Here is a 144,179-nt window from a genome sequence, read left to right as displayed (position 1 = left end):
AGTTTCTTGTTTCTGATTTCTACTAAGAAAAACAGGAAAGGCTCATTATCATAAATCTTTTCAGTCTGCTGATGTGTTTGTTGATCATAAGGTAACAGGTGCTACGTTCAATATTTAAGGTCAACTTGTTTCATGCTTGTCATGTATTCAGGGAAAGCTTCACAGACCTGCTTGACTACACTGAATTATTGAATGAGTTCAAATTGCTTAAAAGGGAGTGGTTGATGTCACCTATTGTGGGTTTGTCTTTTGTGTCTAACAGAGTCCAGGGCTCCCCTCCAGGAATAGAGGTGTCCCTGTCATGAGCTTATTTCAGGTGTCAAATATAAAGTATAAAAAAGATAAACTTATAATTTCAGCCTCTATTCCAGTGCAGCTTTATTAACATTGCCTTAAAATAATGTTGCTGACTGGAAGAAATTACTCAGGGAATGGTATTTTTTGTCTCTTTTCCATTTGCATGTATGTAACTCTACCCTTCAAGTGTATGCTGGAGAAAAGTAAATTTCTGGGCATCTTCTGCTTTTTTTTCTGATCTTCATTTGGCTTAGGAGGTGAGCCTGGAGGGCCACTCCTTTATTTTCTTCATATATCTCAGCATTAAAGAGGAAGAGTATTAGTATTTCAAGAAATAGAAACATGGGTATATGGTTCCTGGTACCAAAATACATGTAATTTACCTGAAAGTTTCTCCTGCAACAAATGAGGAAAAGAGAATTCCTCATCATTTTCCCTTTAATACTTATATGCCATTAATTGTGGTTCCAATGTAGAATTTCAGTGTCTCATTTTCTTCATCTTTAAAAAAGTATAATAACACTTAATCTCAGAAAATATTTTTAAATGCTTTATGATTCTTAATGAAATATGTTACCTTGGCATACAAACATTTATAATGTCGGTATCATTCAATTACATTTTATCTTTTTTCCCTCAGTAAAAATCTAACCATTTTAAATGCTCTTAATGGAGGGGAGGCAGGGGAGGGGGAAGAGAAGTAATATATTTTGTGCTTCACTCTGTTAATTTGCTTTTGTGTTACATGCTCGAGAAGGCTATATTTCTTAAAATACATTGCTTCAAATTAAAGTCACAGTTCTCTGTGATTATTAATTGAGCAATGGAAAAAAAGATTATATTACCCTCATTAGAATGCAATTAAAATACATTTCTAATTTCAGTGATTTTGAAATAAGGAAAAAATTTTATGTACAGTACTTCATTTTGTTCATCTGGTATTGTAATTACATGAATATTTTTTCTTTTTTATAGTGGCATCATAGTCAAGAAAGTATAACATTTATACAAAAAGAAAACTTGTGATCTGTGTTACTAACCTAAATAGTTTTTTTAATCTCCTTTGCTTGTACTGGCTATGCTTTCAGAATGAGAATAATTAATAAAGTAGGGCTTTGTTAATTTGGAATATAGACAGTACACGACATTCGAATCAGATCAAGGGTAAATGTCATTAAGAAATTCAAGTGAACTATCTATTGCATATTTCTCTTTGAGGTGAGCCAAAACAAGTCTGCTGTTGTTGATACTACTTGAAAGCTTAGTGATGAAAATGATGTGAATGTTTCTTTATGTCTTAACAAAAAAACCTGATTTCAAATGTTGGGGTTAGACAAGCTACTCAGATTTTTTTTTAATGTTATAGCTTTAATTCATAATTATAAGCATACTACAATCTCTGCATAATGAAACCACATTTTTAGACCAACAGCTGTTATCTACTTTTGCTAGTAGCCTTGGGGTATGAATATTTTAATATTCATTTTCTATGTGCAGATAAACTAAATACTTCCTACTGGAAGTCTATCAAATTAATCACAAAAATCTTAGTTGCTGCTCTTTCTTCCATGTAACTCATTTAGGGAAAAAAAAAAACCTGTTCAGTTTATGCCCCATTTTCCATAAACCTGAAGTTGAGTTTTATTAATTGTATACAGGAGAATATGAAGAAATCCAAATACAAAGGATCACAGGAAAGATTAGTACCATCTTGTTTTTGTGACTGCACTTTCATTCTGTTCCATCTTGTGCAAAGTCAGTTTAAGCCTCAATATTTTGCTTATGGCAATGTTTTAATAGCTGGCTTTGTGTTAAAAGACTGTGATGTTCATATATTGAAATGGTAGTAAGGCCTCATATGCAAATGATATGGCCTAAAGGTGGGTCCCCTCCCCCCATAATCTCACCAGCACCATGGTGATGCAGCATAACATACTACACAGCTCTTGTTTTTGGATGGCAGTGAACAACTGGAAAAACGAAAGTGCTCTAGTCTAGTAAAATTGAAAAGTGGAGCAAAAAAGAAATAGTAGTGAAAGATCTCTTGATTAAAACAGAAACAGGCAAATTTGTAGTTGGCATTGTTAAGTGTCAGTGTTGAGGATGATCAGGAGGAGTTCTTTATATTGATAGAAATTCCGTAGGAAGATTCACAGCCTCCTCTGTGTGTTAACAGAATACTACTACCTAAAATAATTCAATGAGTAGTGTTTTTTGAGTGAAAAGCATGATGTATACCACTAGCAGGTCAGATCAAATATTACATTAGTGTTAATCCATGATGTTCTAAACATATTTGAATTTTTGCAGAATGTTTAAAAACATACACAGTGTTCTCCATAGTATTTTATTTATTTATTTATTATTATCTTTATTTATTGGATAGAGACAGCCAGAAATCAAGAGGGAGGGGGGTGATAGGGAGAGAGAGAGATAGACACCTGCAGCCCTGCTTCACCACTCGTAAAGTTTTCCCCCTGCAGGTGGGGATCAGGGGCTCAAACCTGCGTCCTTGCTCATTGTAATACGTGCACTCAACCAGGTGCGCCACCACCTGGCCCCAGTCTCCATACTATTTTGCTACCTCCAAGTACCAACTTCTGTGTGAACTTATTGAAACAGTACTAATGTAATGATGTCTTACCTGACCCCCCCCCACATTTATAAAAGGACTTATTTAGTAAAGAGAGAAAAAAACTGGCATATGGTGGTGATGGAGATTGAATCTTTGGCCTCAGGCATGTAAATCTGGTGTTCAATCATTGAGCTATCCCTTTGCCCCTCATGATTGTCCATAAAGAATCTTAAATTCTGGGTTTTGGAGGAGCAGATTTTTTTTAAGTAGAATTATTTAATATGTAGTCATTGTGAGAAGAGGTAGACACTTCTATTCACACAATACCCCCACACACACACGTCCTCCTCCACCATCATGTTCAGGATCTGAATACGTCCCCCTACCCCAAAGTCCTTCACTTAGATATAACATACCAAATGGCTAAAATCCTTATACTCACCTCTATGCTTTTCTTCACTTGTCTTCTTCTCTTCCTTTTTTTAACTATATATTTTTGGATTGGGATTTAAGGAGTGTCTGATTGATACTGAAGAAATTCTGTTTATCTTGATCCTCTTTCTTCATTTTGTTTCTTTGACCTCATGTCTTGGACACTTGCCATTCCCTTTACCATTACCCAACTTTTCAAGAGATATTTCCAGAATTTACCCCATTTCTTTTCTTTCAGAGTCCCTTGTTTTATTACTGACTTAAAAGCATCACTGAAACCTTGGAAGCTTCCCCAAACTAGATTTGTGTTCTCTTAAAATCTGCTCAGCTGTGCTGATACATCAGTGGATTCTTCCATGGCCTTACGTATTTACCTATCACAACACATTAAGTGAGGCCAGGTGGTGGCACACCTGGTTGTGTGCACATGTTATAATATGCCAAGACTGGGTTCGAGCCTCAGGTCCCCACCTGAAGGGGGAAACCTTTGTGAGTGGTAAATTAAGTTTGCAGGCATCTCTCTCTCTCTCTCCCCACTCCTCACTTTCTTGTCGTCTCTATACAATAAGTAAATAAAGATAATTTTTAAAAATTCCACTTTGTTTAAAAAAATAAATAACACTTTAAGTGATAGCTGCCATTGTTTACTCGCCAGAGTGGAAGGTATTGAAGCTCACTGAGCTTGAATGACCTATCCAGAGACAAATAGCTAGGATGTGACCTAGATGAAAGTCATACTCTGCACAGTTTAGAAATCAAGTCTCATGAGTCACTATTAAGTTATTTGATACTTGATCTTTTTCTTCATTCTCATCTTTATTGGTGACACTGTCCAGGTCATCAAGGAAGTTTTAGGAAGTTATAGTTCTGGCATTACCAACATTCTTTTATTACTTTATTTAATTTAAAATCTACGTGGCTGAGATGAGAATGGCTGTTCCTGCCCTTTTTTGTGGACCGTTAGCCTGTATGATAGTTTTCCATCCTTTCACTTTAAGTCTGTGTTTATCTTGTTGTGACAGATGGGATTCTTGCAAGCAGCATATGGTTGGGTTATGTTTTCTGATCCATCCCCCCACCCTGTGCCTTTTGATGGGTGAGTTTAAGCCATTGACGTTTATTGATATTACGGATTTAATGTATTATAGTGCCATTGTTCAAAAAAAAATTTTGTTTGCTCTGATATATTGCAAGTATTATAGTGATGTTCTTGTTTATAAGAGGTCTTTTAGAACCTCTTTCAGGGCCGGCTTGGTGATGGTTGCCTCCTTTAACTGTTGTTTGTCTAAGAAGGTTTTGATCCCTCCATCTAGTTTGAATGAAAGTCTAGCAGGATATATTATCCTTGGTTGAAACCCTTTTTCATTCAGGGCTTGATAGATATCTTGCCATTCCCTTCTGGCTTTTAGAGTTTGAGCGGAGAAGTCTGCAGATAATCTTATGGGTTTTCCCTTGTATGTGACTTTTTGTTTCTCTCTTGCAGCCTTTAGGATCCTTTCTTTATCCTTACTTCTTCTCATTGTGACTATGATGTGTCTTGGTGTCTTCAGGTCTGGGTTGATTCTGTTTGGTACTCTCTGGGCCTCTTGAATCTTGATGTCCTTTCTGTTATTCAGGTCTGGGAAGTTTTCTTGTATTATTTCCTCTAGAATGTTTGCTTCCCCTTCCTCTCTTGCTTCCTCTGGCAGGCCAATTATATGAATGTTACTTCTTTTGAGATCATCCCATATGTCTCTGTTGTTGATTTCAGTGTCTCTCAATCTCTTTTTAAGCTCTTTCACCTCTTTCTTCATTTTCTCTAACTCATCCTCTGTCTGACTAATTCTGTTTTCTGCTTCTGTTAGTCTGCTTTCCCTTGCCTCAGCTTCTTTCTTCATTACAGCTATTTCAGCTTTCAGTTCTCTAATTGCCTCAAGATACTCAGTATTTTCCTTTGGGGTCTCAACTGTTGTTTCCCTAATACTGCCATTCCTTTCCTCCAATGTTGTTTTCATTTCTGTGATTAATAAGTTTATTATTGCTTGCATACTTTTCTTATCTATGGTTACTTCTGGCTGATTTGTAGTTTCTTGTGGGCTCTTGTCTTCATTCATTGGAGTAGCAGTTTTATTTGTTTTTGATCTACCCATTTTTTTGATTTATGTGTTTCTTTTTTTTATGCTCTGTTGTTCCTCAGTTGTTGTGTCTTGAGTACAAGTAACACTGTACTAAATACCTTTATGACAATTGCACTCACCAACCTCAGGAATTACAGCAGCAACTGAAGCAAGTATTGAAGCAATTTAATCGTTACCAGTTAGCCAAACAATGTCTCCAGTCCGTGAATAAATAGTAATCAAATCCCAGTGAAAAAGAAAGAGAAAAGAAAGAAAGGATAGCAAGAATAGACAGTTATGCAAATCTACTATCCACTGTATATTCTAGGGTAACAAGAGGGGAAAGGGAACTAGAGCAGAGATACACACATCGAGAGTCCACTCTGAGTCAGATTTCTTCCCCAAAATAATTCAAAAATTCAGACAGGCAAAGAAGAAGGAAGAAGTGTATGACAAGATAAAAAAAAAAAAGAGGCAAGAGAGAGAAAAGGTAAAAGATAAGAAAAAGAGCTGTAATTAAAGAACAGTGAAAGGAAATTCCCAAATGTGTATCAGTGAATTAAAAAAAGCACACTGTTTGGTGTTGTGGGGGCTGGGGGCTGTGACTTTGGAATCTGTAGGATTAAGGAAGAAAGGATGACAAGAATGAGAAAAAGAAAAAAAATAAATAAAGAGAGAGAGATAAAAAAGAAAAAGATAAGAAAAAGAACAGTCATAAAATGGCAGTGAAAGGAAAGGGTTTTTTATGTATTTATTTTTAATTATTTAATTAGCTATGTGGGGTGAGGTGGGGGGGGGTTGGCTACTTAGAAAGAAAAAAGGCCAGAGGTTTCAGAAGGGTATAGACTTAGAATTAATGATACTCCCTGGTGGGACAGGAATTTGGTAAAGAAAAGGAGCTCCTAGCAGGATCCCCTGCTAGGAGCTGGTCCCCAGGGACTGGTTATGGGGGGGGCAGAAAAGGAGGTATGCTTAGAAATTAAAAGGAAGAAAAAAAATTTTTTCCCCTTTTTTCCTACTCTAATTCTTAACCCAAATTAAGTTATAGTCACCTCCTTGGTGTCACCGCTAGGACCCCTTATTGGCTGGCCTACTAAAGGCAGAAAATCCTACCGTTTCTAGGAGATGTGGTCAGAGCTCAGCCACTAGCAGCTTCTCAGTCCACCATCTTCCGGGAACCTCCCATTACCAACATTCTGCCTTCACTGCCCAGACACCATGCTCAAGAATTACACATGGGAGTCAGGCGGTAGCACAGTGGGTTAAGTGCACGTGGCGCGAAGCACAAGGATCGGCTTAAGGATCCTGGTTCGAGCCCCCGGCTCCCCACCTGCAGGGGAGTCGCTTCACAGGTGGTGAAGGTGGTCTGCAGGTGTCTATCTTTCTCTCCCCCTCTCTGTCTTCCCCTCCTCTCTTCATTTCTCTCTGTCCTATCCAACAACAACGACATCAATAACCACAACAATGTTAAACAAGGGTGACAAAAGGGAAAATAAATAAATAAATAAATAAATAAAAAGACTTACACATGATAAGTGTAAGTACTTACACTTTTTCATTTCTGAAATCTCCCTATGTGGTGTACCTGGAGATTACAGCTGTTTTCCTGCCACCATCCCTCTTTACCTCAGTCACTGCTTCTCAGTTTCACTCACCTTCCTAACTCACATAACATTCCAGCTTCATTCATATTTTCACTCCTTGGATATTACCACTTGAGGAACACAGAACACAGTTCCTTAGCTTTAGTTGTTCTAACCACTGAACTTGATTCCTAAAGTCTGTTGAGTTTTAACAAGCTTTCAATATCATTTTCCAACATAACAAAACATCACTGATTCGGAAAGATTATTGCAGTTTTTTTTATTAATAAAAAAATAATAAAATGAACTCCCTGTTCATTGCAGTTTTTAATTAATAGTAAGTGAGAAATGTAAATGTTCTGTCTAATGATTGATAAATGGATAAATAAAATATGATGGGCATACGATGAAATACTACTTGGTTATAAAAAAAGAAATACTATCATTTGCTATGAGTTTTGATGAGTTTATTCTTAACAAAATAAAAATAAGCTAATTGAAGAAAGACAACTACCTCATGACTTTACTAATGTGAAAGAAAAGAGAAGAAGTAAATGAGCAAGTAAAACAAAACAAAACCAAATTCATAGATATAAAGAACAGACTGATGGTTACCAGAGGGCAAAGCGCTGAGGGTAGGTAAAATGTTTATAGGAATCAATTGTATGAGAATGGTTGGGAATCTAATTTTTTATACTCTTCATGATGAAGTATATACAGATGTCAAATTATAGCTTTACATACCTAAAACCTGTAATTTTATAAACCAGTGCTACATCAATAAAAATTATGAGCAAATAACCAAAAACCAACACAATAATTCATGAAATTACTTTATCCATGCTTTTGTTTATATTTGGGGGGAAAATCCTTCCGGGATATCTTCCAATTTAAGTTCTGTTTCTTCTGTGAAGATGTAGAATTGACTGCAGACATGGCTTCCAGCTATACTGCCACTGGCTACTTCTTGCATGTTCTTTTGTTTACCCAGTCTAATCACTTATTCCTTTCACCTGACATCTCGTCCCAAATAGACTTGTAAAAATCTACCTTTTCCTTTCTGACAAGCCACCACAAAGCTTAGTAAAGAGATCACTTTGAGTTTCTCCCTATCCTCTGTTTCTTCATGACGGGCACTTAGTTTGAGATCTGTTTTCTGTGATGACCACTTCCCATATGTGTCTTAGGTTTTATTTAGAGTCATGTTAGTATGAAGCTCACAGCTGTTCTTCATCAGGCTTTAAGTATTTCATATTCCAGTGGTCAGTCCTTGTCTTAAGTGCCCCTTGGACTTTTGGGGAAAGTTTTGAGTTTCCTCTTCTACCTTCACTTTTTTATTTGGTTTTAGCTGGCTTTTGTCTTACAAGCCTAAATAAAGGATCTTAACCTCTGCATCCATCTTTCACCATCTCTGTTTTAAAGTTTGATTTATGTATGTGGCACCTTTGCTGGATCACCTTTCCTGCCCCTTGTTTTTGACTTTGCAGAGTTCAAGCAAGAAGGTGCAGCTCCTTCCTAACTTGGTTTCTTCCTATCTCCACAATGACTATCAAATTTTGCTCCTCCCAGATTTCTATTTGTTTTATAATATTTTCTAGAGGTCAACTGTAAGTGTTCTGCCTGCTTCTAGAATAACTCTGTGTTTATCTAAACTCTGTGACATTCATTTTAACATCAAGTTTTCCTTTCTTGTCCCTAGCTTCATGTGGTAAGTTCTCATAAAGTTTACACTTTTTTATGGTCTGGAACCCAAGTAAATGGGAGTCATGTTTTCTTTACTGTATGTAGCAGCTACCTTTATCCTAGCAGAGCTCACATATGCTGTCATAGTAGTATCAGAAACTGACTTTATTGAGAAGCTATTATCCCATAAGTAGTGTGATGGGTACTTTCTTACATGTTTTAATGTAATATTTCTTTAAAAATTTTTTTACTAGTATTTAATATGGATTTTCAAAATTATAAGATAACATGGGTATAATTCTGCACTGTTTGCACCACCAGAGTTCTGTATCTTCATTTTCTCCATTGGAAGCATTAGTAGTTTTCCCAAGGTTACAGATATGGGTTGACTATTATATATATATTTCTGGTTTTTTCCCTTATGGTTTGGTCTTCTTTTCTAAGTCACACCTACACCTACTACTACTTCTGAATTTTCTTCTTTTTTCCCTCTTCTGTCTCTGAGTCCTGATGAAATTGGAGTTCAGAACCCTTTGGTCATCTTTCTCTATCCATTCTTCCCCTTAGAGATTATGCACCAAAATTCTTTATGGGGTGCAGAAGGTGGAAGGTCTGGCTTCTGTAATTACTTTTCCACTGGACATGCAGTTGCAGATCAATCCATACACCCAGTCTGTTTCTATGTGCCCTAGTGGGGTAGGCCTCTGGAGGGGTTATCTTATGCCCAGAGGTTAGGATAGAATCATGACAGCATTTGCAACTTGGTATCAGATATAAAGCAAAAAAAAAAATATATCAATGAATAGGAACTAAAACATAGGAATGGAGCATATGAGAATAAGGGTCTTAGGGTAAAAAGAAGCTAGGAAGTCTATTTTAGGTATGTTCCTAGCAGTCCATGATTTTTGTAGTTTTTTGCTTGAGTTTGATAGCTAAGATGAAAGAGGACAAAGGTATTGCCTGGGAAGATGGTTTCAAAATTGAGAATAGGGCTACAAAGATGGATTAGGGAAGAGACTTGAAGAAATTCTATAAATAAAATTAACTTTATAGATTTGACTGAGGTCCCATAAATATTCATATTTAGCACAGGAGCCTGTGTAACCTCTGAGTCCCTATTGGTCTGAGCTCGCAGTTCATGATTGCAGCTAGGAACATTCTCGGCTGCACTCATTTCAGGATCAGTGTTTCTCAAGTAGCAGGGCAGTAGGACCAAACTTCCCTTTGGAAAATGGGGTAGTTCCTACCATTGCTACTTATAAGGAGGATAAATTCCTGGAGTGACTTATGATGATGTTCCTTAAGGAAGTGACCAGTGATGGTAGAGAGAGGTATTTATTAAAAGTCTAGGTTCATTATATCTGTGTAGGAATTCAAGGATTCCCTAACTAGGGCTACAGATAATAAGATGGTTTGGGATTGACCCAAAAGGCCTGAAGTTGGGCATTATGATGCCTCCACTGTTCTTCATTTTCCTCAGGAGTGCTTTTGTTATTTGTGATATTTAATAGTTCCACACAAATATTTGGATAAGTTGTTCAATTTCATTAAAATATGCCATAGGGATTATAATAGGGATTACATTGTATCTATAGATTGAATTTGGCAGAATTGCCGTTTTTACAATATTTTTTCTTTCAATCGATGAATATGGAATGTTCTTCCACTTCTTTGTGTCATCCTCTCTTTCAACAGTGTCTTATGTGCTTTTTTTTTTTTTTTTTTTTTTTTTTTGCACAGATCCTTTGACCACTTTGTTAGATTTAATCCTAGGTATTTTATCTTTATGGGTTTGATTATAAATTGGGATTGTTTCCTTCAGTTCTCTTTCCTCTGAGCATCTGTCATGTAGAGAAATGCACTGATTTGTGGGTGATATCTAAAGCTGCTACTTTACTGAATTCATTGATGTTGTTTTTGGGCAGAGTTTCTGGGATCCCCTAGATATCTCAACATATCATCTGCAAATAATGATAATTTAACTTCACTCTTTCCAATAAGGATTCTTTTAAAATTTCTTTCTTGTCTGATTGCAGTGGGAAGGATTGCTAAGACTATGCTGACTAGCAGTGGTGAGAGTTGACATCCTTGCCTAGTTCCTGATTTTAGGAGGAATGATTTCATGTTAGAATATGATGTTAGCCATGGGGTTGTCAGATATAGTCTTTATTATGTTGAAGAATTTTTCTTCCACTCCCAATTTCTTGAGGGCTTTTAATCATAAATGGATGTTGGACCTTGTGGAATGCTTTTTTTATTATTTATTTATTTAAGATAGTATTAATTAACAAAACCATAGGGTAGGAGGGGTACAATTGAAGGGTTGTCATTTGTGAAATGCTTTTTATGCATCAATTAATCACATCATTGTTATCTTTCTTTTTGTTGATTATAATGGATTACATTGATTGACTTTTGAGTGTTGAATCATCTGTTTCCCAGGGATGAATCCCACTTTGTCTTCATGGATTATTCTCTTAATGTATTGTTGGACTTTATTAGCTAAGATTTTGTTGAGGATCTTTGCATCAATGTTCATCAGGGATATAGGACTGTAGTTTTCTTTTTGGTGGAGTCCTTTCCTGCTTTAGAGATCAGGGTCATGTTAGCATCATAGAATGTATTTGGGAATGTTCCCTCTTTCTCTATTTTCTGGAAGAGTTTGAGGAGGATGGATGTTAGATCTTCTTTCAATGTTGTATAAAATTCATTAGTGTAGCCATGTGAACTTGGGGCTTTTGTTCTTGGGGAAGTTTTAATTACTGTTTCAATTTCTTTACTAGTGATTGGCCTGTTAAATTTATCTACTTCCTCTTGTGTCAAGGTTGGCAGTTGGTATGTCTCTAAGATTGTGCCATTTCTTCTAAATTGTCAAATTTATTTCCATATAGATGTCCATAACAGTCTTGCATGATCCTTTGTATGTTTTCCTTATCTGTTGTAATATCTCCTCTATCATTTCTGAGTGATTTTTACAGTACCTTTCTCCCTTTTTCTTCTAGTGAGTAGAGATTATTTATCTATTTTATTTATCCATTCAATGAAACAGATTTTGGTTTCATCAATATTTTTAATAGTCTCTTTGTTTTCTTTTATTTCTCTTTTTCTTTTCTTTCTTTCTTTCTTTTTTTTTTTTTACTAGAGCACTATTCAGCTCTGGCTTATGGTGGTACAGGGAATTGAACCTGGGACTTTGGAACCTCAGGCATGAGAGACTATTTGCATAACCATTATGTTATCTACCCTCTGCCCAGTCTCTTTGTTTTCTACTTCACTGATATCTGCTCTGATTTTAACTATTTACTGTCTCCTGCTGACGGATATCTTTGTTGCTTCATTTCTAGTTGGTTCTGTTGGGTTATTAGATGGTTCACTAGTGATTTCAATTATTTATTAATGTGGGCCTTTATTGCTATGAAATTCCCTCTCAGGACTGCTTTTGCTGCAATCTATAGAATCTGATAGTTGGTTTCTTCATTTTCATTGATCTTGAGGTAATTCTTAATTTCTTCTTTTTCTTTCTTTTCTTTTTTACTTATTTTTATTGTTTATTTTTATCTTTCAACGACCCATGTATTTAGCATGTTGTTTAGTCTCCATGTTAATCCACTGTGCTGCCCAGCTTCCTTTAAGGTACTATTGATATATATGGTTTACATTCATTATTATTTTTTTTGAATTGTTGATTCTTTTCCCATTGTTTGTATATGTCATTTTGTGTGGATGGGTTTCTGTGATGAGTTCCTCACTGATTTCTCTGGAACTTTCTATAAATGTATGTTCCTTACTTTGTATTGTGGTTACTGTAAGTATAATAACCAACATAATGTATCTAAAAAGTCCTTTTTAAGTTGGTTTTGATTAATTAACATATAATAGACCTTTGTCTATTAATTCCATCCCTTTTAATGTTTTTTCATTTTTTTATTGTGTTAGTTCTAGTTTACTTCTGTTCACCTTACTTAGAATGTGTCTTCCCTTGCTTCCTCTTTTCTTGTGGGACTCCTTTTAGTAATTCATGTAAGGTGGGGTTAATGATGGAAAATGCTTTTAAATTTTGGATATTTGAGATGACTTTTATTTTTCCCTCAGATAATTTTTCAGGATACAAGATCCATGGCTGAAATTCATCTTTTATTAATTTGAATATGTCATTCCACTCTCTCATTGCCTCTAAGGTTTATTAAGTTAAGTCTGATAACTCTACCTTTGTATATAACATATCCTTTTTCTAGAAGCCTATGAAATATTTTCATTGTCATTTTGGTTTGATAGTTTTACAATGATGTGACTTGGTGTTAACTATTTTGCATTCATGTACAAGGGTGTATGCTCTGCCTCTGGAAAAGAATATGTGATAACTGTCTACATGAGGAAAATTCTCAGATAAAATTTCCGTGAATATGGTCTCTGTTCCTTTTAGCCTGACCTCTTCTTCAGGAATTCCTATCACTCTTAACATCAACCTTTTGATGAAGTCTTCAATTTCACAGGAAGTATCTTCATTCTTTCTAAACCTTTCCTCTCCCTCATCTTTAACTTAAAATAATGGGCTAATTGTATCTTCTAGACTAAATATTATTTCTTTTTCATGAGTGACTTTACTTCTTCAGCTTTTTACTGGTGCTTGAATTGCGTTCAAAATGTCTTTCACATCCTACAATTCTGTTTGTAATTTTTCATGCTGCCTAATTGCTTGGTGAACTCTCCTTCTTTCATATGTCTAATTTCTTAGAGAATTCTGAAGTTCTTCTTTCATGTTTTTTGTTTATTAGAGAACTTTGTTCAAAGCTCTTCTTTTGTGTTTCTTAGTTCCTTAGTGAAATATTTGTTCAATTCTTGAATATGCTTTTCCATACTATGCTTAATTCTTATAGAATTCTCATAATGAGCTTTCTGTAGTCATTTTCTGATAGTCCCTCTATGTGTGTATTGTCTTGGAATCCTTCTGTTTAATTTCTGTCTGATTTGACATATTTGGTAGTTTGTTTCTTTAGTATTTTTGTTTACTCATTTATTGTCATAGTTATTGCTGGCCAGCAGGTGATGTTACTGTTGTGGTCTTGGAGCTTTGCTTTGCTTATATGTTGCATGGATGAGGGGTGGGTCTGGATTAGGTTTTTTGTTTCCTTGATCTGTTTTGTGCTTCATGTTGTGCACATATAAGGTTTTTCTGTGTGATTTCAATCTGAGACCAAGACTCAGTGGTCTATTGCTGGGTTGCAGCTGTGCTCATAGAAGCAGACCTGACTTTACTATTTAGCTTTTGGCAGCTGTCATAAATCATCTCATGTTTTGGAGACAGACTGGGCTTTTTTTGGTCATAAATGTCCCTGATTTTTGGTGTGTCCTTGTTTGTAACTCAGTAGGTGAATGCCTTTAAGGTCATGAGTTAAAAGGCCATAAGTTCCCTTCTCTCACTGGCAGCACTGTGTGGTCCTTTGACTGCTGCTGCACACAGAGGGATAATGGTACTATGCTCTTCTGGACTCCAAATTCTTTGTGTTAAGTTTCAGTCCTATTCTCCTCTCCCCAACCATGTGTTCAAGCACCCATCTGAGGCAAAATTGGTGAATTTTGTTAAATCCTATAGTTGTAGATTTTTGTTGTCCTGGGGAAGAGTTTGATCTGGTAGGTGCTATTCCATGGCCATGCTGCCCAGAAGTCCTAATCTAATATCACTTTTACCTTATTTGTAAAATCTTATTTATTTTTGATTGAGGTAACATTGGATTACAAGAATTTATAGGTTTTCTTTTGGGTGGAAGGGAGCTTACCAGGTAAGACATGTGCCTTATCATACTTATGATCCAAGTTTGAAAAGCATTGGCTTTCTCTATAAACTGACATGCAAAAATCCACAACAGCAGGAATGTAATACTTAGAGATATTGATCCTTTTGGTAACTACCTGCCACAAACAGGAGGATAGAAGCAACATCTGAGGACTTTATAGGAGAAAGACAGAAAAAGTTGAATCTCTGAAAAAAAATCTAGTTGCCTACCCAAATGTCACCCTTTAATCAGCATAAACTGGCCTTGTAAGAATAGGATGCCTGACACTGATAAATTGAATTAGGTGAAAATTGGTGAATCTCTTACCAATTCTCTTTTGCAGGAATTGCTTTGCTGAGGCAATAAATCCAATGTCACAAGTATCTTGCATGAAAGAACAACAAGAAAAAGGTCATTCCAAAATTCTTATCTCTTGCTTCTTTTTTTGCATTTTATTTTCCAAAAAAAAAAAAATAGCAGAGCTTAAGAGCTGCTTGCCAACTATGTTTTAAGAAGGAACACACAGACAAAAAGAAAGAAAGAAAGAAAGAAACAAACAAAATGCATCATTTTGGAAGCCAGAGGAGTTAGGAGTGTCTAACCCTTCACCTTAGTATTGCAAGTCTAGTATATATATATTTTTAAATTTTTTTATTTCCTATTAGTAGAAGGTTATCAAGTATGTTCTTGATATTGTGCAGTGAGAAGAATAAACATCTCCAAATAAAACAAAGAAATAATGAAACAGTAAAATATCACAGGTAAAGTTTTTTACATGTTTTCAAAATGCTGTATTATTTTTGCTCTTGATTGGCAGTATAGTAAGCAAATGTAATATATTTTCATCTAAGAAAATTCATGCAGTTTCATTAATACATATACATAATAGCTATATTAAGTACTACCAAATGCACTATAATTATACTTATAATTATAATTAAAACATTTGTCATTTTATGTTTGGGTTTTGTGAAAAAAGATTCACCAGAAAATAATATCTTAATATCTGGGTGACCAGAAAGACACCCCATCATGTAGGGTGGTCTCTACTGGTGTCATGCATACTGCCCAGGTTCAAGTCCTTGCATTAAATGGCGATGGCACAGTACGTAGGGTTGTGTGTAGAGGAAGCTATGGTGCTATGGTCTTACTTTTTTCTTTCTCTATAACTGTATGAAAAATCAGTGATCCTGGAACAATTAAATTGTGTGTGTGTGTGTGTGTGTGTGTGTGTGTGTGTGTATGTGTGTGTACCAGTTCTGTAAAAACAAACAACAAAATTAAATTTTTATACCTATAGTTTCTATTTATATATTATCATTTCTTTTACTATGTGAAAGTTAGAGAGAATATTTTGTTATCACTCAAGCTTATAATAAATCAACACTGAAAGGATCTAAATTTTTGTTGGTTCCTTTCCAGAAGTCTTTGAAATGATTTATTTGTGCTGTATCTCAATGACTGTAAAAAAAAATTCTTCTATCCAGTCCCTGGTACCCACCCTGCCATGATTTCTGTTTCCGTTAAGCCACTGTCCTGCTTTTTCTCATCCACTTCTGTGATTACTGTTAGGTTTCTGCTAGATTAGGGCAAGGATTTGAGGATTCGGTGTCAAGGTGTGAATTGGGTGGATAATAAGGGGGTGGAACGGTAGGTTATCTCAGGAGTTGAGTGCTATAATTTCATAGATAGTCATAGTCATGACCAATCAGTAATATTGTAGAAATTAGACAAAATTAATTGGAGTGGGCAGAAATCTGAAGTAAACCTCACAGAGATGTCTTTAATGAGGGAATGAACATGGTCCACATATTCTTGACTTAACCCTAGTTGAAAAGTATGGCATATTTCATCTTGAGTTCAGATTTGCAGTAATAGAAACAAAGGCCATTTAAAGAAGTAAAGTTGGCCCATGTCTTAAGAACCTGGCAGCTTCAATGGTATGCCTTTTATTTGCCCATTTTAGGAGGAAGCCTAATAAACCAATGGAAAGGCCACTTGCATGAGTTCTGCTCAACAACTCAGAAGAGGTTGTCTTGACAGCCCCTTTCACCATTTGACATGTGTGAAGATTGGCTTCCCTGTGGGTTTCAGACTCTAGTGTCTTCCAGTTCAATGGCCATGTATCATAGTACAGAGGTACACCATTCCCACTGTGCCATTATTCAATATTCTGATTCAGAACATGAGAACTAATACAGTAATGGTCCTCTTACACTGCTAAGTATACAGGTTTTTTAAATTTTATATTTATTTTCCCTTAAATTCCCTTAGGTTGTTGTTATTGATGTCATCATTGTTAGATAGGACAGAGAGAAATGAAGAGGGGAAGACAGAGAGGGGGAGAGACAGACACCTGAAGACCTGCTGATCAAAATCTCCCTTTTCTTTTATTTATTTATTTATTTTCTTTTTTATTTAAGAAAGGATTAATTAACAAAACCATAGGGTACGAGGGGTACAACTCCACACAATTCTCCCTTTTTTAAATTGATTTAATCCATATGGGAATTATATGAGTACACATCTGGGACCACAAAATAATAACTATAAATATTTGACTCTAAATAAGTGAAATTGCCTTTAAATCAGAGAGACATTCCTTAAACATGGTAGACAATTTTCTTCTGCTCAAGTAAAACCAGTCAATTTATATTTAGATATCCAAGCTTGAGGATATTTTTTTGATAGTGACCTTTTTCACTTGCTTTATTTATGCCTTGTGTTTCACTCTTACAAACACTTTTGATATGGGGAACTTCTCAAATTTGGTAAAGAGCAGAATGTAGCCCAATTCTCTTGATGATATAGGTGGGCAGCTTTGGATGCTTTTATTACTTTGGAGTTGAAAGAAATCGCTTTACTTCCACCAAAAGGGTCCTCTGCCAAATTTAACTTTTACATTTCTAAATCACTTACACATTTTAAAGGATTAAAACTAAAGATGAGATTAAAAACTTTCCTCTTGGCTTCAAAGGAAGAGCCAAAATCTCCAGAGAGCCTAACTGACAAGCTGCTTTGCTATTTGGAAAGGGGGAGGGAAAAGCTGCCTTGAAGTATTTCTGCTATTTTTAACCTCTTGCTTTCTGGCTACTGCTGTGCTAGAGTAAACACTAGACTGTTGAGATCAATTGTGACATTTATTTTGTGTTTATTCAAAGATAAAGCAACACTCAAGAAATTGATAGTGAGCATTTGTCCATTTCTAACTTGGCTCTGACCCCAGTTTGGAAGAGAGGGTGGTTAATTGGACATGTTGTGGCAGAATTAATTTTGTTGCCATAACAGTAACTTTCCCCTAATAAATTTTTCTCTCTGGAGATTTCAACACTTCAAAAGATGATACAATATACCTTTTGCAAACCAGAGGATGATAAGGTTTCATGTAGGCAACAGAGCAAGCAACATGTAATTATGGAGGCAAAACCAGGGGACTTTCAACATGCTTGCTGGTGGCAGATCTGAATGTGGGGAGAATGTCAAACTGGGTTGAGGTTCAAAGCTAGGAGCTGGTCCAGCTCTGCAGCTGCTATAATTATACAATTCTGTACATTAGATCCATTTATCTTCTGCCAACTCTAGTAATTAATTTTGTCTTCAGTCAGTAGAGGGGGGATTGATCTTCACTTTATGAAAACTTTCTCACACAAGTGTTTTCCAGTGTTGAAATGTTGGATGACTTTCCCTTGTTTTACAGGTATTTGCTGGAATCTGATCATGATTCTCTGAATCCATGACTAATGCAAGTCAGGACCAAGTTTATTGATGATATCCATTTTCCTTCTTAGGGATCAAAGTTTTTCAAAGTATAAACTGATTAGAGTTCTAAATTATCTCTAAGCCTATTTGCATGTAATGCAAGAATCACTACCTATGCGGGTAAGTACCTGCCAGTTGCACGAACAAGGAAGATAATCTTTGGTAGGCTTCTATTTCCTTTATAAATTTATAGTCCATATGACTAACAGAGTGCTTATACTCACATCTACACTAGTGATCTGGTGGAGATAAGTTTGTATTAAAATTGTCTTGTCACTGTCAGGATAACTATAAATTTCAACAAAGCTTAGTTGATAACTTTCCCAAGTTATTTATTTTAGTTTATTATGAAAAAAAGTGTTGAGAAAGACTGAGAAACCAAAGCATAAGTCACTCATATGTGGTTTTGGGGATCAAGTCCAAGGCCTCATGCATGCAAGGCTTTGTTCTATCCACCTGAGCTACATCACACCCTACTTTGGTTTAATGTGAATTTTTTTTTTTGTAATCTCTTTCTAAAGTGAAGGGGAGGGAAGAGATATTGAGGAGGTATCTATGAACTTAACTGTAATCTGTGTGATTTTTACTTCCTGTCACTGCCAATTAAAGATAGTTTATGATTTCCATTGAATTTATTTCTAGTCTTTGAACTGCAACAATAAAAGAACAGTGCCTATAGAAAAAAAATCCACTATCATCTAAGATGCTAGATGAATCAAACAATATGGGCGGTAGGCAAATGTGATTGGGCTTGAAGACAGAATGAAAGGGGAGTTTGAAGTGGCTGGAAATGGCAGCATAGTGATGGGAGTAAAGTGAGCAAAGGCTTACTTTTACAGATTTTGTTTAAAAATGCAGTTAATTTTTATGTATCCTTCTATCCAATTTAGTGCTCAAATTTTAGAGTGAGAAGGAGTTTTAAAAATAACCATTTCAATGCTTGAAGTTCTCCAATTTTAATGTGGATACAAGACTCCTGGGAATTTTGTTAAATGCAGTTACTGATTCAAAAAGTCTGAAATAGGGCTTGGTATTATCGCCCATTTCTAAAATACTTCCTTGATTCATGCACTGACTATTAAAGATCCACTCTTCATCCTGCCTTCATAGTGCAGATAAGCATAGGTTGGTTATAAATATATGTCCCTTTAGTGACAAAAATATAACACACTTATCCTTCAGTTCAGCATTTTCTGTGTAGAACCAAAGTTTTCTCTTCCTCTTTTGTACACAAAATTTGATACTTTTTTCTGTTTGTAGAATAACTCTCAAGCATTTATGTATTCCATTAATATCCCACAACTGTGTTACATCAGATTGCATGTTATAATAGATTACACTAAGGGAGATTTATTTGTTGATTTCTGAAGTGAATCTGCTGGTTAGAAGAAGAATAATTTCAGATTTGATCCATTCAGAAACATACATAATTTTGGAGTTGAAATTTTAAAGTATTTAAGATTAGACATATAAATTAATATGAAACTTACTATTTATTTAGGTTGGGGGAAAAATCCAACTGGAGTAACTGGAACCTTGGAGATTCATGTCTCTGTCTTTTGAGATTGCTTTTGACAATAGATCAAAACATATTTATAAAGAATACATCGTGTTTGAAACCTAGCACTCACCTCTAGTAACTGTAAGAGCCTATGCCTGAGGTGGGGAGACATTATAGTGGTTTACACAGTGACTTGTGGGTCCAATCCTAGGCATCATCAGAAGGCGGCACTGAGCAATATGCTGAGAAAGACAGACAGACAGACAGACAGACACACACACACACACACACACACACACTATGTGTACTCTTAAAGTTCACAATCCATCAATTTACAGTAAGCTTGCCTCTCATATGAGACAGAGTTAGAGAATTAAACTACTGTCTCCATGAAATGGGTGTATTCTATTATTCTGGTGCTCAGATGCAGTTCTAAAGAATACCCTATGACTTTACTAGTTTTTGCCTGCACCTGACAGCTAATATGCAGGTGGACCCAGGTTGTTGTCTGGGGAGATGGTGCTATTTGTAAAAAGGTGCTAGTTGTAAAAAGGACTAGAAAGCTGGATCAGGGAAGAGAGTAGCTCCCAAATATGGGGAAACATATAGATATTGTTAACTGTAACCCCATTGGTTTGATCTGAGGCCCATATTCAGCACAGGAGCCTATGTGACCTCTGCATCCCTGTAGGTCTGAGCTCACATTCTGTGGTCATGGCTAGGAAAATTCCCGACTACACTAATTTCAGGACCCATCTTCCTCAGTTAGTAGGTAGAATATGTTGTCCGGCCTCCCTTTGGAGAAGGGAACATTCCCTACCATTGTTGATTCACATTGAGGGCAAGGTCTTATAGGGGCCCACAAAGAGGTTCATTATGTTGTTCTTAATGGAGATGACCAATGACAGTGGCGAGAGGGATCTGCTAGAGGTCTAGCCTCCCCATATCCCTGCCTCACTAGGGAAAAAGAGAGATAGGCTGGTACCTGTCAACACCCATGTTCAGTGGGGAAGCAATTACAGAAGCCAGACCTTTCATCTTCTGTACCCCACAATGATCCTGGGTCCATATTCCAAGAGGGATGAAGAATAGGGAAGCTATCAAGGGAGGGGATTGGATACAGAGCTCTGGGGGTGGGCATTGTGTGGAAATGTAGTCTTATCGGTATTTCCATTTTATAAATAAAAAATTTTAAAAAAGAACATCCAATATGTATCCAAACCCATGAATTTCATTGGTTTCCCCATAAGACTAGACCTGTTAAAATTCTTCTCTATAACATTCTGCTGTGATTACAGAAAAAGGTATTATGTGAATTCTTACTCAGCTTCATTACCACTTGGAAAGCAGAAATCAACTATAAAAAAAAAGAAACAAAAATTAGAAAGACTTTCTCATTGAACTTCACCATTCCCACTGTAGAGTTCTGTAGTCTCCGAGACCATACAATTATGATCCAGTTTTTAACCCTTTAGTAAAGTTTAGTCAGCAGGTTATTTATAAAAGTCACTAAAGCTGTTGTGTAGCTCAACAAAGGATGGTTATATTGTAGCTGAAAACAATATATATCACTACTCAGTAAAACTATTTTAAGTTTACTATTTTTTTTCAGCGCATTGCTGTATCTAGATGATCACCGATGAACTACAGTTTAGCATAGTTCCAAACCAACAAATATTATGGAGCTAAAATTAGCAGAGAGCATAATAGAAGTTAAGAACACTTTGAGAGACCAAGTTAAGAACATGGTATATTTCTTTGGTACTGACTTTCTATCATAAGAAATTTCTCATCATTAATTCTGTTGCTTTTATTCATACTTTAAAAAAATATTTATTTATTCCCTTTTGTTGCCATTGCTGTAGTTATTGTTGATGTCGTCGTTGTTGGGTAGGACAGAGAGAAATGGAGAGAAGAGGGGAAGACAGAGGGGGGAGAGAAAGATGGACACCTGCAGATCTGCTTCACCACCTGTGAAGTGACGCCTCTTCAAGTGGAGAGCCGGGGCTCAAACCAGGATCCTTCTGCCGGTCCTTGCAGTTTGTGCCATGTGCATTTAACCCGCTGCGCTACCGCCAGACTCTCCTGTTGCCCCCCCCCCCCCTTATTCTTCTGAGAGGTAACTTTGTCACATCAGTGTTTGAACCCATTACAGTGGATGCTCTTTCACATTCATCTAAAATTGATTGATAGACTAGGTTGATTTATTTAAGCTAGGTGAACATCTACAATCATATATAGGAGGGAAATCAGTTCTGACTTTGCAGCCAAATTATAGAGGAAAAAAAAAAGGTCTGGTGAAATCATTTAGCCTCAGAATTTGCTTTATGAGTGATCTTCTCTTGGAAAAGAAGGAGGACCTTCTGCTAAATTGGGGATCTGAGTAACCAAGCATCTAGGAGGAACAAAGGCAAAGAACAGAGGGGCTAATTGTTTAATTAGTAAATGTCTGCTTGGTTAATGACATATTAATGAGTTTTTAAGACCGTCATATCATTTACTATAAAAGACCCATGTGCCCATCCCTGGATGTGCGGTATAATTAAGTAATGGGGCCCAGAGGACTTAATCAGCTGAAACCCTGTCTGCCTCCTCAAGGTCTACAGACAGAAACACCAGCACAGAAGGCACCTGCCAGGTAGAGTCAGGGTGGCACTTCATTCTGAACTAAATTGTCTCTCTGAAACGGCTGCACAGTCAGATGTCTGCCCAGAAGCGGAATTTCTTTCCTTTTGACAACTCTTAGAGCTGCACAGATACCACCATTCTCTCCGTGGCATTCCATTATTGGCAGTGAGAGTGACTTTGCAGAATAGGGCCCTTCTGAGCTGCTGTTGAGCACTTACCTGATTGCAGAATCTCAGAGTTTATTCCAGAGAACTTACCTGATTGCAGAATCTCAGAGTTTATTCCAGAGCCACACTTAAACATTCTAGCAGCCGCTGGATGCATATATTCACATTAAAATTAACTAATATGAAAGAAAAGCAGAAAATGCCTTTTTCTTTCTTTCTTTCTTTCTTTCTTTCTTTCTTTCTTTCTTTCTTTCTTTCTTTCTATTAGACTACTAGAAGCACATATTAAATGCTTACCACACCTGCGGCATGTGGCTACTTCATTGGCAGTGCCAATAGAACTTTCCATCATCACAAAGACTTCCCTGTGTGGTTTTGTTGTTGGATGCAAAGAGGGGACTGTCAGGGAGTAGCAGGGACAATTTACTTCTGCTTTGAAGAGGAAAGGGAGAAAGGATTATTCTCCCAGGATGGATGGCCAGCCTTCCTACTTTCTTGCTTCGCATCATTCTTTCTCAGGATGCATACCTGAATATTTGCAGCCGTTTGTTTAGACTTGAAAGTGAGAATTTTCCATGCCACAGAGTCCACAATTTGGGGGATATAAATTATGCCCCCAACAGTAAATTACAGAGCTCAGCACTACAGTCAACTTGATGGAATGTTCCAGTGTGACTCCTGTTCTGACCTGCTTCCCAGACCTTCCAAGTCGGCTGTGACCAGCATAGCTGGATCGAAGTTAGAAACTGCCTTTGCCCACCTTCTCCATGGGTCAATGTGGTTCTCCCTCAAGTTCCATGTCCACATATCCTTGAAATGATTTTTTTCCTTACAAGATGTCCAAATATTATTTTATGAAATTTATACCACCTTCTTTTTCCAAGTCTGGTTCTCACTAATACCCCTTATTTCAGCACTCTTTCTTCTCACCTTGCCCCCTATAATTCCCTTCTTTTTTTTTTCTACGTATGCAGATATCTGTATATATAATCACTCATTTTTGAGATATCATAGATTTAATATTCTGCAAACAGCTCTTATATACAGAAGTTTTACCAGGGGCTGGGCTGTGCAGTGGCACACCTGATTAAGTGCATTTATTACCCTGCATAAGGACTTGGGTTCAAGCCCTCAGTCCTCACCTCCAGGATGAAAACTTTACAAGTGGTGAATTAGGGCTGCATGTGTTTCTCTATTTTCCCCCCCCTTTCCATCCCCTTTCCCTCTCAATTTCTCAATTTCTTTCTATTCTGTCAAATAAACTTTTTTTTACATTAAAAAGAAAAAGAAACAGAAGTGTTACCACATTCTGAAAAATCAGTGCTTCCCAAACAAGCAGATATGAGACCCAGTTCCTGATCTGTGATGAAGCAAGGGGAGTCCTCTGTTTGGATTCCTGCCACATGCCCACCATTACAAGTCTGGTTAGAACATATAGTTTGCTACCATTATCATATGCTTCAGATAATTTTGGGCTTAGAGCACTGGATAGCTTCCCAACTTCTAACTGGCCCGAGAAACATTTTTTTAAAAATTTTTATTTATAGAAAGGAAACACTGACAAAAACCATAGGATAAGAGGGGTACAACTCTACACAATTCCCACCAACAGAACTCCGTATCCTCTCCCTTCCCCTGATAGCTTTCCTATTCTTTATCCCTCTGGGAGTATGGACCCTGCTGAACATGGGCGTTGACAAGTTGATCCATATTCCCAGCCTGTCTCTCTCTTTCTCTAGTGGGGTGGGGTTCTGGGGAAGCGGGGCTCCAGGACATATTGGTGGGGTCGTCTGCCCAGGGAAGTCTGGTTGGCATCATGTTAGCATCTGGAACCTGGTGGCTGAAAAAAGAGTTAACATATAGAGCCAAACAAATTGTTGACTAACCATGAACGTAAAAGCTGGAATAGTTCAGATGAAGAGTTGGGGTGGTCCTCCATTTTGTAGATATTAGTCCTATTTTAGTTATATTCCAAAGAGCTCATGGCTATACTAGTTTTTTCTTTTCTTTTTTTTTTCTGAGCCTGAAATGTGATATGCAGGTAGATCCGGTTTATTGTCTGGGGAGAAACATTTTGGCCTTGAGTGGGCCAACACTTCTTGTACCATTTGCAGTGAGGTGAAAGCAGTCGATTAGGCCTCACAGATGTAGTTCCATAAATTCAAGTTCATAGTGTGAGCAAGGCTCTTGTGAAACCACACTCATCCTTAGACTTGGGGAAGTCCTGCAGGAAATGTTATCTAAGCAATAGAGAAGTTACCATCAAATTAATGTTTTACTTCTAATTTTATACCTGTGGGGAGGCTACTAGCTCACAAGTGTTCTCTTTCTTCTTATCTTCCTTCTTTTGGGAAGACATCTGTGTCTCCCTAATTGGCCAGTGACTTGTGCTGTACCAAGGAGGGTGTGGTGCTCTTTTCCACCATGATTTGGTACTTGGCTGTGTATTTGATTTTGCTCAATTGTATCTTTAGTGCAGTTGTGATTCAAGCGGAGGCATAAATGATGCCTGCCACATTGGACTCCCCCTTTTGTACTCTTGCCTTCCATCAGGGGAAGAATAAGCTCTGAGTAGCTCTTCCAAGAGGCCACGAGGCACATGGAATGAGTTGGACATAACTGGAGGCAGAGGTCTAAAGCAGCTGAGGTCCACCCTGCATCAGCTGGACTCCAACAACCTGCATATGTGTACCCCATCAATAGCTGCTTACTTTGCATGCTGCTGAGACTTGAGTTATGTTGTTAGAGGAGACACCAGCATAACCCAGAGTGATGTTGGTTGTATGTGGAACAGTTATAGGCAACAAGAGCTTTGCTGCCATAATCATCTAGTCGTTCTGTATGAAAAGTTATGATTAGGAGAAAGTTAGGTCTAGGCAGAGAAAGATTTGCCTCCTGATTGCTATTTTTACATACCAGCTGAAGTAGAGAAATAATCTCGGTGAGTTTGAAACACTGCAACTGGTGAAGACTGTCATTCTGGTAGTACCTATAGACCCTAAAGTGGCTGTGAGAGGCACTAGCATTTTTTTTTTTTTTTTAGGTTTCTTCTGTGCGGGATAAGGCTACACTGCAATGTCACTACTCTTCATGAACTTATTGTTGATCTTGACAGATTGTTTTGCCCAAAAGTTGTGAATAGATGTAGGCATTGATTCAGCCTTCTGGGTGAAAATTTTACAAACTTGTGTTCCATTTACTTTCACGTCTCCCTTGCTGTTGCAATTCACTAATTCTCACATGACAGTGGTTGATACCATGCCAAGAACATGGATATATATCATGAAATAGAAATGAAATTTTCAGTACAACACACTGATTTTTTTTTTTTTTTTGCTATCCTTACTCTTGAAGTTCTTTACGTTCAGATGATTAAAGTCTAGGAAAGGAGATTCAGCAAGTTACTAGACAAGGCAGTATGAATAATATCATATGTATGGTTCAAAATAAATTGATCTGAATACCACCAACAGAATAAATTTGATTCTGATCAAGGTGAACAGAAAAGACATGATTAGGGATGAGAAAAATGAATATTCATTGGGAGATGACAAATGGTGATGAAGACATTCAGAAAGGGTTTCTTTTTTTGGTAAGGTCTTTGGGTTTAATTTTCATTTTTTTAAAATAAAGATATTTGTTAATTTAAAAGAGAGAGAGAGAGGGATGTAGAGGGAGAGGAAGAGAGAGAGAGACCAGAGCCCTGATCAGCTCTAGCTTCTGGTGGCACTGGGGATGGAACCTGGGGTCTCAGACCCTCAGGCATGAAAAGTCTTTTGCAAAACCATTCTGCTATCTCCCCAATCCCTCTTTTTGGGTTTTCTGTGTCTATTTTCATGTTGTTGGAAATAATGACAGCTTACTTTCTTCTCTTCCACTTTGTATTTCTTTCACATCTTATTCTGGCTATGAATTCCATTACTTGGTTAAACAGAAGCAGTGATAGTGGACATCATTGTCTTCCTCCCTATTTTAATGCAAAAAGTTAGTGTTTCACTATTGAGTATGATGTTAGCCACAGATTTATCTTATACGGATATGTTTATGTTGTAAATTATTTTTTTAATCAAGTGAATGTTGAGTCTTTTTCATTAGATGTACTGATCTATAGCTCTATTTTTTGTACTGCCTTTCTAACTTTGGAGGTCAGAGTGCTAACTGACATAAAATGTGTTTGAGAGGCTTTGCATCATTTGATTTTTTTAAAATACGTTTATTTTTAAAAATATTTTATTTATTCATTATTGGACAGAGATAGAAAGAAATTGAGAGGGAAAGGGGAGATAGGGAGAGAGAGAGGGTTCAGGCAGTAGCGCAGCGGGTTAAGTGCACATGGCGCGAAGCACAAGGACCAGATGATGCTGGTTCGAGACCCCGGCTGGCTCCCCTCCTGCGGGGGGGGGGGTCGCTTATACCACCTGCAATGAAGCAGGTCTGCAGGTGTCTATCTTTCTCTCCCCCCTCTGTTTTTCCCTCCTCTCTCAGTTTCTCTGTCCTATCCAACAACAATGACATCAATAATAACAATAACTACAACAACAATGAAAACAAGGGCAACAAAGGGGAAAAAAAGTTAAAAAAAAAAGACATTCAGAAAGGTGGAATGGGTATATTCCACACAGGGACTAGTAAAATGGGTTGCACTAAGGACTTTGATAAAGGGCCACTAGACAACAATCAAAGGGCTCTCAGTATAGAGTCTGTGAGTGTGTAGTGTGTGCAAGGGACGCTGGTAGAAGATACCAGAGAAGGAAGCCAAGGCAGTAGGAGAAGAACCTCAAATGTCAAAGATTTATCTTCTTGACCCACGGGGCAGTAACAATGCAGGAAAGGTGTCAGATAAATCCAGTGTTTCAAGAAGTTGACATAGGAGGGCTACATAATGAACAAAGGAGAAAAATAGAAAAGGAATTCTAAAATTTCCCCTTCTCTTTGACTAAGCTAGAAGACACACATGCTCTTAGATATATATATATAATCCCATGAATTTTTTACTTACATGACAGCCCTAAACCTGAGTCCTTATATGAAGAAAAAATCATATTAGTATACATGTCATTTTATTTTTGAGGAGAGTGAAGGAGGAAATTATTTTACTCCAATTCCTCTTTGCTCCATAGCTACAGGAATGGGAATCACTACTACCATAAATAATGGGAATTTTTTTGTCATCGAAAAACATTATGATATGTAGTTTTTAAATATTAGCTTTTGTTTTTTTAACATTTTATTTACTGCATAGAGAAAAATAAATTGATAGGGAATAAGGAGATAGAAAAAGAGAGAAAGAGACACCTGCAGCACTGTTTCACCACTCACTAAGTTTTCCCCCTGCATGTCGGGGTCTGGGGCTTGAGCCTTTGTCCTTGTGCACTGTAGCCTTGGTCCTTGTGCATTGTAAACTGTGCAATCTACCAAGTGCACCATCTCCTAGCTCCACTGACATTCTATTTGCTCTTTCTATGTGGTACTCTTTAGAAGAGGAAGAAAAAACTTCCTCAAAATGTTAAGCTATCAAAATAAAAATGAAGAGAAGGTATTTTTCTGTTATTTCAATATTGCTCTTCCATTAGACCAGAAACACCAAGTAAGCATGACCATCCAGCACTTCTTTGTGCTGTAGTAATTTGTTGGAAGCCCTGAGGGAGGTGGGTAGGAAGAACACTGAATAGAAGGGCAAACAAGATTAGATCAGCACCTATCTCCCTTTGGGATGGGGGGGGGGGGCTCTCAGAACTGGTTTTGTTTGAATAAGCAAAGCTTTTAAAGCTTTTGCAAAAAGTTTAATTTTCCTCATTGAATCCAAAGCCCTTTTTCCCTATTCATTTCATGTTTTGAAAGGTAAAGCAAACACTAAAGAAAAAAAAGAAAAAAAAAACAGGTAAAGAAGGACTTTAAATACAAATTGAAAAAATAAATGGGGTTTTCAAAAGTTAGAAAAAGTCAACAAAAATACTAAAAGCTCACTTAGCCATATAAGTTGAATATCAGTGTGTCACAATACTGTCAAAGTGTCTCTTTGCTAGAATCTATCATGCGGACATACATATTCACTTCATCAACATTATCAGAACATGGTGAGTCCATTGTACAAATGGAAAGGGTTTAATTCCACAAATTAAAACAACTTTATAGTCTTAGAGCTCTATAATCTAGCAAATGTATCATGAAACCATGATTTCATTCATTTACCTAATGCAGGTCTTTTAAGGCATCATGAAACCTTGAGCATGTGTGATTCCACTTTTCCATGGATGGATTTTTTCATACTTATTATTTTGATTTTAAATATTTTAATGATTTTGGCTAGAGACAGAGAGAAATTGGGAGGAAAGAGGAAGATAGAGGTGGGAGAAAGGACTACCTGCAGCACTGTTTCACTGCTTATGAAATACACCCCTCTCCTGTCCCCAGTAGGTGGGGACCAGTGGCTTGAATTTGAGTCCTTGCACATTATAACATGCTCTCTCTCCTCAGTGCACCACTGCCCAGCCCCTCGTTCTCATTATTTCATAGTGAGGGAAATAGATAGAGATAGGAAGAAAGGACGAGCTGCCACAGTACCAGCACTTTCTTCAGGTTCTTTCACTCCCATGTGGTTCCAAGGCTTATACTTAGATCATGTGCTTGGGAAGCTATGTGCCCTAATGAATGAGCTATTACTCTCCCTCTCACTTCTGTTTTGTTTTGTTTTTTGGTATGATCGAAGGTCCTAGATTTACTGAATTTCCTGTCTTGCCTGTGGTTGCCTTTGCAGGTCCAGACCAAATGATTCTGTGCACCTACACATGGCCCATGGGCCAGATGTCACCCGCAGTTTATCTAGGGAGTCTCAGAATTCCTGGCACATGCTGAGAGGACTTCTGGATATTCCTCTGGATTACTTGCTGACAGACAGTCTCTATAGCTTGGTGCTACCATCCTTCATTTCTCACTTCAATTCCCCCTACCCCCACCAGGCAGAACATGCGCAGTCCCTGAGATCAAGAGCCCTGCCTATGGACAGCTGCTGGAGCTTTCTCTTTCTTCTCCTTCTCCTTCTCCTTCTCCTTCTCCTTCTCCTTCTCCTTCTCCTTCTCCTTCTCCTTCCTTCTTCCTTCTCCTCTTTCTCCTTCTCCTTCTTCTTCTTCTTCCTTCTCCTCCTCCTTCTTCTTCTGCTCCCTCCTCTTCTTCTTTTGTATTTTCTTCTTTATTTTCTTTCTTTTTTATTTCTTTATTGGGGAAATTAATGTTTTATAGTCGACAGTAAATACAATAGTTTGTACATGCATAACATTTCTCAGTTTTCCACATAACCATACAACCCCCACTAAGTCCTCTTCCATCCTTTTCCACGACCCGAACCCCACCCCCCGCCCCCGCCCAGTCTTTTACTTTGGTATTGACACCAATTCCATTCCAATTCCAAGTTCTGCTTAGTGTTTTCTTATCTTATTTTTCAATATGCCTGTGAGTGAGATCATCCCATATTCATCCTTCTGTTTCTGACTTATTTCACTTAACATAACTTCTTCAAGCTCCATCCAAGATGGACTGAAAACAGTGAAATCACCATTTTTTAATGCCTGAGTAGTATTCCATTGTGTATATACCACAACTTGCTCAGCCACTCATCTGTTGTTTGACACCTGGCTTGCTTCCAGGTTTTCGCTATTACAAATTGTACTGCTATGAACATAGGTACACACAAATCTTTTTGAATGGGTATGTTGGGTTCCTTAGAGTATATCCCCAGGAGAGGAATTGCAGGATCATAGGGTAGGTCCATTTCTAGCCTTCTGAGAGTTCTCCAGACTGCCCTCCACAGGGGTTGGACCAGTATACATTCCTCCTGCAGTGCAGAGGGTTCCTTTGTCCCCACAACCTCTCCAGCATTTGTTGCTGCTATCTTTTTGCAGAACTCCACAATGTCCCCCTTGTGTGGTGGGTGCTTTTATGTGGCCCCTAGGGTTTCAAACACAGGTCCTCACCTGTGATAAAGTGTGTACTTTACAACTGAACTATTTCATAGTCCCTGCATGACAGGTATTTTCAAAAGTCACACATACATGAATATGTATTTTAAAGGTTGTGTACTATTTGTACCAACCATGTATTTATTGCCATTACCTTTTTCTCTGTGTCACCTCAATGGTGTCAGTTTCAACCTCCTGTCTGGTACCCCAGACCCTCTATGACTTTCCAAACCTGCCAGACACACACAGGGGAAACTGTGTTTGTATGTGATTGAATGCATAAGTCATACCAAGACTGAGGACAGTGCCTTCCAGGGATGTGATACTTTGTCTGGGAATGTGAACTAAAACCATGGGTAGAATGTGGGCCAAAATGATGGAAAAACAATGACCAGTGAGCTTGTGCCTAAACTGCCTGCTTTTTTTTTTTTTTTAATTTTTTATTTAAGAAAGGATTAATGAAAACATAAGGTAGGAGGGGTACAACTCCACACAATTCCCACCACCCAATCCCCATAACCCACCCCCTCCCATGATAGCTTTCCCATTCTCTATCCCTCTGGGAGCATGCACCCAGGGTCATTGAGGGTTGCAGAAGGTAGAAGGTCTGGCTTCTGTAATTGCTTCCCCGCTGAACATGGGCGTTGACTGGTGGGTCCATACTCCCAGTCTGCCTCTCTCTTTCCCTAGTAAGGTATGTCTCTGGGGAAGCTGAGCTCCAGGACACATTGGTGGGGTCTTCAATCCAGGGAAGCCTGGCCAGCATCCTGATGGCATCTGGAACCTGGTGATTGAAAAGAGAGTTAATATATGAAGCCAAACAATTTGTTGAGCAATCATGGATCCCAAGCTTGGAATAGTGGAGAGGAAGTGTTAGGGAGGTACTCACTGCAAACTCTAGTGTACTTCTGCTTTCAGGTATATATTTTGCAGTAGTTTATGGATACGTGTGCACATAAGCTCTCTCTCACAGAAACTGGTGTATATCTAGGTTTTGGGACTTTGTTAGAAAGCGAACCACCTGGGATGGAATTAGAGAATACTATGAAAGGAAAGGTCTCATCCGAGTAATGAAGCTGAAGGGTTGTCATTCCACACGTGAAGTCTCTGGACACAGTCTGAGGTGAAGCATGTTGAGGTGGCAATCATTGCGTTGGTTAGGTTGTGATCGGCGGATGCAATATTATTTGGTATGGATTGGGAGAGGCATATGGGAAAGTGGGCCCTATCCAAGGGTTCCAGGACTGGGGGAAGTAGGGGCTCTATAGTGGAGATGTGAGGTTCCTGCTGTCTTAGGGTTCAAAACGACAATCGATAGTTAATGTTATCATCACATTATTTGTTAATTGGGTTAACTTTGAAAAGTCCTTTTGATATGGTTTGCTGTACAGTATCCAGTATCTTGTATATAGCTGTGCTATTGGATGCTTCTGATCTACTTGGTCTAGGCTTTTGAGAGAGTCCGCATATCAAATACACAGCCTATATATTAAAAAGATTCAGTTTGTGTTTTGAAAAACTTCGAGACATACAATTGATTTTCCCCCTCTCATATTAATTAACTAGTGATTTATATGACTACATTTTGCTAGGAGTGTACATAAACACCATTCCCACCACCAAAGGACTGTGACCCATCCCTCCAGCCCACTCCCACCCCCCACTGGCCCAGGAAGCTGCATGTCTACCCCTCACCACTGGGTTTTTACTTTGGTGCCCTACTTACAATTTGATCAGGTCCTGCTTTTAGTTTCCCTTTCAGATAAGCTGACTAAGAAGAACTGCCTGCTTTTCTCCCGGTATTTGGCAATACATCTTATTATCCTTTCCTCTAATTTGTCAGCACTTTTCCACATGATACAAAACCAAGAAAAGAAGTCCACATTTTAGGAGCAATTGCAAATTAGAAATCAGTGAAATAATTCCATCAGCTTCAATGACTGATTGTACTGAAAGCCAATTCAGGGACTCCTGGTACCCCATAAAGGGAACACATTTTGCATAACTTGACTTCCAAGCAGTGATTATCCCTTGCAGGCTGTTTGTTTATCCAAGTGCTCCTGCTGATTGGAGGCTGGGAGTGAAGTCTGTGGTGGCTGATAGCCTAGCTACCTTGGCTTTCTGCTGAATTAAACCCTTGCAGTTGGCTTTAAGGGGACAGCTCTCATGCCTGTGGGTTTGCATTGCTTTCAAAAGGTGGGTTTCTTTGCCAAGATTTGGATTCTTGCAGGTCGTCAAGTCATATATGATACTGTTAACATCAGAGTACAACTTTTGAGATTACAGATCCTCAAGAGAGTGTCATGCATTTTGTGGTTGAATTTTCAAATAATTCAGTGAGCACTTAATGAATGCTATTCATCATCACCATCTTCATACAACCGAGACAGTATTCTCTCCAATTTTATTTCTAGACATAATAGTTCTATTTGGCACCTCTATTAGAGAGAAGGAAAGAGTAGGGGAAAAAATGTCAGGGTAGACTATGGTGGAGAAATATTCATAGATTTAAAATTTACATTAGCTTACTAAAGGCTTGAAGCATCATTCTACGTCTCTGAAAAGTATTATTTGTCCACCAAAGTCCTCTTTTCTTGTGACAACCTTGATCATTCCTGGGAACTTAATTGCCACAGAACACACACTGTAAAATATTAACTCTACAATTGTTTATGTGAGCCATGCATGGGTCCCACTTGTGGCATACTCATCTCTTTATCATTATAGGACACAGGGCATTACGTGTTCACAAAAAGAAAACAACAAAAAAACAAAAACAAAAAAGCAATATAAACCAAGGTCTTTGATCTTTTCTAGTTCTAAGCCAGGGTTGGAAAACTTTCTTCTGTAAAGGTCCATGCCACATAGTAAATATTTCTGGCTTTGCTGACCATATGGTCTTTCTCATGTCTATTCATTTATGTCCTTGTAGCACAGATACAGCTTTGACAATTGAAATGGAAATGAGTGTGATTAAAATGAAAAGTCATAGAATTTGCATGTATCAAGAAATATTTTTCTTCTTCCTTTTTTCTTTTTTTATGTTTCATTTTCCTTCCTTCCTTCCTTCTCTCTCTCTCTCTTTCTTTTTCTTTCATGATTCAATAGTGATTTACAAAATTATAAGACAACAGGCATAGAACTTCATAATGAAGTTCTACTAGAGTTATGTGTCCCCCATCTCATTCATTGCAACTGCTGTAGCTCTTCCATGGTCATAGATATGGGTTGTCTTTATATCTATAACTAACAATATCTATATCTTTATATCTATTTATTTGGCTTTATTTTATGTTTCTGCTTTCATTTCCCTTCTAAGTCACATCTATACCTTTACTACTTCCTAATGTCTTTCCTTTTCCCTTTCTCTCTAGTAAGGGGTACAAGTGCTTGGCTTTCTTTGGTGTTTTCCAGATTTGCTTCCCTTTCCATGATGGCACAAAAACAGGATTCTTGATGACAAACGCTTCAAATTCTGGTGGAATTGGGACTCAAAGCCCTTTGGTTTTCTTCTCTTATCTTTTACCTCTCTGGGAGTATGGGACAAAGTTCTTTTTGAGATGCAGAAGATGGGAGTTCTGGCTACTATAATTGCTTCTCCATTGGACATAGATATTGGTAAGGTCAATCCATACCCTTAGCTTATCTTTATCTATTGGCAGTGAGGTAGGGATCTGGGGAGGTGAGGTTACAGGACACATTGGTGAGGTCATCTGCCCAGGTCAGTCAGGATGGAATCATAGTAGCATCTGGAACTTGGTGGCTGAAAGGCAGTAAGATATAAATCAGGTCAAAATGTTTAATAAATAGGAACCAAAAATTAAGAATAGAGCAGATGAACATAGGGACCTTAAGGTAGAAAGAAGCTAGGAACTCTATTTTAGATATGTTCCTAGGGTCCTGTGTCTTTAGCAGTCATTGCTTGAGCTTGATAATCAACATGGAGGTGAACTAAAAATGGTCTGGGAAGATGGGGTAAGAGTTCAGAATAGGAAAGCTATCAGGGGAGAGGATGGGATACGGAGTTCTGGTGGTGGGAATTGGGTAGAGTTGTACCCCTCTTATCCTATGGCTTTGTCAATGCTTCCTTTATATAAAAATAAATAAATAAATAATAGTTCAGATTATAACTAGAAATCCAGTTTAGGGCAGAGAATAGCTGCCAAAATTGAAGAAAATATATAAATACAGTTAACTGTTTATCACATTTACCTGACCTGAGGCTAACATTCATTCACATTTAGCACAGGACCTGATATAAACTCAAATCCCTGTCAGACTGAGCTCATAGTCCCTGGTCACAGCTGGGAAAATTATAGGCTGCACTCATTTCAGAAAAAATCTTCTTCAAGTGGCCCAATTGGCTGACCCAGCCCCCCTTTGGAGAGTGGGGTAGTCCTCACCCGTTGCTAAGTCAAGATACTGGAGAAGTGCAAAGCCCTCAAAAGGGCGCATGATGACATTATGGACTTCTTCCACCCCCCCCCCAACTATTAAATTATTCTTAGCTTACAAACTGGGCTGGCAAACTGAACTACAGGAATCAATCAACAATGTTATAGGAAAACAGGTGCATAAATCACACAAGAATGGATAGATACTATACCTGTGTATTTTGAGTTAATATTCAATTGTCTGCATACTGATCAGTGCAAAATTCAAATTTATGAGCAGTAGTCAGATGAATATTATTATCATGTTTGGAGTAATGTGATTTATTCTCAGATATATATGATTTGATGAAGGTACTGAATTTGTATTTTCATTCATTTATTCACTCATCATTAATTTATTCACTTATTCATTCAACATTGCAGCAGATCTCACTATCTCATGTTAAATAGTGATATCAACTCTGAATCTACAGATTGTGCATCTGAAATATCTCTCAATTAGGTCTCCTCTTCCTATCCAACACTCCTGCCTCTATGCTACTCTCTGTGACACTAGACAGAACTGTTAGTCTTTTCATTGCTGGGCTCCCATGTTTTCTGTCATGTCAAAGTGATAATCTGATAAAATAATTTTATAAAATGAATAGTTTTATAAAAATAAATGCTCATTTTGTGAAAGAATAGCAACTTTATATAGTGCTTTCATAAAAATAAAACTTATCATTAATTTATCATTAGATTATTACTAGTTTCTTACTTATAACTATCTAATGATCATAGCTTGCAGGATATGTAGATCACTCTGGGTATATAGACTTCATGAAAATCCTGTAGCCTCTTATCCTCAGTCTCACCTTGCACTATCTTTGGGGGGGTAGGGGCAAGGCAGGGGCTAACAGAGCAAATTCTCACAGATTGGGTGAACACAAATTCATTATCTTAGTCCTGGGGATTGAAGTCATAAATTGAGATGCGGATAATACTGACTTCTTCTGAGATCCCTCTCCATTTTTAAAATTCATATAGAGATATATAGAGAGAAAGAATACCATAGGACCAGAACTTTCTTTAATGTTATTACGTTATGATATGGTGTCCGGCTTGAACCTGGGCTATACACAGGACAAAGTATGCACCTTCTCCTACCTCTCTATCCCCAAGATGCATATTTCATCACCACTTGGTGGAAATTTGTGAATGAGTGGTTTACAAAGTGTTTGCTGACATTTTAATTTAATTGGTTGGGGCAATTATTAATTATAGGGCAACATACATCTTCTTGAATTATAAGTATTTGTATATAAGTAGAGTACAGTGATAAACTGGGAGAGTATGAAGCACAGGCAAAAACATCTGCAAGGTCACAGTATAAGTGCCACATAGATGTGGGCATGTATTTAACCAGAAGACTTAATTTTAGCGAAACCGTTATCCTCCTAGTTTTCTTTTTTTCCCCACTTACTCATTCTTTATTATTATTATTATTATTATTATTGATTTAATAATGATTGAGAAGACCATAGGACAAGAGGGGTACAATTCCACACAATTCCCACCACCAGAATTCCGTATGCTATCCCCTCCACTGGAAGTTTTCCTATTCTTTATCCTTCTTTCACCATCTCCTCAGATAATACCTTTAGCCCACCTGCATGTTTGCTGCTGGGCTCAGGCCAAAATTAGTAAAGTCATGGGCTCCTTGAAATATATCTAAAGTAGACGTATTAGCCTTTTTCAAAATGGAGACCCCAAATCTCATCTGCTATATTCTTGCCTTTAGGTTCCTGATTATTAAATAATTTGTTTTGCTTTATATTGTAATGCTTCTTCAGCCACCAAGTTGCAGATGCTACCCTCCTAGTTTTATGTACAAGACAAGGATTTGAGAAAATCATTTGCTTTTTAAAATGACAACAACAAAAATAAATAAAAGTAAAAATAAAGGAAAGGTAAAATGGTTAGTCTAAGGAAGTCCTATTACAAGTAACAGTGTAAGTACTACTCTCTAATGCCATTGTACTACATTAAAACAACTTTAATGCACACAAAAAGAAACAACTTCTATGTTCAACCACTTTGTACTATTTCCTTGAATTATCTTCCTTGCAAAGACAAATATTTAAAGATATTGATAAAACTCCATAAAACAAAAATTGAATTAGACCAAATTGAATGAAAATTAAAGTATATATTCTTAATCCTTCCTCAAATTTGGACCACTAGTATGATATATATTAGCAGACATTATTTTGTATCCAGAAGCTATGCTTCAGGTAGCTCAGAAACTCAAAGACTTAATGGCTAACAGCACAATTAGAATGCACTAGTAAAGTGTTCATATAAGAGAGGGTATTGATTGAAAAATGTGTGCTTCAGGGCCACAGATTATATTTGAAAGGGGTTGACAATATGTAGAAAAAAGTGTTTAAGTGAAATTCAGTTTTATTACTATTCCTATTTGAAGCCAAATTTGGTCCAATAACTCAAGAGCAATGATCATAATTCAATGCTATTGTTTTCAGTGTATTTGAAAATTCACTGTGCTATTTCTAACAGCTTGGAGTCCTAGCCCAGCTCTGTGATAGGCTAAAATAACTACTTATATTTTGTGCTTTAGCACTTTATGAAGTGGTTTCACATAAAATATCTTTTTTATATATAACTATTTGATGGCATATCTTCCATTTTATGGACAGTAGGCTTTGGATGTGTAAGACGAGTTGAAATAGGAATAGTGACAGGAAATTTACGGACATGTGGAATAATATTCCACAGTAGGATATTCATTATAATTATCCCGACTGAATTGCGCCATCCAAAGTTCTTAAATCATCAACAATGCCATTTTTAGTGTAGAGGATAAGAGTTATGATCCTTTGGCTCTTTACATTTTCTTCCTTGACAAAAGTGATCTACTTCTCCAGCCAGCCTGTCTCAGTGATCCATAACGTTGCTACCCAAGTGCCAGATGGATGTGTACAGAGTTCCTAAAGGCCCCTGGTATGAGAATAGTGTTGCTTACATATACCAAGGTACCTGCGGTACCCAAAGGAGAAATGTGCTGGTTTGAGTCATTAGTAACTTAATTCTGCTAAATTTACCTTCCTACATTATTAGCACTGCTATTTTGGCTTACGTAATACAGGACTTAGATTATACAGAGATTTTGAACATAATAGTGGCTTTTTAATAGCATGGCTTATCCTCTATTATTGATGCTAATAAGCCATTGTCCTAATTTGTTTACTTTGAGAACCTTCAGTAAACACTAAGGTAACAGCAAGTGAGCAGCGGCAGGAATTAATCTCATCATTTCTTATTATTCCAATCATCACTTTTTGCCTATTGCTGTTACTGATTCTAAATAGTCTATTGTGACCAGATTAGCTACAATATTTTAATCAAGTTGCTCTCAACTACTATCTAGTTTTCTCATCCTGAATGCAGTATAGGTTCATTAAAATTAGGATGTTTCAAATAGAAGACATCTTTCATTCAAAGCTACTCTCTTTCTGAAGCTACTTCTCTGTCAAGTGGTCTTCATTCACCAAGCCTGAAATGAAAGAATCATCCTTTGCTTCTTAAAATCCTTAACATCTTTAATTGCTTACTTTATCATCAACTTGTCAAATCACAACTGTGTTTCAAATCTTTTATCTCTGGTTTATTTCTAGTCTACATTCATTTTGTTTATTGCTCCTGTCATTACTGCATTTTTCTAACTGGTTTCTTTTTCAATAATATCTAACATGGTTTGGGCAGTGTCACACCTGGTTGAGTGCACACATTATCATGCAAAAAGATCCAGGTTCAAGTCCCTGCCCTACCTGCAGGGGGAAGCTTCATAAGCAGTGAAGAGGTGCTGGAGGTGTCTCTCTCTTTTTACTGCCCCTTCTCATTGCAATCAAATTATTATATATATCAAAAAAATTTCTAATGCAATCTGAATTTTTATTGCAAATTATATTCTTTTAAATTTAGTGGAAACTTTGTGGAGAGAGGAGAATGTTATTTAAGAAAATTTCTGATTCTCTGTTTAAACTAGGGTATTTTATGAAATGTTTCAGCAGTGAAAAACTGGACCTACCATAAGTAAGCCTTGAAGTAAGTTCCGGAAATGGAGCAAAGTTCATACATAGCATATGTAAAAGTGGGATGTGAATTCAGTTGCTGGTAAACTAAGGATGCTTATAATAGTGCTTATAATAGATGCTTAATAGTGCTTATAGACAATGATAAATGATATTCTAAACCTAGGTGGAATCTAGTAGAACTTGTACTTGCTTGCATTAAGAATATTAGCCAGATGGTGAACTTGAAATATGAGAATCAATCCGACATTTCTGGGTGGGTTCGCAGCACTGTTCTTTGTGTGGAGTTTACATACCTTCTCTCTAACACCTCATATATATGTGTCCTTTAGGTTAGTAATAGCCCCTTAATGCCACGTGATCATAGGCTATATCCAAGGTAGATTAGATAATACAGAGAACTTTAGTATTATGACTGAATAATCTGCCACAATGCTTCTGGCATTCGCTAGGGTACTTGGAAATGATTTTTGATGCACAGAGGTTTAATGTTTCAGTTTTTGTATTCCTTGTAATTAATACCAATATAAAGTTTCCTTCCTTAGTTAATTTCATGGTATCTTATTATCTAACTATTAACTTATTAATTATCTCACTTCATAATTATTTCCGTAATTCTGATTAAATTTCAGATATTGTATAGGGGCTGAGCACAGGTGTATAAACAAATCACGTTGTATCTGCTTTTATGGGGTGTACAAGGAAAATAACTATTACTGCAATTAAGAATGAGGTATCAAGGCTGGGTGGTAGCACAGTGGGTTAAGCGTATTTGTGCGAAGCACAAGAATCAGAGTGAGGATCCCAGTTCGAACCCCCAATTCCCCACCTGCAGGGGGGTCACTTCTCAAGCGGTGAAGTAGGTCTTTAGATGTCTTTCTCTCCCCCTTTCTGTCTCCCCCTCCTCTCTCAATTTCTCTCTGTCCTGTCTAATAGTAATAACAGCAACAACAACACAGGCAGCAAAAATGGGAAAAAATTGCCTCCAAGAGCAGTGTATTCGTAGTGCAGGTACAGAGTCCTAGCGATAACACTGGAGAAAAAAAAAAAGTATCTTTTGTCTTTCGATTTTTGCTTCAATGGGTCCTCACACATACTCAATTTCACCACTCCAGGAATAACTTTCTTTCCATATGTAAGGGGGGGGCACTATTGCACTAAAGCTTTTCCTAGTACCCTGGCCTGACAAATGAAGTGCCCTGCTGGGGGACCTATCTTCTAGCCAGCTCCACCTGTCTCTTATCTTAGGCCTGAATTTGTGACTAAGTGGTAAATGCTGACAATTTCATTTTAAACTAGACCAATTCAATGTGGATTGACCACTATGGGCATCTCTTCTATTAACAAATCGGTTTACTAATAAACCTGGTAAATTCAGCATCCTTACCTAAAATTAACTAATCAAAATGCTTTTGACTTACTAAAAGTATAGAGCTTTCTCAAGGAGGCTCAGAATCATGCATCCTAAGCAGTTCTCCAAAATGTGAGCAATCTGATTAATTATTTAAGCAAATACATATGCATAATTGCCTGGGGGACAACATTTCTCTATGAAACATAATTCTTCTTTGGTCTTGACTTGCTACAGTAACATTTTTAGCACTGCATTTCATTGACCACCTCCTCTTCCTTTTCTTCTTCCTCCTCCCTTTCACTTCCTCTTCCTTCTTCCATTCTCTTGTCATCTTCCTCCTCCCACTCCTTTTCTGCCTCTTCATTCTTTCCCTTCGCCTCCCTTTTCCTCAGATATATTTTTCTTCTCTCTTTCTTTCTTTCTTTCTTTCTTTCTTTCTTTCTTTCTTTCTTTCTTTCCTCCTTCCTTTCTTCTTTTTCTCCTTCTCTTTCTGCTTCTCCTCCTCCTCCTTCTCCTTCTTCTTTCTTCCTTCTTTTTTTTGGCAGAGCTGGATGTGTATCTGTGTTATTTCAGTATTCTGGAGTTGCTTTTTCATTCTGATAGAGACAGAAAGGGAGAGGGAAAGACACCATAGCACTGAGCTCCCTCCACCCCCCATCCTGCAATGTCATAATTATCTACTAAAACTCAGACCTGGGCTGAATGTATGGCAAGGTGTGCACTATACCAGTGGGCTATCCCTCTAGTCATTGACCACCTATGGAGTAATATAACTTCCCATTAGAATGATAAGGCAATTTTTAGAGGCCTTTTGGTAGAACTGATCCTAGTGAATTGAACTATCTGAACGCAGCATGAGAAAATATAGAGGCAAAGACATATCTAATTCTATGCTGAGAACAGAAGTAATATTACCTATAACTGTAACCTAGAAAGTGGAAAATTTAGAGAGGTAAAAATGCTATAACCTAAAAAATATTACTGCTTATTAATATTAAATCTCAAAAATATTCATGGATCAGCATCTTAATCTACAGTATTAGCATTACTATATAGCTATATAGATAGTCTCTACAAGATAATGTAACTTTTCTTTTAAAGAATTTTAAAAAAATATTTATTTATTCCCTTTTGTTGCCCCTGTTTCTTTCTTTTTTTTTTTTTACTGTTGTAGTTATTATTGTTATTGATGTCATTATTGTTGGATATAACAGAGATAAATGGAGAGAGGAGGGGAAGACAGAGAAGGGGAGAGAAAGATAGACCCTTGCAGACATGCTCCACCTCTTGTGAAGCGACTCCTCTTCAGGTGGACTTTAACTAGGGGCTCTAACTGGGATCCTTAAGCAGGTCTTTGCCCTTTGTACCACTTGTGCTAACCCGCTGTGCTACCACTTGACTCCCATCGAAAATGAAACTTTTAAACTGACTGAGGCAAAAGCAGTTCTATTAAAACAAATGGACATGTATAGTGATCTGGTCTTTCCTTTCTGATTAACAAGGCATGTCATTTGACAAAGACCTTCTTCCCCAAAGCAATTAGGGGAATTGTCAGTATAGTTTTATCATATGAAAATCCTCTTTAAAAAAAAATTTTTTTTTATTTAAGAAAGGATCAATTAACAAAACCATAGGGTAGGAGGAGTACAACTCCACACAATTCCCACCACCCAATCTCCATATCCTGATAACCCCCTCCCCTGATAGCTTTCCCATTCTCTATCCCTCTGGGAGCATGCACCCAGGGTCATTGAGGGTTGCAGAAGGTAGAAGGTCTGGCTTCTGTAATTGCTTCCCCACTGAACATGGACATTGACTGGTCGGTCCAGACTCCCAGTCTTCCTCTCTCTTTCCCTAGTAGGGTGTGTCTCTGGGGAAGCTGAGCTCCAGGACACATTGGTGGGGTCTTCAATCCAGGGAAGCCTGGCCAGCATCCTGGTGGCATCTGGAACCTGGTGATTGAAAAGAGAGTTAACATACGAAGCCAAACAAATTGTTGAGCAATCATGGACCCAAAGCTTGGAATAGTGGAGAGGAAGTGTTAGGGAGGTACTCACTGCAAACTCTAGTGTACTTCTGCTTTCAGGTATATATTTTGCAGTAGTTTATGGATACGTGTGCACATAAGCTCTCTCTCACAGAAACTGGTGTATATCTAGGTTTTGGGACTTTGTTAGAAAGCGAACCACCTGGGATGGAATTAGAGAATACTATGAAAGGAAAGGTCTCATCCGAGTAATGAAGCTGAAGGGTTGTCATTCCACACGTGAAGTCTCTGGACACAGTCTGAGGTGAAGCATGTTGAGGTGGCAATCATTGCGTTGGTTAGGTTGTGATCGGCGGATGCAATATTATTTGGTATGGATTGGGAGAGGCATATGGGAAAGTGGGCCCTATCCAAGGGTTCCAGGACTGGGGGAAGTAGGGGCTCTATAGTGGAGATGTGAGGTTCCTGCTGTCTTAGGGTTCAAAACGACAATCGATAGTTAATGTTATCATCACATTATTTGTTAATTGGGTTAACTTTGAAAAGTCCTTTTGATATGGTTTGCTGTACAGTATCCAGTATCTTGTATATAGCTGTGCTATTGGATGCTTCTGATCTACTTGGTCTAGGCTTTTGAGAGAGTCCGCATATCAAATACACAGCCTATATATTAAAAAGATTCAGTTTGTGTTTTGAAAAACTTCGAGACATACAATTAATTTTCCCCCTCTTGTATTAATTAACTAGTGATTTATATGACTACATTTTGCTAGGAGTGTACATAAACACCATTACCACCACCAAAAGACTCTGTCCCATCCCTCCGACCCACTCCCACCCCCCACTGGCCCAGGAAGCTGCATGTCTACCCCTCACCACAGGGTTTTTACTTTGGTGCCCTACTTACAATTTGTACAGGTCCTGCTTTTAGTTTCCCTTTCAGATCATCTTAGTCAACTTCTGTTGACTGATCTGATGAGTGGAATCATCCCATACTCATCTTTATCTTTCTGACTTAGCTCACTTAACATAATTCCTTCTATCTCTGTCCAAGATGGGTCAGAGAAGGTGGGTTCATTGTTCTTGATAGCTGCATAGTATTCCATTGTGTATATATACCACAGCTTTCTCAGCCACTCATCTGTTGTTGGGCACCTGGGTTGCTTCCAGGTTTTAGCTATTATGAATTTTGCTGCTATGAACATAGGAGTACACACCTCTTTTTGGTTGGGTGTTATGGAGTCCTTGGGGTATAATCCCAGGAGAGGAATTACTGGATCATATGGAAGGTCCATGTCTAGCCTTGTGAGAGTTTTCCAGACTGCTCTCCACAGAGGCTTTACCAATTTACATTCCCACCAGCAATGTAAAAGGGTTCCTCTGTCCCCACATCTTCTCCAGCATTTGTTGCTGCTGTCCTTTTTGATGTATGCCATTCTTACAGGAGTGAGGTGGTATCTTAGTGTTGTCTAAATTTGCATTACTCTGATAATCAGTGACCTAGAGCAGTTTTTCATATGTTTATTGGCCTTTTGGATCTCCTCTGTAGTGAATGTTTTGTTCATATCCTCTGCCCATTTTTGGGTCGGGTGAATATCCTCTTAAAAATATGTTCTCCTTAAACAGTCTTTGTGACTGACTCTCAACCAATGATCATTATAGTAATTTGAAGAGAAAAAGAGGTTTTGAAATAATTTTTCTTCTTTTGATCCCTTAGATTGACTATCTCAGAACAAAAGAGTAATCACCACTACCCTTAATAGAAAGCATTCCAAAGAATACAATAGTATGAAATAACTGTTGGGTTTGTAATTAACTCAACTGCACTTATTAAATTGTTCAGAAATATACCGGTGGCACAATAAATTAATGACTATGAAGTGAGTCAGATCTGATGTGGGGGAGTCCCACAGCAAGGAATGTGCCATTAGTAAGGGAGGGTAGGGTAGAGGGTGACTCATCAGATTCTTTGGAAGTTTGAGAGAACACAGAATAGAGAATTGAATTCTTTTTCTTTTCTTCCTTTTTTTCTTCCTTTCTTTTTTTTACCTAATATTGGTGGATTTATCAATTTATTTCTATGTTTTTAAATCTTTATTTATAAAAATAAAACATTGACAAAAACTATAGGATAATAGGGGTACAACTCCACATAATTCCCACCACCAGAACTCCGTATCCCATCCCTTCCCCTGATAGCTTTCCTATTCTTTATCCCTCTGGGAGTATGGACCCAGGGTCATTATGGGGTGCAAATGATGAATTCTTAAGGAACAATCAACAGAAAATGAATACAGGAAGATGGTTTTCTTTCTTACTAGGAATATTATCTTTAAATGAGCTTATAGATATAATTTTTTATATTTTATTTTTTATTTATAAAAAGGAAACTAACAAAACCATAGGATAAGAAGGGTACAACTCCACACAATTCCCACCACCAGAACTCCATATCGCATCCCTTCCATTGATAGCTTTCCTATTCTATATCTCTGAGGGAGTAAGGACCCAGGGTCATTATGGGGTACAGAAGGTGGAAGGTCTGGCTTCTGTATTGCTTCCCCAATAAACATGGCATTGACAGGTCAATCCATACTCCCAGCCTGCCTTTCTCTTTCCCTTGTGGGGTGGGGTTCTGGGGAACCGGAGCTCTAGGACACATTGGTGGGGTTGTCTATCCAGGGAAGTTTGGTTGGCATCATGCTAGCATCCTCTATATAGCCTATATTTCCCCCAGTCCTGGAACCTCTAGGGTGGGGCTCACTTTGCTGCATGCTTCTCTCAGTTGATACCAAATGATATTGCATCTGCCAGTCCCAACCTAATCAACACAATGAGTACCACCTTCTATGCTTCACTTCAGACTGTGTCCAGAGATGTCAGGCCTGGAATGTCAACCCTTCAGCCTCATTACTTGGGTGAGACATTTCCTTTCATAGGATTCTCTAATTCCACTCCAGGTGGTTCACTTCCTAAAAACGTCCTGAAACCTAGATATAGACCAGGTCCTGTGAGATAGAGCACATGTTCACATGATCCATAAATTAAGCCAAAATATATACCTGAAAGCAAAAGTACACAATAGTCTTCAGTGAGTCAGTATAAAGTTCATAATGAAATAGTGTCTATTTAGACTTAGATACCCTCCTCACCTACTTCCTATTACCCTTCCTTCACTCACTCCAAAGCTAACCTTATCAAAGCAAGCACTGCAAAAGTTGAATAAGGGCAAGAGACTGGCATACTTTAACTATGACTCTTTAGTTACTATCAGGCCACTCTAGCAGCTGGGGCCCTATTTAGGGAGTCCTGAGCTTCCCAAACAGACATGATGGACCTAGACCTCAAATAAATCCCTCTCTCTATTGTTACCGGTCATCTCTACCAGGAACAACAAAAAGACCCCTTTGTGGGCCCCCATAGGACCTTGCCCTCAATTTGGATCAACAATGGTAGAGAATGTTCCATCTTCCAAAGGGAGGCTGGACAACATACTCTATGCTCCACCCGAGGAAGATGGTTCCTGATATTGGGGCAGATTGGAACATTCCTGTTCATGACTACAGAATGTGAGCTCAGATCTACAGGGATGCAGAGGTTACATAGGCTCCTAAGCTGAATATGGGCCCCAGATCACATCAATTTGATGGGTTTATAGTCAACAATATTTATATACTTTTCCCATATTAGGGAGCTGCTCTCTTCTTTGATCCAGCTTTCTGGTCCTTTTTCCAACCATGACATCATCTCCTCAGACAATAACTTGGATCTACCTGAATATCATATTTCAGGCTCAGGGAAAAAAACTATTATAGTTATGGATCTTTGGAATATAACTAAAATAGGCCTACTAGGTATCTATAAAACGGAGATCCCCCTAACTCTTCATCTGCACTATTCCAGCCTTTAGGTTCATGGTTAGTCAAATTTGTTTGACTTTATATGGTAACTCTCTTTTCAGCCACCAGGTTCCAGAAGAAATAAAATTCTATAAGTCCCAGAATTTTTATAGAGACCAATCTTCCTGTGGAAGCAAACGTAGAAGGGGATTTCCCAGTTAGGAGGGCCATAGCTATCAGAGTTGTGAGCAAGGTTAACTTGACTGGACTGTCGTGCTTCCAATTTGTCAAAGTGACAATGCTACATGAGAACATTACGTTCTTATTGTTTGGGATGGAATCCATTTGAGATTTATTAGAAATTCAAACAGAAGTTCCACAGAATATTAAAAGCAGATAACCAGTCATTTACCTTAATGTGAATAAATTAGGTGCTTCCTTGAACCTTATGTGTGCTACAAGGAAGAGATGGGAGGTTTATGGGGGAAATTTGTAAAGCTCTGAGCAAGAATTATATGAGTATACTCCTACTCCTGTTTCTCCTGAAGGTGTCAGATAGAAATTAGACCTCCCTCCTTTCCTGAAGATGTAAACTAGGAACTAGAAGACGAATGGAAATGTCAGGAAAGAATTAGAGTTGTGAGTGTTGCCATCAACAGAATGCTACTGGTCAGTCAGTGGTTGCCTGGAATTCTCATAGCTTATAGGTATAGTATCTTCCTACTCTACCCAAAATGTGCTTATAATGAAATACTTGCTTTGTTATTGTGCCTTATCTACAACTTCTTATTTTCTTTCCTGTGGTGGCAATAATGTTCTCACTGTTAATACTTTAAGGTGGTGAAACTTCTGAGCTTAGCCCAGATTCACAGTGAGATAGGGATGCATTGGATTGACCTTCCCGTGGTGCATCCCATGAGTACCCATTCATTGGGGAAACTGACGATCCTTCCTAGCCGACTGAACCCACATGGATCCCAGTCACTTTCAAAGCCATTAACTGGCTACGGAAGAAGGGCAAACGCTAGAAGAAGAAGAAGACAGTGAGATACGTGAAACAATAGTTGAAATACACAAAGTTTTAAGTGCTTTGCTATAGGACCTCACTGCTTTTCCTTTTATATAGTTATCAAGAGTAGGGATCAAAGTAATTCTTTAAATTTTTACTTGTTATTAATAGTCCATTTCAAGATTGTAAGGTTACAATGTATAGTTCCATATCACACCCACCACCAAAGTTCTGTGTCCTCAACCTTCCTACCTTCCCATAACAACAACCCTAGTTCTTATAAGTCTTACAAACAGTTTGCTTGCATCTTTTCTGTTTGAATTTTTTTATGGTTTGTGTATATTCATGTAAACTGGATCTCTAGATTTCACATATGAGTGAAACCATCTATCTGTTGCCTTTCTTCTCTTTACTTATTTCACTAAGCAGAACCACCTCCAATTCCATCCGTTTTGTCCCGAAGGACACAATATCATCTTTTTGATTGCAGAGTAGTATTCCATGGAATATATATCTCATAACTTCTTTAGCCTGTCACCTGATGATGAGCATCTAGGCTGCTTCCACTGTTTTGCTATTGTGAATAGTGTAGCTGTGAATTTAGGAGTGCATATGTCCCTTCAAATAAATGCTTAAGTGTCCATTCAGTAAATGTTTAAGTATGGTATTGCTGTGGCATAAGGTAATTCCATTTTTATTTGTTTAAGGAATCTCCATACAGTCTTCCAAAGGTGTTGTACCAGCTTGTATTACCACCAGCAGTGAAGCAGAGTTTCTTTTCTCCACAACCTCTCCAACACCTGTCCCTCCGTGCTTTACTGATGTAAGCTATTCTCTCAGGTGTGAGATGGTATTTCAGTGTAGTTTTAATATGCATTTTTCTAGTGATAAGTGATGCGGAGCATTTCTTCATGTGTCTGTGGGCCTTGTCTACCTTTTCTTTAGAAAACTGTCTGCTTAGTCATTAGGGGCACTTTTTTTTTATTGGGATATTTTTGCTTCTTTGTAGATGCATCTACAAGAGTCTGCTTTTAAGTTGGCCTTGGTTCACCAACATTGAACTGTGTTTCTCTATTTTTCTCTCCCTTTTCATGTGTCTGATTTTTCCCTGTGGCTGTTTTCCTGGTTCTATTCTAATGTGGACAATAACATTAAATGCTGGGATTCCTTTGTCACTTCTTTTTATGTTGGACTCCATTCAGTAATTCTTGCCAGGGAGGGTAGACGATGGCAAATTCTTTCAGTTTCTGAATGTTTAAAAATATATTTATTTCTTTATCATATTTAAAGGATAATTTAGTAGGATAGAGAATTCATGGCTGGCAATTCTTATCTTTTAATATGCCATTCCACTCCCTCCTTGCCTCTAAGGTTTGTAATGAGAAATCTGATAAAAGCCTGATGGTTCGACCTTTGTATGTGACCTTCTTTCTTTCCCTTGAAGCCTGCAATATTTTTTCCTTGTCCCTGGTTTTGGATAGTTTACAATGATATGTCCTGGTGTGTATCATTTTGGATTTAGGTGTGCATTCACATTCTTGGATTTCTATATTTTGAATGTTGCTCAGGTATGGAAATACTCTGATAAAACTTTCTTGAATAATTTTTCTACTTTTTTTTATTTAAGAAAGGAGACATTAACAAAACCATAGGATAAGAGGGGTACAGTTCCACACAATTCCCACCACCCGATCTCCATATGCCATTCCCTCCCCTGATAGCTTTCCCATTCTCTATCCCTCTGGGAGTATGGACCCAGGGTCCTTGTGGGTTGCAGAGGGTGGAAGGTCTGGCTGCTGTAATTGCTTCCCCTCTTCTTCTTCTCCTTCTTCTCCTTCTTCTCCTTCTTCTTCTTCTTCTTCTTCTTCTTCTTCTTCTTCTTCTTCTTCTTCTTCTTCTTCTTCTTCTTCTTCTTCTTCTCCTTCTTCTCCTTCTTCTTCTTCTTCTTCTTCTTCTTCTTCTTCTTCTTCTTCTTCTTCTTCTTCTTCTTCTTCTTATTCTTATTCTTCTTCTCCTTCTTCTTCTTCTCCTTCTTCTTCTTCTTCTTCTCCTTCTTCTTCTTCTTCTTCTTCTTCTTCTTCTTCTTCTTCTTCTTCTTCTTCTTCTTCTTCTTCTTCTTCTTCTTCTTCTTCTTCTTCTTCTAGCGTTTGCCCTTCTTCCGTGGCCAGTCAACAGGTCAGGTTGAAAGCTGTCAGGAGCTGCTTGTTGCTGGCTATGAAAGTGACTGGGATCCATGTGGATTCAGTCGGCTAGGAAGGATCGTCAGTTTCCCCAATGAATGGGTACTCACGGGATGCACCACGAGAAGGTCGATCCAATGCATCCCACCTGCTGAACATGGGCGTTGACTGGTCGATCCATACTCCCAGTCTGCCTCTCTCTTTCTCTAGTAGGGTGGGGCTCTGGAGAAGCAGAGCTCCAGGACATATCGGTGGGGTCATCTGTCCAGGAAAGTCTGGTGGGCATCGTGCTGGCATCCAGAACCTGGTGGCTGAAAAGAGAGTTAACATACAAAGCCAAACAAACTGTTGAACGACCATGGACCTAAAGATTGGAATAGTGCAGATGAAGTGTTGGGAGGTATTCCCTGCAGGCTTTTGTGTACTTCAGCTTTCAGGTATATATTTTCCCCTAGCTTATGGGCACTTGTGAACATATGCTCTATCTCAGGGGACCTGGACTATATCTAAGTTTGGGGACTTTATTGAGGAGTGGAATACCTGGAATGGAATTAGAGAATACTATGAAAGAAAAGGTCTCTTCTCAGGGATTCTAACAATTCTGATGTTCATCTTTCTATTGGAGTCTTCTATTTTGTTGAGAAGTACTTTATTTCTCCTAAACCTTTCCTCTCCAAGAGTTTTAAATTCACAGAGTATGGTGGTTGTGTCTTCTAGTGTTGATATTCTCTCCTCCACCTGGTTAAATCTACTTCCAAGGCCTTTTACCTCAATCTGAACTGTATTCATAGTGTCCGTTAGGTCATGCGGTTGTGTCTGGAGTTTTTTTTTTTTCTCCTGTATTTTGTAATACTTTGGTAAAATGATCACTGAGTTCTTGAATTTTAAATTTAGTTTCTTGAGATGATTTTATAATGAGTTTTCTGAACTCTATCTCCATACTTTTTTCTTGATCTGTTACTGTCTGGTCATCTGGGGTTTCTTTCATTGCTGTGTATTTCTCCATTTCTTCCTTTAGTGTGGATTTCATTGTTGTTCTAGCAGGAGGCACTGTGGCTAAGGTGTTCAGTTTTCTTGTTTATATATCTTGGTGGGAGAGAGATTTTATCTTGAATCACCAGGCTAGTTCTGGTACCTTGATGTCAATATAGGACATCCCTGCTGCTAGTCCAGCTTCTGTGGGGCAAAAGCAATAGAGACTCAAAAAGTCACAGCTGTAAATTGGTGTGATTTTCGGTGATTAGTTTTCTTTTTAACATTCTTTTTGTTGTTAAAACTCAGATGTGGAAAAGGTGTATCTTGGTTGCCAATCTAATTTGTTGCCTGCTGTCTCTGTGTACCAGTTTTAGTCCTTGTAATCTCAAACCCTCCCCCCTTTCTGTTTACAAGCCACATATGTCTGTACTTCACCTGTGGCTTAAGTGGTTTTCTTTTTTTCTTTCTATATTTTAAAGTGTCCTTTCTTTAACTCAGACATGGAAGTGGTGAAACTCTCAGTCTGGCACCAGCCATTCCTGAGTACAGCTGTCCTTTTAGTCCTAGGAGTCGCTTCTTCACCCCCTTTCTGTCCATGAACCATGTCTACTCACCTTGGATAGTTTTTGAAGAAATCCTGGTTGTATTTTGTTGAGTTTTCAGGTGATTTTCATTGTTTTTCCTAGTTAACTGGGGAGAGCAAAACACAGCTGCTGCTACTCCATAGTCATGTCTCTCTGGAAGCCCCCAAATCAATTTTTAATATTAAAAGACCCTCCATCTACCTTTATCAACAAAGTATAAAGTTTGGCATAAAGACACACTTAAAGTAAATCAGACTAATTACCCCAGGTGGGGTGAAAACTCTACAGTGTGAACTTTGCTGATGCAGTTTTTCTTTTGATGCTTAGATCTTCCTATTTCAAAAAAGGGGGGGTTGATATAATCATGAGCTGATGGCCAATGTCAGATGCCAGCACCGTGTCCTTTAATCCTCATTGAAATAAGCAATAGAGATAGGCATTTTCCACTCTCCTCTCCATATAAAACTAAATCAGGGCATAATTCAATGAAGCAATGAAGCAATTTGATGAGCATCAGGCAGTTATATAAACGCATGCAGGCAGTGATATAAATGCATGCCCTTAACTTTGGACCAAAGTGTCTGACAGATTCCTGTTATGCTTTGTCTCTCACAGTCTGGTGGGTTTTTTTCCCCCATATAAATGGTATTATAAAACCAACCTGAGGGGAGTCAGGCGGTAGCACAGCAGGTTAAGCACACGTGGTACAAAGCACAAGGATCAGCATAAGGATCCCAGTTCAAGCCTCCAGCTCCCCACCTGCAGGGGAGTCACTTCACAGGTGGTAAAGTAGGTCTGCAAGTGTCTTTCTCTCCCTCTTTCTGTCTTGCCCTACCCTCTCTATTTCTCTCTTTCTTATCTAACAAAGACGACATCAATAACAACAACAATAATAACCACAACAACACTAAAAAAATTAGGGCAATAAATGGGTAAATAAATAAATATAAAAAATTAATAAAAAATAACCTGAGGTGAATTGGTAATGAACACAAATAAATTGAAGATAAACACAAAAGTGTAGTAGAGTAAGATATTTTAATTTATCTTAATTTTTATTCATGAAACATAAAACACTAACAAACTCTTTTCTTACTGCTACTAAGCCACATCATTTTTAGTGATTTCTTATTTTTATGACTACTGTATCATGTACCTTAAATAAGAATTAAAATGAACCTGCTCTTCAAACTGGCATGTCTTCACCTTTGTTTCAATATAAACATGAGATAAGTAAAATATGGCTTTTAGAAAACTAGATTATTGGTTTCAAATATGTTAAACATTATTAGCAAAAACAAAGTTCAGACTGTTCTGTTAAGTTTTAAATCTTTAATACAAAGTGTCCAATTATTCATGTCATTTCTTCTTAACTTTTCAGTTACTACCTAAGGGCAAATCATAATATGTGGATACTTACAATCAGCGTTATTTAAGTAACTGTAGGAACCATGAATGATTTCTTGTACGTTATATGACATACTTCCACTGTTAGTTTTCACATAAATACAGTTAATCACAAAGTCAAATATTCACAGATGTGATTATGTTTTGCTGTTTAGGCAATTACAAAGAATAGAATATGAAAGGGAAATAAAGAGACTCATTGAAACAGAAAATTTTGAACAACAACCCTTTTATGAATCCTTTTGTCCTCTTGACACTGGCAGTTGTGGCTTCCCGGTAAAACACTTGATGTTAAAATTGATGGGGAACCCCCCCATTTTATTGCCAATAACTTGTTTTGTTTGGAGCATTCCTTCTTTTAACTGTAGGGTTACACTAACAAATAAAGATGTTTCTGTCCTTTTTCATTCTTAGAATTCTCTTGGAAGAATATTGCATTTATGATCATTGCCCAGTGCTTATCTTTCTGCCTTAGATATAATGTCGTTATCCTTCTATCACTTGTGTAATAACTAAGCAGTGCCTTTCAATGAACACTGTCTTTATGTTTTTCTCAAAGTGTATGAGGAACATTGGCTTTTAGAACATGCTCCTCTTCATGGTACCTCTCTGAGAGAGGCATGAAATGAGTCAGGTCCCTGAGCTAAGAGTCTGGAGCCACCAATCAACTCATGCCTGTGAAAGAGGGCCACACTGTGCTTATCACTCCTACCAGTTTTCTCATAGAATAAAAAAGAAGACTATAAAGGTTGGAGAAATTCTTTCCATTTCTAAGGATATGGGCTTCTAAGTAACGAAGCAAGGAAAGTCATTTTTAGCTGTTTGCCCTATTTTGAAAAGTAGTAAGTGGGGAATAGAGATGTTTCACAAAGGGGGCCTGATAGAAAACAACCCCTTTGTAGGCCCCCATGGGACCTTGCCCTCAACCTGGATCAACAACGGTAAAGAATGTTCCATCCTCTGAAGGGAGGATGGACAACATACTCTGTGCTATACCCAAGGAAGATGGGTACTGAAATTGGGGCAGCATGGAATGTTCATACTCATGACCACAGAATGTGAGCTCAGATCTAAAGGGATGCAGAAGTCACCTAGGCTCCTAAGCTAATTATGGGCCCAGATCACATCAAATCGATGGAGTTTATAGTCAACAATATTTATACCCCTTTCCCATATTTGGGAGCTACTCTTTTCCCTGATCCAGCTTTCTGGTTCCTTTTCCAGCTATGACATCATCTCCCCAGACAATAACTTGGATCCACCTGCATATCAGATTTCAGGCTCAGAGGAAACACACACACACACACACACACACACACACACACACACACAAACTAGTATAGTCATAGGCTCTTTGGAGTATAGGCCTACTAGTTATCTATAAAACAGTGACCCCCCAACTATTCATCTGCACTATTACAGCCTTTAGGTTCATTATTAGTCAACAACTTGTTTGTATTTATATGTTAATTCTCTTTTCAGTCACCAGGTTCCAGATACTACCATGATTTCCCTGGACAGACAACCCCACCAATGTGTCCTGGAGCCCCATTTCCCCAGAGCCCTGCCCCAATAGGGAAAGAGATAGGAAGGCTGGGAGTATGGATCGCCCTGCCAACACCCATGTTCGGCAGGGAAGCAATTACAGAAGCCATAGCTTCCACCTTGTGTACCCATAATGACCCTAGGTCCATTCGCCCAGAGGGATAAAGAATAGGAAAGCTATCAAATGAGGGGATGGGATACAGAGTTCTGGTGGTTGGAACTCTATCCCTTTTATCTTATGGTTTTTGTCAATGTTTTCTTTTTATAAATTAAAAAAGAAAAAAAAAAGGAAGAAAGAAAGAAAGAAAGAAAGAAAGAAAGAAAGAAAGAAGGAAAGAAAGGAAGAAAGAAAGAAGGAAGGAAAGGAAGGAAGGAAGAAAGAAAGAAAGAAAGAAAGAAAGAAAGAAAGAAAGAAAGAAAGAGGGAGAGAAAAAAAACAAAGAATTGCAGGCACTTTCAATTCTCCTTTTATGAGTGTTTGCCTTCTACTCTTTTAGGTCCTGAATTTACATTTTAAATGGATGAGTCCATTGTTCCGATTCAAATAGATTGCCATTTTCTCTGATTATTTTCACTCCACAGTATCAATAGTGAGATGGCACTATGTCATTGAAATGAAAGACTGTAGATTCTAAAGTATCTATTGGCCTGTTTACACATGCGTCTCTCTCAGCTCCCTGTCTTATGTATTAACACTGCAAAACTAAGTTCACAACAGCAATGCAATTAGAAAGCTCTTTGAAAAACTACCTCCGTTTGTGGCTGCTAATGTATTTGCTATAGATTTTAGTGACAGAAATTGTGATATTAATGTCGTCAACATCTATGTCACTGCTTGCAGGCATCATGTAAACCAAAAGGTTACATTTTAAATTATGAGAGTCTGGGTTAAAAAAAAGTCCTTCATTTTTCTGACTTGTCACATTAGAGTTTAAGATTATGCTAGAGGTACTCAAAATTAATCATGATATGTTAGAATAGGTAGGAATAAAAAATAATATGGTAAATCTATATCATTGATTCAAAATATTTTAAAGGCTATAACCTTAAAAACTTGAAAGTCTACTGTATGAATAGCTTCTGCCTTTGGTCAGACAATTTTATTTGTATATACTGTAAGATATATCCTGATTAGGGTACATTTTTTATTTTGAAATTATGAATAATATAAGAATAAATATTTCAAAAAATCAATCATGCTTTTTGGATTATTGAAACAATATACATGGGCACATACATATATGTATGCAAGAAATATTCAAATTTCATTTTTACCTGGTGCTGATCAATGATCCCACAATCTGATGTGGCATACTCAAACTGAAGATGGGAATAGAGTCTTGGAGATTAAATAATTCTCCAAGAATACACACCAACATTTTGATGCTATGGGGGAAGTGAATGATAATTGATCTGGATTCTAGAATCAGACAGTGGGACAGTAGTAGCAATAGTTTTCTTAAAAGCTGAAATAAGCTTTCTGTGTTGTCATTGACTGCCTTGATTATATAAAGCATTTTGCTCTTAAAAGTGAGTAGGTTTGAGAGTCTGGCAGTAGCACAGCAAGTTAAGTGAAGGTGGCGCAAAGCATAAGGACTCCGGTTTGAGTCCCTGGTTCCCCACCTTCAGGGGAGTTGCTTCACAGGCGGTGAAGCAGGTCTGCAGGTGTCTTTCTTTCTCTCCCCTTCTTTCTTCCCCTCCTCTCTCCATTTCTCTCTGTCCTATCTAACAACGACAACATCAATAACAACAATAATAAGTACAACAACAATAAAACAAGGGCAACAAAAGGAAAAAAAAATTTAAAAAGTAAGGTTTTTCCTCTTCCATCATTTCTCTCCTAAAATTATAGAGAAATTTTAAAAAGGAACAAACAAACAAACAAAAACCACTGGTCTGTGAAAACTAAAGTGATTTCAAAAGACTAAAAAGGAGAATTAAATATTTTAGGGATTTTAAACAATCTGGGTCAGAAATTCAGCTACTTCTGATGAGATTAATGGCTGAGAGATTTCTTTTTCAAGTGCTGATTAATTAAATCTGTTTCCCACATATTCTGTGTTGAATATGTGATCATGTCCCTATAGTTGCAGAAATACCTTCTGAAGAAAATGAATTTTAAACAGTAATTTACTCCTTAGTACTTAATAAGGTAGCTAAGATACTTATTTGTTTTATATGTTCACTCAGTTATCAAATATTTTCTATTGCAGATAATCCATGCTACTAAAGTAGCAAGCACTAAGAACAAAACTGAGATAGAACCTGATACATTTTGTTAGATTTATACAATTCCTTAAATTGTACATAATAAATACCAAGAGGGAAGTCTCTTCAGCTGTAGACTAAACTCATTTAAGACATTGTTTTATTAAGTAGTTTTTAAGTCAATGTGATCTTCAGCAAGAAAACTCATTTGCCTGACGTTCTGGAATCTTGAAGGACCTATTTTATTAGTGAGTGAGATCTGGTTTTCGTTGTCTTACTAATTGGCAAAAAGCTTTGTTATTTTGAACTCAAATCAAAACCAAATTGGAAGCTATACACAGGAAAGCAGAAATGTGCTGGTTGTTATAGCTAGCTACTTTAAGCTTATGATTCAGGCCAAGATTTACTGTGTAAAGAGAGAAATATATTTTATTATTCTATTTTAAATTCACACATATGCGTTGTTTATTCTTAGTGACAGTGTGGTATGAGATCTGGCAACTACATAGTCCAGAACATTAGGTGTTTTGATCCAACTGTTTTATTAAATAACTCAGCTATTAAAAGAATGATATATCTTCAGACTGTAATTCAGCCACATTGGGAGAAAAAAATGATTGGAAACAGTTTGAATTCCAATAATCTTAGTAATTTCCAGTTTTGACAAAAAAAATCAACTATAAATCCATATTGTCAAATCAATAGCTGAAATTCTTTTGAAATTTCCAGAAACTGATAAAGAGATCAAAGTTATGTTGTGACTGACATTTGGCAGTAAATCAGCCAATATCAGTAATTGTAGTGTTTGGTATCTAAATGGTATTAATTTTTGTCTGTCATATTTTATTAAATTCATTGAGCTCTTTTTTTTAACAGAATTTGCTAAAGAAAATTTGCATACTAAAAGGTAGTCATGGAATTTATTCATAGGCCTTTTTACTTACTAAAAGTCTACAAATACACAGGTTGATGATAGATGGAATTCATTTGGGTGTGTCACTTGTAAGAGTATGTTTGCATTTCAAGCTGCCTAAAATTGAAAGAAACAGTCTATGACTGTCTTTCTTCTTTGCTGATGTATGTTGGATTATCATGGTCTCCACATTCATATACTCAAAAAAATTACCATTTCAAGGACTGTTTGAGTGTCCAACTCCAGAGCAAGCAAATCCATGGCCAAGCTACCAGGGACATAGTTTCATAAAGATTTACTTATTTTTTACCACAAATCAAAGAACTTTTTTCTTTCTATGCTTTTTTAAAGACTTATTTTTTTTATTCATCCATAGGAGAGAGAGTCTTACAGGAGGCAGAAAGGAGGATAGAGTCCATGTTTTCTTGATCATTGCATTTCACTTCTAATTAAGCTGTCTCAATTCACTGCCGATTTTAAGAAAGACAGAAGGATTGGCCTTGTTCTTTTTAAAAATATATATAATTATTATTATTAGTTTTAACAATGAAAGGCTTGAGTTAGTTATACTGACTGACCCATTCATTACTATTTTAAAAAGTGCTTTCCTTTCTTTCTGATTTCAGAAGTGGTCTGAAAAGTATCAAAGGCATTTCTGTGATTGGATGGAAATAGAGTTCAACCAACCTCCATCTTACCAAGTTTGATTTAGAATTCTGTGCTATTTCTTTCTTTCTTTTTTTTTTTTCTGAAATGACATTAGTACAGTAACATAATGTGTTTTCTACTATGATACTATATATATATATATTTATGTTAAAAATTTCCTGGAAAAATATTTTCCAAATATATTTTTCCTACATTGTCCCTCTTAGTTCTTACCAGGATACACTTTATTGATAGTGACATATATTTTAGACAAAAAATAGGAACAAACAGATGCTAAGTGTATAAATTATAATGGAGGGAGTTGGGTTCAGCCCCCAAATGCTGAGTCCTTAATGTTTTATTGCTGAGATCTGCTCAGGTTTCTCCTTCAGTGGCTGAGTGGTGGTGGTGGTGGGGGGGGTGCAGCAGAATAGAGTTGAGGTAATATTGCAGGAGTTGGATGGAATAAGGAGTCAGTATGAAGAGCATAAAGTTTTCATCTCAGAGTTGGCCCCAGAAGCCTAAGCTAACTTGTTGCCTTGGCCCTTACATCATTCTCCTTTCTGGGATTGGCGGTGGGGGTTGGGGGTTATGCAGCAGAATCTGAAAGTCCATCCAGTATGTTAGAGCAGTTGAATTTGTAAAATTCAAGTTGTGAAGGAATTGAGCATTGTTTATACAGCTTGTTTCCAGAGCTGGAGACAACAGTGAATATTAAACCAGGGTCTGTATTATTATTATTCTAGAAGGATGAAGTAGTCTCAGTGACATTGCTATGCTGATGATTTCAGAGACCTTCTGAAGTACAATACATTGTTCCCAATCCCCTCGTCTTCAATTTGTCTCCTGATAATAAACAATGTAAATAATGCTAAAATTAAATGAAAGCCCATTTCACAAGAAAACAAACAAACCCCTAAACATTAAAATGACAGAAGAGTCCCCAAACAGAGTAGAAAGCCCTGGAGTGGTGGCCTCACCATGGTAAAACTAAATCATCAGTACAAGCAGGTTCTAATAAACCATTCAGGGTGATAAAGGGGCACTATTATATTACAAAGCCCAGAAGGCTCTGCTGCTCTGCTGCTCCCACCACATAGTGGATAGGTTAAAAGACTTTAAATAGCATTGCCAAGGCTGTCTTTAGCCAAAATGCACAGCTACAGTCAGATAATATGTCCTTATTAATGTATACAATAGCACACTAATACCAATTAGGAGCATCTATGATGCTAGACTGTCTGGTTTGTCTCATTTAAAAAATTAAGGGCACATGGAAAGACAGAAAACAGATTTTATAAGAACAATCTCAGTACAACTCTTTTTGGATGACAAATTAAGTTCCCCTACGTAATAAAGGCATGTAAAAAGAAAATTAATTCATCAATTAATGTTCACTTAATCATTTTCAATTATCTGTTATGTTCTGGGAGCCATGCTTAAGTACCGGTAGCCTTTAAGAGATCAGGATGTGTTTTTACGAAGTAGGACACTGCTCAGCTGACTAAAACTGGACAGACAAACATTCTATCTTTTATTCTGTCTGTCTGAAATCTACATAAGATTTCAAAGTAAAGTATATTCTTTAATGGAGAAAATGTTTTGGCTTCCTCATGATGGCATTTATCTCTCTCTCTTTTTTTATCTGCAAGATTCTACATGTTTTCCTGACCTTGACCTAAGGTAAGTTAAATGAAAAGGATGAGGAAATGGGAACATTCTCTCTTAAATCAGAGATTGTGCTCATGCAACATTATGATTTATATTGGAAACTGTCATGGCTTTGCCAATTGCCACAATTAATTATACTGCATTAGTGTTATCACAATATTCTAAAATTTATAAAAGGTTATGTAAAACTCTGCATCGCTTTGATATAATCTCCTGGCCATAGAACCATGGCACTGAGCTGCCCTCATGCTTTCAATTATGTTACTAAATAATTACACATTAAAGTCGAATGGAAAATGATCCTTTATTCCCAGGGGCCCCTGTTTTGTTGTTTTCCAAATGGATTTCAGCAACAGCGATCCAAACCTAAGTGGAAGAGAAGTTATTTATGGTGTTTTATTCGTGTGTGTGTGTGTGTGTGTGTGTTTTCATGTGGTGTTTTCACACACTTTAAAGATAAATGCTGTTGGGTTTTTATTTATTTCTTAATTTGGACATGCTTTATTTTATAACTGAACACCACTTGATCATAGTGACAAACTTTCCTGGTGTGACTTATAATATTGTCAAGCAAAAGTTGATGCAACCTACAATTCTCCCTGAAGGGGAACTTAGATTTCTTTTCTTGGGGGCATGTAATAGATTGGATTTTGCAACCAGGTTGAATATGCTAATGGCCCTGCCCTTTGGGCCGGTGATTAACTCTGTATTTTGTTCTCTCAACTAGCAGTGTTTTGTGTGCACATGAATACGTTTTTGTGCATGTGTGTGCATGTGTACTCTTTCTTGTGTATTTCTGTTTTCTAGTAGGTGCACCCTCTTTGTGTATGTCACTCTGTGTTTGTTCTTGTCTCCGTGTCCTTTTATGTGTTTTAGTTGGAGGGGATGCAGTAGATTATCAGTAATCCTTGATCTTCCTTTAAAAATACTTTAAAGCGCTAACCATATGCATGGTATAAGCTGAAAGCTAAGGCCCTTAAAGAGCTTACCAGGATAAATCCTCAGGGGAAACATTTCCTTACTTCCATAATGGGTCACTAGCATTATAGGTTTAACTGATCTTTGAAACGGGTGCCCCATTCACTTAAATTTGGTGTAGCATGGTCATTGCTCATATAATCTGTAGCTAGTTTAACAAGGTAGATGAATGTTGACAGCCTTTGTCCAATTGCACTAGATAATGAAGTGACTTTGTATGTATTTATTTGTGTAAATTGACTTTTAAATTAAAATGCTGTTTTTCAGATGTAAATAGCATATAACAGTCCCTGGTATAAACTTTTTCAAGGACCTATGAAAATGTAAAATGACCAAAATTGACAGCAGTAATACAAAGCACATATACATATACAAACACACACACACACACACACACACACACACACACACACACACAGACAGAGAGAGGAATGAGAGAGAGAAGGAAAGCACAACACTGGAAGTTTCCTCCAATGTGGTGGGGGCCACACCTGAACCTGTGACATGCCCATGGCAAAGGGCTGTATCCAAGTGAGCTATCTTGTTGACCATCACTGATTATTTAATAAAGAGATTGTTCACAAAGATGTAGTTGGGACACAAGGGAACCACTGGGATACCCTATAACTTATTGTTTGTTTCCATGCTGGGAGTATGGATGGATCTGCCAATGCCCATATTTAGCAGAGAAGCAATTACAGAAGCCAGACATTCCATCTTCTGCACTCCTGGGTTCATACTTCCAGAGGGATAAAGAAAGCTTTATGTCAGAGTGATAAAGGAAAGCTTCCAATGGAGGGGAGGGGATGTGGAACTCTGGTGATAGGAACTGTGTGGAATTTTACCTCTCTAATCCTATGGTTTTGCCGATACTTTCTATTTTTTATTTTATAAATAAATAAATAAAGGAAGAAAGAAAGAATAAAGACTATTTCCATACCAATGAGTGAAGTACTTGGAATGAGAAAGGGGTGGAGAGTCCACCTTGCAAACAAAAAAGCTCTATATTGGTAACAACTGCTCCAAGTGATCACTGAGAGGGAAGTAGAGGATTATAGACACCTGTTCCCAATACTTCCTCTTACTAATCTCCGGTTAGGACTCATCAAGCTAGTTTCCTCTCCACTTTTTGTGCATAGAAATCAGCAGCTGAGAGACCCATCATGGTGGTGGGCAGATGGTGGTTGTCTCAAGCTGGGCTCTGCTCAGAATGGCCAGGAGGAGTGGACATACAATATGCTATACTGCAACCTAACACCACACTTTGTACAATTTTGTAAGTATAAGATTTAGATTTCAGATGGAAAGTTCTTCAAGTGCTTAGTCACAAAGCAGACAATCAACTATATGTGGAATCTTTAAAAATATTTATTTATTCTATTTTGTTGTCCTTGTTGTTGTTTTTTATTGTTCTAATTATTATTGTCATTGTTGTTGGATAGGACAGAGAGAAATGGAGAGAGGAGGGGAAGACAGAGAGGGGGAGAGAAAGATAGACACCCGCAGACCTGCTTCACAGCTTGTGAAGCGACTACCCTGCAGGTGGGGAGCTGGGGGCTCGAAACCGGGATCCTTTAGCTGGTCCTTGCACTTTGTGCCACCTGTGCTTAACCCATTGCGCTACCACCCTACTCCCCTGTATGTGGAATTTTATCGATGCTAGTGAGAGACCCTGTGAAGCATGGTAAGGGATGACTTACCAGGTGTTGTTTTTGTAATAGATGTGAAGGGTAGAGAGATAACTTTACCTTGCAGGGCAAGTGCTTAATGTATCATTTATATGACACAAAGATAACCTATGTTTGGCCCAGACTGGAGCCTGGGCACCCACCCACCTGAGCACCCGTCTAGGAAACCCAGGTGCTGTGATATCTCTCTTTCCTTCTACTCACAGTTAGTTTAGAACAATTTACTTATTGGTGAGTGAATAAGATACATATGGAGTGGAAGAGGCAGAGAGAGAGAGAGAGAGAACCAGAGCATATTATAATGCTCAGTACCTTACTTACAGGTCATTGCAAGTACTATACTCAGCCCATTTTGTCAGCTCCCAAGGCCCTAAGTTCTCATTTATAGAATAAATCTAGCATCAACTATATTAGTTTTCTACTATTTATCTCATTCATAAATGAAAACAATAATTTCTGCTTTTTATTTATTTCCCTCTTTATTTTATTTTTTTTACTTTATTTAATTCTTTTTAAATAGGTTACAAGATCTCATGATTAGAGGGACTACATCCATCACTGAAGTTCCATGTTCCTACTCATTTCTGCATTTTAAATGTTTTGATAGACTTTATTAGTGACCTTTCTTCTTACTTACCTAATATGAAGTATCTTTTCTATTTATTTTTCATATTTTATAATTAGAACTAGGTTTTTATCATATGTTTTATTTTTACCAGCCATCATTCTATTTGATATATTTATTTTAAAAAACAAAACAGCTTTATTCTTCTACTTTGGTTTGTCTACATTTCATCTATGTTTTCATATTTTATTAAGATTTATACCCTCATTTGACATACAGTATGCAGTAAATGGTCTGTGGCACTGAGTATTGTAGTCCACTCAAAATTTGGGACTTAAAGGAATAAGTTGAAATTGAGTTTTTAGCTTAGCTTGATTACAACAACTGGGGATGTTTTATGAATAGAATTATCACACCATCAAAAGTGTTTTACATGGGTAACTTTGCTTTAACTTAAATTGACATAAGGGAGTCCATGCTCTGGTCTAAGATTCATAGTATTTTTTCTCTAAGAGAATCCCAAGAGGTCAGTTTATAAACAAGTAATTATTGAATACACCCAAGGGGATCTGAATCTTATTCCCAGATCTGCCATTAAGCAAATTGCTTAATACCCTTGTCTTCATTTGCACAAGGTTGCATTGAGGATAAAGTTAAAGACAATAGATGAAGCAATGCCTTAAAAAGCTGGAAGAGTCTGTGATTATAATTTGTCATCATTGTTAGTAATAAAGTTATTACATAAGGCTCATAGTGAATGATTTACATGATACAAAGATAAATCATATTTTCACTGTGAAAATTCTTTATAAGGCTAACAACACTGTTGGTGCATGTGTAAAGCCTTACACTTTGCTTGCCAGGCTGTTTAATAAAGTCAATTTATTTCAGGCAGGTTTGACTTAAAGGGAATCACTCTATCTCCTGCTCCTTTTGCTAGATGAAGACTACACCATTAAAAAACATTTTAAAAATATTTATTCCTACTAAGGAAAGATAGAAATGGGCTGGGGGTAAGGATAGACTTGACAATACCCATGACCAGCAGAAAAGCAATTATGGAAGCCAGAACTTCCACCTTCTGTACTCCACAAAGAATTTTGGTCCAGTGATCTGGGAGGTAGTGCAGTGGATAGAACACTGGACTCTCAAGCATAAGGTACTGAGGTTGATCCCTGGCTGCACATGTACCAGAGTGAAGTCTGGTTCTTTCTCTTTCTCTACCTGTCTTCATAAATAAATAAGTAAATAAATAAATAATATAGTCTTTTAAAATTATTTTTTTTAAAAAAAAGGAATTTGGGCCCATACTCCCAGAGGGGTAAATGTTAGGGTAAGAAGGCTCTGAATTCCAGGTCCATCAGGACCTAGATAGGGAAGAGGGAAAGAAAAAAAAATAAGTAAAAGAAGGAAGAAAGAAAGAAAGGAAGAAAGAAATAAAGAACAAAAGGACACTCAGAAGTAGTAGGTATGACTTAGAAGGGAAAGCAGGCTCATAGAAAAAATGGGCAAATATAAATAAATAGTTATAGAAATAATAGTCAACCCATATCTATGATCCTGGGAGAACTAATGTAGTTTCCTGTGGAGGAAATGGAGACACAGAACACTGGTGGTGGGAAAGGTGTGGAATTATACCCCTTTTATCTTATAATTTTGTAAATCAGTGTTAAATCACTAATAAAAAAAAGGAAAGAAAAGCTAGGAGTGGGTGGCGATTAAGGAGTCACCCCTGTCTGGAGAAAGTTCATCCCTGTGACATCTACATTTCAGATTTGTGGCCTTCATAATTTTGAGAGAATACATTCTATTGCTTTCAGTCACTGATTTTTAAATTTATTAATGTAATAACACACATATTAAAACTAAAGATAGCTTAAAAGACTCACACTAGGATGTCAAAACAAAAAACCAACCAAACAAACAAAAAAGACAACTTACTTTAAATAGTGCACAGCTTTGCTGATCCACTTTCTGATCCACTTTCAAGCCCAGTCCTCATTGTACTGAAGGAAGCTTTGGTGCTGTGGTCTCTTTCACTCTTTCTGCCTCTGTTTAAATAATTGATAAAAAAAATCTTTAAAAACTATGTTTTTCTCACTTTGTAAATTGATGAATGAAGTAGAAATGAAATAATACTAACCATATGTATGATTTTAAGTAACTATCTTATAGATTCATGTTAGAAAACGGTTTTAATGTCAAGAGTGTACTCTGATGAATCAGGCAGCTCACATTTGATTCCCAGACTCACTTCACAACAGAGTCGTTGAGTCTGTATGATCTTTTTTTAAAGTTATTTTTTATTATCTTTATTTATTTTTTGCATAGACACAGCCAGAAACTGAGGTGTGGGTGGTAGAGAGGGAAAGAGACAGAGAGACACCTGCAGCACTACTTCACCATTCATGAAGCTTTCCTCCTGCAGGTAGGGACCAGGGACTCAAACCCAGTTCCTTGCACTCTGTAAATGTGTGCTCAACCAGGTGTGCCACCACCTGGCCCCTGTTTCATCTTCAACTGGGTAGAGAGTATTGGTATTGGCTTACCATTTAGATTGTTGCTAGAGTTAATAAACTTCAAATATGTAAATGTACCAAGTTCTTCAAAACTGAACATAGGAACATAGTTTTAAAATGGGAGTAATATAAATATGTAGATGTGTTATTATTTCAAAGGTTTATGATAAATCTTGATGGGTAGTTTTACAAATACATATGCAAATAAGTCTAAATCTCTTTAGAGTATCTGCTTAGAATTTGCCAAGTACAACACCTACATTCATTAACCAACTAAAAGGTGAGAAGAACTTGTGTAACATGGAACACTTTGAGGTAGATACTATCATAGGACATAATGAGTAGCCTCATTAATAATAAAGTTGAGTGATAAAAATAATTTCTAATAATTGTTTCTATATATTTAAATTTTCTTTATAAGAAGTCACTATTTTTTAAAATTTCTTTATTGGGGGATTAATGTTTTACATTCACCAGTAAATACAATAGTTTGTATATGTATAACATTTCTCAGTTTTCCACATAACAATACAACCACCACTAGGTCCTCTGTCATCCTTTTCCAGGACCTATACTCTCCTTCCCCACCCATCCTAGAATCATTTACTTTGGTGCAATACACCAACTCCAGTTCAGGTTGTTCTACTTGTGTTTTCTCTTCTGATCTTGTTTTCAACTTGTGCCTGAGAGTGAGATCATCCCATATTCATCCTTCTGTTTCTGACTTATTTCACTTAATATAACTTCTTCAAGCTTCATCCAAGATGGGCTGAAACTACTACAACTTGCTCAACCACTCATCTGTTGTTGGACACCTGGCTTGCTTCCAGGTTTTGGCTATTACAGATTTTACTGCTATGAACATAGGTATACACAAATCTTTTTGGATGGGTGTATTGGACACCTTAGGATATATCCCAAGGAGAGGAATTGCAGCATCATAGGTCCATTTCTAGCCTTCTGAGAGTTCTCCAGACTGTTCTTCACAGAGGCTGGACCAATTGACAATCCCACCAGCAGAACAGGAGGGTTCCTTTGACCCCACAACCTCTCCAGCATTTGTTGCTGCTACCTTTTCTGATGTATGACATCCTCACAGGAGTGAAGCAGTATCTAATTGTTGTCTTTATTTGCATTTCTCTGACAATCAAAGACTTGGAGAATTTTTTTCATGTGCTCCTTGGCCATTTGGATCTCTTCCATGATGAATATTCTGTCCATGTCCTGTCCCCATTTTTGGATGGGGTCATTTGTTTTCTTATTGTTGAGTTTGGCAAGCTCTTTACATATTTTGGTTATTAAACTCTTGTCTGATATATGGCATGTAAAGATCTTCTCCCAATCTGTGAGGGGGTCTCTTGGTTTGGGTAGTGGTTTCTTTTGCTGTGCAGAAGCTTTTTAATTTGATGTAGTCCCATAGGTTTACACTTCTTTGTAATTGGATTTGTTTCATTGAAGATGTCTTTAAAACGTATGTGGCAAAGAGTTCTGCCAATATTTTCCTCTAAGTATCTGATAGTTTCTGGTCTAATATCTAAGCCCTTGATCCACTTGGAGTTTACTTTTGTGTTTGGTGAAATAAAGTGGTTCAGTTTCATTCTTCTGCATGTTTCAACACATTTTTTCCAACACCATTTGTTGAAGAGACTCTGCTTTCCCCTTAATAGTCTAGGCACCTTTGTCAAAGATTAGATGTCCATAGGTGTGGGGGCTTAAGGAATTCACTACTTTGATGCATAGTGGAGAATCATCAGGCAGTCAACTGTTCCAGTAATTCCTTAGATTATTTGTTAAAAAATATTTATTGACTGCCAATATGTGCTAGACACTTTGATAGATTCTTTAAATAGGAAAACCAGTATCTCCTATACTATCATATGCCTCATAGCTTAAGAGAGAACACTGACAAGTACAATATATTGCTATAATGGGGGAGGTTAAAACCCTCAAAAACAGTGGTCTGGGAGGTGATGCAATAGATAAAGCATCGGACTCTCAAGCATGAGGTTCTGAGTTAAATTCCCAGAAGCACATGTACCAGAGTGATGTTTGAATCTTTCTCTGTCTCCTCTAGTCTTTCTTATTAATAAATGAAAAAATTCTTTTAAAAAAAACCCTCAAAATATGTAGAAGAAAACTAATTTGGATTTACAAAGTAAGCAAAGAGTTCATACAATCTGAGAGCAGAATAAATGAGAAAAAGACAAAGAAAAGGAAGGGGAATTAATGTTTCTAGCAATGTAACAACTTTCTTTAAAAGTTACAGAGAAGCAAAAGCATATCAGATAGAAAAGCCGAAGAGTTCAATATAACTGAAAAGTAACATTCCTAGAAAGAAATGAGTGATATAACTGGAACAGGATTCTGTATAGTTGAATATATAGTCATAAGGAACTGAATTTATATTCAGAGTGATGGATACCCATTGACAGATAGTAAAGAAATGAATGATGGTACTGGTGTCTTAGAAAGATGCCTTGCAATAACATAGAGGAGAAACAAAACCTTTTAGACAACAAAGTCAGTAATCCTGAGAGGTGGGGTCAGTCTAGCTTAGGAGGATTGCAGTGGGAATGAAAAGAAAAGAAAAATCTTGGGAGATGGAAGAAGGGAGAGATCAACTTTACTTTTGGATTGTATCTAAGAGTGAATGAAAAGTCAGTAATGATGACAGAGTTTTCAGTTTGAATAAAGGGGATGGATATTGGTTCTACTGTTGCAAATAGGTACACATGTGAGAGAGTAAGCATAGGTAGGAAGGATGCTTTATCTAATTTTGCATCTGCTAAATTGCTATACCCTCCCACATCCCAGTGATAACCACTATAGTTTTCACAAGTCTTAGAAACAGTTTGGTAGTTTCTTTTTTTTTTTTTTTTTTTAATTCATATGTATTAGATCTCTAGATTCCATGCATGAATGAAACCATCTGGTGGTTGTATTTCCTCTCTTCACTTATTTTGCTAAGGTTAATCACCCCCAGTTCCACCCCAGTTCTGAAACTTAAAAATGCATTTATTTTTAATTTATATTTATTATGGCAGAGAGAAATTTAGAGGGGAAGGGGAGATAGGAAGAGAGAAAGAGAGACACATGAATTACTGCTTCACCACTTGTGAAGCTTCCTGCCTGCAGATGAGGACTAGGGGCTTGAATCCAAGTCCTTGTGCATTGTAATGTGCACAAGGTGCCTCTGCACCCAGTCTGGGTTCTGAAACTTAAATAAGAGCTATGATGATTGGGGACAAGGTGTGGCACACCTGGTTAAGTGCACATAGTACTAAGAACACTTAATAGTATGTGCAAGTATCTGCGTAAGGATTTGGGGTCAAGTTATTGGCTCCCTACCCACAGTGGGCACAGTCCACAAGTGGTTAAGCAGGTCTGCAGGTGTCTATCTTTCTCTCTCCTCTCAATATTCACCTCCTCTCTCAATTTCTCTCTGTCCCACTGAGTAAAATGGAAAAAAAATGGTCGCCAGGAGCTGTGTATTCATAGTTCCAGCACTTAGCCCCAGCAATAACCCTGGACACAAACAAAACAAAAGAAAAGACAACAACAGAAAAAGCAGTGATGCAAAACAAAATATGTGAGCTTCAGTTGTTAGTGGATAGCAAACAGAATCTTGGGCGTGATGAGCAAGCTCAAGGAGAATATCTAGAATAAGAACAGAAATGTCATGCATGGGAAAGACCTATAGCACAACAGTACTCAAGGACCCAATGGAACAGGAGTGTTTAAAAAGGAGAGGAGACAAAAAAATTAGGTTTTAGAAAACATAATACTGAATAAGATAGCAGACATAAAATGTTGTTGACTTACAGGTACCGGGAGTGCCTTATTCCTATGTACTCAGGGAAAATGAAGGTGTTATGTGATTGGTAAGTATTAACATTCATCATCTTTCTTCAAGCACAGCTATGAACACATGTGGAATAATAAACTGCTAGAAAACAAATTCATTGATGAAAATAAATAGCCACAATTAATCTCCTCTGATTGAAGAGTATATGTGGTGGGATACAGAGTTCTGGTGGTGGGAATTGTGTGGAGTTGTACCCCTCTTACCCCATGGTTTAGTCAATGTTTCCTTTTTATAAATAAACAACTTAAAAAAAAAGACATAATTTCTTGCGCAAGGCCGGGCCTAAGGATCCCGGTTCGAGCCCCCGGCTCCCCACCTGCAGGGGAGTCGCTTCACAGGCGATGAAGCAGGTCTGCAGGTGTCTATCTTTCTCTCGCCCTCTCTGTCTTCCCCTTTTCGCTCCATTTCTCTCTGTCCTAGCCAACAACGACGACATCAGTAACAACAACAATAATAACTACAACAACAATAAAAAAAAAAAAGACATAATTTCTCAAGAGGTTTAATTCAGGAGAAGGGAAACAGACTCCTCTCTAAAAAGACCCATACAATATCTATTTATTTACTTATTTAGGAGAGAGAGACAGAGACAGAGAGACAGAGAGAGACAGAGAGAGAGAGAGAGAGAGAGACCAACCACAGTACTGAAACTTCCTTCAGTGTGGTGGAAATGGGACTTCAGTCTGGATCATGTAAGTGTCTAAGCAGCATAATATTCCAGTTATTTGTCAGTGTGGCTTTCTACAACAAATATATATATAAAACATATTTTATAAATCTAGTGCTGACCTTGATGAATGAGAAAACTGAGTAGGTAAATACTAGGGATACATCTGCAAAATCACCATTCCACTGCTTCTCTTAGAGGTTTTCTAATGTTGTGGACATCCTAGGTCCCTAACTGGATCATACATTTAGCTCTCAAATTCTGTGGTAAACCAGTAAAAGTCTAGTCTCTGTCCTCCCTGTTAGATGGCATAGTCCATGGCCTTACTTGAGTAACAATGTTAAACTGCTCATACCTACAGCTGTTCATTCATCCCAGGAGGAAAAGTTTCACAATAGAACAGAAATTTAATTTTTGTCTCTTTCCCATCAGCTTTTCATTTAGAAAGGACAAGTGACTCTTCTGGGATTACCCAATTGTCATGAAAAGTATTCCTAGTTTCATAACTTTAAATGATGGTCCTTAGAATTCTATGGGGACCTAAATTTGGGACAACTGTTAAAAGCATAATGTGAGAGTCTTCTCTCGTTATCACAATGGGAGAACATCTCTTTTGGGAATCCATATGCAAGTGTTTGCTACTTTTTGAAACAGACAAGGTTCTGTTTGTCATTGATTTAATATTTTAGATATCTTAAATACAAAAGACATGGAAATTTGTAGAGTTCTATTTAAAATTACATTTCAAAGCAACTTCAGTTCAATTCTACTTGTTCCTTATGACAGTACAAAGATGAATAAATAATCAGCAACTACAGTTAGCATCCAATCCCTTGTAATGGAAGATAATGTGCTCTTTTGGGTAAGACGTCTTCTGGCCTGGCTTTTACTCTTTATTGTGTGTCTGTGATGGGCTGGATTGCTCATTTAGAATATAGTAAGAAAATCTTGGTTTTAGTCTTTTGCACTTAGTTTCCTTATAGGTAACACAATTAAAAACTTGTCATTGGTGATTCAAGAAACATAAAGAAGACATCTAGGTAGGAATAGAGAGAGAGGAAAGGGCTCTGTGACTATTTGAAACTGTGGTCTTGTAGGGAGGGCAGGCATAGCAGAAAATTAATGCTTTCTAAGAGCAGTGGTTAGTAAAAGTTCCCTGGATAGGGGCTGGGTGATGGCATATCTGCTTGAGAGCACATGTTACAATGTGCAAGGAACCAGTTAAGTCACCACTCCCCACCTTCAGGGGTAAAGTTATTCCAAGTGTTGAAACAATGCTGCAGATGTCTCTCTGTTTCTCTCCCTCTCTACATCTTCCTACCTTTAGATTTATGTTTGTCTCTATCCAATTAAAGATAATAAAAAAGAATCGCTGGATAAATACACTTCTCTGATTGAGAGGGCTGCAAAGTGTGTTTTCAAACTGTTCTTCAGGATTCTGCATAGGATCAGATTCTAAATGTACACAGTGGCATTGTATTTGATAAAGAACAGTTTATTTGCATTTCTCTGACAATCAAAGACTTGGAACATTTTTTCATGTGTTTCTCAGCCTTTTGGATCTCTTCCGTGGTAAATATTCTGTACATGTCCTCTCCCCATTTTTGGATGGGGTCATTTGTTTTATTGTTGTTGAGTCTGGCAAGCTCTTTATATATTTTGATTATTAAGCTCTTGCCTGATGTACGGCATGTAAAGATCTTCTCCCATTCTATGAGGGGTCTCTTGGTTTGGGTAGTGGTTTCTTTTGCTGTGCAGAAACTTTTTAATTTGATGTAGTCCCTTACATTTATGCTTGCCTTCATCTTCTTTGTAATTAGATTCGTTTCATTGAAGATGTCTTTAAAATTTATGTGGAAAAGAGTTCTGCCAAATATTTTCCTCTAAGTATTTGATAGCTTCTGGTCTAACATCCAAGCCCTTGATCCACTTGGAATTTACTTTTGTGGTATATATACACAATGGAATACTACTAAGCTATTAAAAATAGTGATTTCACCATTTTCAGCACATCTTGGAAGGCACTTGAAGAAATCATGTTAAGTGAAATAAGTTAGAAACAGAAGGATAAATATGGGATGATCTCACTCTCAGGGGAGAAATTGAAAAACAAGATCAGAAGAGAAAACACAGTAGAACCTGAACTGGAGTTGGTGTATTGCACTAAAGTAAAAGACACTGGGGTGGGTGGGTGGGGAGTACAGGTCCTGGAAAAGGATGACAGAGGACCTAGCGGTGGTTTTATTGTTATGTGGAAAACTGCTAAATGTTATGCATGTACAAACTATTATAATTACTGTCGACTGTAAAGCATTCTTCTTCTAGCATTTGCCCTTCTTCCGTAGCCAGTCAACAGCGTCAGGTTGAGCCTGATGTAAAGTTTTGAGACCTCCTTTGAATCTGGAGAGGTGGCAGTCATTGACTATGTGGGTCATAGTCTGTCTGTAGCCGCAGGGGCAATTCGGGTCGTCTCTGGCTCCCCAGCGATGGAACATAGCGGCGCACCGGCCATGGCCTGTTCGATAGCGATTGAGGAGGGCCCAATCATAACGTGCTAGGTCAAAGCCAGGTCTCTGGCATTATGCTATTCCACTGCAGAATACTGTGCCCCAGTATGGTTCCATAGCCCCCATGTCCACTTGGTCGATTCCAAATTATATTCCTCCATGAGGATAATTTCTGGAACCATCCGTTCCACCCAGGTTCCATGGCTGCCAGTTCTTAGCAACATCACCCCGCTAGATATTCGTCGGGATGCGGCATCATCTAAGTTCATTTCCCACGTCTACGCTTGACCGGACCTGCCAATATACGCAGATATCTTCGCCCACCCTGTAAAGCATTGATCCCCCAGTAAAGAAATTTAAAAAAGAACAGTTTAATATAGTTCCTACTGGTCTTTATTTTTGCTTTACCTCCAGAACAAAATATTTACTCTTGAACTTTTATCTCTGGGTTTTGTTAGAAGCCCCAATTAAGACAGTAAGTGTTATTATATCTTCAAAAATTCAGTATACATTCACTTTCCTTCAATTAACCCTAGACTAAGAAGAGGCTTTTGATATGATTTTCATAGATAGAAGAAAATTTACTTTATACTACAGTGACTTGTCTGGCAGCAAAATGTCAGCTATGTAATACTGCTGATTAGCCTTTATTGGCCAATTCTTTCTCACTCTTGTGTGGACAAAACCTGGTTACTGGATCTTCAGCAGAGAGTTCAAGCTTGCTCCCATCAAACATGCCTTCTGTTCTCGGGGAATGGACTTTACAGTGATGTACAATATCAAATTCTTTCCTTTACAGTTAGTTAAGCAAGACTTTTTCATTAGTAACTCTGAAATCTCAGTAGAAGAATGCTTTGATTATCTTCAACAGGCGCAAGAACAATCCTGTGATCAACCTAAATCTTACAAGATAACCAGACACGTGCCACTCAACACTGAGGCTGATGGCAGCTTATTTTTTTTTTGAATTAAAAAAAATTATTTTCCCTTTTGTTGCCCTTGTTGTTTTATTATTGTTGTTGTTGTTGATGTCCTTGTTGTTGGATAGGACAGAGAGAAATGGAGAGAGGAGGGGAAGACAGAGAGGGGGAGAGAAAGATAGACACCTGCAGACCTGCTCCATTGCCTGTAGGTGGGGAGCCGGGGGCTTGAACCAGGATCCTTATGCTGGTCCTTGTGCTTGGTGCCAAGTGTGCTTAACCTGCTGCACTACCGCTGGACCACCCCCCCCCCTTTTAAAAAATATTTATAAAAAGGAAGCACTTACAAGAACCATTGGATAAGAGGGGTACATTGGATCGACCTTCTCGTGGTGCATCCCGTGAGTACCCATTCATTGGGGAAACTGACGATCCTTCCTAGCCGACTGAATCCACATGGATCCCAGTCACTTTCAAAGCCAGCAACAAGCAGCTCCTGACAGCTTTCAACCTGACGCTGTTGACTGGCTACGGAAGAAGGGCAAACGCTAGAAGAAGAAGAGGGGTACAACTCCATGCAATTCCTACCACCAGAACTCAGTATCACATCCCCTCTCCTGATAGCTTTCCTACTCCTACTCCTTATCCCTCCTGGAGTATGGGCCAGCCCAGGGTCATTATGGGGTACAGAAGGTGGAAGGTCTGGCTTCTGTTATTGCTTCCCCTCTGAACATAGGCATTGGCAGGCTGATCCATACTCCCAGCTTGTCTCTCTCTTTCCCTATTTGGGCAGGGCTCTGGGGAAGCAGGGCTCCAGGACACATTGGTGGGCTTGTCTGCCCAGGGAGGTCCGGTTGGCATCATGGTAGCATCTGGAACCTGGTGACTGAAAATAGAAATAACATTTAAAGCCAAACAAATTGTTGACTAATTGTGAACCTAAAGGCTGGAATATTGCAGATGGAGATTTGGGGTCTCCATTTTGATGATAGCTAGTAGGCCTATTTTAGTTATATTCCAAATGGCCCATGACTATACTAGTTTTTTCCTGAGCCTGACCTCTGATATGCAGGTGGACCCAAGTTATTGTCTGGGGAGATGATGTCATGGCTGGAAAAACCATGACAGCAGTTTATTGATTACATATAGTCACAGTCTGGATACCACATGCCATGGAGAAAGACCAGCACAAGGGTTGCAATCAGAACACTCTAGAAGGGATTTGGAGGTGGAAGCTTTCTAGTAACCATAAGATCAAATGGCCCCTGGTTTCTGTGGAAAGATGTTGACTTGTTTGAATAACTTATGGACTGGTAGAGAAGTGAAATTCATTAGATTGATGACTGGCTAGAGTACAGTTAGTCAGCTGGTAAGCATCTTCTCCCAATCAAGGTAGGGAATTTTACATTACTGATGCTGCTAAAGGTCTAACTGAATTGTAAATACTCAGCTCAAATGAAATTACCCCCTGTTCTTTAACAGTGCAGATTAAAGGCTATGGGTTATAGCTTCAAAAACTTTAAATGAAAAATCTATTTTTCCATATTTTTAAAAAGCCAGTCGCTGTAGGAGAAGGTGGCTGGTTGGTTGTGCACTTTAATATCAAGTGCTTTTATACAGAGAAGATAAGAGTTTTACTTATACTTGTAAATATTTCATATTGTAGGTAATCATGATATTCTGTGTTTTCTAATTTTAGACTTAAGATCTATAAAGATTAGAGTCTATGACACTGAGAAATTGTAAGAGCCTCCAGGGATGTTTCAGATATAAGTAAGTGTAGTGAGCCTGTCTATATAACAGATCACACTTCAACTTGGCTACTTATTAAGAAATCAATGCCACACACAAATGCAGCAGCACAATTTCTGATGAGAAGGGCGGTAGACTAAAAGATATGCTGCGAATGTTTGGCCATATTTGGACTTCTGATCTACTTAGGACAATTACTGTGGATGTTTTTATGTGATACCTCTAGAGGAAGAACACAATGTTGACTATCCCCATTGCATTACATGATTTATGTGCAAGGGAGACTTCAATAGAGATTAGTAATAATATAAATTAGTATTAATTAAGTATAAATTAATAGTTTTTTCAAAGACTTTCCCCCAATATCACTGTCATATAAGGGTGTCTGGATTTTTGTAAAACAGCATTGCTTAGACTGTCTATGTTTTTATTCAGATAGCAGATTACCAAAGTCAGAGAGATAGCTCACTGGGTGCCTGTATTTCCATGGGTATGGGTCAAGTTACAGTCTGCAATACTACTTTGATAGGTGCTATGACAACAGAGGAAGCTTCTGTGTTAGGCTCTCTCTTCCTCTGTCTTTCTTTGTCTCTCTACTTCAGTGAGAAAATGACCTGAAACAATGCAAGTATGCATTTATGAGACCCCTAGCTCCATACATATACTTATTTACCCTCACTGAAAACTAGCTCATTATAGCAGCTAACCTAGTCAGGACTGCATGTGAATCTTCTTTACTCTCCCTTTTAACTTCAATAGATTATAATTTCCAAAGCTCTAACTGTATTTACTGGAAATATAGTGTGATTTTAAATTATTTATACCCATATTAATCTTAGAATCCAAGTAACGAGACAACAATTACTTTGCATAACTGAGTTTCTTTTGAGAAGTTATAAATGAAACTATAGGTATTTTAAAAAATATTTATTTATTTATTCCCTTTTGTTATACTTTGTTTTTTTATTGTTGTAGTTATTATTGATGTCGTCGTTGTTGGATAAGACAGAGAGAAATGGAGAGAGGAGGGGAAGACAGAGAGGGGGAGAGAAAGAGAGACACCTGCAGACCTGCTTCACCGCCTGTGAAGCGACTCCCCTGCAGGTGGGGAGCTGGAAGCTTGAACCGGGATCCTTATGCAGGTCCTTGCGCTTTGCGCCACGTGCGCTTAACCCGTTGTGCTACCACCCGACTCCCCAAATATTAGGTATTTTAAGTGTAGTCAGGAAATTTCCAGGCAGTAACACAACCAGTTGAGGGCACACGTTACAATGAACAAGGACCTGAATTTAATTCTCAGTCCCTACTTCTAGGAGGAAAGCTTCACAGGAGGTGAAACAATGCTGCAGGTGTCTTTTCTTTCTTATCTCTCCCTTTCTATCCCTCTCAGTTTCTCTCTGTCTTATCAAATAAATAAAACAAATTTTAAAAAATTGTACAAAGGAAACTATCTGAAAACATAATGTGCATTATTTCATAATTTGTTATGTAAGTTTATTGTGAAATAGCTTTTTATTAATGCAAGGCATTCTTATTATATTCACTGATGAGAGGAATAATTCATGGAGCCAGTTGTTCATTAGAATGCATTGTAGTACACAGTATTTAAATAGAAAAAACCCCGAAATTTTCACCTTTAAGAGATGTTTAAACACCTGCTTGTAACATAAAGAAACCTTAAGTCAAGTTCAACTTTATCTTCACCCTTCTTTATTTTGGAAAATATCTTTCTAGTTGAGTTTACATAATCCTCTCCAAGAAAGGGGATTGCCCAAGTACTTTATCTTAAGGTCTTTCATAATTATCTTAAAACAGCTCAGACAAAGGGTATTTTTAAATAGTCTTATTTTCACACAGGGTAAAAAAAAAAAAAAAGAAACCTCGCACCAACCTCTGAAATGGCATAGAATAGAATCCTTTAAAGATCATTGTTCTCACAGTTATTATTTTACTGCTATTTTTTTTTGCTTAAACTTGTATTTTTGTTGCCACAGATTACAAAATACATTTAAAAATAATAGAAAACACTTTTCAGAATTTATTTACAAAAATTCCAAACATTATTAACCAGGTTATGCAATGAAAGATGCCTGACTTGAGGAAGATAGCTTTAAAACCCTCTGTTATTGTATCCTTGTGTGTTTATCTTAGCAATTAGACATACGAGTGAGTTGGGAGCAGATTATAATTGCAGCCCTAAGAGATTATTCTACATTCAAATTGTTAAGTTTAAAATCCCTTTCTTTGCAGCTCATGAAATACTCAGAGGTAGTTTGTAGGATCTATGTGTGTGAGGATCCAGTTTCGGTCCTTGGCATTGCATATGCTAAATTAGTACCCTGGAATCTATCTGTCTATGTTTGTTTATGTCTGTCTTCTATCTGTCTGCCTCTTTGTCTGTCTGTTTGTCTGTCTGTCTATCTATCTATCTGTCATCTATCATTTATCTATCTATCAATCATCTATCCACCTACCATCTATCATCTTTCTATGTCTATTCTCATAACAAGGATAAATACAGCTAAAAAAATCCCTCAAAGAATACTAATCTATTCCTCAAATGTTAATCTCTACCCTGTTATTTGTCAAATACTGTGAATTGCACAATGCTGAAAATGCCATGGTGCCTACTTTCAGATAGCTTATGATCAGTCTATTGAGAAAAAGAAGTACATATACAAATAAAAGCATACATACAAATAAAGTAGTTAGATTATTGGAAGAGGGAGAAATTATCTCCTTTTGTAGGAAACAGAAAATAGTTCAGATACCTGGGATAGTATCATCCTCGCTGGAAAAAGTTTTATGAGTAAAGGCTCAAGAGGGCTAGACTGGGGGGGGGGGGAGTCTTCTGTACAATTTAGGCAATTTCATTTTTCCCCCATAGGCTTTCTCTCCCACTGGTTAAATTCAGATAGTATGGATCCTTAAATGATAAACTGAACATCTAAATCTTAATTTTCACTGTTATTGGAAAATAATGCAAAATTTTGAGTAGGAAAGAATTGTGGTAAAGATCTGTTTCAATGAAATTGATCTTATATTGATGTAAATAATGTGTTTTGAGGGAGGGTTGGAGGTAAGGAGACAGATGGTGACACATCACAACATCACCAGATGTGAGATAAGAAAACTCAAATAGGTCAAGGCCATGTATACTGGACATATGTCCTAAGAATCACAAATATCCAGTAGCTAGTGGAATGAGGAATGATACAGGGCAGATGAAAGGAACTAACAATCATGCATTTATCTTCATGCCTAGAGGAATGCAGGCAGGATGATGTTGAAAGAAATGGGAGAAATGACTGAAAACAGGCTCAGGAATAAAATATGAATGTTATAAACTTGAAATTTTCAGGAAAAATTTTACCTTTCCACTCAATGTTTGATGTAGCAGTTTCATACTTGCAAAAATGGTTTCTACACTATATCATATTTGGATTGTTTTTACTTCTTTCTAAAATTATGTAAGGGTTTATTTAATTTTCTAAGTTATGATATTATAATTTTGGTAATTCCTAAATTATGGAAGTTGATATTATTATCCATTGTAGATATTTGTCAATGAATGCTCAATGTATTTTTAAAAGTTTTTATACATTTTATTATTTATTTATTTTTTGTTAATGCTCAAACTTCTATCAACTAATTCTTAAATTAGAGAGTATGATAAAATGAATGTAGGTCAGATTTTAACTTTTGATACTCTGCAACAGATTTAATAATACTCCAGTTTTAGAGCTACTTAAAAGAATACCTAAGAAGAGTGTGGCATAACTTTATAATTTACAAGTGTCTAATAAATTTGGGAAGGAGATTCATTGGAACAGAATCTCCTTACCTTTTTCTGTAAAAGGGAATAACTTTTATTTCTCTGAAAAAAAATTAATGTGAGGAAATCAAAATGCAAGGTTAAAGGTATTGATTGTAAATGTTGCATTTGCATATAGTATTGTCCATACATTTTCTAAACCTTAATGCTACTATAATCAGTTTAAACCCTGGACATTAAAGTGCTTTTCAGTTTAGACAGTATAGTATACAAAATTATTCAGCAAAATGCCTAAAGAGCTATTTTAAAAGGCTTAGGTAAGCATATATTAAAGGACAAATTAATATTTTAAATATTTCAATGATAAAACTCCAGCATAATTAAGTAACTTAGAAATATTTACATTCTGTTTATTCATGTAAATATGCTAAAGGATCAATTACCATTGATCTCAGATAGGCTATATTGTCCCTTTTTATTTATACTGATTTTTTCTACTGATCCTAGAAACCATTTTTTTCTTTCTATTTTGTTTTAACAGGAGAGAAATTGAGAGGGGAAGGAGAGATAGAAAGGGAGAGAGAAAGTTAGACACATGCAAAGCTGCTTCACCTCTTGTGAGGTGTACTCCCTGCAACTGGGGAGCAGCTCAAACCCAGATCCTTGTACAGGTCCTATGTGTGTTTAACAGCCTGAACCCTGTTCTAAGCCTTTTCTACTTTCCTGTTTTTAGTGATCTTGTGTTGACTTCAAATGACCAGATACTAACACTTGACTTCCTTTAAGAAAACTGTTGCAAGTTATAAGATTTTCCCTAACTTCAATGATGATTCATAGAACACAAAACAGTGCTTTGAACCACTGGGCAAATTCTCTGTATCAGATGACTGACATTTATAGTAGTCTCTGTGTAATTTTATACTACTAAGGCAGTGATCACATAAACAATGACATTTTATGAAAAACTGGTTTAAGTCTTTTATATTATACATCTTTAGGGTTTTTGAAAATTTACTGTTATTTTACTGCTAAGTTCATGAGAAGAATATGGAGACATGAACGTTTACATCACAAATATCCTTAGTTAATCAGAAAACTCTCACTTTGAAAGCCTGAGATTAACATTCTAATAAATTAAGGGGAAAGAATTTCACTTCTTTAAGGCATGATTTTTTTTGTAGTGTTATGTACTGTAAACATAAAAGCAAGAAAAGAAACAAAGCCCACTTCAAGTTTAAAAACTTGCTTTTCTTTTTTGTGTTGAGTAAAACCCCTTGTGCTCCATAGATAATATATTTCACTGCTGAAATGCTGTTGATTTGACAAGCATAATTCAATGAATGTAATGCCATTTTTCCTACTGTTCCAATTATATTTTAATACTGGAAGAGAAGTCTGAGACTTAGTCAATTCTGCTATGATTAAAACTTAATTCCATCTATTTATAGCCTTTTTATCCTATTAAATGTGGTAGAAAAGATTTATGCTACCATTTATTTTCACTTTTAATCATCATCATGCAAAGGATTGTACCAGTTTCCTTCTTAACATACTCTTAGACTGCTAACCAAATACAAAATTTCATATGAAAAATAGTGTGGGAAACTGCTTTAAAATAGTTTACTATAAAACTGACAAGGATAAAATAACAATACAATGATGGTGTGAGGCTTGACTTCCATTTTGATGACGCCTTCATGTATACACGATTCCTCTGCTTCAGAGCTGACTTTTTTCATTCTTTTTGTCTCAGGTATATATAGAAAGATACAAAGAAAAGGAGAGACATTATAGCATCACCTCAGCATTTGTGGAACTGCCCTAGTATCATCTGTGGTACTCCCATGTGGTACTCTGTCTTCAACCTAGATCTTCCTGCATGGTAAGATATATACTCTATCTCCAGGCCTCTTGGTTTTTTTCCCCCTACATCTTCAGTTCTTCTCTATTTCTTTTCATATCTTTCCAATCCAAGTGAACAGGCAGGAGGAGAATAGTGTTCTAGTCTAGAAGCCATGTGGAAAGTGAGCAGTCTTTTTCCTCATCTTTCTGTTTTATTCAGGTCCCTGAAGGTTTAGTTAAGGCCAACACACATCAGGGAAGGTATTTGTTTCATTCTACCTACAGATTAACATATTTATCTTATTCAAACACACCAGAATGTCTCACCAAATATCTAGGTACTCAATGATCTAGTTGACACAAAATTAGCCATCATGACTTACTAACAAGTAAATCGCTTGGGATAGCATTCACAAGTAGACTATGACAAACAGACCTTTGTCTGAGGCTTGGCCTCAGGAGTGAATCAAGAAAGACAAATTATCAGAAGATGCATTTAAATTCAAACACATCACTGTAAAAACAATTTCAGTTTTCCAAATTGTAAATATCCTCTTTTTCCAATAATTACTTCATAAATTAAACATTAAAAATATTTACTTGAACTCACAGACACCCTCCCCCCACCACATGTCTGTAGAATCTAATCTGAGAAATATTTGTGTGGTAATCAGACTAGGGAGAGAGATTAAAAGCCGGAAGTACTGTGGCTAGGAGGCTGGGTGATGGTGCTTCTAATTAAATGTGCATAGTGCAAAGCACAAGGACCCTCTCAAGGATCTGGGTTCAAGCCCCTGGCTCCCTAGCTATAGGGAGGTTGATTCACAAGTGGTAAGGCAGGTCTAAAGGTGTCTGTCTTTTTTTCTCCCTTTCTATCTCCCATTCCTCTCTCAATTTCTCTCTGTCCTATCCAATAAAATGGAAAAACTGGCCACCAGGAACAATGGATTCATAGTATTGGCACTGAGCTCCAGCCATAACCCTGGAGGCACAGGCAGAGATAGATAGAGGGGGGGGGGGAGAGAGAGAGAGAGAGAGAAGAGGAGAGGAGAAGAGAGGAGAGGAGAGGAGGGGGGGGGAGAGGCTGGATGTTGACACTAGGGATAATTACAGAAATAGTTTTAAATACCACTTCTCCCTTCACTTGCACTCTTAAAAACTTGCTTTTACACTGTGCTCTTAACAACTTGCTTTTACATTCCCTTTATCTAAAGATAATCTATTTCTTTCTTATTTATTTATTTATTTATATTTGGCCTTGTCTATGACTTTCTCTGACCAAGATCATTTGTCCTGTGGCAGTTGCAAGCCTAGGTCTTGATAGGTTTTGCTTGGTGGAGGGGTCAGTGCCCTGTAACTACCTGTGTAGATAACAAGGAAAAGTCTGTGGAAAGATGTTAAGTCACCCTTTTTCTGAACTCATAACAAATGACTTAATCTCAAATTGATGAGTTAAGCAAGAACACAGTGATTACCTATTTTTTAAATAAATCTTTATTTATTTATTGGATAGACACAGCCAGAAATTGAGAAGGAAGAGGGTGATATAGAGGAAGAGAGACAGAGTGACACCTGCAACCCTCTTTCACCACTTGTGAAACTTTCCCCCTGCAGGTGGGGACCAAGGACTCAAACCTGGGTTCTTGTGCACTGTAACATGTATGCTCAACCAGGTGTGCCACCACCCAGCCCCTTGATTACTGTCTTTTGCAACAAGATTAACTACATTTATCTCATAAGAGACAGAGAAGGTGAGAGAGATAAAGAGAAAAACCAGAGCAGTATTCTGGCATATGCAGTTGCCACAAATAAAACTCAAGTTCATATGCTTGCAAATCCAGAGCTCTACTGTTGTTTTATCTCTTCAGCTTCTGATTATTGTCTTGATATGCTAGTTTTATGAATTCACTCATTAAACTGATAACTACTCTGTAGTGCATTGGGCTAAAGTGGCAATGATCTGAAATAGGCTTACATAGTGGATGTAACATTCACTTCAGTGCAAAGAGAAGCAAAGGAGCCCTTGGTAAAACAGCCAATTTCATATACTTTATTTTCTTTAATCCTCAAAGACTCTGATGAAGAAGTTATTTTTTTCACTTATAAGAAGTGAGTTTTAGAGAAATCACATAATTTATTTAAGTGTATGCCGACTTGATTCAGATAAGGTCTGATGTGAAATTCCTGACTCTTTTTTCCACCGTGTAACTAAAGGAATAGAAAAACATCACCAATGATTCCAGGACTTACTCCATTTTTTCTGTACCACAAGGCCCCATTTCTGAGTTGTAACCTGGGGCAACTCTAAGTGACATAGGTATGAAGCTCATTAAAGAATATTCTGAGTTTGTGGTTAGAGGGCATGGTAACTGAAGTCAGTCTGGGAAGACTCAGAATGTCAGTATTTTGTGACCAAAAAAAAAGCAAATCTCATTGAATAGGTGTAGCTTTCTGAAAATAAAAAAAAAAAAAAAAATTCTCCAAAGAGAGAAAAGCAAAAGAAAGAGGGATGGTGTGGGCCCTATATTCCGCTCAGGAGCCTATGTAATTTCTGCATCCCTGTAGGTCTGAGCTTTCATTCTGTGGTCATGGCTAGGAACATTCCAGGCTGCATTAATTTAGGGAACCATCTTCCTCTGGTAGAGGTGGAGACCAGTACTCTGGTGAGACTTTTCCTAGCTCATGGGACTCTTTAGGACCATTTCAAGTGCCAAACTTCTTAACAAAACCTCAAAACCTAGATATAGAGCAGGGGTCATAAGATAGGGCATATGACATTTCACACCTGACGTTTCTGGACACAGTCTGAAGTGAAGCATGCCAAGGTAGTACTGATTTCATTGACTGGGTTTGGGTTGGCAGATGCAGTATCAGTTGTTATGACTTGAGAGAAGCATGCAGAAAAGTGAGCCCCACCCTAGAGTTCCCAGGACTGGGAGATGTATGAGCTCTATAGAGAAAAGGGAAGTTCACTACTATCTTAGGGTTTAAGAAGGCAATAGATAGTTATTGCTATAACCAAATTATTTGGCAATTGGGTTAACTTTGAAAATTCCATTGTTAGGATTTGCTGTATCATACAAGACCTCACCATGATTTATGTCCTTTTATGCTATTTGTATATCGCTGTACCTTATAAAGTGATGCCACCAGTTGCTTCTGTTCTCCCTGGTCTAAGCTTTTTGGAAACAATATTTTGAAGAACAAGTCATTATTAGAAATGTATTAATAACTGAGTCCACTATTAAAATTCTATATGATTTCCAATTTGAATTCTTAAGTGCTTAGACTGAAGGAACATATACTCAGAGCTATGGTCTATGCATCAGAAAGTTTGAAACATTCAATCCATTTTCCCCTCTCATATTAATTAAATAGTTATTTGTGACACTGTATATTAACACCATTCTCACCACCAAAGGTCTGTGTTCCACCCCCTCCACAGTGAAGCTACACATCTACCCTTACCCTCCACCCAGAGATTTTTACTTTGGTGCCGTACTCCAAACTCAGTCAGATTCTGCTTTGTGTTTTCCTTTCTGTTCTTCTTTCTCAACTTCTGTTTATGAGTGGGATCATAAATATGGCATCATACTCATCTTTGTTTCTGACTTATCTCACTTAATATAATTCCTTCTAGCTCCATCCAAGATGAGTTAGAGAAGGTGGGTTCAATATTCTTAATAATGTGCAGTATTCCATTGTGTATATATTCCACAGCTTTCTCAGCCATTCATCTGTAGTTAGGCACCCTGTTTGCCTCAAGGTTTTAGCTATCACAAATTGTGCTGCTATGCACATATGTGTACACATATCTTTTTGGTTGGGTGTTATGGAGTTCTTAGGATATATCTCAAGGAGAGGAATTACTGGGTTATATGGGAGGTCTCTTTCTAGCCTTGTGAGAGTTCTCCAGACTGCTCTCCACAGAGGTTCAACCAATTTACATTCCCACTAGCAGTGCAGAAGGGTTCCTTTGTCCTCACAACCTCTCCAGCATCTGTTGCTGCTGTTCTTTTTGGTGTATGCCATAGTCATGGGGTGAGGTGGTATCTCAATGTCTTTATTTGCATTTCTCTAACAGTCAGTGATTTGGAGAAATTTTTCATATGTTTTGGATCTCTTCTGTTGTGAATATTCTGTTCATATCTTCTGCCCATTTTTCGGTGGGATCATTTTTTTGTTGTTGCTAAGTTTGTTGAACTCTTTATATATTTTGGTTATTAGTCTTTAGTCTTGTAGTCTCTTCCCTGATACAGTTCTCTAGCACGTTTTTCAACTGTGACACCATCTCCCTGCCACGCTGCCCGCCATCTGCAACCCCAGCCGCCTGGCGCACAGGCTTGTGGTGCTGCTGCTGATGTTCCTCGGTTTTGGCAGCTGTTTTTGCTATGATAATCCCGCTGCCCTTCAGACTCAGGTTAAACAGGTTATTTTTGCTCTCGGTGTGATATTCAGTACATTTTGGCTGATGGAATTTGGGAGGTTTGTGTTTGGGGTTTCCGCCACTGCCGCCGGAGAAGAAGGATGCAGGACAGATCTGTGTGGTGATTAGTTTAGGTTAGTTTTTAAATCGTTGCTCCTGAACAAACAAATACAGCTTCTCTGCTCGAGTTTCTGGCTACCGCCGTGAAGCTAGCCTGGCCTACTGGAGCCCCGAACTCTAACAACAAAAATAGACCTACTAGCTTTTTCTAAAACAGAGAACCCAAATGTTCATCTGCAATATTCTTGCCTTTAGTTTCATGATTAGTCAACAATTTGTTCTGCCTTATATCTTAACTCTTTTTCAGCAGCCAGGTTCTAGATGATACCATAATGTCAACCCAACCTCCTTGGGTAGAGGACCCCAGCATGTGCCTTGGAACCCTCACCCCCCAGATCCCTGCCCCACTAGGGGAAGAGAGACAGGCTGGGAATATGGATCTATCTGCCAATGCCCATGTTCAGCGGAGAAGCAGTTACTGAAGCCAGACCTTCCACCTTCTGCACCCCACAATGATCCTGGGTCCATATTCCCAGAGGAATAAAGAATAGGGAAGCTATCAAGGGAGGGAATTGGATATGGAACTCTGGGGATGGGCATTGTGTGGAAATGCATCCCTCTTATCCTATAGTATTGTCAATATTTTCATTTTATAAATAAAAAGTCTAAAAAAGAAGAAAGAGAGATGGTGAAATAGGTCACTTTAATAGGTTGCTTCTTTGCCAGGTGCATGATACAGGTTCAAGCCCACTCTGGCCTCCCTACATACACACTTCATTGAAGGAAGCCTTGCTTATAAGGTCTCTCTCTCTCTTGCTCTGTTCCCCCTCCCCCCACCTTTTATGCTTCTCTATCTCTATCAAAAAAGAGAGAGATAAATAGAGGAAAGAGGGGGGGAAAGGAAGAGAGAAAGAGAATGAAAGAAAAACAGAAAGAGGAAGGAAGGAGGAAAAAATGGTATGAGAAATTTATTAACAATTTTGAAACTATTTTTAACTTTTGTGTGTGTTTACCATCTAAGATTCTTCATGGTAAAATTTAATCAACACTTGATTAATACCATAGTGACTTCCTATCCACACAAAAATTGTACTCCATAGTGAGATTCTGCACATGAGGCAGAGACTTCAGTCTGGCCTTATTCCTCATACATCACAAATATATTTCCAAGTGTTTGCTGGAGCACCTTTAGAAAATGATGGGGAAAAGCAAGAAAAACGCTAAACTTATAAGAATTTTGTATCTAATTATTCTCAGTTATAAGAGATATGATATCTATTTTACTTTAAATTGACAAATCACAAACAACTGTCTTTCAAGGTAAGCTCGGGGGGTATACAAGTTTGAAATTGTTTTCCTGCATATGAAAAAGCAACCAAAATACAAAAATTAAATTAAAGAAAAAGAATTTGCTTTTCTCTTGAAAATGGATCACAAATGGACCTACCTTATTATCTGGCAATTTCTTTCTTGGAAATATATCCTAAGGAAACAAACATACCCTCTTAAAGAGATCTGTGTGTACTTATGTTCATGCAACACAATTTATAGTAGCCTAGGCTTGGAGGCAGCCAAGGTGTCCAACAACAGATGAAAGACTAAGTAAGTTGTGATATATATTAGAATATTACTCAGTTATTAAAAATGATGAAACCACTTAATTAACTTGATCTTTGCTAGAGCTTTCAGGCCCTGGTACAGACTGATGTGATGAACCTAAGTCGAGGATGAGAGTGTTTTGTAGAAACCCATCATGGTGAGATGAGAAATTGTACCCATGTACCAACCACTGTACTCTAAGTGATTGATCTCCCAATTTAAAAAAGAAAGAAAGGAAAGAAATCACAGTGAACATCTTTTATGAAACCGCCAGGCACCCCACTCTATCTTCCCGAATTATCATTCTTAATCAATTTTCAAAGTTGCTTCCTAGTTCTAAGTGGTTGGAATTCAGCTGTCAATGCCCATGTTCAGCAGGGAAGCAATTAGAGAAGGCAGACCTTCAAACTTCTGCATGCCACAATGATCTTGGGTCCATACTCCCAGAGGGTTAAAGAGTAGGAAAGCTATCAGGGGAGGGGTTGGTATATGGAGGTCTGGTGGTGGGAATTGTGTGACACTGTACCCCTCTTATCCTATGGTTTTGTCAGTGTTTCCTTTTTATAAATAAATTTTTTTAAAAAAAGGAACTAAGAATAAAGCAGGGGCAAAACAAATTAAAATATTTCCCCAGGCTCCCTTTTCAGTGGTTTTTCAGTATTATCTGCATCACCAATGCCATATACCTACATTAGAAGTGAGTCTTTTGGGCAATCAAGTTGTGGCATACCCGGTTAAGCACACACATGGTGCTCAAGGACCTGAGTTCAAGCCCAGGTTCCACCTTTAGGGGGAAGTTCATGAGTGGTGAAACACTGCTACAGGTGTATCTCTCTTCCTCTCTCCCTTTCTATTTAATTTCTATTCTATTCTCTCTTCCCTTTCCCCTTTCAATTTCTCTCTGTGCCTATATAAAATAAAAAAACAAATAATTTAAAAAGTGAATCCTTTATTCACATTTAGCTGCAAAATGAATTATGGAGGTGTAATCCATATCCACATCTAAATTACTAAGGAAGAGGGACACTGGGTAGTAGATAGAAAGACCCATATAATTGTTAGAGTTCAGTTAATCATCTCTGTCCACTTATACATTTATTTTCCAGAAATTCAGTTATTAAACATCTAAACTTACTCATAACTAGAAGTAATCATTTCTGTCCTGACTAGCTAACATTCTGTTAATGATATTTACATATCCACACAGGTATATGTACATACACAGATATATACATACTTAATATTTAGACATGCTATAGAAATAAGTTGTGTACAATTTTAAATAAATATAATTTTAACATTCCAATTCTTGCTTTGATTTGACTTTTTAACAAATATAATACCAGTTCTTATATTTTAACAATTGACTATGTTAAAAGTGCAGCATGATGTTTTAGTATTGATAACCAAAGAAAGTATAAAAAAACATTTGTGTGCCTGTGACTTGTAGTAAGCCAAGAATATAGTTTTCCATTGGTTATTAGCCATTGTTAAAGCAATTGGATTATTATATATTTACCCACCATATAATGTAGTTGTATTCTTTGGAGAGAAATTCAAGTTTAGACAATCAGACAATGGATAAATAGATGTTTTAAAATATACAAGAGCAAAATCAATTCTACAAATAAGAATAATAATCACCTGATTGTTATGAGGCATATGAATATGGTTTTCAAGAAATTGTTCACTCTGAGTAAACAAAAAATAAAATGACTTCCACTGGGTAAGAAAAAAACCCAGTAAGTTTTAAATCTTAATCCAATGTTGTTCAGATCTTTATAGCTTGGGGCTGACTTTACAGAAATGTTCAGAAAGTTTTTTTTTTTCCAGGTTGTTGTTTTAAAGACCTTATGCAGGGTGCAGTTACATTCAATAATTTCATATTGTATAACTAAACACTCAATGCCAGCAACAAATATTTCTGTCCTCTTTCCAAATAAAGAATAATATCTTCATTGCTTGACAAAAGGGTTTCTTTTGAGAGTGGACCATGCCTGTAGGCTCTAGAATGATGCCTTTTTAGTATCTACATGCAAACTTTAGTTGAAATTATGGCCCTAATTGACAGGATTTTTAAATTAGAGTACCCATAGGCCACTTTGATGCATAGTACATTGTCATTTTCTTCTACATTGAATTAATTTTCAATCAACATTGTTAAAAAAATGAGCAAGAGTGGAAACTGGCTACCAATACTCTAATGCTATTTCAAATCCCGGAGCACAAAGATTAATTAAGAACCAATTAATATAGAGAGTATATGTCAAGAGAAGAGAAGGAAAATGTGATGAGGTGAGGGTCAAAGTCTTGTTTTTTTCTTGTAGAGCTTAACTATATCACAATTATGAAATCAGGGAGAAAAATAAAGCATATTAAATTGCTCAGTATGCCTTACTTTTGAGAAATATAGACATCCTCTGAAGTTATTTATCTATAATATTATCATAGAGGAGAAAGCACCAGAAATGCTTGAAAAATATCTATTTTATTTCTTCTCTTTTTCTCTTTCTTTCTTTCTTTTTTTTTACCAGAGTATTTCTCAGTTCTGGCTGATGATGGTATGGGGGATTGAACCCGAGAATTAACAGCCTCAGGAATGAGAATCTCTTGGCATAACTATTGTGCTATATACTCCTGCCCCATCTCTTCTAATTTTTTATTGAATCCAAATAGCGGGTAGAAGAGTGTGCTCTGGATTTGTACTATATGGGTGCAAATTTCTTGTAGTTTTGAGCAAGCTATAGTTTCTTAACTTGCATGATATGCTTAAAATACTTCTTGCCACACAAAGTTTTTGTGAAAATTGGATGATATACTTTATGTGGACATTTTTTGGGGGGTGGGAACATAGACTAGTAAAACTCAATAGGTATTGTTTTTATTCATTCCCAAGTCTGAACTAAATAAATGATGTAAATGTATTACACAAAGCTGAAGTATTATGCCACCTTTAAAAAGTGTAAGCTGGGGGGTTCCAAGACGGAGGACTGAGAAGCTGCTAGTGGCTTGAGCTCTGATCACATCTTCTGGAAACAGTAGGATTTTCTGCCTTTAGTAGGCCTGTCAATAAGGGGTCCTAGCGGTGACACCAAGGAGGTGACTATAACTTAATTTGGGTTAAGAATTAGAGTAAAGGTGGCACGGACTAGCGGGAAGGCTGCTCCAGACTTCCCAGGCGGCGGCGGGCAAGGCGGGTGTGCCTGGCATTGTCCTCAGCCCAGGAAGGCGGCTCCTCCGTCGGTTGCAGAGCGCTGCTGGGCGGCCGGCAGAGGACCGGGAGGGAGCACTGTAGCTTGGGGCTTTCTCTTGGGAGTCTCCGGGGACCACAGAGACCCTGAGGGCGGATCCGAGGACATCTTGAGTACAGCTATCATTGGATCAAAAGGACTTGGAGCTAGTTTTCATTTTTGAGAAATCCTTTAAAAAAGTCTGGAGGGGGGGGGGTTTCCCAGAAGATGGCGGACTGAGAAGCTGCTAGTGGCTGAGCTCTGACCACATCTCTTGGAAATGGTAGGATTTTCTGCCTTTAGCAGGCCAACCAATAGGGGGTCCTAGCGGTGACACCAGGAGGTGACTATAACTTAATTTGGGTTAAGAATTAGAGTAGGGAAAAAAGGGGAAAATTTTTTCTTTTAATTTTCAAGCATACCTCCTTCCCAGCCCCCCCCCATAATCAGTCGCTGGGGACCAGCTCCTAGCAGGATCCCCCACACCACCAAACAGGGTGCTTTTTTGAATTCACTGATACACATTTGGGAATTTGCTTTCACTGCTCTAAAATTACAGCTCTTTTTCTTATCTTCTCCCTTTTCTCTCTCTTGTCTCTCTTTCTCTCTCTCTTTTTTTTTTTAATCTTGTCATACACTTCTTCCTTCTTCTTTGCCTTTCTGATTTTGTGAATTATTTTGGGGAAGAAATCTGACTCAGAGTGGACTCTCGATGTGTGTATCTCTGCTCTAGTTCCCTTTCCCCTCTTGTTACCCTAGAATATACAGTGGATAGTAGATTTGCATAACTGTCTATTCATGCTATCCTTTCTTTCTTTTCTCTCTCTTCACTGGGATTTGGTTACTATTTTTTTCATGGGCTGGAGAAATTGTTTGGCTAACTGGTAATGATTAAACTGCTTCAATACTTGCTTCAGTTGCTACTGTAATTCCTGAGGTTGGTGAGTGCAATTGTCATAAAGGTATTTAGTACAGTGTTACTTGTACTCAAGACACAACAACTGAGGAACAACAGAGCATAAAAAAAAGAAACACATAAATAAAAAAATGGGTAGATCAAAAACAAATAAAACTGCTACTCCAATGAATGAAGACAAGAGCCCACAAGAAACTACAAATCAGCCAGAAGTAACCATAGATAAGAAAAGTATGCAAGCAATAATAAACTTATTAATCACAGAAATGAAAACAACATTGGAGGAAAGGAATGGCAGTATTAGGGAAACAACAGTTGAGACCCCCAAGGAAAATACTGAGTATCTTGAGGCAATTAGAGAACTGAAAGCTGAAATAGCTGTAATGAAGAAAGAAGCTGAGGCAAGGGAAAGCAGACTAACAGAAGCAGAAAACAGAATTAGTCAGACAGAGGATGAGTTAGAGAAAATGAAGAAAGAAGTGAAAGAGCTTAAAAAGAGATTGAGAGACACTGAAAACAACAACAGAGACATATGGGATGATCTCAAAAGAAGTAACATTCGTATAATTGGCCTGCCAGAGGAAGAAAGAGAGGAAGGGGAAGCAAACATTCTAGAGGAAATAATACAAGAAAACTTCCCAGACCTGAATAACAGAAAGGACATCAAGATTCAAGAGGCCCAGAGAGTACCAAACAGAATCAGCCAAGACCTGAAGACACCAAGACACATCATAGTCACAATGAGAAGAAGTAAGGACAAAGAAAGGATCCTAAAGGCTGCAAGAGAGAAACAAAAAGTCACATACAAGGGAAAACCCATAAGATTATCTGCAGACTTCTCCACTCAAACTCTAAAAGCCAGAAGGGAGTGGCAAGATATCTATCGAGCCCTGAATGAAAAAGGGTTTCAACCAAGGATAATATATCCTGCTAGACTTTCATTCAAACTGGATGGCGGGATCAAAACCTTCTTAGATAAACAACAGTTAAAGGAGGCAATCATCACCACACCGGCCCTGAAAGAGGTTCTAAAAGACCTCTTATAAACAAGAACATCACTATAATACTTGCAATATATCAGAGCAAACAAATTTTTTTTTAACAATGGCACTACAATACATTAAATCCATAATATCAATAAATGTCAATGGCTTAAACTCACCCATCAAAAGGCACAGGGTGGGGGGATGGATCAGAAAACATAACCCAACCATATGCTGCTTGCAAGAATCCCATCTGTCACAACAAGATAAACACAGACTTAAAGTGAAAGGATGGAAAACTATCATACAGGCTAACGGTCCACAAAAAAGGGCAGGAACAGCCATTCTCATCTCAGCCACGTAGATTTTAAATTAAATAAAGTAATAAAAGAAAGGCAAGGACATTACATAATGATTACAGGATCAGTCAGCCAAGAAGACTTAACAATTATTAACATCTATGCACCCAATGAGGGACCATCTAAATACATTAAGCACCTACTGAAAGAATTTCAAAAATACATCAATAGTAATACAATAATAGTGGGAGACTTCAATACCCCACTCTCACACTTAGACAGATCAACAAAGCAGAGAACCAATAAAGATACAAGAGAATTGAATGAAGAGATCGACAGACTAGACCTCTTGGACATTTTCAGACTCCTCCACCCAAAAAACTGGAATACACCTTCTTGTCAAATCCACACAACACATACTCAAGGATAGGCCACATGTTAGGCCACAAAGACAGCATCAATAAATTCAAGAGCATTGAAATCATCCCATGTATCTTCTTAGACCACAGTGGAGTAAAACTAACATTTAACAACAAACAGAAAATTATTAAAAGACACAGAATTTGGAAACTAAACAACATGCTCCTTAAGAACCACTGGGTCAGAGACTCACTCAAGCAGGAAATTCAAATGTTCCTGGAAACTAATGAAAATGAAGACACAACCTATCAATATATTTGGGACACAGCTAAAGCAGTACTGAGAGGGAAACTTATAGCCATACAATCACATATTAAACACCAAGAAGAAGCTCAAATGAACGACCTTACTGCACACCTCAAGGACTTAGAGGAAGAGGAACAAAGGAACCCTAAAGCAACCAGAAGGACAGAAATCACTACAGTTCGAGCAGAAATAAACAACATCGAAAATAAAAGAACCATACAAAAGATCAATGAAGCCAAATGTTGGTTAGTTGAAAGATTAAACAAAATTGACAAATCCCTAGGCAGACTCACCAAACAAAAAAGAGAGAAGACTCAAATTAATAGAATTGTAAACGATGGAGGAGATGTCACAACTGACACCACAGAAATCCAGAGAATCCTGTGAAACTTCTATAAAGAACTATATGCCACCAAGCTAGAGAATCTGGAAGAAATGGAACAATTCCTAGAAGCATATGCCCTTCCAAAACTGAACCAAGAAGAACTACAAAATCTAAATGCACCAATCACAGACAAAGAAATTGAAACCGTTATTAAGAATCTCCCCAACAACAAAAGTCCTGGACCAGATGGCTTCACAAACGAATTCTACAAAACTTTCAGGAAACAGTTAATACCCATACTTCTTAAGCTATTCCATAAGATTGAAGAAACAGGAATACTCCCTTCCACCTTCTATGAAGCCAACATCACCCTGATACCAAAAGCTGATAGGGACAGAACAAAAAAGGAAAACTACAGACCAATATCGCTGATGAACATAGATGCCAAAATATTAAACAAGATCTTGGCCAACCGGATACAGTAACATACAAAAAAGATTGTTCATCACGACCAAATGGGATTCATCCCAGGAATGCAAGGCTGGTTCAATATCCGTAAGTCAATCAATGTCATTCACCACATCAATAAAAGCAAAGCCAAAAACCACATGATTATCTCAATAGATGCAGAGAAAGCCTTTGATAAAATCCAACACCTGTTCATGCTAAAATCTCTACAAAAAAAATGGGAATAGATGGGAAATTCCTCAAGATAGTGGAGTCTATATATAGCATACCTACAGTCAACATCATACTCAATGGACAGAAACTGAAAGCATTCCCCCTCAGATCGGGGACTAGACAGGGCTGTCCACCATCACCGTTACTCTTCAACATAGTATTGGAAGTTCTTGCCATGGCAATCAGGCAAGAGAAAGAAATCAAAGGAGTACAGATTGGAAGGGAAGAAGTCAAGCTCTCACTATAGAAAGCTCTCACATAGAAAGACCTAAAGAATCTAGCAGAAAATTACTGGAAGTTATTAGGCAATATAGCAAGGTATCAGGCTACAAAATCAATGTACAAAAATCAGTGGCATTACTTTATGCAAACACTAAATCTGAAGAAGAAGACATCCAGAAATCACTCCCATTTACTGTTTCAGCAAAATCAATCAAATACCTAGGAATAAAGTTGACCAAAGAAGTGAAAGACTTGTATGCTGAAAACTATGAGTCGCTACTCAAGGAAATAGAAACTGATACCAAGAAATGGAAAGATATCCCATGCTCATGGATTGGAAGAATAAATATCATCAAAATGAATATTCTCCCCAGAGCCATATGCAAATTTAATGCAATACCCATCAAAGTTCCACCAAGCTTCTTTAAGAGAATAGAACAAACACTACAATCATTTATCTGGAACCTGAAAACACCTAGAATTGCCAAAACCATCTTAAGTAAAAGAAACAGAAAGGGAGGCATCACACTCCCAGACCTTAAACTATATTATAAAGCCATCATCATCAAAACAGCATGGTCGGGAACAAAAATAGGCACACAGACCAGTGAAACAGAATTGAAAGCCCAGAAATAAATCCCAACACCTATGGGCACCTAATCTTTGACAAGGGGGCCCAAAGGATTAAATGGAAAAAGGAGGCTCTTTTCAATAAATGGTGCTGGAAAAACTGGGTTGTAACATCCAGAAGAATGAAATTGAACCACTTTATCTCACCAGAAACAAAAATCAACTCCAAATGGATCAAAGATCTAGATGTCAGACCAGAAACAATCAAATACTTAGAGGAAAACATTGGTAAAACACTTTCCCACCTACACCTCAAGGACATCTTTGATGAATCAAACCCAATTGCAAGGAAGACTAAAGTAGAAACAAACCAATGGGACTACATCAAATTGAAAAGCTTCTGCACATCCAAAGAAAGTATTAAACAAACAGAGAGACCCCTCAGAATGGGAGAAGATCTTCACATGCCTTACAACAGACAAGAAACTAATCACCAAAATATATAAAGAGCTCAGCAAACTTAGCACCAAAAAAGAAAATGACCCCATCCAAAAATGGGCAGAGGAAATGAACAAAACATTCACCTCAGACGAGATCCAAAAGGCTAACAAACATATGAAAAACTGCTCTAGGTCACTGATTGTCAGAGAAATGCAAATTAAGACAACACTAAGATACCACCTCACTCCTGTAAGAATCATATACATCAAAAAGGACAGCAGCAAAAAATTCTGGAGAGGATGTGGGGACAGAGGAACCCTTTTACATTGCTGGTGGGAATGTAAATTGGTACATCCTCTGTGGCGAGCAGTCTGGAAAATTCTCAGAAGGCTAGACATGGACCTTCCGTACTATTCAGTAATTCCTCTCCCGGGGTTATACCCCAAGGGCTCCATAACACCCAACCAAAAAGAGGTGTGTACTCCTATGTTCATAGCAGCACAATTCATAATAGCTAAAACCTGGAAGCAACCCAGGTGCCCAACAACAGATGAGTGGCTGAGAAAGCTGTGGTATATATACACAATTTAATACTATGCAGCTGTCAAGAACAATGAACCCACTTTCTCTGACCCATCTTGGACAGAGCTAGAAGGAATTATGTTAAGTGAGCTAAGTCAGAAAGATAAAGAAGAGTATGGGATGATCCTACTCATCAACAGAAGTTGAGTAAGAAGATCTGAAAGGGAAACTAAAAGCAGGACCTGACCAAATTGTAAGTAGGGCACCAAAGTAAAAACCCTGTGGTGAGGGGTAGACATGCAGCTTCCTGGGCCAGTGGGGTTGGGAGTGGGTGGGAGGGATGGGTCACAGTCTTTTGGTGGTGGGAATGGTGTTTATGTGCACTTGTAGCAAAATGTAGACATATAAATCACTAGTTAATTAATATGAGAGGGGGAAAATCAGTTGTATATCTCAAAGTTTCTCAAAACACAAACTGAGTCTTTTTAATATATAGGCTGTATATTTGATATGCAGACTCTCTCAAAAGCCTAGACCAAGTAGATTAGAAGCATCCAATAGCACAGCTATATATAAGATACTGGATACTGTACAGCAAACCCTAACAAAAGGACTTTTCAAAGTTAACCCAATTACCAAATAATGTGACGATAACATTAACTATCGATTGTCTTTTTGAACCCTAAGACAGCAGGAACCTTACATCTCCACTATAGAGCCCCTACTTCCCCCAGTCCTGGAACCCTTGGATAGGGCCCACTTTCCCGTATGCCTCTCCCAATCCATACCAAATAATATTGCATCCGCCAATCACAACCTCACCAACGCAACGATTGCCACCTCAACATGCTTCACCTCAGACTGTGTCCAGAGACTTCACGTGTGGAATGACAACCCTTCAGCTTCATTACTCGGGTGAGACCTTTCCTTTTATAGTACACTCTAATTTCATCTCAGGTGGTTCACCTTCTAACAAAGTTCCATAACCTAGATATACACCAGTTTCTGTGAGAGAGAGCTTATGTTCACACGTATCCATAAACTACTGCAAAATATATGCCTGAAAGCAGAAGTACACTGGAGTTTGCAGTGAGTACCTCCCTAACACTTCCTCTCCACTATTCCAAGCTTTGGATCCATGATTGCTCAACAATTTGTTTGGTTTCGCATGTTAACTCTCTTTTCAATCACCAGGTTCCAGATGCCACCAGGATGCTGGCCACTCTTCCCTGGATTGAAGACCCCACCAATGTGTCCTGGTGCTCAGCTTCCCCAGAGACACACCCTACTAGGGAAAGAGAGAGGCAGACTGGGAGTATGGACCGACCAGTCAACGCCCATGTTCAGCAGGAAAGCAATTACAGAAGCCAGACCTTCTACCTTCTGCAACCCTCAATGACCCTGGGTCCATGCTCCCAGAGGGATAGAGAATGGGAAAGCTATCAGGGGAGGGGGTGGGTTATGGAGATTGGGTGGTGGCAATTGTGTGGAGTTGTACCCCTCCTACCTTATGGTTTTGTTCACTAATCCTTTCTTAAATAAAAAAAAAAAGTGTAAGCTTATTACTATTGTAGTAAAATTTAATTTAATTTGACCTCTTAGAGGGTAATTAAAATTAATTTTTTGTTATAGACAAAGTGTTCAAATATGTCATTAGATAGTTCAGTTCTATTGTATTTATTTATTAAATGCAGGTGTTTATACTAAACTATAAGACTGAGGACTTACTTTAAGATAAGGGGAAAATGGATAAGGTATTTTTGTTTAAAACTGTGTGACAAATCAAAGTTATAACTTTAAAAGACAGAAATGCAAGTTATTAATAAGAACAGTGTATTGAAGTAAATTGGATAAAATGACATCACTGAAAACAGCTAGATTTTTTTAGAAAACTGACAGGCTGCAGGAAAGCAGATCAGCTGACATTCTGTCTTCATGAGAAAAGTGCTGGACTAAAGAATTTGGGGTTCAAGTTCTGGATGTGTATATTTGTTGTCCCTCTGAATTCGAGGCAAGTTGAAAAGAAAAAGAACAAAACTGTTGCTGTGTGATCATAGTCTCAATCTTTCCTCCCATCTACTGCCCCTCCCCACCCCATGAACCTATAGCAGCCTAAGATATTTCCAGATGTCTAGCTTCATGAATGACTCCCAAGAACAGCTGGGTGTTTCCTCCACTATGAGTTTTGCAGTAGTATCAGGGTAATGCACACAGCATTGGGAGATCAGAGCACCTTCAGGCTCAGACATGCTGTGAGGGATTGCTGTTACAAAGGCATCCTACTTCTGACCAGTGGTGGTTCTAGGACTAGTCTGCCAATACCTTGGATGAATAGACAAGATATTGCAGTAATCTTACTATCTTTCTACCTGTGCTTATACGGTAGTCAGAGCATTTTTATGAGTTACTTGGCTTTGTACTACATTGCTGCCTATGTATGCATCATGCAGTCAGATTGCGGCAGGGTCATCTGCCCAACTACATTTGCCTCTGCATATAGCATGTCCTTGAATGGTTGTTTTTCCTGATTCTTTACTTTTTAAAGACATAGCACTGTCTATCTCTTCCTTACACTTCCTATTTTTCAATGTTCTCTAGTGAAGATACATGAATTAAAATAAATAGAAAGACAAAGATGAGTATGGGATGATCCACTCATAAACAGAAGTTGAGAAAGAAGAGCAGAAAGGGAAACTCAAAGCAGGAGTTGACTGAATTTGGAGTAGGGCACCAAAGTAAAAATCTCTGGGTGGAGGGTGAGGGTGGATGTTTGGCTTCACTGGGGGGGGGGGGGGTAGTATGGGGTAGGGATGGGATGGGACACAGTTTTTTGGTGGTGGCAATGATGTTTATGTACACTCCTATTAACTTTTCATATAAATCACTATTTAATTAATATGAGATGTGAAAATTAAAAAAAAAAAAAAAAAAAAGAAAAAGACCTCCCTGGGGCCAGCTGGTGGTGCACCTGGTTGAGTGCACATGTTATAATGCTCAAGGACCTGGAATAGAACCCCAGCTTCCCACCTGCAGGGGGAAAGTGTTGTGAGTGGTGAAGCAGTGTTGTAGGTGTCTCTCTATCTCTCCTCCTCTCTGTCACCCCCTTCCCTCTCTATTTCTGACTGTCTCTAACCAACAAATAAATGAAGATTAAAATGATTATAAGCTTAAAGAACAAAAGACTTCCCATGTGTTTTTCTTCTACTGACATTTAAACTGTTAACGCCCCAGCAATATTCACTTTTCCCTTCCCTATCTTCCAGGTATGATTTCAGTTGTAGGAGGACCTGGTTTTGAATTGGAATTAAGAAGATGAGCAAGAAATCACTATTTTGAGAGGCAAGTGCACACTGAACTGAAGGAACCCTGCAAAGAACCAGAATTAGAATACTTCTGACAAGTTTCATAATTGGAAAATCAGATGCAGAGGCAGAGAGCTGTGTACAGAAGGGGGAGTGATGTGCAGGAGCTTATAGTCAGGTTGGAGACAGGATCTTACAGGTCATGTAAAAAAGGCCAGTCTGGAGCCACATCTGGAACCACAAAATAGTTTTTAAAATTCAGAGAAACAATCACATCTGGGATTTTAAAAGCCTTACTTTAGCAGAGGAAATAACAATTGACTGAATAGTGGGTGGTTTGTGGGAGGTTAACTGGCAACATGTAATTGCAGGGTTTTTTAAAAACAAATTTATTTATTTATGAGAGAGGAGAGAAGAAAGCAAGAGTATCAGATTATCATTTTGGACCATGTGCTGCTGGGGATTAAATTCAGGAGTTCATGCTTTATCTACTTTGCTACCTCCTAGGCCACGTAATTGCAGTTTTGCTTGGGAGGAATCAAATCAGCCTGGTCTAGAGCTGTTCGATATTATGGAGAAAAAAATGGAATCTTTGAGAAGTCTATAATTATTTTTAAAATTTGATTGATTATATGGATTGGACATGTGCATAATTTTAATATTTCTTAATTCAATAAATTTCAGTCATGGAGTGGGTGGAGTGTTTTAGGTAGTTTTTTGGGGGGAGGGTTGTTAAAGGGAGGAGGATTCTGGATGCTCTACAATTTCCTGATCCAATAAGGCTATGAAAATGCAACTCTCAGGGCTGATAATGTGCTGAGAGGTGGTGGCGCACCTGATTGAGTGCACATGTTACAATGTGCAAGGACCCAGGTTCCAGTCCTGGTCACCACTTGCGGGAGGAGAGCTTCACAAGTGGTGAAGCAGTGCTGCAGGTGTCTCTCTCTCTCTCTCTCTCTATCCCACCCTTCCCTCTTGATTTTTGGCTGTCTCTGTCCAATAAATAAATAAAGATAACAACAACAACAACAACAACAACAATAATAATAAAGAAAACGCAACTCTCCAGTCTTCAACATCGATATAAGCTGGAGCTTAAAAGTGGTCTGACGAAAAAAAAAAAAAAAGGTCTGTAAATAGTTCATTTGGATAATGTGCTGTTTTGCTATATGTGCCATCTAGGTTTGAGACTATTTCCCACCACAGTGAAGGAAGTTTCAGTGATGTTTTTTTTTTTTTTTTCACTCTTCCTGTCCTCCTGTTTCTACTTTAAATTAAAAAAATAAAAAGAAAAGAAAGACAGAAAGAAAGAGAAGAAAAGAAAAAAAAATACAGCTCTTAGAGAAGTTGACTTAAAAGTGCAGGAAGTACAGTCGTGAGGGAACTTTCAACAGTGTCTCCAAAAAACCTAAGTTGAAAACTGAGGAATAGATTAAAAGCAAAACAAAACATGGAAGTCAGAAAAAGAATTATTTTTTTCCAGAGTTTCATAAGTATTAAATGTATGATTATTGCTATAAAATTATTCATTATCTTTTCTGCAAAAAAGGAATATTAGATGATTTTTAAATCTTGAAATATTTCTAAGAGTGGTTCTGAAATCTTTTTTATAGTTAATTTGTCAATGTAACTTTTGTTTAATAACTATTTAATCTCAGAATTGGGTAAAATTGAATTGCAAATATTATTTTCCAGACAAAGTCACTCAGATGCATATTTATTTTATCTTTTTACTATATTTTAGTCTGTATTTGATGTTTCATTATTATTAATGTTGTTGTTTCTCTGAAAGTTTAATAATCAGTTTTCTCATTGTGCTTGTTGTTAGCATCCTAATTATCACGACTGAATGTGAATGTTTTAATTAATTATTACTGTTAGGAAATAAAAGTGAATCAATAATATCACATTTTAAATGTATGTAGTGTATAAACATTCTTTTTTTCTCCTTGAGATTGCTTGAAGTCTAATTAGGATACTAGGCTACATTGGGGTATATTTCTTTCTATGCACTTGTATGTTGTGAATGATGTTAATTATATATCATCTATTAAGGCAATTATAAGCAAAGTTATGATAATCTTTTAAGTATATTTATAAATCAAATGACAAATGATCAGAGTTTTCTCTCATTTATTCAATGTGTATATTTATGTACTAAAAATTCCAGATCTTCATTATTTAAAATTTATTTGTTTTAGACTATACAATTTTTTAAAAGTTATAAAGTTTGTATTATTTTCATACTTATGTACCTTGATATAATTGTAAACAATATTATAGGACTATAAATCAGTTTTGAATAAAACTAGGTAAGCCATAGTGTTTGATTGCTAAAGTGGATTGATTCATTATGATAGATTATGTTGTTTTGCTAAGACTAAATAAGTTTGGCACTGTGAACATATAATTGGTTCTATGCAGAATTTCTTTTCTAAGTCATTAGGGAAATGTCTTCTTTTTTAATTTTAGAGATTTACTAGTAATGGTTTAAAGTATATCCTTTTATTTTTTTTTTACCACTCCCATCACCAAAGTTCTATGTCCTCCCCAACCCTTCCTCTATAGATAACTACTATAGTTCGCCCATCGTCTTAGATACAGGTTGACTTTTTTTTCACAGAAATTCTATTAAGTTTGACAAGCTCATATATTTGACCTCCTTGGGAGGCCAGTTATCTCTCCAGTGTGACCTTGGAACATAAACCTTTGCCTTTTATTATGAGGTTCATTAGACATCACTTGGTTTAATGCATACATTTCACACCAAATGACCTGGGTTCATACTCTCTCTAACATGTGACAATGAAGATGGACATATATGTTGAACTGAGGTCCTGAAATTACACAAAATGGAAATCAAATGTATGTGATAGATTAGAAGTCAAATTAGAAGAGTGTTCTAAGGAGTTGGAAGTGATTAACTGTATTATCCAGTAAGATAAGTATGGAGAATATTTTTCCAGTTTCAGAAAGTGGTGATTTATACTGTACTTACTTATTTCTAAATTAGCAATTTTGGTAAACAAGGATGGATAAATAAAATTTCAGTGAAGTTGATATAACAAAGACTGTTTAGGAAAAGAAAAGGTAAGCTGTTCCTCTGAGAAATTTGTAAAGAGAGAGACAGAGAGAGAGAGAGAGAGAGAGAGGCACTAAAGAAGTTAAAAGAATAGATTTTGTTGACAATTTTTTTTAAAAAAGCTGGCGTGATAGTATGCGAATCATACTAGTTGACTCCATAGAATTACTGCGACAAAGGTTTGGTACTAGCTCAAGGGGAAGTGCTGCAGAGTACAAGTAGTGATTGGCTCTAGATGACCTATGGAAATGCAGAAGGGAAAGAAGGGTATTCTGATACACTGCAGTTGGAGATAGATCATTGTGGATGCTCTCTGGTTTTGAAACCTTAGTAAATTCCCACCAAGGGCACAAGAAGAAAGTAACTTTGGAAGATGCTCTTTTAGAGGGTTGAGCTTCAATGAGAAGTTATGGAAGAGCTATCTAAGAGAATCAGAGAATAAATGTACTAACCTGGGGGCTTCAGTTTGAAAAGTGCTCAATTTGCTGGGCAATACTGGAGGCACAGTTAAATTTTGCAGCCACTAATAATGCAGAACTTGATACACATTTTTCTGTAAAAGTCCACATCGGAAACCTATTTTTTTAAAGGTTTTGTGGTCTCTACAGTCTTTGCTGTAACCACTCAACTCTGCTATTGTAGAGTGAATGTTGCCATAAATATGATATGAACTAGAGCTGCCTTGGAATAAATGTAAGCTATGCCACTGTGTCCTTCCTCTTCAGGTCCCAACCTGAAGCCATTCACTCCATAGCAGGGGTGCTACTTGTCCCGGACATCACTGACCAGAATCTCTTTTGTGTCCCACACACTATGAGACACCTATCACATGCTTTAGGCTGTACTGTACATGCAGGAGCTGGTTGGCATGGATTTCAAAATTATTTTTGATTATTGCTCTTCACAAAGTATGTGAATCATCTCATACAATTTTAGTAGTAGCTTGGTACCAGTCATGGTATATATATATATATTTATAACACAGAAATTGGTGAACATTATTAACACCCAGCTTAAGAATCAGTTGTTATACATTGACCAGACCACCCAGCATAATTAAATTTTTCTGTTGCTCCATCTTTACTAGTTTGGATTTCTTTAGACAGATGGCAAGGATCACTATCACATTAAGATTTTTATCTTCTAATAAAATTTAGAAAAATATTTTTATGTTCTTCACCTACAGGATTTTAGCGCATGCAGTAAATGCTCAATATTTCTCATTAAAATTTTTATTTATTTATTTATTTATTTATTTATTTATTTATTGAGTAGAGACAGAGAAAAGCTGGCGTGATAGTATGCGAATGGCAGGAGATGGAAAGGAGAGATAAATAAGAGAGAGTAAGAGAGATACCTGCATCACTGCTTCACAACTCGTGAAGCCTTCCCCCTGTAATTGGAGACCAGAGGCTTAGACCTGGGTCTTTCCACAACTGAGTGTGCCATTACCGACTCCCCCCACCCCATAAGTAAGAATTTTAATGTTTTATTTTCTCTGTATTAATTAATTCTCATCTATTTTAATCATTTTTTACAAGGTGTATAAAGTGAAACAATCCCTATGAGAGAAGACTAAAAAACACAGTTTGTGAAATCAATCTCATATTGGACTAGACATCAACCTATCACAGCACTATTAGGCACATGACCCATCTCTACTTTTCTCTCCACGAAGGTGCTCTCTAGTTCATTCAACTTGCTCAGTGCTCAGAGTCCTTTCTGAGCAGTGCCCCAACAATGAGATGTTTGACCATTGACCAAGAAATGTCCATTCGCCTAGCTTCACTCACAGCTTTTAATGAATTGCCTCTCAAACCATCAGAGACCACCAATCAACATGGTACTTCAAAGAGGTTCTATGTACAAGTGAGATAGGTTTCCTGTAGTTTTAAGTTGCTCATTAACAGGGCTTTTATTCCTCTGTATTTTCTTATTGCCTTTCATCTTTTCCTCATTTGTGTCTCCTCAAATCAACTTATTTTATTTTTCTTTTATTGATAGTGACAGAGAGGCAGGAAGAATGAGAGAAACCATGGAAGCTTCCTTGAGTGTGGTGGGGACAAGGTTCAAACGTGGGTGGTACATATGACAAGGAAGCACACTATTCTGTTGAGCTATACCACTGGCCCCTGGAATCCACTTTTTATCTGAGTCCAAACTGATGTCTTACTCTGCTTTCAGGGAAGTACACATTATGACCTGTGACCTATCCTTCTCACCCTCTACGAACCATGACCTCGGGTATCAACCACTTTCTACCCACATTGCCCTTATTTTCTTTGCCATACTGATGCCTTGATTGTGTCACACTCTTTCTAACTTTATGCATCTTTGCATATATTTCCAGTGCCTTAAACCCCATCTCTCTCCTTGAAAAGTTACAGAATGCCTTGTTCAAATAGGTGTTCGGTGAACACTCATTCAAATAACTAAAGTCTAATATTTATTTCTACTTAAACAATTTCACAGTGAAATCAAACTATTTCAGCTTATTTTTATATGATTGAGATGGGAATATTTCTCAGGTTCTGAGAAGATATGCAGCAGAAAATTAACAAACTATAATTAAAAAATTCAAAATCCATGTTTTTCTTCATTTTAGCAGACTTAGAGTCAGCCAGGTGCAAGCAATCATGTATTTTCATTTGGAAACAATGGAACATCCAGCAGTCCAGATAATACATTTGTTTGAGTAACATAATTTTTAATAAACCAAAATTAACTTAAATTTTTCTTTTTATAGAAAGTCAATTTTTTTGTGGTGGATTATCACATTATTATTCTTAATGTGGCTTTTCTTTGCCAAAAATGTTCCCTGAAAGCAATATTTGCTTGGTTTTAATAAACTTTTAACTTGTACCAACAAAAGGCAATGTGATGATAGAATTAAATTCATTATGCTTTTATTTTACTCTAATACTCTTAGCAAAAGATATATCTGATCTGAAACATATAATTAGGGTATTTGAAGTAATCCCTGCTTTAACATGATTTGAAATGATAAATACCAGTTTCAAAAACATGTTGCTGCTCCTTTTACTGTTACTCCTCCTTCTCAAAACTAATCACTCACTACATATTGGGTTGTTTTTTTCTGTTATGTTTTAATTTTGGTAAGACTAACCAAAAATCTGAGTTTCTACAGGCAAGCACTATGTATGTACTCAATAACCTTTAGAAGGACAAATATTCATCTTATTCTAGAATCAAAATGTACTAGTAACACTATGTATAGTACACATTCACAAACTTTATATTTTATAGATGTAGCATAATTTTATTTTCATATCCATAATTTTCTGACAGGTATGGGTCATCATCCTTGGACATTATTTCTTTATCAGGCTACAAATTATCAATAAATTAAGATCCAAATTGAATTTTTTTTTATGGAGGGATTTCAAAAAGATAGCTCACTTGGTACAACAAGCGCCTTGACATAGATAGGAGTGTCATAGCATGGGGGAAGTTCCAATGATACGGACTCTGTCTCCCTCCTACTTTCTTCCGTGACCTGGGAGCAGTGGAGTCATGCAAATGTCCGTCATTATTAAATCACAAACAAAATAAAATACAGAACAAAACAAAAAACACCAACTGATAGTGCATAATGGATTTTTGAATGAGGGATAAGTCATAGCACAATGCTTCTTTGTGGCAGAGAGAGCTGAGAATTTCCTTTCTCAAAGGTTTAGGGTCAAGTGACATAGAAGTGAAAGGGTCTCATTCTGGGGAGAGTTTTCCCAGTGGTGATACAAGGAGGGTTTGGGGGAGGCTCAGGGTACTGCAGTGAATGCCTGCACCACCGAGACTGTGGTTGTCCTGACATCTCTGCGTCCTGGCTGCTTCTTTGTAAAGACTATCATCATCTGTCAAGGCTGGAACTTTAGGTCCACACTAATTTAACTAAAGCCAGTTGATTTCAGGCAGCTTTGTCTCTCCACAAGTCATGAGGCAATGATTCTCAGTCACCACTACTTAGGTCTTTTGTGCCTGAGCATTTCAAAGCCACAACTGTAACTTCCTTTTTGTTCTGCTCATGAAGGCAAAGGGTTTGGGCTCTCACTCATTCTGTGTGACTCTACACAGTGGTGAGTAGTGTTGTTGAAGATCATAAAAACAATGAACTGAATTTTATACATAAAATTACACTGTGAGGATCCATGAAAATCCTTGGCATGCCCTTCCCCTTCTCTTCCTTGAGTGGAGGACAATAGACAGTAGATGGCAGTGTGAGATGGGGAATTTCAACCCTGGCAGTGTTTTTGTGCTTGCAACTAGCTCAATAAAAGTGACTTTTGACATAGAGACCATTGTTAAAAGAAGAAGAAGTTGAGAAACAAGAACAGAAAGGGGATGCACAAAGTAGAACCTGGACTGAGTCTGTATATTGCACCAAAATAAAGGTCTCAGAGTGTGTGTGTGTGTGTGTGGGGGGGGGGGGGGCAGGGGGTTCAGGTTCTGGTGCATGAAAGTGGAGGACCTAGGCTAGGGGTGAGAGTGTTTTGCAGAAAATTGAGACATTTTAAAGACATGTACCAAAAACTGTATTTGCTGTAAACTATTAGTCCCCCCAAATTAAAAAAAAATAAAAAAGAGAGAAAGAAAGACCCTTCCTTGGGAGATTTGTTTGCATCAGTTTCCACCCTGGAAGATTCTAACAGTCCACTGAGGTGGCCCTTGGGATGCCTTGTCTGCAGCAGGCTTATATTATAGAGCCAGGCACACTGGCACTTAAGGAACCTGACTCTGCTGTGATCCCTGAAGAAATAAGACTCCCCTTTTATCCCCTTATGAGAAATTCATTCCATGTAAAGTGTGGGTGGAAGCTTTGATGTGTATACAGTTAACACCACATCAGAGTTTTTACCTAATCTTCACCTTCTTTTCTGTCTCCACCCTCTTAAAGATCAGAGGCTGGGAGTGGGGGATTTCCTCACTGAAAAACCAGGAGATGTTTCAGTTCATCTGAAAAGATACTACTTTCCACTGAAGCTAGTGTAGGTATCTTATTTTCCTATTTTGAATTTTTCTAGGGGCAATATTTGTTACCTATAACAAGTTACTTAAAGAATGTATCCCTTTCAAAGACTGTAATAAAAGTGGAGGGGCATTTTAAGCATGGAAGGACTAAGTAAAAATATTTGACTTACTTTATATTTTATAGACAAGAGGTTAATGTTTTCTAAGAAGATTCTTGCTTTAGATGCAGTAATAACAGAATTAAAGAATATTATCAAAATATATATTTATTGTTCTGTTTTGTGGACCTGCATACATCTTAGCTTTAGATGTAATTTCTACAGATAAATTCCAACTGGTATGTGACACAACCATCAATACTAAGCTCCAGTTTTTCCAACTGTAAGATGAGGATAATAAAAAATCCCTTATTTTGGGTCCAGGTGATATCTTAGGGGTCTAATGTGGGATTTGCAAATGAGCTCACAGGCACAATCTAGCTCCAGAGTGGTAATGAGAAACCAGAACATATTCTATATTATAATCTTGTAAATCAAAACTCTTTCTGCATGTTCTGGTTTCTCATTCCTCTCTCTCTTATAAATATAAAATAAATCTTTGAAAAAATTAAAGATAAATGAATACACTAACAATAATTTTGGACTCACACAGAGTGCTCACCATTAAAATAGGTCTGATGCACTAAATATGAACCATTTCTCTTACAAAGGCAGTGGTGAGTATAGGTGTGTTTTCAGAAATTAGTTTCTTCATCCTTTTACAGAATAACTAAAAAATACAGTGAATCCTAGCAATACCCCAAAGCAAAGTCAGGTTAAAAAAAAGAAGAAAAGAGAGAAATAACCTTCTACTTACAATATAGTGAATTCAGAGACCCGCAAGGGGCCTGACCTGTTAGAAAACACGTGTAACCATGCACAAGGAGCCTGGCTAACTCAAGCCAAGTCACCATATGGTAGTGCCTGCATGAAGAAAGCTTTAGAAGTAGTGGAACAGTGTTTCTTTTCTGTGAGTATCTTACTAGCCCCTCTCTGTCTATGCTCTCTTATTTAGAGGAATAAAAAAAAATTGGTCTCTGGCAGCAGTGGAGTCAAGCAGACACTGAGCTCCAACAATAACCCTGGTTGCAAAAAGAAGGGAAAAAAAAATGTAAGTGCATGGAAATTTGAGACTATCTGTTAGAATACTTTTCTTTTTATGATTTAATTAAGGGATTAGCATTGTATAGTACAGTTACTGATACATGGATACAATTTCTCATCTTCCCCATATAGTATCTACAAAACCCTGTCACCCCAAACTTTGGTCATTTTTCCATCATCGTGCACTAAAGCCCCAACACCTTCTCTACCTCTTCCTTTCTCCTCCTTCCCCAAAGTCATTAGCTTTGATGCAATATACAACAAGGAAGAATTTACAATCAATAAGCTTAAGAAGGAAAACATACGATTCCATGTGTGTGTACATGCACAAATTATTTTTTCTGGTATAGTGTCCTGTGATCCTAAAAATGTTACATGGAGGCAGAAGCATTTAGATGCCAAAGGTTCATGGCTCGGTCCCAGAAAACTATCTCTATTGTCACTTCAAAGTCCAGGTTGTCATCTTTGCTTTTGACCAGTCAGCTATATATTGGAGCTTTCCATGATCCATTTCAAGCAGTTCAGAGACCAGCTGCAGACCCAGGATGCTACCTGTGCTTTTGACTGACTAACTATAAAACAGAGGTTCCATAAGCCTTTTCTTGCATTTGATTATTAGCTATAACAGCTCAAATAACTTGGAATATCTGTTTACTCACTAGACAACTACTTTACTACAAAAACTATTAAAGGATACATATGAGCAAAATATTGAGAGTTAAATGGCACAGGGTATGGGAAAAGAACATGGATCTACCCTGTCCTTTTTGGGTATCTCTATCATGAATCTCTGTGTATTTTCTCTCCAGACCTATGCATGTGTGATTTCTGCAGGCCTCTTTGCATTGGCAGATGTGATTAAATCACTGACAACTGGTGACTGATTTGACATTTTCTGTTTCTTTTCCCAGGAATCCTGGAGATAAATATCAAAAGTTCCAATTCTCATCACCTGGTTAGCTCTTCTGGTAACCAGCCCAGCCCTGTCTTTAGGTACTTCCCAAAACACTCAATAACAAAAGACACCTTTGTTCTCATTACACACAAAATTCCAAGAGTTTTAGGAGTTCTGCGCTAGATACTGGACAAAAATCTATAAAACAGAGGATGCTAGTATAGCCACAGGCCCTTTGGAATATAACTAAAATATGCCTACTAGCTTTCTACAAAATGGAGGACCCCTAACTGTTCATCTGCACTATTCGAGCCTTTAGGTCCATGGCTGGTCAACAATTTATTTGGCTTTGTATGTTAACTCTCTCTTCAGCCACCAGGTTCCAGATACTACCATGATGCCAAACAGAATTCCCTAGGGGACAGACAACCCCACTAATGTGTCCTGGAGCTCCGCTTCCCCAGAGCCCTTCCCCACTAGGGAAAGAGAGAGACAGGCTGGGAGTATGGATTGACCTGTCAACATCCATGTTCAGCGGGATGCATTGGATCCACCTTCTCGTGGTGCATCCCGTGAGTACCCATTTATTGGGGAAACTGACGATCCTTCCTAGCCGACTGAATCCACATGGATCCCAGTCACTTTCAAAGCCAGCAACAAGCAGACATCAGGCTTACGCTGACGCTGTTGACTGGCTACGGAAGAAGGGCAAACGCTAGAAGAAGTGGGGAAACAATTACAGTAGCCAGACCTTCCACCTTCTGCATCCCACAATGACCTGGGGTCCATTCTCCCAGAGAGATAAAGAATAGGAACACTATCATGGGAGGGTATGGGATACAGAGTTCAGGTGGTGGGAATTGTGTGGAGTTGTAACGCTCTTATCCTATGGTTTAGTCAATGTTTCCTTTTTATAGATAAAAAAATAAAAAAATAAAACAGAGGATGCAGGACACTTGGGGATTTCTTTATAAGAACTTTTTAAAATTTTATCTTTATTTATTTATTAGATAGAAGCAGCCTTAAACAAAGAGGGAGGGGCTTGATAGAGAGGGAGAGAGATACTCCCACTACCTTACTGTGAGAATTTATCTTACAATAGTGTCCTATCTCATGAGCCCTAGTTTATATCTAGGTTCTCTGACTTTGTTAGGAAATGTACTACCTGAAGTGGAATTAAGGACTCCTATGATCTAGGAAAGGTTTCACCAGAGTATTGGAGCTGGAGGGTTGACATTCCTTGCCTGTCATCTCTCAACACAGTCTGCTGTTAAACATGTCAAGATTTTACTGACTGCATGGATTTGTATGAGATCAGTAGATGCAGTATCAAATGGTATGGATTGAGAGTATCATGAAGGAAAAGAAGCCAAACCCTAGAGGTTCCAGGACTAGTGAAATATGGGTTTTATAGAGAATGGGGAAGGTTCCTGCTGTCTTAGACTTTACTAAGGTTATAGATAGCTACTGTCATAACCAAATTATTTGGAAGTTTAGTTTACATTGAAAATCCAATGGTTAGAATTTACTGTACCATACAAAACATTACTATGATTGATATTATTTAATGCTACTTACAAATAACTGTATCTTACATACTGACAAGACTGGTTGCTTCAGGTCTCTTGGTCTAAAATTATGAGTGGTTGATGTTTCAAAGAGAAAGTCTATATTAGAAATGTATTAACACTTTAAGCCCACTGTTGAAATTCAATAAGGTCACCAATTTGAAACCTTAAGTGCTTAGATTGAAGAAATACATACTCAGAACTGGAGTCTAAGTATCAAAAAGTCTGAGACGTCCAATCTAATTTTCCCCTCTCATATTGATTCGTGATTCATACTCTCTTTCCTGATCCAGCTTCCTAGTCTTATTCCCAACTCTGACACCATCTCCCTGCATGATAGCTGTTGGATTTAAGAAAGAATCAGAAAAGTCATGGGCCCCCGGGAATATACCTAAAATATACTTCCAAACGTTTCCCAAAACAGAGACCCCAAATCTCATCTGCTATATTCTTACCTTTAAGTTCCTAATTAGTAAACACTTTGTTCTGACTTATATCTTAATGTCTTTAGCCATCAAGCTGTAGATGCTACCTTGATGCCAATCTGACTTCCCTGGGCAGACAACCTCACCAGTGTGTCCTGGAACCCTACCTCTCCAGAGCCCTGCCCAATTAGGGAAAGATAGAAATAGGCTGAGAGTATGAATGAACCTGCCAATGCCCATGTCTAGTGGAGAAGCAATTATAGAGGCCAGACCTTCCACCTTGTGCACCCCATAGTGATCTTGGATCCATGCTCCCAAGAAATAAAGAATAGGAAAGCTTTCAATGGAGGGGGTGGGATGCGGAACTCTGGTAGTGAGTATTGTATGGAATTGTACCCCTCTTATCCAGTGGCCTTGTCTTTCATATTTAAATCAATTTAAAAAAAGGAAATGAATGTCAAAGACTATGAGTTTAGAACTTCCAGGGGAGCTAGAGTCATGGTAGTATCTGGGCAAAAAGAATCTAAATTAGAGGAAAGCATCAGCAGAATAATATCACCTATATCATCAGAGAAAAGCAGATGATCAGATTATTTAATTATAGGACCAAGCTGTGCATCACTGAAGGGCCTGAGGTTAGCTCTGGACTTGGATTTATCTCTAGAATCTGTTGGGGGAAAATATTAGTGCCATGTTGCTAACATAGGGTGAATTTACTCAAAGTATGGTTAAAGTCAACAAAGATTCACTAGAATATTTCACCTCTTTCCTTTCCCAACCACTAAGAGCAACATTTTGTAATACTGTGTAATAACTACCCCTTGCATTTTTATTATTTGGTGTAGGATGCTGTATTTACACACACGATAAATAGGTATGAGATTATACCCCTAAAATAGTGAAATTTTGTAAGACACTGTGAAATCACTAATAATAAATAAACAATCCAACTATCACAAAGACAAACCAAATAAAGTGTTTTCACTAAATCTGTTCATGAAAATTAATGTAGACTTATAGAAATCTTGATTTTTTTTTCCAAACTCTGAATTTACAACTATGAGCAACGCACTGTTTCTGTATTCAAAAAGTTTGTGCTCCACAAATGTAGGCTGATAAGTAGAAGTCACTGTGCGCTGTGAAAATCAGTTTTGGTGTTGAGTTGTGGAACACCTGGTTGAGTGTTTTACAATGCACAAAGCCAGATTTGAGCTACCGGGCAGCCTGCAGGGGAAAGGCTTTGCAAGTGCTGAAGCAGTGTTGCGGGTATCTTTTTTTTTTTTTAAGATTTTTATTTTATTTTTTATTTTTTTTAATTGGGGAATTAATGTTTTACATTCAACAGTAAGTACAATAGTTTGTACATGCATAACATTCCCCAGTTTCCCATATAACAATACAACCCCCACTAGGTCCTCTGAATCCTTCTTGGACCTATATTCTCCCCACCCACCCACCCCAGAGTCTTTTACTTTGGTGTGATACGCCAATTCCAATTCAGGTTCTACTTGTGTTTTCTTTTCTGATCTTGTTTTTCAACTTCGGCCTGAGAGTGAGATCATGCCATATTCATCCTTCTGCTTCTGACTTATTTCACTCAACATGTCTTTTTCAAGGTCCATCCAAGATTGGCTGAAACCGGTGAAGTCACTATTTTTTACAGCTGAGTAGTATTCCATTGAGTATATATACCACAACTTGCTCAGACACTCATCTGTTGTTGGACACCTGGGTTGCTTCCAGGTTTTGCCTATTACAAATTGTGCTGCCAAGAACATATGTGAAAACAGATCTTTTTGGATGGATATGTTGTGTTCCTTAGGATATATCCCCAGGAGAGGAATTGCAGGATCATAGGGTAGGTCCATTTCTAGCCTTCGGAGAGTTCTCCGGACTGTTTTCCAAAGAGGTTGGACCAATTGACATTCCCACCAGCAGTGCAGGAGGGTTCCTTTGACCCCACACCCTCTCCAGCATTTGCTGCTGTTACCTTTTCTAATGTATGACATTCTCACAGGAGTGAAGTGGTATCTCATTGTTGTGTTTATTTGCATTTCTCTGATAATCAGAGACTTGGAGCATTTTTTCATGTGTTTCTCTGCCTTTTGGATCTCTTCAGTGGTGAATATTCTGTCTATGTCCTCCCCCTATTTTTGGATGGGGTTATTTGTTGTCTTGTTGTTGAGTTTGGCAAGCTCTTTATATATTTTGGTTATTAAACTCTTGTCTGATGTATGACATGTAAAGATCTTCTCCCATTCTGTGAGGGGTCTCTTGGTTTGGGTAGTGGTTTCTTTTGCTGTGAAGAAGCTTTTTAATTTGATGTAGTCCCATAGGTTTATGCTTGCCTTAGTCTTCTTTGCAAGTGGATTTGTTTCATTGAAGATGTCTTTAAAATTTATGCAGAAAAGAGTTCTGCCAATATTTTCCTCTAAGTATCTGATAGTTTCTGGTCTAACATCCAAGTCCTTGATCCATCTAGGAGTAAACCTAACCAAAGAAGTGAAAGACTTTTGTACTGAAAATTATGAGTCACTACTCAAGGAAATTGAAAAAGACACAAAGAAGTGGAAAGATATTCCATGTTCATGGGTTGGAAGAATTAACATCATCAAAATGAATATACTACCCAGAGCCATCTACAAATTTAATGCTATCCCCATCAAGGTCCCAAGCGCATTTTTTAGGAGAATAGAACAAATGCTACAAATGTTTATCTGGAACCAGAAAAGACTTAGAATTTCCAAAACAAACTTGAGAAAAAAGAACCTAACTGGAGGCATCACACTCCCAGATCTCAAATTGTACTATAGGGCCGTTGTCATCAAAACTGCTTGGTACTGGAACATGAATAGACACACTGACCAGTGGAATAGAATTGAGAGCCCATAAGTGAGCCCCAACACCTATGGACATCTAATCTTTGACAAAGGGGCTCAGACTACTAAATGGGGAAACCAGAGTCTCTTCAACAAATGGTGTTGGAAACAATGGGTTGAAACATGCAGAAGAATGAAACTGAACCACTGTATTTCACCAAATACAAAAGTAAATTCCAAGCGGGTATCTTTCTTTCTATCCACCCTACCCTCTTGATTTCTAGCTGTCTCTTTCCAATAAATAAATAATAAAAACCTTATAAAAAAGAAAATAAGGTAACCTATCTTGTGCAAGAAGACTGATATGCCACCAGGTTCCAGATGCTACCATGATGCCAGCCTGACTTTCATGGGCAGATGACCCCACCAAGGTGTCCAGAAACCCCACCTCCCCAGAGCCCCTGCCCCACAGGGGAAAGATAGAAACAGGTGAGGAGTATGGACTGACCTGCCAACACCCATGTTCAGTGGAGAAGCAGTTACAGAAGCCAGACTTTCCACCTTCTGAATCCCATAATGATCCTGGGTCCATACTCCCAGAGGAATAAAGAATAGGAAAGCTTTAAAATTTCAAGGGAGAGGATGGATTACAGAATTCTGGTCATGGGAACTGTGACAAAATGTACCTGTCTTATCCTAAGGTCTTGTCAATTTTTCCATTTTATAAAAAAATAAATTAAATAAATAAACAAATTTTCATGTCCAATGTTTTACACAAAGAAGACTGCTACAAATTCTATAAGGGGAAGTTGAATCAAGGAAGGTTTTGAAGATAATTTGATATTTTGAGGCAAATTGTTGAATAGTGGATAAACATATTGATGATAAATTGGGGAAGGATTTTCTAGAGAAAGAGGCCAAAGTGAATGTAGAGATTTATAAGCAGACAGGATATTGGGAAAATTAAACAGATTAGCAGGAAAAAGTGGAGAATTATATCTGGGCTAGGGGAGGGGAGAGTGGATTTATGGGAAAGCAGCACAAAGATAGTGGTGGACTTAGTATGTTATTCTAGAAGTAGACAGAACAGGTTTAATGTCAACTGCTTTTCCTGTCTCTCTCTCTCTCTCTCTGTCACACACATACATTCTAAAATGAAGTAAAATGCAAATAATCTCAAATTAATAAGGACTACCTAGTTAAAAATTTGTCCAACTAGCAGTCTTGGATGTGGTGCAGGAGTAAATTAAAGGACTTGCAAAACATGGGGTCCTGAGTTCAAACCCCAGCACCATATGTGCTAGATTTTGTAGTTCTCTCTCTCTTTCTGTCTATAAATTAAAAAACCTAAAACTGTTCACCTAAGTGATGGTCTTTTGATCTATTATCCTATGCATTTAAACTGCATACTGAATAATTCCGAGTTTATTTGAACCAATGTTTCAAAAAGTCAAATAATAATCAAATTACAAAGGACAAGCATTTTTGTCTATTTGCTTAACTGTTCTACCCTCAATTCCTTCAGATGTGCTTCTTTCCAAGTGGGAATAAACACTGAGTTACAATTACTTAAAACACTTAATGAGGCTTATGAAGAACATAGCATTTTTATAATTACATATATTTGAATTAAAAAATCAAAGCATTCACAATTAGAAAATTGTGCTACATGTTTGCCACATTATATTTCAAATTATTTCCGGAAAAAAAGGAATAATATGTTATTTAAAATTCTGGGTAGTGTCATCAAATTTCACCTGAATTTATGAATTTTGTTGAAAGGAGATTTATGTATAAGGTAGAACTTGCCTTCAAATATTATATATAATTAAACAGATATGGACCAATCTTGGAGAATAATTTCCAGAGAACTTACCTGAGATCAATATTTGGGTAATATGAGGAGACAGGTTTTTATTTAATAATAGATTCATTCTTTGAGTGACAGATTGACTACAAGACACCCAAGGTTGATGACTCTATAGGAAATAGAACAATTAGATCATTTTTATTCTAGAGAGAAGAGCATTAGTCTATTAACATGTATGTTTGAAAACAATTGGCCTGTTTCAAATCAGCTTGGAGCATCAATAAAAGAAAAAAAAATCTCTTTGGCTTTTCCTCAATGTCCTTTCCGAGTCAAAGCAGATTATTCATAGTTTCCTCCAGTGTCTGTTATTATGTTTACGAGGAATGACTCAAGGGAAGTTTTTTTTTTTTAATTAAAAACAAACAGATTGCTTACATGTTGAATTGTCAGATGATACTCAGATGTTTCCTGTGAATGTGTGAATGTTTATTCCTTGTCAAGGTGTAGCATTACCTAAACTTTAGGTGACTCGTGAGGAGGGACAGAAAGAAGGTCATAAACTCTGGCTCTTTGAGACTACTCTGTGCACTAATTATAAACTTTCTGAGGAAAAAATTTCTTTATCAGTCACCACAGATCACCAGTAGTTTAGCAAAGCATTACATTTAGGCTGGACTTTCATAACAGGATATAGGTAAAGGAATGAACAAAGCCTTGTATCTGGACTTCTTTTGAAGGGATTTCTCAGTAATAGAATGGTATTCATGACAACTGGAGGTTATAAAATACTGAATTGGGTCAGATATGCTTGCTTCCTATGTCTTCATTTGAGACCTTATTTCATAGGCTACTGATAGCTTGTCCCCACTACAGACTGAAGGGGATGGTATCTAAGGAGCCAATGCTACTGAATCTTGTGGACCTCTCGGCATGGACAACTCAATTGCCTTTTCTGAGTTTTTCTCTATGCACACATGCTACATGTAGAACTTGGGTTTCTGGTCAATCCAGCTGAGGCTCAACCACAGATAGGTGGGTGTCTTTTTTACTGTGGAGGGTGGATACTTGAAATCAGAGGGAGAGGAGATCTGACCTGAGTTTAGGACAATCTAATTTAGTCTCGGTCTTTGTGTAAGCTCCACTGGAACACTTATAATCATTTTTAATGTTTTTGTTTTAATTGGAAATTCAGTTTTCATGAAGAAAAATTGGATTCTTAAATTTCTTCCCTTGTAAAATCTAATCAGGACGTAAAGAAAAAAAGAAAAAAACAAAAAACAAACAAAAAAAACCAAACATCCTGCTTTGTTTTCAAAATACTTCTTAATAATGGTTTTTGATCTCTGGTTATTTGACATGCTGGGGACTTAATCTGAGATTTCTGTTATGCTGAAATTCAGATTATAATAACAAAACAAGAATTATAATTGTGTTTAATTTGTCTAATGTCCCAAGCTGGAAACTAGAAACTCTTAGGCCATTAGGGTACAGCCTTCTGACTAAGTGATTATATTAAAGGGTTTTTGGTGGGGTTGTGAAAAAGTACTTCAGGGGCAAAAAAAGATGAGAAAATCAGCAGTCCTAAAAACTCTACATCTTCTACACCTCATAAGGACTCTAGGTCCATGCTCCCAGAGGGCTAAAGAATAGGAAAGCGATCAAGAGAGGGAATGGGATATAGAGTTCTGGTGGTAGGAATTGTGTAGAATTGTACCCCTCTCATCCTATGGTCTTGTTCGTGTTTCCGTTTTATAAAAAATTTTTTAGAAGTTCATCTTTCCTAAATAGTGTTTCTATAAATAAAATCTTTGCATTAGTGACTACAGATAATCTGCTTTATTTTTCAAATGTCATATGGAAAATTTCAAGATACATTTCCTGGGTTTCTGCTCTAAAAAAGCTTGGTAATAGATGTAACCCCTGCTTTGGAGGACCAGAGGACACTCTTTTATGAGTACATTGCCTCTAATGTTCAAAATTGTTACCAAATGGTCTTACAGATAAAGCAGTGGGCATAGATTCAGCACACATGGGTCCTAGTGTCCTTCCTGCCACTTACGGCCAGTGTGACAAGATATCTTTGAGATAGTTCACCCCTCACCCCTCGCCCATGGTAAAACCTCTAAAGTGAACTGAGATGATTTTATTCGACTTATAATTTATAATATCTATATTTTTATAGTAGTAGATTTCTTTGTAAAGCAGTAAGGTCACTCCTTGTGCAAAGAAGCCATCACATATCACTTTGGGAAAAAATAAGAGTTTACAAATGTTTCTATATCTATGTAATATTTTAACAAATATACTTCCAGGTAGTTAAGTAACATAAGAATAGTTAACTTCAGTATATTCATTCCACAAAACATATGTCTTGTGTAGAGTTTAGTTTTCACATATATCCTTAAAAAAGATTTATTATTTATTTCACCACAAAATCAGACAGAGATTAGAGTACTACTCAGCTCTGGCATATGGAGGGTAAGGACTAAACCTGGAGTCTTAGGCCTGCAAATCTGCTGTGCTACTGCTACTCATATCTCCCCAGGATCAATTTTACTTTTGTAATTAAAAGTAAGTTGGTAAAAAAAAAATTAAAGAAAGCTGATGGCCTACCACATTACATTATTCTTTCAAAGTTTGAATTGAGGCTTCAGAGTTTTTAAAGGTTTTCTCATGAAGACATCTTTAGAGAGCTTGCTTAGTTTTCATTTCAGACTTATTCTCCTAGTCTGTTCATCCTAGAGAGTAAAAACAAGAAAACTATAGGACTAGATAGTTTTACTGTCTGATCTTCTGTTTCAGGGTTTTTTTACTTTTTCAGATTTGTCAATAAGTCATCTGCACCATTCTATGTGTCCATTCTAAGACATTCAATATCAAAGTACATTGATATCATTTATAACAGCTGAAATACTGGTATTTCTACATTTTGGGGAATATCACTTGGTGCTTGCATGATAAATTCTCTGCTTCAGTGACTATTACTTTCTTTAATTTTTCTTTAATTTTTCTTTATTTAAGAAAGGAGACATTAACAAAACCGTAGGATAGGAGGGGTACAACTCCACACAATTCCCGCCACCCAATTTCCATATTCCATCCCCTCCCCTGATAGCTTTCCCATTCTCTATCCCTCTGGGAGCATGGACCCAGGGTCTTTGTGGGTTGCAGAAGGTGGAAGGTCTGGCTTCTGTAGTTGCTTCCCCGCTGAACATGGGCGTTGACTGGTCGGTCCATACTCCCAATCTGCCTCTCTCTTTCCCTAGTAGGGTGGGGCTCTGGGGAAGCAGAGCTCCAGGACACATTGATGGGGTCTTCAGTCCAGGGAACCCTGGCTGGCATCCTGATGGCATCTGGAACATGGTGGCTGAAAAGAGAGTTAACATACAAAGCCAAACAAATTGTTGAAGAATCATGGACCCAAAGGTTGGAATACTGGAGATGAAGTGTTGGGGGATACTCATTGTGAACTCTAGTGTACTTCTGCTTTCAGGTATATATTTTGCCCTAGTTTATGGATACCTGTGAACATACGCTCTATCTCCTGGAAGCTGGTCTATATCTAGGTTTTGGGACTTTGTTAGGAAGTGAACCACCTGGGATGGAATTAGAGAATACTATAAAAGGAAAGGTCTCACCCGAGTAATGAAGCTGAAGTGTTGTCATTCCACACCTGAAGTCTCTGGACACAGTCTGAGCTGAAGCATGTTGAGGTGGCAATCGTTGCGTTGATTAGGCTGCGATCGGCGGATGCAATATTGTTTGATATGAATTGAGAGAAGGATGCAGGTAAGTGGGCCCTATCCTAATGTTCCAGGACTGGGGGAAATATAGGCTCTATAGTGGAGATGTGAGGTTCCTGCTGTCTTAGGGTTCAAGAAGACAATGGATAGTTATTGTTATCATCACATTATTTGGCAATTGGGTTAACTTTGGAAAGTCCCTTTGTTAAGGTTTGCCGTATAATGTCCAGTATCTTATAAATAGCTGTGCCACCGGTTGCTTCTGATCTACCTGGTCTAGACTTTTGAGAGGGTCTGTATATCAAAGACTCAGCCTATATATTAAAAAGACTCAGTGTATGTTTTAAAAAGTTCGAGACATAAAATCAATTTTCCCCCTCTCATATTAATTAAATAGTGTATTATTTTCCTTTTTTCTTTCTTTATTTGATGTAGACAGAAAGAAAGGGAATGGGCAGAAAGAGAGAAAGATACCTATAGAATTGCTCCATTATTCATGAATCTACCCCTTACTGGTGGAAATGAGGAACCCAGGTCCTTATGCATGGTAATGTATGTGCTGTACTGGATACACTACCCTCTGATCCTTCTACTTTGCTTGTGTGACTGTGAAATGAATGTGTGTGGCCTCCTTGTTTTCCTGAGAATATCTGGTCTTCTGTGGGGCTTTGCTTCCCCCTGAAATGTAAGCCAGGTTCTTCCTTTCACAAATCTCCAATTTCTCCGTGGTAGCAAATTGTCTTTTAGGTACAAACTTCTTTTGCCATATCAAAAAATCGTCAGCATGTTCTGATGTGTCTGTGTCATTTTAGGTCTGTCTGTCTCCATTCTCTCCCACTGGTGTGAACCCTAAAGCCTCTTGCTTTAGACTCTTAACTGACTCTGCATTCACATCTAACTTACTGCATCTGTTTCCACTTGCCATTCTCACTGCAGAGAAAACAAAGTAATGGTTCTAATCCCCATAGGGGTCAATTACCTGCTCTTTGTGTTCACCATCATATATTTTACCTCTAACCAAAGATGCCATTTTGCTCTTTACTTCACATCATAGTTAGGGGAGAAAAACTGGACTGAACTTAAGAGAGAAGGTCAATATTTTGAATAGAGTTATACAAATCCATTAGTGCACCTAGAAAAACTGTGTAGCAGAGTAGGCAGAGCATAGATGTTAAAATCAGAAAGTAGCATTCAAATATAAGTTTTGATACTCATTATTTATTTGTTCATGGGTGGTTTGCTCAATTGAATTAGATAATTACTGGCTTAGACAACTTCTTTAGGAGAAAAAGAAAGAAGAGAAATCTAGTTCCACTGCATGTTTTCTATGTGATTTAGATATGCTCAGAGTCTGTTTTGACATCTTTAAGTGGAGATTATCAATGACTTGGGGAGATGCACTTAATTGTCAGGAGCACTTGGCATATAGTAAGGCATTGCTGTTTAAATATGGTGCTGATTACATCTCTAAATTGATCTGTGTAGTTGTGTAGATGCCTGTTCCTTAGACTTGAGTCCCTCGGTATCTGAGACAATACTACCTGTACTGTCTATAGCTTCATCATAATCTTATGTCTACCACCACTGACTAAGTTTACGCACACACTTGTTTTTCTGGAACTTTAGTCAATCACTGTATATCACATGTGTTATAGTATAAGTCTAAAATCAACAATCAAACATAATTTGGAAAATTGGTGGAAATGTAAATTATTGCCCTCATCACAAATTTACCGAATCAGACATATTGGGGTGGGATCCACACACACATTCTTTATTGTTGTTTCTTTTTTGTTTTAATTTTTAGTAATTTAACACTAACATTCAAAGCCTAAAGACCTTAGGAGTATAGTTTCATGTCTGTTTATGTTTGCATAAGTCACTACACCCTCCACCAAAGTCCTATCCTTCCTCTCAAATATGCGTATAAATGCTGATAAAGTCTTAGAGGTAGTTTGATTAGTATTTACTTTAAAAGTTCATTTTCTTTGGTTATGAATATTCCACATGTGAATGAAACAATGCCGTAGTTGCCTTTAATCTCATTTACATCATTAAGTATAATAGCCTTCAGTTCTTCCCATTTTGTCACAAAGTAATATCATCTTCACAAATTGCAGCGAAGTAATCCACTAAATCTCTCTGTCTCTCTCTCTCTCTGTTGTGTGTGTGTGTAGCCGATGGCCTATACCTTCTTCATCTAGCCATCTGTTGTTGTTCCATAGTTTGACATTTTGTATGTTGTAAACAGTGAAGGTATGAACATAGGGGTGCATATAGAATTCATAATTAGCACAAAACTCATATTTTAGCAAATCTTCTGCATTATTGGGACCTAAATTCAAATTTGAGGAATTATAATGTTACATAATACTTAATTGACTCAGGTGAACAGTTATTAAAATTATTCAAGAAACTCAGTAAATAAAATGGCACATGTATTTTAAATGTCATAATGGGAAAACTAATCTTTTTATAAATATATGTGTATATATATGTATTTCAGCTGTAAATAAAAATATCCAGTGATTATTGATATATTACTATCTGCTAGGGTCTATGTGAAGAAGAGTAAAATAATTATCTTATTATTAAACAAAATATCACATGTATTATCCACAAACAAAAGGAACAACTAGCAGTCAGTCATTACTAAACACGTAAATAGAATTAGAGATTTACTCAACAAAGAGAGGAAGATAGGCCCCCATTCCAATAAAAGAGAAAATACACACTTAGGGGCCAGGCGGTAGCACAGCAGGTTAAGCGCACATGGCATGAAGCCCAAGGACTGGTTTAAGAATCCAGGTTTGAACCCGAGTTCCCCATCTGCAGGGAGTCGCTTCACAAGTGGTGAAGCAGGTCTGTAGGTGTCTTTGTCTCTCCCTCTCAGACTTCCCCTCCTCTCTCAATTTCTTTCTGTCCTGTCCAACAATAACGACAGCAATTACAACAATAACAATAACAAAGGGCAACAAAAATGGGAAATAATGGCCTTGAATAGCAGTGGATTCATAGCGCAGGCACCAAGCCCCAGCAATAACTCTGGAAGCAAAGAAAAAAAAAAGAAAAGAAAAGAAAAGAAAAGAAAAGAAAAGAAAAGAAAGGAAAAGGGAGGTGGGCAGTAGCGCAGCAGATTACGTGCACTTGGCACCAAGCGCAAGAACAGGCATAAGGATCCCGGTTCAAGCCCCCGGCTCCCCAGCTGCTGAGGAGGCGCTTCACAGGTGGTGAAGCAGGTCTACAGGTGTCTATCTTTCTCTCCTTCTCTGCCTCCCCCTCCTCTCTCCATTTCTCTCTGCCCTAACAACAACATTAATAACAACAATAACTACAACAATAAAAAAACAGCAAGGGCAACAAAAGGGAAAGTAAATAAATTATAAAAAATATATTTAAAAAATACATAATTAATCTGACTTTGGAAGAATTTTTCATTTTGATGTCATTGCTGAACAGACATTCAGAATTATATTTTACTATTTTTATTTTTATTAAAAATTTAAGTTGTTTTATTGAGATACAATTGATAGGCAAAGTCCTTAAGTATAACGTTGATTTGGTGAGTTTGCTTGAAACAGGTACCACAATCAACATAGAAAAAATAAAGACATGAAAATATTGTCTGAGAGGATGGTGTCAGAGTTGGGAATAGGACTTGAAGACTGGTTTAGGGCAGAGAGTAGCTCCCAAATATGAGAAGAGTATATCAGTACCATTAACTGTAAACCCCATTGATCTGAGTAGGGCCCATGTCTATTCATACAGGTCAGTGCCCATGAGATGGGGTACATGTGCACATGTATCCATAAGTTAGGGGAGTATATATACCTTAAAGTAAAAGTGTGAAATAATGATTCAAGAAGCTTAGCAAGCAAGTAGAAAGACCTACAAAAGACACTACAGAGTACTTAATAAAATAGTTTTTTACTTAGAACTAGATATCCTCCTCACCTGCTTCCCATTTTACTCCCCTTAATCACTCTAAGTCTATGTCAGATAAAGTAAGGACTACAAAAGCTGAGTAAGGGCAAGAGAACGGCATACTTTAATGAGGGCCCATTTGGTCACTACCAGGCTACCCCATCAACCAGGGCCCTAGTCAGAGAATCCTGGGATTGCTACATATATATAATGAGCATAGATCCCTAACAGACCCCTCTCTCTACCATTACTGGTCATCCATCAGGAGCAACATCATAAACCCTCTTGTGGGCCTCTACAGGACCTTGCCCTCAACATAGGACAACAGGCAGTAAAAACTGCCCCACCCTCAGAAGAGAGGCTGGGCCAACATACTCTGTTACTTGAGGTGGACTGGTCCTAAAATAAGTGCAGCCTACAGTGTTCCTAGCTTTGACCATGGAATGTGAGCTCAGACCATCGGGGATGAGGAGGTTATACAGGCTCCTGTGCTAAATATGAGAATAAATACCTTTGGTGAGGTTGCAGTTTGCTGCACTGACACATAGTAGAAACTTGAAAATTGTTTCTGCAGCTTCCATTAGAAGAAAGGAATTGTCAGTTATCCATAATTAGTATTTACTGAGTCCTCAAAGGGTTGTATCAGATATGAGGGACTATCTAGCACATCCACCAGAAGTTATATTTTTTCAAGTTAAATGTAGATTTGACTGCAGTATTTTCCCACAAGTGCCATATTTTTTTCATTCCTTTAGAAATATAGTTATATATTTTTAAAGAAAGGTTGACTGTATATTCTTTAACTTGTTTCTTTTTTACTTCTCCCTGTGGCAAAAGGAAGCAACGACAACAAAAATAAAAGTTTTTATAATCCTGCTGAATCAAGATACTAAAACATGAGTTAAATGAAGAGGCGTGGTGGTTTTAATGAAGAGAAATAAAACAATTTAAGCATTTCCAGGTGTAAAATGAGACAATCTCTTTATATGGAATGTGTAAAAAGGGATGAGATACATGGATTCCTGGGAAGACAGTTTCTAATGTGGGGGAATTTGTTTGCCATGGTCTTTGATGTGCATTCTCATTTTAGTTTTGGTCTAAAATTAAAAAAAAAAAAGAAGAAACAATTACTTGTCTTAATGAAAAGAGGCTCAATGAACCTAGTCTAAGTATAGAAAAACAAGCCAGGGATAAAGGGTATTGATTTAGAAGACAAACAAATATTTTTAAAATTAAAAAAACAACAACACATAAACCTACATCCAACTATCACCATCCCTCCAATACTTAGTATGTTCTCCCACCAAGGTTATTCCCTTATTTTATATAGTCTATTTTGTTACCTTTTGTGGAATATAACTTTTCTCTCCTTTGAAGATTAATCATTCATTGCATCTGATATAACTTTATTGTTCACATAATTCTGGTTTCTAAAATTATATTGATGCTCACCTATCTATGGACTATCACTAATGGAAATATACCTTGTTCCTATTTTTTCTTTTAGCATATATTTTGTCTTATACATAAAAGAAACCATCACCAAATAAAAAAGTCATCTGTATGCCACGGATTAGACAAAGTGTTTATAGCCAAGATAAAGAACTCAAAACTTAGCGACAACAAAAGGAAAGCAATCCCTTAAAATGGGGGGGAGAGTCTGAACAGAATCTTCCCCAAAGAAGATATTCATATGATCAACAGCATAAGAAAAAAAGAAAGCTCAGTGTTTATTAGAGAAGTACAAATCAAGGTAACAATGAGATACCTCTTTACACCTGTGAGAATCTCATTTATCAACAGTGAAAGAAACAAATGCTAACAAGGATGTGATGGAAAGAGGATACTTTTACTTTGTTGGTGGAAATCTAAATTGGTCCAACCCATGTAAAAAGCAGTCTGGAGATTCCTCAAAATATTAAAAGGAGGCCTGCCATATAATCAAGTAATTTTTTTTTTTTAGATATTGACACAAAGAACACAGAAACATTTATCCAAAGATATTTATATACACCTGTGTTCATTAGATTGCTATATGCAATAACTAAGATTTGAAAACAAACCAAGTTTTGGGGTATATAAGGGGTATAAGAAGGTTGTAGTATATATACACAGTTTAATACTCACCACAGAATACTATTCAGCTGAAGAGTGTGACCTTGTTTGCTACAGCTTGGATAAAACTGAAGGGAATTATGGTAAGTGAAATAAGTCAGAAGGGAAGGGTAAACTATGTATGATGTCACTTATAGGTGAGGTTTAAGAAACAAAGCAAAGGGAATACAGGGTGTAACATTAATAAACTATGTGCTGTTCCACAGATCAAAGATTCGAGAGGGGAAGAAGGGTAAAAGGGGAGTGTGGACACAGTGTAGACTGTGTTGTAGGGAAATGGTGATTTGGTACTGGATAAAGTGTATGGACATGTACTTTTAGAGAAATGTGAGACTGGGACAGATAAATCACCAAAATTATTGAAAATGACTGTTGTTGTTGTGGTCAGGTGTCGGGCTGCACTGCGGAGAAGAGAGAGGAAGTCCAGAGCAAGTGGGGTACACAAATCTTTATTATAGGATGGGGGGGTGGCTCAGGCCATGTGGAGTCAGCCGACAATGGCCGTCCCCACTACCTTACCATGGGGCGAGAGAAGGGAGAAAGATCTGAGAGAGAGCCGAAGGGGGGGGGAGAGAGAGGGGGATCCAAGAGCCCAGAGAGAGCGAGGGGTGGTGAGGGGGCTTTTATTGGGCGACAACCAGAGGTGACATGTGGGGCCAGGATTGGTTGAAGGGGGCACTGCTAGGATTTCGCGGGGCGTGGTAAAACCTGGGGGCGGAGACTGCATCAGAATAATTCCTCAGCAACATCTCCTCCTATCCCTTTATATCTAAATGGACACAGTAAAGAAAAATTAAATGGAGCAGGCTTAAATGTTTTTACGGAATGCCGTGCTCAAGTGGTAAGATGTAGGACTTTCTGTGGAGGAGGGAAGGCTTAAATGGCTGCCAACCTTGTGAGATTTATGAGTCCTCCTGTGCTCAACCCCTCTTTAGAGAGAGAGACTTACCTGGAGGGACTCATCTCATAGGTTTAAGCGCAGCCTGCTCAACCATCTCTTCACAATATCTCTACATCTTTTCTATCTTTCTATCTAGTAATAGCATAAGATGGTTCAAAGTCTGTAAAAGACTATCATGGAGCAGAAACCTTTTGGGCATAAACCTAAATGATATAACAAACAGGAAGGGACAAGTAGGGGAGTAGTAAAAGCCAGTGTGAAGTGAAGGGAAGGACTGGTGTGTAAAGGAACGTTCCCTGCTTGGGGGGGGGAAGGGCAAGGGTACATAATGAGGGGGAGGTGGGCGGGCATGACCCACCAAACAGAGGGGCTATTTGGCATTGTATAGTCCTCAAGGCAATGGTCTGTAAAGTCTATGAACTACTCAGGATCAGTCTATGAAAAACCAGCAGCGTGAAAGGAAATAAGCTGCTTTAAAATTGTGTAAAATGTCTATAGGGTATGCCAGAAAGTCCGACACAAGTCTCAGTCCAAAGTAGATGGCTAGGGGAAGAATTGGCAGTGGATGAGACGCTGCATGAGGGAGGTCAGCCGCTGGAATTCTGCTTTTCTGTAGATAGCCAGCTGGAGCCACCAACACGTGACAGGCAGATCAGAAGCAGGAACGGCAAGCAGGCATTAAGTAAGTTCTGTCTTTGGAGTCTGTGTATCAGGTTCTTCAGATTGCGTTAAGTGACATCTAGGGTTTCGGGAGGTGTGCCACTGTAGTCGTGCCATCTAGTGGGTGACATCTGGGTGTGCAGGGGTTCAGATGGTTTTTCTGGGATTCCTGTGAAAGAAACACAAACAATCTGCTTCTCATGGTTAATTTGAACTTGTAACAAGTTATAGGTTTGTTATAGTTGATACCTCGATGATTATAATTGGTTTAAATCTCTTTATTATTTTATTTAAAGGTCTTCTAATGTGACCTCGTGTAGCAGTCTCTACCGCAGGATCTTGAGACCAATTTTAGCTAAAATATGTATTTTAAACAGACTCAAATTGCTTAGAGAGTTAGCGCATTTTCGTGACAATGATTTTAACGTTTACAGTGCCAGATTGATGCCAGATCTGTTGTGGATTAATTTCCACAAGATAGTTTACAGGGCACCTTTGGGGGCCCTCCAAGGGTGATTTATGCAACCTCACTCTCCCTCCTCCCTCCTTCTCTTTCTCTCCCTTGCCACCAGGATTATCAATGGGATTTAACACTGGAAACATAACTCCACTGATCCTGGCAGCCCCCTCCACCCCTCTGTTATTTCTGATAGAGACAGAAATAAGTAGACAAAGAGAGAGAAGAGAGGCACTTGCAGCCCTGTGTTTGAAGCTGCCCATATTGTGTAGGTGGAGGTCAGAAGCTTGAGCCTAACCTTGCACATAGCAAAGTATGTAATCTACTGAGCATACCATCTCCAAGCACCTACCCATTATCTGTTCCTCTATAATTTGTAAAACCATGGTTCACATCACCACCTTTTGCTATTTTGCTAACTTTTCCAATGATTTACTTTATTGATCATGACTAAATGTCTTTTTTTGTCTTGAGAAAAACTGTTTATATCTGATATCACACTTCCTTGTATCACCCTGCAAGGATAAGCTGTCGTTTTTTTCCTCCTTCCAGATGGTTCATTTGTTCAGAATTTTACTAAAAAGATAATGATTTCTTTTGTATCTTACAAAGTTATGAAAACATACTCAAATATAATTATAAATTCATCAGATACTATTTTTCCTGGTTTTTTTCCCTAGTAAACAAGATACTGACATAAAGTAAATCTCCTGACACTATTCATCCTTATTCTATGATACCTACTTCCATGGAAAAGGTTTCTGTTCTGCCCTTTTTCAGAACTATACTGCTATCAGTGTCAAACCCCTGCTTGTAAAATAGCAATACCACATGAGGTCTCATTCCTGACTTTAATCTGTTATTTTTCTTACAGCACATTCAGCATTCTGCCTTCACTTCTCCCAATACTTGTTTTGCTCACAGGTTCACTCTAAATAGCCATAATGTCATTTTCCCTGGACATCAATAAATCTAATATATTCTGACTATTTATCTTGCAGGCAGTAAATATCCTTTTACAAAGTGCATTTCATGAATTAGCTCAAATTGCATTTGGGAAGGTTCAGAGCTGCAGAGAAAACATTTGATTCAACTTAACACTGTATTTAACTTCAGGGGAGAACAAAACTTCTGATTCCCTCATTAAAAGTAAAGGTGAAAGTTTCATTATGCTTTTCACAAACCCACAGTCATATTTTCATTTATTTATCACTTTTACTAAATAATCCATAATAATATATGTATATTGAAGTTTAGATTTGAATCAGTATGACTCAGTATGATTAAAATTGCACAAAATACGTATTTTAAATTGTTTATTTTCATCACTGAGTACAAATTATTCAAATGAAAATGAAAAATTGGGAAGCATTGATGTAAACTGTGACTTTAGCACATCTTACTACTATTCCATTCATGTCTGTTTTGATTTATCTGATGTTTTGGCTTGGTTGATGATTCCATGCTGATAGAATTAGCTGCTAGTGGGAAATGTAAAATGTGCTTTCACTGGGACCTATTTTACTAGAGAGGACTTCATATTTTATCTTATCTTTCTGCTATCAGAGTAACTACCAGAGTGCTGTTATGAGAAATTCTTTTGTGTATAAAATTTAGCTTTTGTGTCCAGGACTGCTGAATATTGTGTGTTTTCAGTCAAGTTATTCATCTGATTGATTTTTCCCCCTATAACCAGAGTCCTCAAAGTGAAGTGTCAGTTACCAGGCATCTCTGAGAAGGGAAATTCGAAATGAGATCTCGATAAGTAGCACATATTCTTTAAAATTCGTAGAATGTTCATATTCAGTAATTTCCTTGCTTTCACCCTCATTCTCAAATTTAATGACAGTGATTAACCATCATACTTTTCAATGAGTCTACCACGGTTCTCTTGACATGATAAAATGCAAGCATAAAAATTCTGATTGATCTTGATTAAAGTTTATTTTTAAAAAAATGTATATTGCTTACTTTACTCTTCAATTAATTGGGGATATAAAGTGCTGAATATCTTTCACATGAAAACCCTGCTTGTTGCTGAAAAGGAATCTATTATAGCGTCTTTCTCTGCAAGATTCGATCTGCATTTATCTTCCCAGGCTTAGGAGTTGGCGTTTGACACTCTAGTTGTATTTGAAGACAGTTATTCTGTTCTGGGAAGAGTTAAGTGGTGATTGAGTAAAGGTTTTGATGATCTAAGTGATGTCTGCCCTAGAAAACACCATCCTTAGTAGAAACAGCTGTGTTTCCACAAGTTTCCTCTTTGTCGCACTTCATTTAAGCAAACAGTGATGAGCAAAGCTGCATTCTGGTCAGAGTGAATGTTATTAAGAAGTAATTAGTGACCTTTGGTACAGTCTCTTGCTGACTTTTTTTTTTTGGTGTAATTATTGAATAAACTGGGACATGTTTATTCTTTTTCTTTTATCTGCAACAGTTTATGTAGGGATAAGTTTATTTCTTTTTACAAGTTTGGAAAATATCAGTGGTAAAGATTTCTCAGCTGGTATATTTCCACTTGGGAATTAACTTGAGTAGCAGACTCAATTTCACTAGCGGGTACTACTTAAATTTGCCATTTCTTCTTGTGCTTGTTTTTTTTTTTTTTTGTCTGTGGTTTTGCAAGAACTTATTTATTTAACTAAATAATATACAAATTAGTTGACAAAAATGCTTCAAGATATCCTATCATTGAAGTATCGCTTAATAGACATTGAATTTTTATGATGCCCTCTTTTCCACTTCTGATGTTGGTAATATTTATTTCTCTGTTTCTTTCACTTATCAGTCTCAGGTTGATTTAATATAATTTATTTATTTTTAAATATTTTTATTTTAGTTATTATTGGCTAGAGACAGAGAGGAATTGACAGGGGAAGGAGAGGTAGAGAGGGAGAGAAACAGAGAGACAGATGCACCTCAGCTTCACCACTTGTGAAGCTTTCTCTCCAGCAGGCGGGGACCAGGGGCTTGAACCTGGGTCCTTGCACATTGTAATGTGAGTGCTTAACTAGGAGTGCCACCACCTGTCCCCCTCAGGTTGACTTTATCTCTTTTAGTTTACTTTAATTAATTTATTTACTTTTACTAGAGAACTGCTCAGCTCTGTCTTATGGTGGGCTGGGGACTTGAATCTGGGACCTCAGAGTGTCAGGAATGAGAGTCTCTTTGCATAACCATTATCCTATCTACCCCTGTCTTCTATTTTTATTTCTTCATATTTCACTTGGTATGTTCTTTTCTACTTCTTGATTGGAAATTAAGATAATAGTTTTAAACTTTTAATATCACCATAAATGTATTTGTGTATATTTTATTTTTTAAAGATTTTATTTATGTATTAATGAGAAAGATAGGAGAGAGAGAGAAAACCAGACATCACTCTGGTACATGTGCTGCTGGGGGTTGAACTCAGGACCTCATGCTTGAGAGTCTAGTACCGTAGCCACTGTGCCGCCTCCTGGACCACTTTGTGTATATTTTATAATAAGGAAATATGTATATTCATATATTTTATATTCACAAGCTAATTTATAAAGAAATAGATATTTGATATGACATATCTTTGTACTTTTTTGTTGTTTTCATTATGCCTTCACCACTCCAGATTGACTTATTCAGATAGACAGAAAGAGAGAGAGAGAGAGAGAGGATGGGAAAGACAAAACATGGCACAAAGGAGATGCACTATTATACATACTTATGTAATTATATGCTATACAAATGAAAATATATAAGGGAAAATTGAAATTAGTTGTCTAATTTATATCATCGGTATTGTGAGATAAATAAGTTTAAAGATATGTGATATACCAATGTATATTGTACCTATACATCTAAGGGGAACTTCTATCTTCACCCATTAAGGGTAAAGTTGCCTGAACTAGGTGACCACTGTAATGTGGCATCTTTCCTTCAAACTCAGGCCCACTTTCTCTCCTAGATTTGTCCTCCAGAGATCAGGGGTGCTTCTTAGGGATCTTGACTCATTGTGAGCTCTGAACTACTGTATTGATTTAAAAAAACACTGTGAAGCTGTTAAAATTTCTGTTATTACATTTCCTTGTCTTAGCTTTGTAACTTCTTGCCTTTCAGCTAATGAGTATAGTGAGGAGGGCAAGAAGGAAACATAGTCTTTTCCTATCATTTTTCTAGACACTTGGCCTCTCAAATACAGGTGAACTCCAACTCACAATGGGTCTCACAGATGCTTACTGGCCTTTGCCTCCTGGTCCAGATATTGCCTCCAATTTTAACTGTTTACTCAATGCCAAGAACAGGCAAAAGCCCCATGGTGAAAAAATAGGTCAATAAGTAGGCTCTTTCTCTCCATTGTTCCCTTCTGTCCCACATTCCAGCTTCTCAGTCTCAGCATATCTTGGCAGATTTATGAAGTCAGAAAACGTAGTCTTTGTGTTTTATCTGACATTTTTCATTTTTTGTTAGTAGTGGTGTCCATGTGTTCAATAGCGGGAACCGTGAGTAACTTAAGTTTACATTCAGCATTTCTGAATTGTATTCACAGTAAGCCATCTTTCTATTACACATAGGTAATTTTATTGTCTTGAAATTATTATTTGCAGGAGTATTGTGATAGGAAGGATATTGTCATTTTTTAATATCTAAATGGTCCAGGAAGCGTATTTATGGATAGTTTTTAAACCAGTTTCCTCAGAAGGGACAAGGAAAGATTACTGAAATGAGGTTGAGGACCTAAGTCCCTTTGGTAGAATAAGATGATAGCTTGGTTGAGGGTAAAATATACTCTAACTTTCTTGGGGAAATGTGGACATGTATTCTTGTGACAACAAAATTTCTATAAATCAACATTTCCAAGCTTCATGAGTGGTGAAGCAGGGCTGCAGGTGTCTCTCTGTCTTTCTCCTTCTCTATCTTCCCTTCTCAATTTCTCTCTGTCTCTAGCTAATATATAAAATTAAAAAAAAATAATTGGAAAAAATAAACATTTCATCAATAAAATTATAATGGAATTAAAAAATAAAAGATGCTGCATGAACCATAAGCACTAAGTGATTATTTCTTTGTTCTCTGCTGCTTTGTTAATATTTCTATGCTAACAGGTATGGAAAAACAACTTATCATCTACAAAGCTACTTAAGCTGTTGTAAAATTGTGATCTGACTCAGTGATTTAGGCAAATAATGAGCAATGCCAGTGAAGGAGTTTGCTTACTAGAATTTTTTTGCTCTATGACTCAGAGCAACTCTAACTTCAGAAGGAAACAGGCAAGAGTACCCAGTGTGAGTGTGTGTGTGTGTGTGTGTGTGTGTGTGTGTGTGTGTGTGTGTGTGTGTGTAAGAACAGGGAAACAGCTTCCTCTGGTTTTTGCACAAATTCTGTCAATACCCTGTGAGGCCATTACTCAAACTCTGTATCTCTCAGTATTTACTCCCAACTGTGCAGTCTCTAACTACACTGAGGAGAGAATTTGCTCTAACAGAGTAGAGGTGAAAGAATTTACCTGATAGCAATGTTCTACAGTATGTTGACATCTAACAACTGTCTGGAAGGCCAAAGACCATGGGAATATTTATGTTAAAGAGTCCTAAATAATGTAAATGGCAGGGAAAATTTGCCTGAATTTAGATATATTCATTAATCAAGTTGTTTTTATATAGTCAACAAACAAAAGTATATAGGGCAGAGTACAGACTAATTCTAGAAGTTTCTGTGGCAACTGAGAGATGCAGCTAAGTTGGAAGTCTAAGTATTTACATTTTTAAAAAATTTACTAAGCACTTGCATAGTTTAACTAATGAATGTTCTATGATAAGCACTCTACAAACGTGAACTAATAATGCCAGGAACTCTGTTGTTAAAATTTCGGATGCTCTTGCCGGCCGGGTTGGCTTGCTTCACGGTGGTGAACAGAGACGCGGAGACAACGGCTGGGCAGGGAAGCTGTATTTCTTTATTCAGGAACAACGATTCATAAACTAAGACAAACTAATCACCAAAAAGAACTCTGCTGTCTCTTTGCGGCGGCACAAGCACTCTCTTACTCTCGAACTCAGGAACTCTCCAACTCTCGTACTCGGGAACCCTCTGAAACTCTGGCACACTGGAACTCTCTCTTACTCTGTAACCCAGAAACTCTCGAACTCAGGAACCCAGGAACTCTGTCACTGGGGAACTCAGGAACTCTTGGACTCCGGAACCCTCTCCCAGGGTCCCTTGGGGCGGGGCCAAGCAGGCCCGCGAAATTAACAGGACTCATCCAATTCTCTTGGAGGGGGAGGGCTAGAACAAGTCAATGTAAAGCATACGACATGTAAATGGCAGGGAAAATTTGCCTGAATTTAGATATATTCATTAATCAAGTTGTTTTTATATAGTCAACAAACAAAAGTATATAGGGCAGAGTACAGACTAATTCTAGAAGTTTCTGTGGCAACTGAGAGATGCAGCTAAGTTGGAAGTCTAAGTATTTACATTTTTTAAAAATTTACTAAGCACTTGCATAGTTTAACTAATGAATGTTCTATGATAAGCACTCTACAAACGTGAACTAATAATGCCAGGAACTCTATCTTGTAGACACCATTATGGATTAGGGGAAATGATGATTTAAGAAATGAAGTTCTCCAAAACACATAGTCAGAATGTTATTGAGCCAGACATGACATGGACAGGCAGTACTAGCCTCCTCGTTCACAGAACCACTAAACAGTCAGTTGTCTGGGGAGGAACCTAGATTTTAAATAGAGCTAATGCAATGTTCCCCAGACATCCCCCTTCTGGAAGAATTAGAGCAACTTTGGACTAGAATCAAGAAAATGCTGAATACCCCCAAAAGAATAATTATATGTCAGGTTTAGAAGAAGGTGAGTGGATAGATATGTCTGGAAGGGAGGTCACAGTTGGATGTAATATTGTGTATACAGACTGAGAGTCCCTGGAACTTTGGCCCTAGGCACATTTCAGGTTCATTCTTGGTGAGAGAGTCACTGGAGGGTAAGTGGAGTGAGGGAAAAACACTTTAAATTTTAAAAGTGCAACCTGGAAATGAAACTGTGGGATGACCCAACAGATGTAGATAGATAGGCAAGAACCGTGGAGGACACTAGGCCACTATGTCAGACTCCTAGGACACTATGTCATACTCCTAGGGCACAATTATCAACCAACCCTCGTTTTTTCTTTGACTAGATTGCTTCTACTTCTCCATTCAAATTGCCTTCCTACTGCTAAGGCTTTCCCTGGCCTTATACTCACATCAATTCCTTCTCACCCACCCAGACAATAGATCTTGACTCCCTAATCCATTCAGCTTCCTTGAGGGAGGTATTTAACTTAAAATGTGTGTTTTCTAGCCTTTTATATTAGGAAGATAGGAATCAGCTAAACCTGCTGAATATAAATTAACAGCTAGATGACAGTTCAGTGAATACATAATAAAACATTAATGTTGTTTATGTCAATACTATTATTTTTGCTACAATTCCTAGTGTTCCCATTTAATGACTAATTTTACTAAATGTTTATTAGAAAGTATCGGATGCCCCACAGTTAATCTTTATATTAAACTTGGTGATAGGACCATTCTCCATATTTTTTAAATTATTTATTTATTTATTCATGAGAAAGATAGAAGGAGAGAAAGAACCAGACATCACTCTGGTACATGTGTTGCTGATGATCGAACTCAGGATCTCATAGTTGAGAATTCAGTGATTTATCCACTGAGCCATCTCCCGGACCACTATTCTCCTTATTTTTTATGATGGGACTAAGATTTAAAGAATTCAAGTAACTCATCAGAATATACTCATCAAGTTGGTAACCCAGGATTAGACTTTACATTTAGCTATTTTCAAAAATTTTAGTGCCATGCTTACATAGCTAGAGCGACAACTAAGCTATAATACTTTATATGCATTTATCCAAAAGATATATATTGTTATATAAAACTACTCATATATATGATACCACTTTAAAGTGATGAAGAGAATTATGTTTTAAATGGACACTGTTTTAAAATATGTTGTAAACCATGAGTTACAAATATAAGATACAAGGAATTGATAGTAGTCATGGAAGTCTGAAATATGAAGTCTGAGTATCTCTGAAATAAACATGCCTGAATCATTGTTAAGTTTCAACCTGCTGGGTTGATTCATCAATCATGCTCATGGATGGGAAGAATTAACATCATCAAAATCACTATTCTAGCTAGAGCTATATATAGATTTAATGTTATTCCTATCAAAATCCCACCAAATTAAGGAAGCAGAAATGTAATGTTCTTGGGAGGAACTGATGTTAATTAACTTTGAAGACTTCCATTGATCACTATTATGTTGTGCCCTTTTATTAATGTAGAAATTCTCTTTCAGTTAAAAAGTTGGACACCTTTTGCTAGCTGTGTATTTAACACCAGGTGTCAAATTCCTACCATTCAGAACTATAAGCAAATGGGGATTTTAAATAACAATGATTTTTGTGTTGCCTTAAATTTTCTGAACAGAATTTGAAGTTTCTACTCTGTGTGCAGCAGAAACTTTCCACCGAATAATATTGACCAGTATCCACTTCTGCTATTTTTTATATCTATTTATTTATTTCCTTTTGCTGCCCTTGTTGTTTTGTTGTTGTTGCTATTAGACAGGACAGAATTGGAGCGAGGAGGGGAAGACAGAGAGGGAAAGAGAAAGATAGACACCTGCAGACCTGCTTCACTGTCTGTGAAGCAACTCCCCTGCAGGTGAAGAGCCAGGGACTGAAAATGGAATCCCTATGCCAGTCCTTGGGCTTTGCGCCACCTGCGCTTAACCTGCTGTGCCACTGCCCAACTCCCCACTTCCGCTATTTTGTTAGTGAATCACCTACCAATAAACTTGACCACCTTAATAGAAGACTGAGGGTTGAGAGAAAAGCCTTCGAATCTATCTTAACCAATAAACTCTGAGTGCTAACAATTTGTTCTTCTTTATATCTTAGTGCTTTTTCAGACACCAAGTTGCAGATGCTACCATGATACCAACTTGACTCCCCCAGGCATATGACCTCACCAATGTACCCCACAAGGAACCCCATCTCTCCAGAGCCCTGCCCCACTAGAGCAAGATAGGAAAGGCTGGGGGTATGGAAAAAAAATAGGAAAGTCTGCCAATGTCCATGTTCAACAGAGAAGCAATTAGAGGAGCCAGACCTTCTACTTTTTGTACCCCATAATGATGCTGGGTCCATACTCCCAGAGGGATGAAGAATAGGAAAGCTATCAGGGGAGAGGATGGGATATGGAACTCTGGTGGTAGGAAATGTATGGAGTTTTACACCTCTTATTCTATGGTTTTGTCGATATTTTCTATTTTTATTTTATAAATAAATCAAATTAAAATAATAATAAACCCCAAGTGCTGGCTTCTGCCCCCTGCCAACCAGAATTCAATCCAGTAAAATCCTTGTTTCCCACTATGGACCATTTCTACTAGCCACTTTTCTCCCAGTTTTGCTTTTTTGTGTAGTAAAAAATACTTTTCAAAATAAAAATTAGTTTTCTAATAGTTTTATGCCAAATCCAGTAAATCTAACAGCTTTTGTCTAATGCCTGCTAGAGACACATGGCACGACCAGCATGTGAAAGTGAAGATTTCCAAAAAGGGACTTTGCAATTAGCAGGTGGTGCAATTTCCTTCCAGCAGGTAATCAAAAGAGAAACATAGACCAGTGGGGCTCCTAGCTCACCAAACATCAAGCCTATAGAAACAACTAGCTAGACTCTGGTTTCCTTGTAAGTCTGAGGGAGTTCTTGTCAGTTTTTCTCTGGGCATGGCAAAGAACAGCTTTTCCTCCAAGGAAGAGTGACCCCATCCTACTCTGGACTCACCCAGAGGAGGCAGGCAGGCAGCCAACACTGATAGGAGGCACCAGTGGTCTGGATGTGTAGGTAGCAGAAGCAGGTGGAGAGAAAGACAAGCCAAGATTTGGAATCTGTATTTGGAATTGTGTTCTTTGTAACTCTAAACCTCTTTTCTTTGATTCTTCAAATCCCTTTCTAAAATATGGTGAATCATTGCCCCTGACTGTGGCCCGATTGTTGGTATACCACAAAACTGCTTGAATCTTGGAAGAGCAAAGGCAAAAAAAATGTGCCATTTTGGTTTTAATTAAATTTTGAAAAAGATTCAACCATATCCTACTTCTTCCTTCCATCAGGGATCCTACAATTATTAAGTTAGGCTGGTGGTGTCTACTTTCAGAATCATGAATTTTTACCAGCAGATAATTTCTCTTTTCTGTTGTTGGATATTTTCTTGGTGCATTTTACGGCTATCATCTTTGGCAGACTTAATCTGGTTTTCCTCTGCCACAGTTCTGCTTGCTAATCCAGTTAAGGATTTTTACATAGTTTCTCCTTGGATGGTGAATGTATTACTTGGAGGCTTTCTTTCAAGCAACTTAGCAGAGCTTGTTCCTCTTTGTTTTTGTTCAGAATATATTTGTACTACTATTGCACACTAATCTTAAAAAAATGATTTATAGAACTGATTGAAATGGTATTAGCTACAAATATTTATACCACATACTGAAGGATATATCATTTAAAATTCCTATCAAGTGTTTGAAGAGGAAATAACAACAATACTCACAAACTCATAAAAAAGCAAATAAGCCTTTCTTAACTCAATCTATAAATCCTATGAGATCAGCATAACCTTAATACAAAAGCCAGGTACAGGCAATAAGACAAGTACAAGCCAATATCACTTAAGATTGGAGATGTAAAGAACCTTAAACAAAATATTATCAGCAAATAGATTTCAAGATCACACTAAAAGGTGATTTAACTTACACCATCAGTTACTGTAATGTGCAACACTAATACAGGGATAGACAAAACCTCCTGATCAATTGCTGATATGAGAAATTCACCTGACAAAATCTAAATCATTCCCATAAAAATAATAATATAGAAACAGAATAGAGCTTCATTATAATAATAAATGATATTTATGAAAATTTTAAAATCATATTTATATTTGACAGTGAAAGAATGAAAGGCCCAAGAGGCAGAGCCAAGATGGTGACTTGAGACAAAACCTGGTGTGAGCTCCAAAAATAAGTAGCTTACAACCTGGATTCTCTGGGGAGGGTAGGATATCTGGACTGTGGAAAGGGTGAATAAGGGGTGGTCAAGGTGGCACCAAAAAAGAGTCCTATTACCCACTCTTGAGCTGGCAAACAGAGGCCAAAAGGACAAAGAAAGGGAAATCTTTGGCTTGACTCTTATTGAACTCACCCTCCCCTCCCCAGTCTGTACTGGCCTGCCAGCTGCTCCTAGCAGGCTTCCTGTGGAGCTATTTTCTTTACCAAGATCCCTGGTTCTATCATTCCAAGCCTTTTTCTTTTCCTTTTCTTTCTGAAGGGGGCTGGAGCTCTATGTGGGTGACAGAATACCTGACCAATTAGGGCCTCAGCCCTGCCTGGGAAAGGCTAGCTAGAGTTTTATTATTGGTTTTTTTTTTTTTTTTTTGATACTTATAATTAGTTGTCTTTGCTTGGTTTAGGAAGGGGACCAGACTGCATGAAACCAATCTGGAGTGGTGGAGTGGTCCAAGCTGCAGAATGACTGTTAGGGTCTTTTTACACTATTTTATTATTATTACTATTATTGTACACTCGCATCTGTTTTCCCTCCTCTTCAGGTTGACCAAAATTAACTGGTGTTCTTTCTATCAATAGGTGAATGGGTGTTCTATCCATTGTGGGAGGAACTTGTTTCTCTCTGACTCTTCCCTCCACCCTCCTTTTTCTCTCCTCCTAGTTAATTAAAAACAAACAAAAACTCTGCTTTCACTTTTTTTTTCTTCTTCTTCTTCATTCGTTTTCTTTCTGAATTCATTGACAGTCATTGGTGAATTATTTTGTGGAACACTTGGAATGGACTCTCTCTCTCTCTCTCTATATATATATATATATATAGGTATATATATATATATATATATATATATATATATATATACCTCTCTTTTCTACTTTTCATTCTCCTCTTGCTATACTTAGAATTTGTAGTGGACAGTATATTTACATAACTGTCAATTCTTGCTTTGCCTTTTTTTCTTTTCTTCTAATTTTTTTTTCTTGGACTGGAGGTGTCATTTGGTTAACTGGTGTTGGTTGAACTGCATCAATATTTGCTTTAGTTGCAATTATTGTAATTTATGAGGTTTTTAGCTGCATTTTTGAAAAGATTTTTGTATAGCATGGCTTGTACTCAAAACACGACAACTGAAGAATGACAGAACAAAAAATACAAACCACATAAATAAAAAAATGGTTAAATCAAGAGCAAATAAAACTATTACCACAGTGAATCAGGACAGGAGCAAAGAAGAAACTCCAAATCAGTCAAAAGTAACCATAGATAAGAAAAGTATGCAAGCAATAATAAACTTAATAATCACAGTAATGAAGACAACTATGGACGAAAGGGCTATCAGAACTAGGGAAACAACAAATGAGACCCTGAAATAAAATACTAGCTACCTCGAGGTAATTACAGAACTGAAAGCTGAAATAGCTGAGCTAAAAGACTAATCAGCAGAACAAGGTAACACTATAACTGAACTGAATAAAGAAGCTGAGGGAAGGGAAAGCAGACTAACAGAAACAGAAAACAGAATTAGCCAGACAGGATGAGTTAGAGAAAACTAAGATAGAGGTAAAAGACCTCAAAAACAGATTGAGAGACATGGAAAACAACAACAGAGACATATGGGATGATCTCAAAAAAGTAACATTACTATGACTGGCCTACCAGAGGAAGAAAGAGAGGAAGGGGAAGTAAACATGCTAAAGGAAATAATAGAAGAAACTTCCCAGACCTAAACAACAGAAAGGACATTAAGATTCAAGAGGCCTGGAGAGTCCCAAACAGAATCAACCCAGACCTGAAGACACCAAAACACATCATACTTACAATGAAAATAAGTAAGGATAAAGAAAAGATCCTAAAGGCTGCAAGAGAAAAACAAAAATTTTCATACAGGGGCATACCCATAAGACTATCAGCAGATTTCTCCACTTAAACTCTAAAAGCCAGAAGAGAATGGCAAGATATCTATCAAGCCCTCAGTGAAAAAGGGTTTCAACCAAGGATAACATATCCTGCTAGACTTTTATTCAAACTAGATGATAGGATCAAAACCTTTTCAGACAGGCAAAAGTTAAAGGAGGCAATCATCATCAAGCCTGCCCTGAAAGAGGTTCTAAAAGACCTCTTATAAATAAGAATGTCACCATAATATTTGCCATATATCAGAGCAAATAAAAAGTTGTTGAATTATGTCACTGCAATTCTTTAAATCCATAATATAAATAAATGTCAATGGCTTAAACTAACCCATTAAAAGAAACAGAGTGGGATGATGGATCACTTAACACAACACAACCACAAGCTGCTTGCAAAAATCCCACCTGACCCAACAAGACAAACACAGACTTAAATTGAAAGTATGGAAAATTCTCCTACAGGCTAATGGACCACAAAAAAGGGCAGAAACAGCCATTCTCATCTCTGACACAATAGACTTTAAATTAAATAAAGTAATAAAAGACAGGCAAAGCCATTACATAATGATTAAAGGATCAATCAGCCAAGAAGATTTAACAATTATTAACATCTATGCACCCAATGAGGGACCACCTAAATACAGTAAACAGCTACTGAAAGAACTACAAAAATATATCAATAGTAATACAATAATAGTGGGAGACTTCAACCTCCCACTCTCACATTTAGATAGATCACTGAAGCAGAGAATCAACAAAGAAACAAGAGAACTAAATGAAGAGATGGACAGACTAGACCTCCTGGACATTTTCAGAGCACTTCACCCCCCAAAACTGGAATACACATTCTTTTCAAATCCACATAGCACATCCTCAAGGATCGATCACATGTTAAGCCACAAGAACAGTATTAACAAATTCAAAAGCATTGAAATCATCCCAAGTATCTTTTCAGACCACCATGGAGTAAAGCTAACATTCAACAACAAACAGAAAATTACAAAAAGTCACAAAGTTTGGAAACTTAGCAACATGCTGCTTAATAACCGCTGAGTCAAAGAGGCACTCAAGCAAGAAATTCAAATGTTCCTGGGACAAATTAAAATGAAGATAAAAAGTATCAAAATATTTGGGACACAGCTAAAGCAGTACTAAGAGGGAAACTCATAGCCATATAAGCACACATTTGAGAACAAGAAAAAGCTCAAATAAACGACCTTACTGAATGCCTTAAGGACTTAGAAGAAGAGGAACAAAGGAACCTTAAAGCAATTAGAAGGACAGAAATGACCAAAATTAAAGCAGAAATAAACAACATCGAAAATAAGAGAACCATACAAAATACCAAGGAAGCTAAATGTTGGTTCTTTGAAAACTTAAACAAAATTGACAACCCCCTTGCCAGACTCACTAAAAAAAAAAAAAAAAAAAAAAAAAAAAAGCAGAAGATGGTGGCTAGGAGACAACAACTGGAGTGAGCTCCAAAAGGAAGAAGCTTTCAATCTGGGATTCTCAGGAGTGGTCACCGGGTTCCAGATGCTACCATGATACTAACTGGACTTAGCTGGGCAGATGACCCCACCAGTGTGTCCTGGATCCCTGTTTCACCAGAGCCCCACCCCACCAGGGACAGATGTTGTTAAAATTTGTAGTCTCCAGCTGGCCGGGCTAGCTTCACGGGCAGGTAACAGAGACGACCAGAGACATACGGCTGGGCAGGGAAGCTGTATTTCTTTATTCTTTATTCTTTATTCTTTATTCTTTATTCTTTATTCTTTATTCTTTCTTTCTTTATTTCTTTTATATATAACACCAATTCATAAACTAACCCAAACTAATCACCAAACAGAACTCTGCTGCCTCTTTGCCTCGCCATGGCACCAAACACTCTCGAACTCTGCAACTCTGGAACTCTGGAACTCTCTCGGGGTTCCTAGGGGCGGGGCCAAGTGGGCCCGTGAAACTAACTGGACTGATCCAATTTTCTTGGCGGGGGAGAGCTAGAACAACCCAATGTAAAGCATACAACAGACAGAGAAAGAGGGGATGGGAGTATGGGTTGACCTGTCAATGCCCTTGTTCAGTGGTGAAGCAATACAGAAACCAGACCTCCCACCTTCTGCACCCCATAATGACCCTGGGCCCATCGTCCCAGAGGGATAAAGAATAGAAAAGCTATCACTGTGGGAGTGAGATACAGAGTTCTGGTGGTGGGAATTGTGTGGAGTTGTACCCCTCTTATCCTATGCTTTTTTGTCAGTGTTTCCTTTTTATAAATAATTTTAAAAAAATGAATGAAAGATCTACACCAAAGAAAAATGCTTAGTTTTGGATACTCAAGATTTGTATGCAAGTTCTGATTAGAGCAGAGGGGAGATATATGGAAAAAAAACCACTAGATAGAAAAGGAAGAATATGAAATTTCTATGGACATGATCTTCTATAAGGAAATTGTGAGTGATCTACCAAAAAAACAAGTCAAATGTCAACCTCCATCTCCTCAATTTCATCTATTAAAATTAACCAGCACATTTAAGAAAGTGGAGGTGGTTTTAATGTTCTAAGCATTATAGAACTACAGGACTGTATACCTGAAGACTATCCAAATAGATCTTTTGATTGTATGCTTTTTGTTTTAATAATTAGCTGATTAAAATGGCATATACTCAAGGTGTTCATAAATTGTAATGCTTTGATATAAATATGTATTCTGTAATGACCACAACAATCAAGATTCTTAGTATAACTAACTGACTGTGTGTGCACACATGCTTTTAGAGTACTTTAGATCTTTCTTTTTTGGAGCAAATTGCAAGTGCATTTCATGTTATAATAAAACCATTTTGTACATTCAGTTTCTAGAATTTACTTGTCTTGGATAACTGAAATGTTGTAGCCTTTCACCAAAATGTCCACACTTTCCCCTTCCTTTAGCGTCTGGCAACCACCATTTCTTTTGAATATAGTTCCAGAAGTCAAATTGCTAAATTATATGACAATTTCAATATTTTTTTTGTGTGTAACATTCATACTGTTCTCAGTAGTGGCTGCACCAGTTTATATTTCCACCACTTTACAGAGATTTCCCTTTATTCACAACCCTGTTAACACTTGTTGTTATCTTTGTTATTATTATTGAGTAATGATCTTTCCAGTAGATGTGAAGTGACATTTCTTTGTGACTTTGCTTTGCACATTTCTGATCATTGATGATGTTGAGCACATTTCAGGTACCTGTTGACATCTACACATCTTCTTTGGGAAAATGTCTATTCAGGTTATGAGGATGGTGGCTCAGTGGTAAATATAGAATTGGAGTATGTGAGCTCTAGATTTGATCCACAGTACAGATTATGTTGGAATAGTCCTCTGGACTATTTCAGTCTCTCTCCTAAAATTGATAAATATTTTAAGAATATGTCCAGATCTTTAACTAAATTTCCCCCTATAAAATGTCCTTTGTATGTGTTGGATAATTAACCTTATATCTATATCTATATATATATATTTAAATGTTTTATAACATTCTGTAGATTACATTCACTATGTTGTTTCCTTTCCTTGCTGTGTATGCAAAGATATTTTAAGAAATAGTGGGAAAAGAAATATTGTATGATAGTTATTACACTTTTGTTTAAAACATTGAAAATTCTTGTACTGTTTAAGGAAAAATAAAATTTGTAAAAATAATATTGACTTAATGTCATATTACTGAAAAAAATAAAAATACTAGGAAAATGTGTAGATATTTTTATTGCCACCAGGGTTATTTCTGGGGCTCAGTGGCTGCACAACAAATCCACCACTCCTGGCTAACACTTTTTATCCACCCCTGCTATTAGGTGAGACAGAAAGAATTTGAGGCGGGGTAGAAGAGAGGAAGAGAGACACCTGCAGACCCCCTTTGTCATTCATGAAGTTCCCCTCCCCCTGCAGAGAGGCAGCAGGAACCACAGTTTCAATCCACTCCATTGAGCATGGTAAGCTGTGTGTACTCAATCAGATGTACTACCTCCTGACACCCTAGCCCCACACTGTAACC

This window comes from Erinaceus europaeus, chromosome 4, assembly GCF_950295315.1.
Source record: "Erinaceus europaeus chromosome 4, mEriEur2.1, whole genome shotgun sequence".
In the NCBI taxonomy this organism is placed as follows: Eukaryota; Metazoa; Chordata; class Mammalia; order Eulipotyphla; family Erinaceidae; genus Erinaceus; species Erinaceus europaeus.
The sequence above is the reverse complement of the archived record's forward strand: the minus strand, read 5'-3'. Positions refer to the sequence as shown.